Source organism: Aegilops tauschii, chromosome 1, assembly GCF_002575655.3.
Source record: "Aegilops tauschii subsp. strangulata cultivar AL8/78 chromosome 1, Aet v6.0, whole genome shotgun sequence".
Lineage (NCBI taxonomy): Eukaryota > Viridiplantae > Streptophyta > Magnoliopsida > Poales > Poaceae > Aegilops > Aegilops tauschii.
This window is the reverse complement of record NC_053035.3, coordinates 471274368-471417301: the sequence shown is the minus strand read 5'-3', so window position 1 is coordinate 471417301 and position 142934 is coordinate 471274368. Positions and strand designations below refer to the sequence as shown.

General features: G+C 47.7%; 9 protein-coding genes across 10 annotated transcripts in view; 5 read left to right on the top strand and 4 right to left on the bottom strand.

The window, feature by feature from the left end:
* LOC109783198 (ATP synthase subunit beta, mitochondrial) overlaps window positions 1-2808 on the top strand; it is a 3569-nt gene extending 761 nt beyond the window's left edge. Inside the window, exons 2-9 of the mRNA XM_020341797.4 lie at window positions 435-510; window positions 615-703; window positions 833-950; window positions 1039-1142; window positions 1225-1383; window positions 1512-1736; window positions 1821-2132; window positions 2425-2808. Of these exons, the coding sequence (XP_020197386.1) occupies window positions 435-510; window positions 615-703; window positions 833-950; window positions 1039-1142; window positions 1225-1383; window positions 1512-1736; window positions 1821-2132; window positions 2425-2535 (1194 nt within the window). The 3' untranslated portion in view covers window positions 2536-2808. The remainder of the gene's footprint in view (window positions 1-434; window positions 511-614; window positions 704-832; window positions 951-1038; window positions 1143-1224; window positions 1384-1511; window positions 1737-1820; window positions 2133-2424) is intronic.
* A 5065-nt stretch (window positions 2809-7873) lies between these two features.
* On the top strand, window positions 7874-12643 carry LOC109783192 (65-kDa microtubule-associated protein 3). Of its 2 annotated transcripts, none has more exons than XM_073501345.1 (13): window positions 7874-8056; window positions 8139-8230; window positions 8341-8547; window positions 9767-10006; window positions 10099-10308; window positions 10386-10541; window positions 10623-10782; window positions 10930-11081; window positions 11175-11262; window positions 11346-11419; window positions 11511-11585; window positions 11667-11908; window positions 12005-12643. In XM_073501345.1, the coding sequence occupies exons 2-13, from the start codon at window positions 8165-8167 to the stop codon at window positions 12378-12380; spliced, it is 2046 nt and encodes a 681-aa protein (XP_073357446.1). In that variant the 5' UTR covers window positions 7874-8056; window positions 8139-8164; the 3' UTR covers window positions 12381-12643. The 2 variants fall into 2 exon arrangements, with proteins under 2 accessions (XP_073357446.1, XP_040246772.1); XM_040390838.3 differs by having other exon boundaries at window positions 7876-8056; window positions 11667-11904; window positions 12001-12643.
* Window positions 12644-13434: 791 nt separating this feature from the next.
* LOC109783193 (BTB/POZ and MATH domain-containing protein 2) lies at window positions 13435-15396 on the bottom strand. The gene is made up of 2 exons (XM_020341793.4): window positions 14991-15396; window positions 13435-14906 (listed from the first exon to the last, which is right to left on the bottom strand). The coding sequence occupies exon 2, from the start codon at window positions 14897-14899 to the stop codon at window positions 13685-13687; it is 1215 nt and encodes a 404-aa protein (XP_020197382.1). The 5' UTR covers window positions 14900-14906; window positions 14991-15396; the 3' UTR covers window positions 13435-13684.
* A 1881-nt stretch (window positions 15397-17277) lies between these two features.
* LOC109783194 (BTB/POZ and MATH domain-containing protein 2-like) lies at window positions 17278-18462 on the bottom strand. The gene has a single exon (XM_073496191.1). The coding sequence runs from the start codon at window positions 18460-18462 to the stop codon at window positions 17278-17280; it is 1185 nt and encodes a 394-aa protein (XP_073352292.1).
* Window positions 18463-59184: 40722 nt separating this feature from the next.
* LOC109783197 (defensin-like protein 10) lies at window positions 59185-59510 on the bottom strand. Its single transcript, XM_020341796.2, has 2 exons — window positions 59447-59510; window positions 59185-59368 (listed from the first exon to the last, which is right to left on the bottom strand). The coding sequence occupies exons 1-2, from the start codon at window positions 59508-59510 to the stop codon at window positions 59196-59198; spliced, it is 237 nt and encodes a 78-aa protein (XP_020197385.1). The 3' UTR covers window positions 59185-59195.
* Window positions 59511-61087: 1577 nt separating this feature from the next.
* LOC109783196 (probable U3 small nucleolar RNA-associated protein 7) lies at window positions 61088-66645 on the bottom strand. The gene is made up of 7 exons (XM_020341795.2): window positions 66559-66645; window positions 66342-66431; window positions 65558-65690; window positions 65003-65121; window positions 63609-63676; window positions 63027-63075; window positions 61088-62393 (listed from the first exon to the last, which is right to left on the bottom strand). The coding sequence occupies exons 1-7, from the start codon at window positions 66607-66609 to the stop codon at window positions 61371-61373; spliced, it is 1533 nt and encodes a 510-aa protein (XP_020197384.1). The 5' UTR covers window positions 66610-66645; the 3' UTR covers window positions 61088-61370.
* Window positions 66646-82816: 16171 nt separating this feature from the next.
* Window positions 82817-85577, top strand: LOC109761597 (uncharacterized). Its single transcript, XM_020320411.4, has 2 exons — window positions 82817-83637; window positions 84844-85577. The coding sequence occupies exons 1-2, from the start codon at window positions 82844-82846 to the stop codon at window positions 85469-85471; spliced, it is 1422 nt and encodes a 473-aa protein (XP_020176000.1). The 5' UTR covers window positions 82817-82843; the 3' UTR covers window positions 85472-85577.
* Window positions 85578-104929: 19352 nt separating this feature from the next.
* LOC109761591 (uncharacterized) lies at window positions 104930-106042 on the top strand. The gene has a single exon (XM_020320405.4). The coding sequence runs from the start codon at window positions 105343-105345 to the stop codon at window positions 105883-105885; it is 543 nt and encodes a 180-aa protein (XP_020175994.1). The 5' UTR covers window positions 104930-105342; the 3' UTR covers window positions 105886-106042.
* Window positions 106043-108857: 2815 nt separating this feature from the next.
* Window positions 108858-109862, top strand: LOC141039138 (uncharacterized). Its single transcript, XM_073506447.1, has one exon. It carries the CDS (start codon window positions 108858-108860, stop codon window positions 109860-109862), a length of 1005 nt encoding a protein of 334 aa, XP_073362548.1.
* The last annotated feature ends 33072 nt before the right edge of the window (window positions 109863-142934 follow it).

Below are 142934 nucleotides of genomic sequence, written 5' to 3'. Positions count from 1 at the left end.
TTTGTTCCGTTAGGATCTGTATAGATTGTTAAACATTGATATTTGTATACGTATTATTCACAAGTTCTGACTGCTGTGGTTAGGTGTTGGTAGTCTGCTGTTCGATTATCAATCCTTTGAAGTTAATTTTGATCATATATGTGCATCTGTGTGATATATCTAGGTTCAGCTTTGATGCTCCATAGGCCTGTAGCCACCAGCTGTTCAATTAAGTCTGTTTGTTACAGTTATCTATATCAAGTGTTCTTTGTGAATACTAGAAACTTGGTTTTCGTGTCCTTAGTGGGATCAATTTACAGTCTGCTGCAAGAGCCTCTGCTTTTATATGATGTATACATGTACACCGGTGATTTGGTGTTCTTTTTGGAAGTTGAATCATACTTACCTACAGTGTTCTTCATTTGTTTGACTTGGAAGTTGTTTCTCTTTCTCAGGTTCCTGTTGGGAGGGCCACCCTTGGACGTATCATTAACGTTATTGGTGAGCCAATTGACCACAAGGGTGACATAAGTAAGTGACATTCTCTATGCCAGGTTCCTTCATGTACCTATTTATGGAGTTGTGTACTTATGTCTTTTTATCATTGTTATTATTGATACATATCTATCTTGTAGAGACACACGACTTCCTTCCTATTCATCGTGAGGCCCCTGCTTTTGTTGAGCAAGCCACAGAGCAGCAAATTCTTGTTACTGGAATTAAGGTATAGCAATTCACTATCACCTTGACTATCTTAGGATATTTCATGTAACCATTCATTGAATGCAGTGTGAGCATATGTGCCATAATGTGACAAGTGTTAATCGTAGTGTGATGGTTCTGTATCTGACAGGTCGTGGATTTGCTTGCACCTTACCAAAGGGGTGGGAAGATTGGTCTCTTCGGTGGTGCAGGAGTGGGTAAAACTGTTCTTATCATGGAGTTGATCAACAATGTTGCCAAGGCCCACGGTTGGTATTCTACAGAGTTGTATTGTTTATATTGTGTAGCTGCTTCTTATGGTTTACTGATTGTACCCGGCTTATTTGTTTTCCTTAGGTGGTTTCTCTGTTTTTGCTGGTGTCGGAGAACGTACCCGTGAAGGTAATGACTTGTATAGGGAAATGATTGAAAGTGGTGTCATTAAGCTCGATGAGAAGCAGGTAATTGTTATGGAGTTCGAATTTCAGCTCTGAAGCTCATATATGCAAGCTATCTTTCCTTATAAAATGATTTCTGTGGCAGGCTGAAAGCAAGTGTGCTCTTGTCTACGGGCAAATGAACGAGCCCCCGGGTGCCCGTGCTCGTGTTGGTCTTACTGGTTTGACTGTTGCTGAACATTTCCGTGACGCCGAAGGACAAGATGTGCTCCTGTTTATTGACAACATTTTCCGTTTCACCCAGGTAAATTCTGACTTGACACCTCTGTTTCTGTGCTCCATATTGTGTTGAACAATATTTCTCTTTCTAACCTGCTGTTACCATTGCTATCAAGTCTTAATAGTTCTATTTTTTATTACTCTTAATGGCAGGCAAACTCTGAGGTGTCTGCTCTCCTTGGACGTATTCCATCTGCTGTGGGATACCAACCAACTCTTGCTACCGATCTTGGAGGACTGCAAGAGCGGATTACGACGACAAAGAAGGGTTCTATTACATCCGTCCAGGCTATTTATGTGCCTGCTGATGATTTGACGGATCCTGCTCCTGCTACCACCTTTGCCCATCTTGACGCTACTACTGTGTTGTCACGACAGGTTTGTCCGTCGTCCTTCGTACATGATCATTATTCAACGCACACACAATATGCTCATTATGACTGTAATGAGCTACCTGTGCAGATTTCTGAGCTGGGCATTTACCCTGCTGTTGATCCCTTGGACTCGACATCAAGAATGCTTTCTCCCCACGTTCTGGGTGTGGATCACTACAACACTGCCCGTGGTGTCCAGAAGGTTCTTCAGAACTACAAGAATCTTCAGGATATCATTGCCATTTTGGGTATGGATGAGCTCAGTGAAGATGATAAGATGACGGTTGCTCGTGCAAGGAAGATCCAGAAGTTCCTGAGCCAGCCTTTCCATGTTGCCGAAGTTTTCACTGGTGCTCCAGGGAAGTATGTGGACCTAAAGGAGGGTGTCCAAAGTTTCCAGGTGAGAATTGAACCACGGTAGTTCTTTTTAGAACAGTAAGTAATGCCATTGTTTTGGAAGTGCTTGCTCTTGAAAATTAGTCGGTATTTGCACATGCTTGCAAACCTGTGGACAGCCCATGCAGCATGAACATTGCACAAAACTTCTTGCGTCTCTGCTGCTTATGATCATCTTACTCAGCAACTTGAGACACTCTTTTGTGTGCAGTTGCTTGTTTAAGAGTAACTGTTTCTCATATGACTGCTCGTTTATACTGTGTGCGCTTTGCTAACGTGCCTGGTGAATCGTGCAGGGTGTTTTGGACGGCAAGTACGACGACATCTCGGAGCACGCGTTCTACATGGTTGGAGGCATCGACGAAGTCATCGCCAAGGCAGAGAAGATCGCCAGCGAGAATGCCTGATGACGAGGTGTTACCACCGCTCTGTACAAGTTAAATTTTTTGGGTTTCAGCTGTTCGCCCGAGACTTGCTCACGAGCAGGAGTGTGCCAGCTCCTGCTGAGGGATCCTTGTTTTTGTTCGTTTTTACTCCAATTTACCCGTAATAAGCAACTGCAGTGACATTGGTTTAGTCTGCACAACAGCAACACTACTCTTGGCTTGGAAAACACTTGTGCCCTTTGTAATGCAGATCCGACAGATCATGAATTGGTTTAGTTTATTGTTGTTGGCGAAGCTGTTTCTTGTTCAGGTTTAAAAAATGGCCTCGTTTTCTATGTCGTGTCTTGTTTGGTTTCTCTGAGAAACATAGAAAAATAAATTCAAGTCAACGCAAGCAATGTCAAACATCGCATCGTGTGTGCCACTAAGGGGTGTCCTGTGTTTTTTCTTCTGGTGAAAAGGATGGGTTTCTTGTTATGATAACATAGAAATATCATTGCAAGCAAAGTCAAACATCGCATCTGTTTTCGACCCTTGTTTAAGTACTGTGGCTTCTTTGTATGTTTTAGTTATGTAGAGTATTGGGAATGTTGATCTTGAATGAATGCTTTGCTGAACGGAAGTGCTCTGCATATGCATGCTTTACTTTGCTTTGTAGTCTATGGGCGTGCTTAGAGCATCTCCAATAGACGGTTCAAATGTAAAAATACCTAACTTTTGAACCGGTAAAGGGCAAAAAACGCTGCTACAACAGACGGTCTATATGTAAAAAAATTTGGACGGCGGCCTCATGATGTAAAATACAACACCTCGCGGTGCAAATTTACATCACGAGGTGCATCTAGTCCAAAATCAGCCGCCGCCCGCGAACGCCCAACCGCCACTTCATTTCCTTTCCCGCCCGCCCGCGAGCCTCCCGGCCATTGCCGCCCCCCGCCGTCCGGCGCCGCCATGGCCGATGGCGCCAACCCCGCCGCCGCCGCAGCCGCTGCCGCCGCTGCCATCTCGCCCGCAACCGCTGCCATGCCGCCGCCCCCCGCCTGCCGGCCCGGATTGGCGCCGCCCCAGCCGGTGGCGAAGCTGGCGAAGGGACGAGGAGGCAGCGTAAAACGGCCGGCCAACCGCAACCGCAACCCGACCGACAGTTCTACGCTACAGACGAAGGTCTCTAAGGCGGTCGCGGCGGCTCGGGGTGACGACTCGCAGACGGTGCGGCCGGCGGCCTCCTCCAGCAGCCACACATCCATTCCTCAACCTCCCCCGCCGCCACCGCCGGCCGTGGAGGAAGATGTGGCCACGCCGATGGCCACCGCCTCCAACATGTTCGACGAAATGTCGCAAAGGTATAAAAAATTTCGGTTGTGCTTTCGTTTGTTGTTTCAAATTGTATGTGTTCTTGATTGTTTGTGCGTCCAATTGTAGTGTTGATGATGAAGCTTTCATGCACGCAACAAATGTGGCAAATGATGATTACATGTATGCGTCACAAGAATATGAAACCCAATATGACGATGACAATCTTGATGTGGACGATGAGGGCTTTGTTGTCAAGGGAAGAAGTGGAAATTATACCACCGCGAAGGATGTGTTGATATGCACCGCTTGGAAGAAAATCTCTCAAGATGCAAGCGTTGGAAGCGACCAAACGGTGAACACCTATTGGCAACGCATCAAGGAGTATTTCGATGAGCGCAACACAAGTGGTCACTTCCGTTCGAGCGACTCTCTACGCCAACGTTGGTCCACCATCAACGCCGAATGCCAAAAGTGGGCCGGTTGCTTGTCAAACGTTGCTCGCATGAACCCAAGTGGTTGCGGTGATAGTGATCTGGTAAATATTTCCTCTTCGTCCGTGCTTTGTCAAATATTTCCTCTTTGTTCCACATGTTGATGATGATGTGTTGCTTGTTTCATTGTAGAAAATGATTGCACAAGGATTGTTTTGAGAGAGGAACATGAAAGGCGAGAAGAAGAAAAGGAAAGGAAAAGCTTTCACTTTTCATCATTGCTACAAAGAGCTCAAGGATGTGGAGAAGTGAAAAACTAGAGAGACTTTTGAATCATCGAAGAAGAAGAATGCGTTGCTTGAGGATGAAGAAGATGTCGCCATTGAGGAGATGAGCCCCACTCCTCACTCCGCGACAAAATCTTATAGGCCCAATGGAAACAAGAAAGCGAACGGAACCAAGGCCGGAGACAATGATCTCAAGGAAGGATTTGATGCCATTGTCATGGCGAGGAAAGAGTATGCCAAAGAGAAAAGAATCTTGAAGCTCAAGGAAATAGAGGAGAGGAGTGAGGCCGAGCGGCGAAGGGCGGCGACCGAGGAGAAGAGGGCGGCAGCCGAGGAGAGGTTGGCCGCGGCCGAGGAGAGGAAGGTAGACCTAGAGGAGAAGAAGGCCGCGGCCGACGAGAGGAAGATGGTTGAGGAGAGGACACTCAAGTTTATGTTTATGGACACATCAACTCTTGATGTCAAGGCAAAGGCATATGTTGAACTTTGTCGCGATGAAATGCTCATGAAGGAGCAAATGCTCATGAGGCAAATGATGATGGGAGGAGGCATGGGAGGTGCCATGGGTGGTGCCATGGGAGGAGGCATGGGAGATGCCATGGGAGGAGGCATGGGAGGTGCCATGGGTGGTTACATGAACATGATTGGAGGTTCCATGAATGGTGCATTTGGCGGAAACATGGGAGGTGGCTTCGGTGGCTACATGGAAGGTGGCTTTGGCGGCATGGGAGGTGCTTTTGGTGGCAACATGATGGGTGGCTTGGGAGGTGGCTATGGCGGCAACATGAGTGGCGCTGGAGGTGGCTATGGCGGCAACATGGGATGCAATGAAGATGCTTCCGGTGGTGCTCACGGCAACGAGAGTTCACCGCTTGTTGAGAACGTCGACAAAGACGGTGGTGAAGATGATGATCGTACCACGGTTCACAACGCCGGTGGTGTTGGTGACCCGCATGAGTAATATTCATGTGCATTTCAATTTCTAGGGCGAAAAACTTTGATTGAGACGATGCTCTTTTGGTAGAGGGAGTTGATACTATGATGGTGATGCACTTTTGATTGAAACTATGATGATGATGCACTTTATTTTCAAATTTTTGTTGCTATTTCAATGCAATCGCGGCTGAACAGTGGCTGGCAGCAGCCGCGCGACCACTATCAGATTTTTACATCTTTGGTTTGGACCATCTATTGGAGTTGTTCTTTTGGACCATCTGTTGGAGTTGAGCGTTTTTCGGAGCTCCGAAACGCATTTTTTGGCGGTCCAAATTTTACATCTCCGATTTTGGACCGTCAAATTTTGGACCATCTATTGGAGATGCTCTTAGGAGAATGGCGTTTTGGCTCTTGGCCTCCATGGGGCTGATTTTTAGAAAAAACCGCAATTCGAAATTTTTGGTTTCAAAAATATCTGAAAAAATTGGACCATCTATTGGAGATGCTTTTAGGAGAATGGCGTTTTGGCTCTTGGCCTCCATGGGGCTGATTTTTAGAAAAAACCGCAATTCGAAATTTTTGGTTTCAAAAATATCTGAAAAAATTGTACAAATAAATAAAGATGTGAGGTGTATGTGTGTAAAGTTTCAGGATGAAATACGTTGAAATGCGACTTGTTAAAAAGCCTCAGATGTCTTTTTTGCACAACCCTCATTTCAACGTATTTCGTCTTGAAAATTTACACATGCACTATGCCTTTATCTATCTCTATTTCTTTCAGTTTTTTGAAATGTAAAAATATGGATTTTCACAAATTTTTAATTTTATATTTGAAGGTCTCCGTGGAGCTCAACTTCCACTAGCAATTTCCGCGTGCTTAGCATGTTTTCTGTAGAGAAACATGACTACTTTACCAAAAACTAAAAAAAATGGACATGTTGCTTTCTACGGAAAGGCCTTTACAGCTACTCCCTCCGTTCCTAAATATAAGTCTTTGACGAGATTCCACTATGAACCACATACGGAACAAAATGGGTGAATCTACACTTAAAATGCATCTATATACATCCGTATGTAGTCCATGGTGGAATCTTTACAAAGACTTATATTTAGGAACGGAGGGAATAGTTTTATTACATTCAAATAATGCTTACATCATCTGCTACTTTTTTAGGAATAGAAACCGGAGGTGCATCCACCCATACAGAAGGGGTGTTTGTATGCCCCTACTCAACTAGCTCATGAGCAACTACATTTGATTTTTCTATTACAATGCTCAATAATAACCTTCCTGAACTCTCATAAAAATTCTCTATAGTCGTTAAGAACAGGAGCCGCCACCATAAAATGTCCCTCATTTAAGCGTATAGCATCAGCCACCCTAGAGTTATCCATCCTTACCAAGACATTGTTACAAAGAAATTAAAATAAAATGGACGTGCTTAACGAATCTGGCTCTTGCAAAAAAAACACACACAACAAGTTACAAGCTTTATTGGGCCTTTGGTCTGCCCATTAACTTGTACCATGGGCCTGAGTGAGCAGGCAGCAACTTCTTTTAATCTTTTAGTAGCTTTTCTATGGGATGAAACAATGTTGTGGTGGCATGCAAAAAGTTGCTAGGGATGAAACAATATTTAAAGAGTTGTGGCATGCGAGGTGGTAGATTATGAGCAGTTTAGACTATTCTGGAAAATAGAGTTAAATCCCTATTTCTAATTATCTGGAAGGCCTTATTAACTGGCTGCCTAGTAATTAAATAATTGTATTAATGACTCGATAATTGATTCCACACGGAAAATCTCTATTTAATTGGACTAATTAATTGCACATGTAATTAATTGTCTTGCTAATTAATTCATTAATGGCTTGATTTCCAAACTAATCCGACGCTTGATTTTCAAAATGTTTTCGCATTGATAGTTGCGTACGAACGACGACAACATACACATTCCCCTTTAATAATAGAGACGCCACGTGGTTGATGCGAGGTGTATAGAAGACTGTGCTTCGGCATGTGAATATTGGACAGTGCAAGCTCGACAAGCTCATGGAATCGACTGCTTCGTATGGTGTTCTCTCAAGAAATATAAATACTTCAGTTAATTCAATTCATCTTCTGGTTTTTTGGTATATATAAGAAACCGAAATTCAAAACGATGTCGTATACCATGAAGACCATATAAAAAAACCGGTTCGATTTGTTTTTGGCATGGTTTTTGAGTTCAGTTTTAAAATGCGCATTTCCTTTTTTTCTTTTGAGAAAGAATGAGAATGCACAGAATGAGGAGGCGAGCCCAAACCCAAACGTCGCCTTCCCAACGAAAGAAAAACGGGAGGCCCAGGACGGATCCTGACGCGAATTCGAAACGAGTGGGGACCAGCGCAGTTCCTTCTTCCTCCCCGGAAATCCCGAAAACACAAACGCCAACCCCGTGTGCCCCGCAATCGCCTCCCTCCCCATTCCAACCCATTTCAAATCAAACCTCTCCTCCGCCGTACCCCAATCGCGCCGCCCTCTCCGGCGACACCTCCGCCCGCCCCCGTCGACCGCTCCTCCGCCCCGCCCGCACGCCGAGGCGCCGCACACTGGTGAGTGAGCTCGTAATCACGGGGGCGGAAATTAAGCCGCGCCAGGCCCTAACTGATCCCCCTCGATTCGCTCCCCTCGCAGGCCGCGGCGCCCTCGCCGGGACCGGGATGAGCGGCGGCGACCAGCTCCTCCAGATGGAGACGGCGTGCGGCGCCCTCATGCGCGAGCTCCAGGTGCGCGCGCCCGCTGCCCCTTCGATTACGTGCGGCGACGGTGTGATTCGCGGCGGGTCTGATGATCGCTCGTGGTTGTGTTGGCTGGTTGCGTGTGTGTGTGCGCGCAGGTCATCTGGGACGAGATCGGGGAGCAGGGCGCCGCGAGGGACACGATGCTGCTCCAGCTCCAGCAGGAGTGCCTCGACGCCTACCGGAGGAAGGTGGACCAGGCCAGCCGCTGCCGGGCCCAGCTGCGCCAGGCCATCGCCGACGCCCAGGCCGAGCTCGCCGCCGTCTGCTCCGCCATGGCCGAGTCGCCCGCCCTCGTCAGGCAGGTTGGTTGGTCACTGCTCGACCTGTTGTTTTCTCCTTAGATACCGCGAAGGAACTTGTGTTGATGAGACAAAACCTACTGTGCTAATTGCGTGCAGTGTACACTGTATAAATGAATTTCGGGTCCCTACAATTCTGTTATCCAGTCGATCCTAATTTTGTTAGGAACTTAACTCTGTGCCAAGGCAGGTCAGCTACGTTAGAAGTTCCTGCGAGGACAGGACAGCCATCTGTTTTTGTTACTTCTGTCATTTCATTTATCTGATGAGAAAGCAGGATATTGAGATATGAATCCCCTTTCAAATAAATAAATACACGAGTTCTTCCATAGATGGTTGCAAGTATGCCTAATTGTCAGCAATAAGTTGGCTGATGGGTTCATAATGGTAGTGATTCCAACCAATCCATGCAGAGGAAAACTAAGGCTTGTGTAAATTTGGTTGCAGTCATACCATTTTGATTTCATCCTAACGAGGCAGACGTGTGTATTAACTGACCAATTTGACTGTAAAACACAGTTTCAGAATATGATGTTGCACGTTCGCTCCACACATGTATTGTTAATGGCTTAATGCAACTAATTTTAAAGGCTTGGCGCTTCCTCGTCAGGCAGGTTGGTCACTGCTCGACCTGTTGTTTTCTCAAATGCCGCAAAGGAACCTGTGTTTATAAGACAAAAACTACTGTGCTAATTGGCGTGCAGTTACACTGTAAAAATGAATTTCGGGTCCATACAATTCTGTTATCCAGTCGGTCCTAATTGTGTTAGGAACTTAATTCTGTGCCAGGACAGGCAGCAGATATCTATTTTTTGTCACTTCTGTCATTTCGTTCATCTGATGAGAAAGCAGGATATTGAAATATGAATCCTCTTTCAAATAAATAAATACACGAGTTCTTCCATAGATGGTTGCAAGTATGCCTAATTGTCAGCAATATGTTGGCTGATGTGTTCATAATGCGATTCCAACCAATCCATGCAGAGGAAAACTATGGCTCATGTAAATTTGGTTGCAGCCATACCATTTTGATTCCATCCTAACGAGGCAGCTGTGTTTATTAACCGACCAATTTAACTGTACAACACAGCTTCAGAATAATGATGTTGCGCGTTCGCTCCACTTAATGCAACTAATCTCGAAGGCGTGACACTTCCTACCTCTATTCAGATTCTACCAATAATGAGTATTTTCCATCATATCTTTTCTTTATTCTGAACAGAAAGGATGCGGCTTACGGGAGGAACTGAGTGCAATCGTCCCATATTTGGAAGAGATGAAGAAGAGAAAGGTTGAAAGATGGAACCAGATTCTTGATGTTATAGGCAAGATAAAAAAGATATCATCCGAGATCAGACCTGCAGATTTTGTCCCTTTTAAAGCACCTGTGGATCAATCTGACCTATCCTGCAGAAGGCTAGAAGAGTTAAGGATGGAGCTGCAGTCCCTAGAGAAAGAGAAGGTTCATATTCATGCCTTTTGCCCTTTGTGCCCACTGATTACATTTTCTATTTCTCACATATGCTGTTCTGTTATTTTCTAAATATCTTGCAGAGTGAGCGGCTAAAGCAAGTAATGGATTACCTGAATACTTTGCATTCCTTATGTAAAGTACTTGCCGTTGACTTCAAACAAACAATATCTGATGTACACCCCAGTCTCGATGAGGATGGCGTACCAATGAACATAAGCAACACCACAATTGAGAGGTTGGCGTTGGCAATACAGAGACTACGGGAAACAAAAATTGAAAGGATGCAGAAGGTTAGCATCTTACATTTCTAATCTAGAAAATTCATCATATGACTGCTTTCAGCCCTTAACTCTGTTAGCTCTGACAGCTTCAAGATCTCTCATCTACAATGCTCGAACTATGGAATCTTATGGATACACCGATAGAAGAGCAACAGTCATTCCAGAATATAACATGCAATATTGCTGCATCAGAACCTGAAATAACAGAGGCCAATGCCCTTTCCATTGACGTCATGAACTTTGTGAGTCAATGTGTTGTTTGCAGAACTTGCTTTAATTGTTTTTCTTGGTTAGCTTAGTGGAGATGATATTCTTTGATGCAGGTAGAAGCTGAGGTATTGAGGCTTGAGCAACTGAAAGTCAGTAAAATGAAGGACTTAGTTCTTAAGAAGCAAACAGAATTAGAAGAGCATCGTCGACGGGCACATTTAGTTGGGGATGAACATTATGCAACTCAGTTCAATATCGAGGCAATTGAAGCCGGTATGTTTCTAGCTTTCTAACATGCTTTGGTGCATCTGACAGAATAAGGATTTTTTTCCTGTAAATTTCGCTGCTGCAGCATTCAGATACAAACAGATGTGTTTATTGATTCATTTATTAATGTTGTAATTGTTTGTTTCATTGCAGGTGCTATTGATCCCTCACTTCTTCTGGAACAAATCGAGGCATACATCGCTACAGTTAAAGAAGACGCTTTTAGCAGGAAGGATATTCTTGAGCGAGTTGAAAGGTGGCTAAATGCATGTGAGGAGGAAGCTTGGTTAGAGGATTACAGCAAAGTATGGTTGTGTTTGATGACTTGATTGGGGCTCTATATGGCAAAGCTCTCTATAGCAACCACTACTAATTTCACTATCTACATGTTATGTTAGGATGATAACCGATATAATGCTGGGAGGGGTGCACATATTATGCTCAAGAGAGCTGAAAAAGCCCGTGTTTTGGTTAACAAGATACCAGGTGAAACACCCTTACTAATTGCGGTTTTCTGCTTGTTATTTTAAAAATGCTGCTGCTGATCTGTTTATTGTTGCATGAAGCAGGAATTGTAGACGTTCTTACAAATAAAGTTATAGCTTGGGAGAAAGAAAGGGGCACTGAGTTTACTTACGATGGCGTATGTATCCGTAATTTCACTGCTATATTTGTGAGTAAACACAATATCTGTTTCTATGCTGTCAAAAGTTCATGCCATTCAACCTTTTCAGGTTAGTCTTTTGTCGATGCTTGATGACTATAGGATAGTTCGGGAAGAAAAGGAGCAGGAAAAGAAGAGGCAAAGGGTATTCATATTTTGCTTAACTTTTTCTGCACTTGTATCTGTGTTCATCTGCGGATGGTATCTGATGTGTGAGCAATTGCAGGACCAGAAGAAGCTTGAGGATCAATTCAAAGCTGAGCAGGAGCTGCTGTACGGATCAAAGCCGAGCCCTTCATCAAGGTCGAACAGCGGGAAGAAGCTTACCAGAAACCCCTCGGCTGGTACAAACCGGAGGCTGTCTGTCGGCGGAGGACCAGTGCGAACTCCAAAATCATTGACACCTCAGTCAAGATCCGTCCGTTCAGCCAAGAAGACAGAAGATAGTGGCACTCTGTCCCCTGGCAAGTTCACTTAACCATAGCTGATGCAGTTGTTCAGTTTCTTTACTTTCAAATTAACAGACTATCTCTGATGAAAACAAAAAAAAACGCTTTCAGGTAGTAGAGGCAAAGGCACTGCCAGTCCTCCGATCAAGAAGTTATCATTCAAGGCAAGTACTCTTGGTGAGACTGAAACCCCTCGTAAACCCTTCACGCAGATCACACCCGGAAATAGCATCCAATCGACGCCCGTGCGGTCTGCCTCCAATGGTACCGAAGGCGAGAACCGAACTCCCAAGATACTCGCAGCACCAAGTCCTAGGACGCCGATGACGGTGACCTCTCCTATGCAAATGACCACAACGCCTGCTCTGACTGCCGCAAGAGCTGCACCTGTCTGCGTCTCCAATGACAAGCCGGAGCTGTGTTTGCTAGAGAGCACCGAGTACTCCTTTGAAGAGAGGCGCCTTGCCTATCTCGCTGCGCATGCCGCTTGAATCTCGGGGAATGCAGTGTAGGTAGCTGAAAGTATGTCATCTGGCATGGCAGGGCGTGTCCTGTGATGGACGCTTGACTAAGTTGATACGGGCACATATTTTTCTGATCGAAGTCACAGCCATATGTCATGTTTTTGTTAGTTGTGGTTGGTAACAGAATTATATCGACGGAGTTGCGGAACTCTATATATCCGTGTTGCTTGTGATATTAAACCTACACAATTGAACATAACATTGCTGGCAGCACTACATTTTTCATGTAACCGTGGCTGTGCGATAAACAGGTAACATGTTGCCTGATTGGGAGGTGAATGCAGAAACCAGTATGTACTAAAGGTTGACCTATCCTGCACACTAATTTGCAAAATGAATCATAGGCCAACAATTCAACCCCACATGCACATCTGCTCAAAGCCATTGTGCCAATCACGCCAAGTTACAAGCGTCGAAAAGCACCTAAGTTTCCTCAAGTTAGAGCATACGGTTTACGCCACACGTGTTCATATTTACTTTGATGATGAAAATTTACCAACAGGCAGACTGATGATTCATATCCTCTGCTTTCATGCAAACTGACATGAACATATAGACAATAACGTGTTCACCGCCAAATGTTTCGATTCTAATACCCAGCAAGGAATTGTAACAGGATCGAAGCAGCTAAGATATCAATTGATTGCACACCTATCTAGGTTAACACGAGCATAGCTCCCAAGTAGGGCCCCTGTCTGCATTGCATTCAACGGCGCTTCAAAACAGGGGCACACCTACAGCATTGGACTTCTGGAGCTCCGACCTTCCTCTCCCATGGGCGGCACCAGCCAAGGAGAACAGCAGAGCACCCAGGATAAGGTGCGTACTGGATCAAGATTTACATGTTTTTGATAACCACTGGAAAAATGATTTTTAACATGACAGGGAAGGTAGACAGCAAACAATATAAGACACAACTAATGCACAGAGAAATATACGAGGATACAACGACTAGCTGGCGAACTCGCACGTTGCTGCAACACAGATAAACATCGATGCTTCTGATAAGAGAGTCGCCACAGGCCTAAGGAACTTGCACATTGCTGCAATGCAGATGAACATTGCTTCATTGCTCCTGAATTTACAGACCACCATTCCATGAGGAGACAGTATGCCCATATGCCAGGTTTGTCTGATTCAGCATATAGGCAGATTACACGACGAGACAAAAGCAAGACATACAGACTACAATATCTCTAGAGAATTCCATATATGCATAAGACTGACAAGAGTCACTACAGGTCCAAGGAACATGCGTACAGCACAGAGTGTTACTTCTGGTTTGAAGCAAGTTTGGCAATGAGCTCGTTCAAAACAGAGGGATAGGTCGTAATTAACGGCTCCCAGCCATCAGTCGCCATTACTTTTTGCAAACACAAGGGCGATTGGACTTGGATAAACTTCAAGCACGCCTCCTTCAATCCGCGGCAGTGGCGCTGCTCAGCTAGAGCAAGAGTGGACGCCACCGAGGTCACACCTATGCGCTCAGACAATCGCTTTTCACAGATAAACCTGAGGCGCTGGAGATCATATCTGTCTGCTGCTACAAGCAAGTCTTGTAGCCATTGCAGCTCCGTTGCATCCTCTGCTGCATCCTCTCCTTGTCCTTGTTCCGCAACTTCTGCCATTTCATCCTCTGCTGCTTCCTCTTCTTGTCCTTCTTCCATGGCCTCTCCTTCGTCCTCCTCCATGTCGTCCTCCTCCAATAGAGGGAGTGAGTCCGTGTAGATGAAGCTAAGCAAAGCCCTGAACACTTTTGCTTCCATGTCTTTGATCTGGATGGCACCTGATGCAGCAGTGCCCTCCTTCATGGGGCCAAAGAGCTGTGCCATGAAGACTTTAGACCGGGCTGCAAGCACACATCGGTGCGCAGCGAACATCTCGCCGCTGACCTCGAATGTCACATCAGCACCCACCTTAGTCTGAAGGAGATTGTTTAAATGTTGGTCTATTTCAGTCAGGAGCACCTTGCTGCTACCGGCATCCTCGGTGTCGCAGACCATGATGTCACACCGGACGGTGAAACAATCATCCATCAGATTCGCCGATTGTTCAAGGACATCTTTTCTCATGAACTTGCCGTAGCCCCGCAGACACTCGCCGCGGAAGCTGAGTGTCTCGGTTCCAGAAATGTACATCGGCTTGTGCTTCTCCGCCTCGTCGATGAAACTGAACTCGAACTTCGCTTTCACACGCTCTTTGGCATCGTCGTCGTCGTTGAGAAGGTTAACATATAGAGAAATGAAGTCGGCACAGCTCTTCTTCTGACCGTTAGGATAGTACTCGATGCACCACTCATGGCGTCCCACCATGAAAGGGCGAGAGCAGATGCTCGTGCCGGTGGGTGTCGCTCGCTTGGTCCGCGAGTAGTCCTGGACCACAAGCAGGTGGTACCCGCAGTTCGTGCTGGTGACGACGGGCGACTCGGTGGAAGGGCACAGCTCGCCGCCGGCCAGGATGGATACACCGGCGAACGTCGACGACATGGAGAATCTGCGAGTGGATGGATCCAAATGTTGATGTCCCAAAGTTCAGAGTTGACATTGGCGAATCTGCGAGTGGATCGACATGGCAAACCTGCTCACGGAGTCGCCGTCGCTCAGCTCGTTGCGCCGCCCGCGCCGACGCCGTCGCTTCAACCTGGAAACAGAGTATGCGCCGCCGGCTCGTCTGTGCGTGCGGCCTGAGCCTGCCTTTTTCTTTTTCTTTTTTTGAGGCAAGGAGTTAGGGTTTTCTATAACTTACCACGTTGATTGGGCTTCTGTTTGAAGTCCCTCACAGCCCACGAGCTGCAAGCCCATACATCATTCGTTACACTGATTTGGGCAAACCAAGAATCTAATTTTTTTTGGGCAAACCAAAGCCTGAAATGAATCGGGCAGAAATCTGCAGATGCAAAAATATAATCCAGTTCATTTCAGAAAAATAATACAATCCGGTTTTCATTTATAGAATGCTATATAGCATTTCACTTCAAAAATGCAGATGCAGCTCTTTTTTTTTTTCTTTTCAAAATTCACATTTTGAAGTTTCAATAAGTTTTGCAGAAAATCACACATGTTCACATGGATGTATACTACATATGTGTAAAGTTTGACGATGATATACATTAACGTAAGAGCTACACAAAAGGGACAAATTCGTGATTTTTTACTTTTTAATAATGAACACAAATATAAACTTGTGATTTGAAAAGGTGAACGTGCACACATTGTTCAATATTAAGAACCCACGAATTTGTCTCTTTTGTGTAGCTCACATGTCAATGAATCTCATCGTGAAAAATTTATACACTTATAAACACATCCATATGAATATGATGATATTTCCATTTTTTTTAGGACCAGAAATACACTTTTTGAATTTCCCAAAAAAGGAGATCCATGGAGCCTGTGCTCCAAAATGCCTCGCTCGTTTGACTTGCCCCAAAGAAACAAAAAAATTGACTGGCCTTTGTTTTATCTTTGTAAATCAATTAAAAAGTATCCACGTTGTATTTATTGAGATCGACAAATGATCTCTGCCTTCCGTTTTCCAAAGAGATCTAGATACCTTCATTTCTCGGGAACACATATCAAATCAATTAATGGCTAAATTTAGTCTCACTATAATGAAATTGCGATCGTCACATTTATGGGGCCTTGATGAATGAATTTGATTTCATTTTAAAACCACTGATAATTATATCAGAGTTAGATTCAAAATCCCGACGGGAAAAACCGTGACGTAATTTTCTTTCTACTCCCTTCGTCCTTTTTGTAAGGTATATTTTCTCGGCAACACACGCAATCGAGCAGAACTTGAGACAAAAATACCCTTGACTAATCCCTTAGAAGTATATGTACAAACAGAAATGCATGTTGCATGCCCTTCCGTCGGGAAACAAATGATTTTGTGGCCTGCATCCAGCTAATAGCACGCAGTACAGTTAGGCTACTCGTAGTGTATGATACCACCTTCGTAGTGCATAGTATAAGATGTTAACATTTTAGATAATCTTATTCGAGGCCTGTGTGGTCCTGCCTCCAACGGCACTGAAGACGAGAACCGAACTCCCAAGATACTATGGCATGGCAGGCTGTCTCTTAATTTTTTACTTTTTATTTTTGCGTAAAATGGCAGGTTGTCTCTTGTGAGAGACACATGGCTAAGTCGATACAAGAAGTAATTTTCTGATTGCCATATATTTTGTTTCTGATGGTTGAAAACAGAGTTATAGTGGTGCCTTCTGCTGTAGATGTCTAGCAAGTCAGGGTATGCCATACCTGCATATAAGATTTCTTTCTACTGTTCTACAGGTCGACCGATGCGCTAAACTATATATCTTTGTTGCGTGAATTTTCATGTAGTAGTAGCTCTGATAAACAAAAGATAAGCAGGCAACATGTTGCCTGATTGCCAGGTGCATGCAGAAACCAATATGCACTAATGGTTGGCCTACCTTGCACACCAATTTGTAACATGAATTCCAACCCCACATACATTTCTGCTGAAACCCGCCGCGCCAATAGCAACAAGTTACGAGCGGTCAAAAAGCACATAGTTTCCTCAAGTTAAAATAGGCCACAGACACTTTCACATATTTTCTTTGCTGATAATTTACAAATAGGTAGAGTGATGATTCATATCTCTGCTTTCTTGCAAACTGACATCAATATATAGACAACGATCTGCACTGGGAGTTCTCCCCATTTTACAGACCATGAGGAGACAATTTGCCCATATGTTGGATTTGTCCGATTCAGCAGATAGGCAAATTAAATGACGAGGCAAAAGCAAGACAGACATACTACGATCTCTAGAGAATCCCATATATGCACAAGTGTCATTACCGATCCAAGGAACATGCATACCATATGAAGTGTTACTTCTGGTTCAAAGCAACCATGGCAAAGAGCTCGTTCAAAACAAAGGGATAGGTCGTAATTAAGTGCTCCCAGCCATCGGTCGCCATTACTATCTGCAAACACGACGGAGATTGGGCTTGGATAAACTTCAAGCATGCCGCCTTCAATGGGCGGCAGTGGTGCTGCTCAGCTAGAGCAAGAGTAGACGCCACCGAGCTCACACCTATGCGCAAGGACAACTGCCTTTCGCAGATAAACCTGAGCCGTTGGAGATCATATCTGTCTGCGGCTACAAGCAAGCCTTGCAGCCATTGCACAGTCTCTGGTGGTTTCGTTCTTTGTCCTTGTTCCGCAACTTCTGACATTTCATCCTCTGTTCCTTCCTCTTCTTCTCCTTCTTCCACAGCATCTGTTTCGTCCTCCTCCATCTTAGGGAGTGAGTCTGTGTAGATGAAGCTAAGCAGAGCCCTGAACACTTTTGCTTCCATGTCTTTGATCTGTATGACACAGGATGTAGTAGTGCCCTCCTTCATGGGGCCAAAGAGCTGTGCCATGAAGACTTTAGACCGGGCTGCAAGCACACATCGGTGCGCAGCGAACATCTCGCCGCTGACCTCGAATGTCACATCAGCACCCACCTTAGTTTGAAGGAGATTGTTTAAATGTTGGTCTATTTCAGGCAGGGGCACCTTATCGCCACCGGCATCCTTGGAGCTGAATACCATGATGTCACACCGGATGGTAAAACAATCATTCATTAGATGCGATGATTGTTCAAGGACATCTTTTTCCATGAACATGTTGTAGCCCAGCATGGACTCAGAGCGGAAGTCGAATGTTTCAGTTTCCGAAATGTACATTGGCTTGTGCTTCTCCGCCTCGTCGATGAAACTGACATTGAACTTCGCCTTCACAGGCTCTTCGGCATCCTCGTCGAGAAGGTTAACAAATAGAGAAATGAAGTCGGCACAACTCTTCGTGTAGCCGTTAGGATAGTAGTCGATGCTCCATTCATGGCCTCCTACCATGAAAGGACGAGAGCTGATCCACTCGCCGGTGGGAGTGGCTTGCTTGGTACGCGAGTAGTCTTGGACCACAAGCAGGTGGTACCCCCAGTCCGTGCTGGTGACGACGGACGACTCTGTGGAAGGGCACAGCTCGCCGCCGGCCAGGACGGATACACCGGCGAACGTGGACGACATGGCCTAATCTGCGGATGGATCGATCGAAAATGTTGGCATCCCAAAGTTTCAGAGTTGAGATGGACGAGCTGAGGGGCAAACCTGGCCACGGAGTCGCCGTCGCTCCGCTCGCTGCGTCGCCCGCGCCGACGACGTCGCCGCTATTCCCCGGAAACAGAGTATGTGCCTCCGCCGGCTCGTCTGCGCGTGCGGCCTGAACCTGAGTTAGGGTTTTCTTCAACTTACCACGTTTGTTTGGGCTTTTGTTTTAAGGCCCTCATACCTCACGAGCTGCAAGCCCATACATCATCGTTCGCAAAGCAAAGCTGAAATTTGCAGGATGCAAAAATTACAATCCAGTTTGCATTTATGAAATGCTAAATAGCATCTGACTTCGAAAATGGAGACGGATCTTAAAAAGAACAATAATCAAAATTCACATTTTGAAGTTTCAAAAGAAATAACCACACATGTTCATGTGGATGTGCACTACATATGTGTAAAGTTGGACGATGATAGTTACACAAAAAAGTACTCCCTCCGTTCCAAAATACTTGACTTTCATTTGTCCAAAAATGGATGTACCTATATACTAAGACATGTCTAGATACATCTATATTTTGACAAATGAAAGGCATGTATCGTGGAACGGAGGGAGTAGTGAACAAAAAGATAAATTCGTGATTTGAAAAAGGTGAGTGTGCATGCATTGTTCATTATTTAAAAACACACGAAATTATCTCTTTATGTAGCTCACATGATATTGTACATAGTGAAACTTTATATAGTTCTAGAGATAAAATAGTTAATGAGTAGTAGGGAGTTTTATTCTCAGAAAATTCATCGTAGTCATAATAGAGTTGCAGATTGGTTGGCCAATTATGGCCGCTTCGAGAGAACTAATGCCGTGTGGTTAAACTCGGTTCCATCTTGTATTGAGAATTTGTGGCCTCTTGACTATAACACTCTTACAATGCAATAAAACTCCCTTTACCCCGCAAAAAATCATCCTTATGACACAAGTATATTTTTTGAGCCTCTGAAATACACCTTTTGAATGTTAAAGAAAAAAGATCCATGGAGCCTGAGCTCCAAAATGCCTCACTCGTTTGACTTCTCCAGAGAAACAAAAGAGTTTGACTTTCCTTTTTATCTTTTTAAATCAATTAAAAAGTACCCACCTTGTATTTATATAAAATTGACAACTGGTATCTGCCTTCCGTTTTCCTAAGAGGTCAGGACACATTCATCGTGTGCCTTCCAAAATACATCTTTTTCGGGAACAAATATCAAATCAATTAATGGCTAAATTTAACCTCACCGTAATGGAATTGCGCTCACCATATTTATCAAGCCTTGAGCACTAGTAGAAAAAGGGCCATTTGTCCCGGTTCATAAGGCCCATCTGTCCCGGTTCGGGAACCGGGACTAAAGGGTCGTTACTAATGCCCTAGGCCTTTAGTCCCGGTTCTTATACCAACCGGGACAGACGGGCCTCCACGTGGCCGCTCCGGCGAGCCCAGGCAGGAGGGCCTTTGGTCCCGGTCCGGGACCAATAAGCTTCCACGCGTCAGCATTTCAGGGGCTGTTTTTTTGAAAGGAGGTGGTTTAGGGGTTTTGGGGGTTAATTTAGGTTGTTTTAGGTAGCTAATAGAGAGATGTGTCCTCTCTTATCTCCGTGCTACTGCTACTGCTATGCCTAAACATGACTTAGATTGAAGTGAGGCAAAATGTGGTGCATGTCGAAAGTAATACTAATCCTAACTTGATCAAGTTTGGATTGTACTACTTTCGACATGCACCACATGCATGTGGCCTTCACTTCAATCCAATCCACGTTCATTTCACCCACAGATATATAATAACTCTTCATGCTCCCATCATGCATCATCATAATAACAAGTCCTACTAATCATCATCATACAACTTCTACTCGTTATTAATAACAAGTCATACGATCATCATCCTGATAGTCATCGAACCAACCCTACTTAATTGTTCTTAGCACATGATCATCAGTATTATGCAGGACCTAAATACCCTATTTAAGGTAAAATAGCATAAAACAATATAGACCCTGACTCTCCATTATGGAGAATGGAGATCATCCCGTCTCCAATTCTTGCGCGGCGCTTCCTTTTGCTTCCAAGAACCTCCTTACGACTGTCCATACATTTTTTCCATTCTCTGATTAGCATGTCTTCACTTCTTTTAGAAATCCGGTATGGACAGTTGAGATTCTTAAGATGACCTGGATATATGTTCAAAACACGAAGGCTGCCATTCTGATACATCAAATGAGGCACACAATCCTTTGGGATTCTCTGTTGAAAAACATAGTAATAACTTCATAGTTAACAATGATGTACTAGTTTTAGAAGTATGCAAAAGATGCACGGATGTCGTAATAGTAAAAAAATCTTACCAGGGTATCTCCATGGTAGTTACCGTAGTTTAACACGTGCACTAGTGGCACGTATTGACCATAATGTTGAGGAGTTTGATTGTAGATATTATAATTCTCAAGATCAGTACAAAATCCGACCAGATGATTTTTCTCCTGATAAGTTAACTCGGAGCCATCGGTGTAGTGGGTTTTGTCTACCATGTTCCGCATATTGTTTGAACAATCAAAATAAGCTGTCAATGGAAATAAGCTGTCAACTATTTTGAAATAAACAATATAAATTAGTTAATAATTAACTATGTTTGAGAAACTCACATAGCGGTAGAATTGGAGGCGTATCAACAAGGACCCAAATGTCCATATTGTCTTGGTCGATGTCAGGATCACCAAGATCCATGGTGACAAGCATACCCTCATCAAAACCATACATCTTGCAAAATGCTTCCCAAATTTTGCAACCAAAATGGGTTACGCTCTCAGCATTATACAGATTTACTTCAAAATCCACATCATGATGGGTCCTTAGGTGAATTTTCTTCGTTTCAAAATTTTTATGGTCTTCAAAATCCATCCTCTCTAAGACATAGCGTCTTGCATGGCATGGGATAAGCTATACTCGAATTGTAAAAGATGAAAATTACACGTTGAAATAGTTGAAGTCATGCTTAATTACGAAAAATACACTTGTCGCCGTTGCGTACCGTTTCAACATCGAAGGTCTCCTCGGGCTTAATGCTGAAGCGCCGATCATCGTCCAGGTGAGGCCTGTCGCACAAGCCTCGTTCATCGTGGCACCAGCCGCACTCCCCCGGGAGACTTTCGTCATCCGATGACGACATTTCCTACGTTCATAATTCAAAGATGAAACTTGTACAATTAAATATATGTACTACAAAAACTAAATTAGATCATTATTATTCATCACGGGTTGACTATCGGTTTGTCGAATCTTTTCTTGAAAACTCTCAGCTCACGTGGTGTATACATTCGACCGTTGGTGATGTCGCTCCTCCATTTGTCCCCGAGTGCATTACACCAAAATGTCTAGCACACGGGAACGAAGGAGAAGCGATCCCCACGACAACAGTCGGGATTCTTCGTCCTCTCATATATATATGGTGGAACTCTCCCTCACTGATTCCTCTCTGACATTTGTGATCGTCGGTGATGGTAGCTCCTCCTTTCGTTCCCGAGTGCATTACACCAAATTGTGTAGCACACGGGAACGAAGGAGAAGCTACCCCACGACAACAGTCGGGATTCTTCGTCCTCTCATATATGGTGGAGACTCGACAAACTTAAAGTCAACCCGAAATATCGTTTAATTATCTTTCTAAAAAAGGATTTGGCTGGTCTCACCTCGAGGTCGGAGGGGGTCGGTGATGGGGATGACGGCGGGGATGATGGAGGGGGGCTCCTAGATTTCTGCGACAACAAAAACCCTAAAAGCTATCAACTAATCATATGCATACGCCTTGCATAGTGCTCTCCAATTTTAGCATTCAAAGTAGGAGTAGTTTTCCAATTTGAGCATTCAATAAGCAAAACCAAATCGTAAGATAAAGTAGTATTCAAATTAGCATGCATTCAATTATAAGCAAAACTACATCATCTCTTCCGTCCGTACATCGTCGAATATTATCACTAATACACCTCGAATACTATCATACATATATATAGCATCGCTAGTACAGCTAGAACCGTAGCGCCCGACGGGTATCGGCGCGGGCGGTGGACACCCAAAGGGAAGGAACCATCATAGGATCATAGCTCCAGTGAGATCCCTGAAGAACTTGCCAGGTATTGTCGAACCTGCCCTCCAACGCAACCATGTAGCGACGGACGTGCTCGTCCTTCTCGCTGACACGGTGACGTACCACCTGTCGTGGTTCTAAGTCTGACAGTAGAATGGGGGGTAGGGATGTAGAGGCAAGATCCTAGCTATGGAGAAGTTGTACGCACAAGTTTTACGAGTTCAGGCCCTTCTCGGAGGAAGTAACAGCCCTACGTCTTGGAGCCCGGAGGCGGTCGACTGGATTATATGCGTGTGTGTTACAGGGGGTGAGAACCCTTGTGCATGTGGAGGGGGGTGGCTTATATAGAGTGCGCCAGCACCCCGGCCAGCCCACGTTACAAGGGATTTAAGGTACATCAAGAGGGGGGCGTTACTGGTAACGTCCGTAATAAAGTGTTATAAATGGCTATTAAGTCTAGGAGTTAATGCTCGACCGTTGCTGTGTAGAGTGACTTTAGGTCTTCTGTCCGTCGAGTGTTTCTTGTTACGGTCGAGTGATCTTGATTCCTCCGAGTGGAAATGTTTCTGGTCGAGTGGGTGATGGTACCCCTCGAATGCTTCTGGCTTTAGAGTGATGTCCTTGGGGAAGGTATTTAGGTCAGGCCTGTGACCCTACCCTAGGTACATGTCCTCATCATTAGCCCCCGAATGGATCAGGGTTTGAGTGGAGAAGGAGTTGAAAATACTTTCGACTCATTTTTCGCGCTTCGGGTGTGTCTTGTTTTGGATCAACGAACCGAGGTGGTGACACCAACTTCTTTTTCAGTCGCCTTGATCCATTCCTGGTTTTGTCGAGTGAACTTTTGCTGGAAGAGATCCGAGTGCTAATGTGGTGGAGATCTTCCATCTGACAAGTTGTTCTGCTGCCCGCGGATCTCGCGGGATTCGAATTTCGGGAAGCGCGCGGGGCGGGGGAGGCCGCAGTAATCGGGATGGATAAGGCAAGGCCGCCTCGATTCCCGCACCGCCTTTTTTGCCACGTATCACGCGCGCAACTGTTGCGGGATTTGATAAGATTGCCCGGGCCTACAGGTCAGTCACTCGGAAGCAACCCCATATAAGGCGCCGGACCGGGGTTTTTGAACAGTGCGTCCTCATTCTTCTTCTCTCTTCTCAGTTTTCCCCACTGCGCCTGCTCCTCCTCCAGCGCCGCCGCTCCGCTCGAGCTCTGTCCGTGGCGATGGGGAAAGAAAAGACGGTGGCTCTGGAGCGCGCAAAGAAGGCGACGGCGAAGGCGAAGGGGAAAAAGTCCAGCCGGGGCGGATCCTCGTCGCGGTCCGGTTTGCCGCGCGGCTGGATCCAGGGCGACTGGATCCGGTCGACGATCAGTCAGGATGACCTCGACGATCTGGCGGAGGAGGGGCTAATTCCTCACGGATCGGCGCAGCTCCCGGAGGATGAGACTGAACCTCGACCGCGGGAGGGTGAGTGCGTCCTCCTCGCCACTCACGTCGACCGTGGATTTTCTCTGCCTCCGCATCCTTTTTTCCGGGCTTTCTTGAATTTCTTTGGGGCACAACTTCATCACTTTTCCCCCAACACCATCATATATCTTGCTGCTTTCGTGTCTCTGTGCGAAAATTTCTTGGGTTGTTGACCACACTGGGGTTTCTTCAAGCACATTTTCACGTGTCGCTCCCAGTCGGTCAAAAAGGCCAACCCGAGTGACGAGAGGACTTAAGTGATCCAGATGTGTGGGGGTCTTGGGATTCAGATGAGGGGTAAGAGCTCTTTCCCAACCATAATTCTTCCTGAGTCAGTAAGAGGGTGGCAGTCAACCTAGTTTTACTACAAAGACCAGCCGACTCCAGGTCAGTCGACTGGACTTCCTCCTTTTTCTATGGCTCGCATAGAGAAGCCCTCCGCCTTGAAAGTGACTTCAGGGGAGAAAGCGGAGGTGAAAGTGCTGGTTGAGCGAGTGGTCTATCTCATCCGTGAGGGTGTAACTGGAATGGATCTGCTGGAAGTCTTCCTTAGATGACGTATTCAGCCACTTCAAGCCCGCGACCATCCGAAGTGGATGTATTCGGGCATTGAAGATTCCACTCGGGTGCACCCAGAAGAAGTCGACGAGGATACGGTGGAGAAGTGGTTGAGGAGTATCACAGGCAACAAGGATAACCCCAGAGGAGCCAGGAGAATCCCTCCACTTGACCAATCCTACGAACCAGACAAGGTCTGATTCTGAATTACCGAGTGTCATCTTGATTTAACATGCAACTGTTTATGCTTCACCGACTGACTTTGTCTTGCTTGTTTTCTTCTAGGCCCTTACTGAAATGTATTCGATGCCCAACGGAGAGCAGGAGCAGGATTCGGAGGGGGAGGCAAGCGGAGGTGAAAGCGGCGAGTGGCATTCCGACGGAGAGGGGGACGAGGAGAGCGACGACCCGAGTGACGAAGAAGAGGTCGACTCTCCTCCCCGCAGGGAAAGGCGATCCAAACTTACTCACGACCCGGCGAGCGCCCGTGACAAGGCGGCCGTTCAGACCGGGCAGTCGTCAAAGCGTCCTCGGACGTCCTCTCCGGCACCAACTGAAAAAGCTCCAAAGCAGTCCAAGGTTGTAGTGCAGAAGACTCGGAAGGCGCTGCCGAGAATCAAGATTGACGTTGTCGGGTGGTAGGTGCGACATATGCCAACGGGTGGCTTATCATTGTGGGTGCCAATAAGACGTCGCCGGTGCCTGGAAACGGGATGAGGCGAAGACATGCACGCCGGCGGATCTTACCCAGGTTCGGGGCTCTCCGAGGAGATAACACCCCTAGTCCTACTCTGCGGGGTCTCCGCATGATCACTAGATCAGGAAAAGGTAGCTACAATCGCTCCTAGAGCTGTTGGGTTCAAGGGAGAAGAAGAACAAGGCTAGCTCTTGCTTCTCTCTCTCTATGGTGTGTGTGCTATGCTCAGAAGCCAACCCTTTGCATGGGTGCCCCGGGGGGTTTATATAGGCCTACCCCCCGGGGGTACAATTGTAATCCGGTTGGGCTCTGGTCCCAGCCGTTAGTGTCTACGCTCGCCGGCTTCTCCGCCGGCTATTGGGGCCCGCCGACTAGTGGGTCCCGCCGGCTGCCTACCTCTTGGTCGACAGGCCGGCCCCACCGCCTAGGATCTTGTCGGCGGCTGCTTACTGTAGCCTCGCCCCTGATGACGAGGGCTTCGTTGAGGTAATCGTGGCTACAGTGGGCCGCCTCGAGGGCCCTCACTGTAGCCTTACCTCGTCTTGTCTCCTTAATGTGGCACATGCTTCGAGGGAGGGGGTAGCCGACTTCTGGGGGCCGGCTACGCCCTTGGCTGACTGGGGGAGGCCGAGCCGCCTCCGCGCCTCTCTCTGGCCGAAGGGACCCGCCGCCCGTGGGCCGTACTGGCGTCGTCCGTGGGTGACGTCGAGGCTGGCATGGCTACAGTGCCGAGCCGGACGGGAGATGGCCGTCCCGTACGGCGTCCTGTGGCCATGCCTGCCTCGGATTTCGGGGGTAGTGGGCCACGCTGTGGCCACACCCCGTCTTGTCGCCGTTATGTGGCGTAGCTTTGGTGGTTGCGCTCTTGGACGGCCTCTTGGAGTCGGTGCTCTTCGAGGCCGGCTTCCTGGAGTCGGCCACCCCGTGGTTGTCCTGGGGGGGGGGGAGGTTGCTGAGGCCTGGCCGCCTTCCATGAGTCGGCTTCAGAGGTAGCCGGCCAGGGGAGGCGGTCCAGTGCTTGGAGTGCTTGAAGGCCCAAAGGTCTGATAATTTTTTTGGAAGAGCCAGGGGCAGTCGGTTAGGCTACCCGTGGCCATTTACTCCGACAGTAGTCCCCGAAGCTGATTGGGCTTCGAGGTTGGGTAGGAGTTGAGAAGCTCGGTCAGCTTCCTATCTTGACAAGTCGGCAGCTGGGAGCCGGCTTTGGTTAGGCGCGCCGCCTTGGTCGAAAACTCCGGGGTCGGAGGGCGGGAGCTTGCCAGTACGTGCACCGGGCCGCGGGCCGGCCACTTGCCGTCTGTGAACCACGTGGCCTCTCTCGGCCAGAAAGCCTGCCAGCCCACGCGCGCGACGGGACGTCGCCGTAGGGTGGGGGCCCGCCACGTCCACGCCCGGGCCCAGGCGCGGATTCTCTGCAGCCCGAAACCGCCCGCACGTCTCCTTGCGGCAGTTTCGGCACGCCTTTAGGGCGTAATAATTGCGAGGCGTGGGGGGAGTGGGTGCAGTTAATCCCACGTCTCACCCCATGTCCGGCCTCCCCGGCTTCACCTCGCGAAGCTATAAGTAGGGGGAGAGGGAGGGCGGCAGGCTCTCGCACGCTCCTCCTCCTTCCACCATCTTCTTTCTCTTGCCGTTTCTTGCGACTGCGCCTCGCCGCCGCGCTCTTCCACCACTCGTTCCTCCGCCGCCGCGCTCGTGTTCACCATGCCTCCCGCCACGGAGCAATATGGCGGGGATTGGGATGGCTCCAACGTCCACGAAGATCACATCGAATTCCTCCGCAAGATGCGGCGGCTGCCCAGCGCGGACAAGGTGGAGGTCCGTCTCGCGCTGGCGAAGGAGATTACGCCAGAGCCGCGGGAGGGCGAGCGGGTGGTCTTCCGCTCGCATTTCTTGCGCGGCATCGGCCTGCCCGTGAGCGCCTTCTTCCGCTCCTGGCTTGAGTTCTACCAGCTCCAGCCGCACCACCTCACCCCAAACGCGGTGGTGCTGCTGTCTGCCTTCGTCACCCTGTGCGAAGGCTACCTCGGCGTCCTCCCTACCCTCGAGCTCTGGGGGAGCTCTTCCAGTCCAAGCTGGGCACGCGCATGCAGGGCGTGCCGGCTCAGACTGGCGCCTTCATCGCGGCGCGGAGGGCGGTCGCCGACAACCCCTTCCCCGTCATCCCGCTGATCCAGTCGGTGAAGAAGTGGCAAAAGTCGTATTTCTACGTCAGAAGCATCGCCCCGCAGGGCGACTACGTCAACCTGCCGGCTTACGTAGCCGGCCCACCGGCGGGCAGGCGGCCCCAGTGGTCCTACTGGGCCGTGACTCTGACGCCGGCTGGGTCCGCAGCCGTCGCCCGAGTGCGAACGATGACCCAGTCGGAGGGCTTGACGGGGCCCGACCTGCTGGCCGCCTTCGTCACGCACCGGGTACTTCCGCTCCAGAGCCGTCCTCATCTGATCTGTCAGATGAGCGGCCAGCTCGATCCGAGCCGGATGTGTACCAAGGACATGCCGCACGAGGAGGTCGCCTATATGGTGAACTACCTCGCGAACTGCAAACTCTCCGAAGAGTGGCAGTTCGGCAAGGAGCCATATAGCCGAGCCAATCCACCGCCCACGGTATGCTCTCCTTGTCTCTTCTTTTTCTCTTAACTTTGTCGCCGAGTTCCTTTGGCCGACTCTGACTAGTCGGCTTGTCTTCGACAGAGTCCTTTCCTTCGGCTTGCCAGCGGGTCGGATGCGGAGCGCCGATTCGTCCCCGACCGTACGCAGCACGACCTGGAGGACCCCGACTTGGGGGCGGCCGCTATGGACGACAACACCGAGCCGGGTGGTGGCCAAGCCGGCGGCGAAGCAGGCGGCTCCGGGCATGGAGTCACCTTCGACGACTGGCCGGACGACGATGAGGCCGAAGTCGTCCTGCATCGCCGGCCGGCATCTGGACGTGGCGTGGGTTCCTCCGCTGCACCGCCTGCTCGGGGCGGAGGGCAAAAGCGTCGCGCCGCCCAGGGCTTGTTCGGTAGTCGGACGAAGAAACCCAGGGGCGGGGCGGCGGCAACCAGGCGGGAGGAGGCGGCCGCGAAGGCGGCTCGCTTATGCAAGACGGTGAAGCAACCACAGACTGTGTCGGCGTAAGTTCGAATTCTTTTGTGCACTCTTTTTTCTTTCTTTTCTCTGGTGGTTCCTGAACCCTTGTCTTTTTCTCCAAACAACCAGAGCTCCGTTGTCGCTTGAGCGGGCGGCTGCCGCCTCCGTCGTCGAGTCGCCGAGGGGGTCTGGGAGCGCCACTCGTTGCGTGGACCCCCGTGCCGACCTTCAGGAAGCGACAGAACAGAACGCGTGGGAGGCGCGGGAGGAGCGGGAGGCGCGAGAGGCGGAGGCACGGAAGGCGGCGGCCGCCCAGGCGGCGCAGGAGGAGGAGGCGGTGAAGGCGCTCGCCGACGCCGCAGCCAAGGCCCAAGCGGAGGCTGCAGCTGCGGCGGCGGCGGAGGAGGCCTTGATGGTCACCCCGCCGCGCGTCGCAGCGCCTGGGGCCATGGAGCCTCGCCAGAAGGAGCCGGCGGCGACCAGCCAGGGCTGGGGAGGGACGACGACGTCGTCGTCCTGGAGAGGGCACCGGTGCCGACCCCACCAACTGGGGCGGCTCAAGGCGGCTGGCCTGATCTGCCGCCTGCGCAGTCGGCGGGGGGCGAGCCGGCCGCGAGGACTGAGATGGCGGTCCGGATGCCGCCGAGCCGGCGCGCGGGGAAGGCTGTGTCAGAGCCACAGAAGGCCGCGTAGGAGCCGCAGCCGGCCGTGGGCTCCAGCTCGTCGGCCCAGGACGTGGAGGTGGCCAGCGCTACCTCGGGGTGGACGCCAGGCGGAGGGACGGCCGTGATGAACGTGGCCGCGCAGGACGTCCGGACCCGGCTCCAGGCCCAGGCTACGGCGCTGAGGCAGTTCACCGACGAGTTCCTTGCGACGCGGGCGGCCATCCGGGTTAGTCTTCCCATCTTGCTTCTTCTTGATCTTGATTTCTTCCGTGGGGGCGCGTCAGCGCACCCACTAGGTGTAGTCCCCGAGTTCTGAGTCGGCTGCTGAGCAGGCGGCTTGGAACTTCTTAGTGGATTTGGCTTTGCTATTCTTGTTCTTACTTCGATCTTCTGGCTATCTTGCAGGACTACCACAATCTTCGTGCGGCTGCCTTCAACTCCCAGGCTCGGGAGCTGACCCAGAAGACCGCCGACCTTACTGAGAGCCGGGGTACATGCCTTGTTCTTTATCTCACGTGGGGGCGCGTCAGCGCACCCACTGGGTGTAGTCCCCGAGATTCGGGCCGACTGCTGAGCAGTCGGGTCGGATCTTCCTCGACAACTTCCTCTTACTGTTCTTTCTTTCTCTGCCGTCTTTGCAGCGGCCAACGCCAGTTTGAGGGCACAACTAGGAGAGTCTCAGACTGCCCTCCGTGCCAAGGATGCCGAGCTCGCCGCCTTGGTGCAGGAACGCGACCGCCTGGCCAAGAAGTTGGCCGACCAGGAGGAGGGCCACAAGGCGGCTCTGAAGGCGGTGCAGGACCGCGAAGCCACCCTCCAGGCCGAGTACGAGACGGAGGCGGCTGGCTGGGCTGAAGCGAGGCAAACTCTGATCTCTGGCTATGGTCAGATCGAAGATCTGGTTGACGGTAAGCCGCCTACTTCTTCATCCTTTCTTGCCGTCTGCCGCTTTTGGCTCGATTTCTGACTTGGTGCTCTTCTCTTCTTTTCTTCTTCTTTCTTACACAGAGTATTTCCCTGGCTATTCTACCGCCGCCAACCAGATCATCGAGGCCCGCCGCCAAGCGCGAAGGCAGGCTGGCTTCGAGATTTCGCCAACCGCCGGCCGTTCGCTGGAGGAGCAGCTCCTGGCGATCCAGGCCCGCATCCAGCCGGCTCACCGACTGCTCCGCCGGCTTCAGCGTGCCGGGGCGCAAGTATTGGCCACCCTCTGGCCCGGCCAAGCAGTTCCTCGCACCCCTAGTCGAACTGCCGACTGGCTGGAGGTGGCAGTCGGCCGCTTCGAAGCCTGGAAGGCCTCGGCGGCTCGGTCTGGCGCCATGCGGGCGCTGGAGTTCGTCAAGGCCTGGTATCCCGGCCTGAGCCTGGATCAGCTGGCTAGCTGGCGGCAGCAAGCCGACACGGAGCTGGAGCCGGCGCGGCCGGCTATCATCCGGCGGGCTTCGGCGATCGCCGATTACACCGACACCAGCGTCTTCGCCCCCGAGGTAGATGACAACGGTGTCGCCCAGCCGGAGGAGTGGTTCGGGCTGAACCCGGCAGACGATGAAGACTCGGCGGAGGAGATCGACTCCAGCGACGAGGGCGAAGAGGAGGAGGAGGAGGGTGAAGACGCCGAGCCGGCTGATGGAGCAGCCGACTAGCCTCAGCCTAACCGCGCCTCCAGTACTATGTCGCGCGCGAGTGCGTCGCCTGCCACTGGTGGTGACCAAGCCGAGACCCGCTAGGCGGCCACTCCTTCAGCCGGCGACGCCGTCTCCACCGACCAGCTCAGCTTCCGCACCACGCCCTAGTCTAGTCTGCCATCTTTTGTTTTCCTATCCTGTTACTTTCGGAACAATACTCTGTTAAGTCTGCACAATTCCACCCACTGGGGGTGTATTCGAACCATGTTGATTGCTGGCCTGTTGGGGGCTTTATATGTATATATAACTTATGCATGCATTTGGCTTTTCCTCGTACTTTGCTTTTTATCCTTCTGCTGTTTCCTTTGCCGCCCTCCCTTGGTTGCCGCCTCCCCAGTCAGACAGTTGCTCTGCAATCTGTAGCTGGAGGAGTGCTTGGCCAATTCGGGGGGGGGGGAAGTACTCTAGCTTTGCTGGACTAAAGCTAAGTGTTTAGGAAGCCGGCCAGCCGGCTGTTCTGACAGCCGGCAGGCGTGTTTGGAGGCCATCTTTTTGCTATATAAGTTCGTTGTTCCTTAGCCATTTTTCGTGTGGGCATCCTTTCTGCCTTGCCTCTTGCTAGTCGGACAGTCGGTTCTTCGAGCTGCGACTTTCAACAAGAGAGGACTCGGGAGCCGGCACACTACTTTTCTGACTTCAGGTAGAACTTTTAATATAGCTCAAGGCGGCCAGTCCCCGGGCCGACTAGTCGAACCCGGTGCCAGACAAGAAATCAAATGTAATAATACATTCATGGATATGACACTTGTCATTCATAGATAAACAAAGGCAGTCCCCGAGTACTGTTCGGGGGGCCTGTTGGTTTGTACTTAATACAAAAGGGTAGCATGATACATACTGCTTTCAACTGTAAAATCTTCTCAGGAGGTTTGCGTTCCATGGTCGCTCTGACTCCTTGCCGGAGTCGTCTCTCTTGCGTGCTCTTGGTTTTGCGCGTCGATCAGGTAGTAGGAGTCGTTGCCTAGTGCCTTGCTGATGACGAAGGGGCCTTCCCAAGGGGCCGAGAGCTTGTGCTGGCCGTCTGTTCGCTGGATCAGCCGGAGCACAAGGTCGCCCTCTTGGAAGGATCTTGGCTTGACCTTGCGATTGTAGTAGCGGCGCAGCCCTTGCTGGTAGATGGCGGACCGGCTGAGTGCTAACAGCCGACCTTCTTCCAGTAGGTCGACGCCGTCTTCTCTTGCTTCCTTGGCCTCCTCCTCCGTGTACATGGTGATCCGAGGCGAGTCGAACTCGATGTCTGTTGGGATGACAGCCTCGGCACCGTACACGAGGAAAAATGGAGTAAAGCCGGTTGACTTGTTGGGTGTAGTGCGCAGACTCCAGAGGATAGCCGGCAGCTCATCGAGCCAACAGCCGGCCGATCGCTCCAGTGGTACAACCAGTCGGGGCTTGATGCCGGAGAGGATGAGTCCATTTGCTCGCTCGACCTGGCCGTTTGACTGCGGGTGGGCAACGGACGCTAGGTCCAGTCGGATGCCCTGCGTCGCGCAGAAACGTGCCAGTGCTCCTTTGGCGAAGTTCGTGCCGTTGTCGGTGATGATGCTGTGCGACACGCCGTACCGAGTAGTGATGTCAGTGATGAATGTCACGGCAGTCGGCCCGTTCAGCTTCTTAATCGGCTTTGCTTCGATCCACTTTGTGAACTTGTCCACAGCGACAAGTAGATGCGTCAAGCCGCCGCGGGCTGTCTTGAAAGGGCCCACCATGTCCAGTCCCCAGACGGCAAAAGGCCAGGTGAGGGGAATGGTCTTGAGTGCAGAAGCCGACAGGTGTTGTTTGGAACTAAAAACTTGGCATCCTTTGCAGCTCTTGACTATTTCTTTAGCATCCTCCAAGGCAGTCGGCCAGAAGAAACCATGGCGGAAAGCCTTGGCCACGAGTGATCTTGAGGCTGCGTGGTGGCCGCATTCGCCTTGGTGGATATCCTTGAGGATTGCCACTCCTTTTTCTGGCTCGACACAACGCTGGAAGACTCCAGTGACGTTGCGCTTCACAAGCTCTCTGTTGATTATTGCATATGCTGCGGCTCGTCGTTGCACTAATCTTGCTGAGATCTCATCAGCCGGCAGCTCTCTGCTGACCAGGAACTTGAGTATGGGCTGGGCCCATGACGGAGCTGTGACTTCTTCTTCTGTTAGTGTAGCCACCATGACTCGGGTGGGTGGGTTGGGTTGCACGGCATTGGAGTCGGCCATCGCTTCTTGTGTCGTTGCAGTCCCCGGGCCGACTACTGCAGTCCCCGGGCCGGGTGCGACTACGGCAGTCCCCGGGCCAGTTGTTGAAGTCCCCGTGCCGCCTGCGGGGTTTCTCCAGTCGGATCCGGCTGCATCTGGCGCAGGCGGTACGAAGATAGAGTCCGACTCTGGAGACGGCTTGATGGACGGCTTGAGGAGGCGCTGGAGGGAGACGCCAGTCGGTATGGCTTGTCGGGTGGAGCCGATCCGTGCTAGGGCATCTGCTTGGTCGTTGTCGGCCCTTGGCACGTGGAGGAACTCGCAACCTTCGAAGTATCCGCTGATCTGCTGGACGAGGAATCGATAGCTCGCCATGTTCGCGTCCTTGGCGTCCCAGTCGCCAGACGACTGCTGGACCACCAAGTCTGAGTCGCCGTAACACAGGATCCGGCGTATGCCGAGCTCTTTGGCTAGCCGGAGCCCATGTACGAGCGCCTCGTACTCGGCCACGTTGTTGGAGGCGGCGAAGTGGATCTGCAGCGTGTACTTGAGCTTGTCACCTTTGGGAGAGGTGAGGACGATGCCGGCTCCCAAGCCGGTGCGCATCTTGGACCCGTCAAAGTGCATCCGCCAATGGGTAGAGTCGGGAGCCGGCGGTAGGTACTGGGTCTCGGCCCAGTCGACGAGGAAGTCGGCCAATGCTTGGGACTTGATGGCGGTGCGGGGTTGGTAGAAGATCGTGTAGGGCGCCAGTGCAGTGGCCCATTTAGCCACCCGGCCGGATGCATCCCGGCTGCCTATGATCTCGGCGAGCGGGGCGGTGCACACGACCGTGATGGGGTGCTCTTGGAAGTAGGGCTTCAGTTTCTTGGCGGCGAAGTATACCCCATAGCACATCTTCTGGTAGTGCGGGTAGTTCTGCTTTGAGCTGGATAGCACTTCGCTTAGGTAGTACACCGGCCTCTGGACTAGCTGGGCTCGGCCTTCTTCCGGGCGTTGGACCACAACAATAGTACTGACGACCCGGCTAGTCGCGGCGATGTAGAGGAGCATGGGCTCCTTTTCAGTCGGCGCTGTCAGGACAGGCGGAGTGGTCAGCATTTTCTTCAACTCATGGAAGGCTTGGTTGGCTTGGTCGTTCCACTCGAAGTGAGTGGACTTCTTCATGAGTCGGTACAGGGGAAGAGCCTTCTCTCCTAGTCGGCTGATAAAACGATTCAGGGAGGCCAAGCAGCCGGTGAACTTCTGCACATCTCGCAGTTTGGTGGGAATCTCCATCCTCTCGATGGCCTTGATCTTGACGGGGTTGCACTCGATGCTGCGTTCGGAGACCAGGAAGCCTAGCAGCTGGCCGGCTGGTACTCCGAACACGCACTTCTCGGGGTTGAGCTTGATTTGGAATCGGCGCAAGTTGGCGAATGTTTCTTTCAGGTCTTCCAGCAAGGTGCCGCGCTTCTCTGTCTTCACCACAATGTCGTCTACATAGACGTGGGCATTTCTTCCGAGTTGTTTCAAGAGGCATTTCTGCATGCAACGCTGAAAAGTGGCACCGGCATTCCTCAAGCCGAATGTCATAGTCAGGTAGCAGAAAGCTCCAAAGGGTGTGATGAAGGCAGTCTTCAGGCGGTCAGCTAGATCCAACTTGATCTGATGGTACCCTGAGTACGCATCCAAAAAACTCAACAGCTCGCATCCGGCTGTGGAGTCTATCACTTGGTCAATCCGTGGTAGAGCAAACGGATCCTTTGGGCAGGCCTTGTTCAGGCTGGTGTAGTCTATGCACATACGCCACTTGTTATTCTTCTTCAGAACCAGAACTGGGTTGGCAAGCCATTCTGGAAAGAACACTTCCATGATAAAGCCAGCGGCAAGGAGCCGGGCTATCTCTTCTCCCACGATTCTTCGCTTCTCTTCTGACAGTCGGCGGAGGGGTTGCTTGACCGGCTTCGCGTCGGCGCGGACATGTAATTTGTGCTCGGCGAAATCCTTCGGGACACCCGGCATGTCCTTTGGGGACCATGCAAAAATGTCTCGATTCTCACGGAGGAAGTCGACGAGCTCGCCTTCCTATTTACTGTCCAAGTTTGCCCCAATGACAGCGAACCTCTCCGGGTTCTCCGGGTCCAGAGGTATCTTCTTCGTCTCTTTGGCAGGCTGGAAGGAGCCCTGCGCATCACAATCTTTGGGGTTGGGGGACAGGGCCGGCTGCTTGCCGGCCATGGCCACAACCCGCTCCAGCATCTTCTTCTGCTCTGCCACCACGAGGGACTCGGCCAGCCGGCTGCTGGCCATGGCACACTCGATGGACTTCTTGTAATCGCCGGCTACCGTGATGATCCCCTTCGAGCTCGGCATCTTCATCTTCAGGTAGGCGTAGTGGGGCACAGCCATGAACTTGGCCAGGGCAGGTCAGCCAAGCAGAGCATGATAGGGGCTCTCCAAATCCACTACCTCGAACCAGATTGCTTCTTGGCGAAAATGATCTTTGTCTCCGAAGAGAACATCCATTTTGATCTTGCCGATTGGGGAGCAAGACATGCCGGGGATGATACCATGGAAGATGGTGCGGCTCGGCATAAGCTGCTTCGTTTTGATGTTCAGATTCTCCATGGTATCGCGGTACAGTATGTTGATACTGCTTCCGCCATCTATCAGGACGCGGGAGAATCGGGCAGCTCGCCTCTCCGTCGCGAGGGTGACATCCAAGACCATTGCATAGGAGCCAGGAGAGGGCATCACCTCTGGGTGGTTAGCCTGGCTCCAGCTGATTGGCTTCTCTGACCAGTGCATGAACTCGGGGGCGCTAGAGGCGACTGCATTAACTTCTTGATGCTGTTGGCGCCGACTGCGCTTGTCGTCGGCTTGACTGGTGAAGACGACGTAGGCGGCGTGCTCTTCAGGGAATTCGTCTTGGATGGCGCCGATTGCCGGCCGAGCCGCCGACTGCTGGGGGGCTGGAGGCGGCGGACCGGGAGGCGGAGGCGGCAACATCCCCTCGCCCTTGGTGATTCGCGTGAGCCAGTGGCATTTTCGGGTCGTGTGGTTAGACGGCTTCGCGCCGCTGTGGAATTTGCAGGGGGCGTCTAGAGCCTGCTCGTAAGAGAAAGTCGGCTGCCAAGCCGGCCTGCCACCCTTCTTCTTGGGAGCGGGCCGTTCTTCGGGCTGCTCATCTTCAACTGTGGCCACCTGTCGACTGGTGGAAGTCGGCATGGGGGCCTTGCGCTTGTGATCGTTCTGGTAGGGGCGCCGATTATGGTCGCCAGCCGGCGTCTTGGGAGCCGGAGCAATCACCTTTCCCGAGGCGTCTACTCGAAGCTCGGTCTTCATCGAGGAGTCGGCCGTGGCGTACTTGTCCGCGATGACCAGCAACTCGTCGAGGGTAGCCGGCTCGTCGCAGAGGAGTCGGTGCTTGAGGAGGGTGCCCTCTCGGCACCCGGCGGTGAAGTACTCAATGGCCTGAACCTCGTGCACCCCCTCGCAGGAGTTGCGGAGCTCGGCCCACCGCGTGAGGTAGTCGGGGGTCGACTCGTTGGGTCCTTGGACGCGGAGGGAGAGCTGGCGAGGCTTGGGAGGCCGCTTGTAGGTGCTGGTGAAGTTGCGGACGAAGACTTCTGTGAAGTCCAGCCAACTGTTGATGCTGTAGGGCTTGAGGCTGTTGAGCCATGTGCGCGCCGTGCCTTGCAGCATGAGGGGGACGTACTTCACGGCGACGCGCCGATTGCCGTTGGCTATGCTGACGGCCGTGGAGTAGTCGATGAGCCAATCTTTCGGCTTCACTGAGCCGTTGTACTTGGGCGTGTCTCTGGGGAGCGAGAACCCTATGGGGAAGGGCTCGTCGCGGATGCGGGGGCCAAAACATGGCGGGCCGACATCGTCTTCTTCTTCTAACGCCAAGGATCGAGCAAGGCGGTCGATCCGGTGGCGGGCGTCGTTCTCGCCGACTCCTTCTCGGCGGCCGAGTCGGTCGCCAAGTGTCGGGTGCGTGATAGGCGGCGGGGTGAGACGTCTCTCTCTTCGAGGCGGGGGAGGAGGCAGATTTCCTTGGTGCTCCACCGCTCGTGGGCGGCCTTCCGCGTCGCGTTCGATGGTGATGCGAGTCCGGCTGCGGCTAGCAGCCGACTCCTTGTCTTTCTTCTGGTGGGCACCGCTCGCAGTCGGCGAGCGGGACGTCGCGGCGTGCTCCCGGCGCGGGGGATGACTATTAGCACGGGCCCCGGCTTCGTGCCGTTCTGCAGCCGCGTCGATCAGCTGCTGGATCCCTCTTGTCATGTAGGGGAGCTCATCGGCTCCCAGCCCATTGAGCTCTTCTGCGGCCACCTGAGCGGCTCACAGATTCTCGAGCGGGGTGGCGTATACGGGGCGATCTGCCCCCAGCATGCCGGCGACGGCCGCGCCGCGCTTCTGGACGAAGCCGGCTCGGCTCGGGCCGCTAGGCGGCGCGGTCGACTTCGCGCTGGTGGGCCTTGGTGAGGCGTCTCATGGAGGCTATCTTCTGGCCTTCCGCGATGAGGGCGAGGCGGCGTGCCTCCAGGGTCTCGGCGTCGGCGTCGGCCGGGATGGGGACGGAGAGGTCGTGCATCGCCGCTTGCAGGGCGTCGTGGGCATTCTCGCCCGAGTTGGCGACGTGGCTGATGACCAACACTTCGGTGACGGTGCTGCTTCCGCTGTCAGCTCGAGGGAGGGGATCGTCGAAGACCACCACGTCGGAGGGGTAGGCGTCGAGCGATGCCGTGTCGGAGTCGACGAGCATCGGGTTGGTGGAGCCGACCGACTCCACATCTGCAGTAGGCTCGCTGGAGACGTGAAGCTGGTCGAGGAGGCTGACGAGGCGGCTCTCGGGGTAGTCCGTGCCTGCGTCGGACGCAGGCTCGTCGGAGAGGCGAGTCTCGCCGAGCAGATCGGCGAGGCAGCTCGCTGCGCAGGCGTCGTCGACGCCTTGCAGCGCGTCGAGGCAAACGCCATCGGGCGCAGCAGGCTGGCTGCGCTCGCGGGGGAGGAAGAGGGTTCCCGTCCAGAACAGGTCTCCGGATGACGGTGCACCTGGCCCCACGGTGGGCGCCAAATGTCGGGTGGTAGGTGCGACATATGCCAACGGGTGGCTTATCATTGTGGGTGCCAATAAGACGTCGCCGGTGCCTGGAAACGGGATGAGGCGAAGACATGCACGCCGGTGGATCTTACCCAGGTTCGGGGCTCTCCGAGGAGATAACACCCCTAGTCCTGCTCTGCGGGGTCTCCGCATGATCACTAGATCAGGAAAAGGTAGCTACAATCGCTCCTAGAGCTGTTGGGTTCAAGGGAGAAGAAGAACAAGGCTAGCTCTTGCTTCTCTCTCTCTATGGTGTGTGTGCTATGCTCAGAAGCCAACCCTTTGCATGGGTGCCCCGGGGGGTTTATATAGGCCCACCCCCCGGGGGTACAATTGTAATCCGGCTGGGCTCTGGTCCCAGCCGTCAGTGTCTACGCTCGCCGGCTTCTCCGCCGGCTGTTGGGGCCCGCCGACTAGTGGGTCCCGCCGGCTGCCTACCTCTTGGTCGACAGGCCGGCCCCACCGCCTAGGATCTTGTCGGCGGCTGCTTACTGTAGCCTCGCCCCTGATGACGAGGGCTTCGTTGAGGTAATCGTGGCTACAGTGAGCCGCCTCGAGGGCCCTCACTGTAGCCTTACCTCGTCTTGTCTCCTTAATGTGGCGCATGCTTCGAGGGAGGGGGTAGCCGACTTCTGGGGGCCGGCTACGCCCTTGGCCGACTGGGGGAGGCCGAGCCGCCTCCGCGCCTCTCTCTGGCCGAAGGGACCCACCGCCCGTGGGCCGTACTGGCGTCGTCCGTGGGTGACGTCGAGGCTGGCATGGCTACAGTGCCGAGCCGGACGGGAGATGGCCGTCCCGTACGGCGTCCTGTGGCCATGCCTGCCTCGGATTTCGGGGGTAGTGGGCCATGCTGTGGCCACACCCCGTCTTGTCGCCGTTATGTGGCGTAGCTTTGGTGGTTGCGGTCTTGGCCGGCCTCTTGGAGTCGGTGCTCTTCGAGGCCGGCTTCCTGGAGTCGGCCACCCCGTGGTTGTCCTGGGGGGAGGTTGCTCAGGCCGGGCCGCCTTCCATGAGTCGGCTTCAGAGGTAGCCGGCCAGGGGAGGCGGTCCAGTGCTTGAAGGCCCAAAGGCCTGATAATTTTTTGGAAGAGCCAGGGGCAGTCGGTTAGGCTACCCGTGGCCATTTACTCCGACAGACGTTCCCGTTGCTTCTGTGTGAGTGTTCTTCTTTCGCTTTTACTCGACGTTCTGTGCTGTTTATTTTTCCCTTGGTTTAACCGAATGAATCTTGAAACTGGCAGTGCGGCTACCTCTAGGACCTCTGCTTATAAGAACGAGGATGAGGAAATGGAAGATGCGGCGACCTCCAATCCGGGTACAATCCTCGTGATTTTATCTTCGATTTGTCGATTGAACTGCGATATATCCAATCGGGTGATGAAACTTTGGCGACTGATCTTTTTACAGCCCTCAACATCATTGACCTCCCCGACGACGACGAGGACGAGCCACAGAGGCCCTTGGGGAGAAGAAATAGGAAAACGTCCGCTGGCAAGACGCTTCAATCGACACCGATGGCGGAACCGGTAATTCAGGATGCTGGCGATGCCAATCGGACTTCCGTCTCCTTCGCCATACCGTTGTCGAGTGCTCGGCCTTCCTCGTCAGCTGCACAGACTCCCACCGATCCACCTTCACTTTTTGCTACACATCACGTCCCAGAGGACCAAGTGGGTGCTGCAAAAGAGGCTATACGCCAGGCGGGCATTATGATGGAGAAGATGAAGATGGTGCGGGAAGCCAGCCAAGCTGCTTATGATGCCAGCTCCGCTCTCCAGAGCAACGTCCAGGTTAGTAGATCGTCGACTGACTCCTTTGGCTTGTTCTGTTAGGATATGGTACCTGAAAACTTTCTTTCCAAGAATCTTTGCATCTGTCTGCGCCTTGCATCTGTACACCCACTGGGTGTTTTGATTTGTCACTGAACAGATTCGCACTTTGAGCTGATAATGTTGTTGTCGATTGAATCTTTTGACCAGTGGGGGCACGCTGAGTGCACCCACTGGGTGTAGTCCCCGAGACCATAATTGACTGCGGGCAGTCGACTATGGTCTGAGCATCAGAATTTGAATTTCTTCACTCGGTCTGGTCGGGCCATGTCGAGTGGAACTTTGAACCAGTGGGGGCACGCTGAGTGCACCCACTGGGTGTAGTCCTCGAGACCGTGGTCGACTGCTGGCAGTCGACTATGGTGTGAAGACTCTGTTTTTTGCACTCGTGCTGGACAGGCCTTGTCGAGTGTAAACTGAACCAGTGGGGCCACGCTAAGTGCACCCACTGGGTGTAGTACCCGAGACTACTGTTGGATGTTCGATTCGGCAGTAGTCTTAGAATTTGTTGGCTTTATCCTTTTACCTCTCCGAAATAACCAATCTTTTCACCAGTCGACTGACCTGTTCTTTGGTTGCAGAAATCTTGTGATCTTGGAGCTCGTTTTGCTGACCTGGAGAAGCAGCAGATTCAGCTCAACCTCGATCTGGAGCTGGCCAAGACAGAACTGCAGAAAGCCAAGGATGACGCCGCTGGTAAGGAAGACCTTTCGACTGAGTTTCCCCTGAACCGGATTTCATTCTGCTTTTTCTGAATCCAACATTATTTCTTTCAGAGAAACTGAACCAAGCTCTGGCGAAAACGGATCAAGATCTGGCGGCCGCGCAGAAAAAAGCTGATGAGAAAACCGCGCTCGCTGAACAGAAGTTGGCTTCAGTCGGCAAGTTGGAGGAAGAAAACTCCAGGCTGAAAACTGCCCTTGATGAAGCCAATAAGGAAGTGACTCGCCTGAAAAAGGACAAGGAAAATCTGAACGAGAAGATGGAAGGTATTGCCCGCAGGAGGAACGATCTAGAGAATTATCTGGGAAGCCTTGCTAAGAAGTTGTTCGTCATGCTTGAAGGTGTTTCCTTTGATCCGACTGGTTTGTTCTTGTCGACTCGACATATGATCATTGGCTTACCCTTGAATTGTGTATGCAGAGTTTTGCCGGGACTTCGAGGAAGAGACCGGGCGAATTGAACCAAGCTTGGACCCCATCAACTCTCCAGTGAAGGATGAAGCTGCCATGAACGTGCTCCGACTGAAATCCCGCATCACTGGTGTTGTCGATTATCTCGCCCGACTGAAAGTCGCGATGTCGCGGATTGACGCAGCTCTCTGGCCCATGGCAACACTTCAGAATGACCTCGAGTCTATGATGGCTCGGCTCAATGAAGCTCCCAGTCGAATTCAAGAATGGAAGAAGTCTTCTGCCCGGTGCAGCGCTGATGTGGTACTATCTCTGGTTCGCGTCCACTGTCGAGAAGCTCGGGAAGAGAAGCTAGTGGCGATTAAAGTTGCTAACACCAAGAGGCACGACTTCCAGTCCTTCATGGAGACTTTCATTGCTGCCGCCACTCGGATTGCTGACGGGATCGACCTGGACGAATTCGTCGAGCCTGCCAGCCCTCCTCCTGCGGAGTGAACAAACTTTTATGCTCTGCCTTAAATTTGCCTCGGAATGCCGAGTGATTTTGTAACCGTTAAACTCCTTCGGGCTGAACGCCCGAGTACTTTGATCCGTGGTCTTGAACTTTAGAATTTATCTGAACTTGATTTATCTCTGAATATGCTTGTATTTGTCTTCGAGTGGAATTTGTTCTTCACACGGAATAATCTTTGTGCTTCAGATGTAGCTCTGAGGTTGATGCTCCAGTCGACCTGCACCTCGTCGTCCTTGCGGATAAGGGTGGAGCACATGTTGTACTTGTGGCGCAGCTCCGAAGGAGAAAGTTGCAGTCGACCTGCACCTCGTCGTCCTTGCGGATAGGGGTGGAGCGCATGTTGTACTTGTGGCGCAGCTCCGAAGGAGAAAGTTGCAGTCGACCTGCACCTCGTCGTCCTTGCGGATAGGGATGGACTTCGAACTTAGGCAAGTACTAGACTGCAGCTAAGCCCCCGAGTGGGAGGGTTGCTCACCACTCGATAGGATTTTTCAAACTTAGGCGAGCACTGGACCGCAGCTAAGCCCCCGAGTGGGAGGGTTGCTCACCACTCGATAGGATTTTTCAAACTTAGGCGAGTACTGGACTGCAGCTAAGCCCTCGAGTGGGAGGGTTGCTCACCACTCGGTAGGATTTTTCAAACTTAGGCGAGTACTGGACTGCAGCTAAGCCCCCGAGTGGGAGGGTTGCTCACCACTCGGTAGGATTTTTCAAACTTAGGCGAGTACTGGACTGCAGCTAAGCCCCCGAGTGGGAGGGTTTCTCACCACTCGGTAGGATTTTTCAAACTTAGGCGAGTACTGGACTGCAGCTAAGCCCCCGAGTGGGAGGGTTGCTCACCACTCGGTAGGATTTTTCAAACTTAGGCAAGCACTGGACCGCAGCTAAGCCCTCGAGTGGGAGGGTTGCTCACCACTCGGTAGGAATTTTCAAACTTAGGCGAGTACTGGACTGCAGCTAAGCCCCCGAGTGGGAGGGTTGCTCACCACTTGGTAGGATTTTTCAAACTTAGGCGAGTACTGGACTGCAGCTAAGCCCCCGAGTGGGAGGGTTGCTCACCACTTGGTAGGATTTTTCAAACTTAGGCGAGTACTGGACTGCAGCTAAGCCCCCGAGTGGGAGGGTTGCTCACCACTCGGTAGGATTTTTCAAACTTAGGCGAGTACTGGACTGCAGCTAAGCCCCCGAGTGGGAGGGTTGCTCACCACTCGGTAGGATTTTTCAAACTTAGGCGAGTACTGGACTGCAGCTAAGCCCCCGAGTGGGAGGGTTGCTCACCACTCGGTAGGATTTTTCAAACTTAGGCGAGTACTGGACTGCAGCTAAGCCCCCGAGTGGGAGGGTTGCTCACCACTCGGTAGGATTTTTCAAACTTAGGCGAGTACTGGACTGCAGCTAAGCCCCCGAGTGGGAGGGTTGCTCACCACTCGGTAGGATTTTACAAATTTAGGCGAGTACTGGACTGCAGCTAAGCCCCCGAGTGGGAGGGTTGCTCACCACTCGGTAGGATTTTACAAACTTAGGCGAGTACTGGACTGCAGCTAAGCCCCCGAGTGGGAGGGTTGCTCACCACTCGGTAGGATTTTTCAAACTTAGGCGAGTACTGGACTGCAGCTAAGCCCCCGAGTGGGATGGTTGCTCACCACTCGGTAGGATTTTACAAACTTAGGCGAAACGGATTCGCGGCTAAGCCCCCGAGTGAGAGGCTTTCTCATCACTCGGTAGGTTTTTTCAAACTTAGGCGAAACAGATTCACGGCTAAGCCCCCGAGTGAGAGGCTTGCTCATCACTCGGTAGGATTTTTCAAACTTTAGGCGAAACAGATTCGCGGCAAAGTTACCCACTGGGGGATTTCAGACACAAACAAAAGCAACAACAACCATTTAGGAAGACTGTAAAGCTCTTGTCTTTGATAAACAAACTACAAAGGTATTTCTTATTACATCTCATCCGAATGAGTACTTAAGTATAAAAGGGGCGGAGCAGCTCCGCGTTCCAAGCCCGTGGCTCGTCTCTCTGATGCTTCACATTGTAAAGATGGTATGCTCCATTGTGGAGAACTCTGGTGACAATGAAGGGACCTTCCCAAGCAGGGGCGAGCTTGTGTGGTTTCTGCTGATCCACTCGAAGAACCAAGTCTCCCTCTTGAAAGGCTCGGCCCCTCACGTTTCTGGCGTGGAATCGACGCAAGTCTTGCTGATAAATGGTCGACCGGATTAAGGCCATCTCTCTTTCCTCCTCTAGGAGATCGACTGCGTCCTGCCGGGCCTATTCTGCTTCATCTTAAGAGAAGAGCTCGACTCGGGGTGCATTGTGAAGCAAGTCACTCGGTAGAACAACTTCAGCTCCATAAACCAAGAAGAATGGAGTTCGGCCAGTCGACCGATTGGGAGTTGTCCTCAATCCCCAAAGAACTGATGGAAGTTCATCGACCCAGGCGCCTGCTGCGTGCTTGAGATCACGCATCAGTCGGGGTTTCAGTCCTTTGAGAATCAAGCCATTTGCTCTTTCTGCTTGTCCATTCGACTGGGGGTGGGCGACTGAAGCATAGTCGACTCGTGTGCCTTGGGAAGCACAGAAGGCTCTGAACTCATCAGAATCGAAGTTTGACCCGTTGTCAGTGATGATGTTGTGCGGAACTCCATATCTGAATGTCAATTCTCTGATGAAGCTGACGGCAGTACTGGCTTCAAGATTCTTGATAGGCTTGGCTTCAATCCATTTGGTAAACTTGTTGGCTGCTACAAGCACATGAGTGAAGCCGCTCCTAGCAGTCCTCAGGGGTCCAACCATATCCAATCCCCAAATAGCAAAGGGCCAGACGAGTGGAATGGTCTTCAGGGCTGACGCAGGCTTGTGGGACATATTGGAGTAAAACTGGCAGCCTTCACATTTGTCGACTATATCTTTCGCCATTTCATTTGCTCGTGGCAAATAAAATCCAGCTCGGTATGCTTTGGCCACAATGGTCCGAGAGGACGCATGGTGACCACAGGTCCCCGAGTGGATGTCGTCGAGGATCACTCGACCTTCTTCTGGTGTTATGCATTTCTGGCTGACTCCGGTTACGCTTTCCCTGAACAGTTGTCCTCTTATCACAGTAAAAGCTTTGGATCCACGGACGATCTGTCGAGCCTCTTCTTCATCCTCTGGGAGTTCCTTCCTAAGGATATACGCAATGTATGGCACTGTCCAGTCGGGAGTGATGACCAAAACCTCCGTGATTAGGTTGACCACGGCTGGGACTTCGACTTCAGTCGGATCTGTGGCACTCTTAGGCTGCGGGGGCTCTTCAGTGAAAGGATCTTCTTGAACTGAAGGTGTATGAATGTGTTCCAAAAACACGTTGCTGGGAATGGCTTCCCTCTTGGAGCCTATCTTTGCCAAATCATCGGCTGCTTGATTTTTCAGTCGGGGTATATGATGGAGCTCTAACTCCTCAAACTTGTTTTCCAACTTCCTCACCGCATTGCAGTAACCAGTCATAGCTGGGCTTCTGACATCCCACTCCTTCATCACTTGATTGACTACCAAATCTGAGTCACCGTAGACCATGAGGCGACGGACGCCGAGCGAGATGGCCATACGTAACCCATATAAGAGTGCTTCATATTCCGCTTCGTTATTGGAGGAATCAAAGTGAATCTGGAGAACATATCTGAGCTTGTCTCCTCGGGGGAATACTAGTACCACCCCAACACCGGAACCATTCAGCATCTTGGAACCATCAAAGAACATGGTCCAGTGCTCCGAGTGGACTTGAGTCGGCAGTTGCTGTTCGATCCACTTGGCGAGGAAATCTGCTATTGCTTGGGACTTGATAGCTTTCTTTGCCTCAAACTTAATATCCAAGGGAAGGAGTTCAATCGCCCACTTTGCCACTCGACCGGTTGCATCTCTGTTGTTCAGAATCTCTGATAATGGAGCGCTGCTGACGACTGTAATGGAGTGGTCAGAGAAATAATGTGCAACCTTCTTCGTGGTCATATAAATCCCATAAACAAGCTTCTGATAATGTGGATATCTTTGCTTTGACGGAGTCAAAACTTCAGAAACATAGTATACTGGGCGCTGAACTTTACAGGCTTTTCCTTCTTCTTCCCACTCGACCGTAAGTACTGTACTGATGACTTGTTCAGTGGCTGCAATGTAAAGCAGTAAAGGCTCTTTGCTGATTGGGGCAGCAAGCACCGGCTGGGTGGAAGGCAGGGCTTTGAGCTCTGCAAATGCTGCATCAGCTTCAGGAGTCCACTCGAACTTATCAGACTTCTTCATCAGTCGGTAAAGAGGCAATGCCTTTTCACCGAGGCGAGAAATGAATCGACTTAAGGCGGCCAAACAACCTGTAAGCTTCTGGACATCGTGCACACGCACAGGGCGTTTCATTCGGAGAATGGCACCAACTTTCTCTGGGTTAGCGTCGATCCCCCGTTCGGAAACGAGGAATCCGAGTAATTTTCTGCCCGGAACTCCGAATGTGCACTTTGATGGATTAAGCTTGATATCGCACCTTCTGAGGTTGGCAAAAGTTTCAGCAAGGTTAGCCAACAGGTCGGAACCTTTACGTGACTTGACCACAATGTCATCCATGTATGCTTCCACATTCCGACTGATTTGAGTGAGTAAACACTTCTGAATCATCCTCATGAATGTGGCTCCAGCATTCTTCAGGCCGAATGGCATGGTAACATAACAGAAGCACCCAAAAGGAATGATGAAAGCTGTTTTTATCTCATAGGGTCCATACAGTCGGATCTGATGATACCCGGAATAAGCTTCCAAAAAGGACAAGCGCTCACACCCTGCAGTCGAGTCAACTATTTGATCGATGCGGGGAGAGGAAAGTGATCTTTCGGGCAGGCCCGATTGATATGCTTGAAGTCAATGCACATGCGAAGTGAGTCGTCCTTCTTGGGGACCATGACAACATTGGCTAGCCACTCGAAGTGGTAAATCTCTCGGATAAACTCAGCTGCTAGGAGCCGAGCCACTTCTTCACCGATTGCTTTTCTCTTCTGTACGGCGGACCGTCGAAGATGTTCTTTGACTGGTTTCACTTTTGGGTCGACTCGCAAACGGTGCTCAGCCAGCCCCCTGGGAACACCCGGCATGTCAGAAGGTTTCCATGCAAAGATGTCCCAGTTCTCACGGAGGAATTGGATGAGCGCTTCTTCCTATTTGGAGTCGAGTGTTTTCGAAATGTGACTCGGAGCAGCATTGGCATCGGTCGGGTGAATATGAATCGGCTTCGTTTCACCAGACGACTGAAATGCTCAATCCGTGGCAGGCTTCTTAGCTCGCAACAAATCACTTGGATCTGCATTTTTTGGGTACTCCTGCAATTCCACTACTGCCATTTGCGCATCGGCGATCTTTGAGCCCTTCTGGAAGCACTCTTCTGCCTTCTTCCGATTGCCAGTGATAGTGATCACTCCTTTAGGACCAGGCATCTTCAATTTGAGGCAAACGTAACATGGTCGAGCCATGAAACGTGCATAAGCCGGCCTGCCCAGAATAGCATGATAAGCACTCTAGAAATCGACGACTTCAAACGTCAACTTTTCTTTGCGGTAATTCTTGGAATCACCGAAAACCACATCGAGGGCGATCTGGCCGAGTGACTCAGCCTTCTTGCCAGGAATAACCCCATGGGAACTCATATTGCTTTCACTGAGTCTGGAAATCGGAATGCCCATTCCTTTCAAGGTCTCCGCATACAGTATATTCAGGCCACTGCCACCATCCATCAGAACCTTAGTCAACCGAGTGCCTTCGGCGACTGGGTCGACCACCAACGCTTGCCTCCCAGGGGTGGCTATGTGTGTCGGGTGATCAGACTGGTCGAATGTAATGGTAGTCTGAGACCACTTCAAATAACTGGGCGTCGCCAGAGCGACCATGTTCACTTCTCTGTTGATGACTTTCAGTCAACTCTTGCTCTCAACATCAGCAAAAATCATCAGAGTGGAATTGACGTGGGGGTAACCATCATCGTCCTCTTCCTTATCCTCAACTTTGTCCGATTCTTTCTCCTTTTCTTTGGGCTGTTTCTCTCGGAACTGCTGGATTAGGAGCCGACATTGTCGAGTGGTATGTTTCGGATAAATGAGATTACCCTCCTCATCCTTTTTGGTGTGAATGTGGCATGGTAAATCCAACACATCATTTCCATCTTGATCTTTTACTTTCTTGGGGTTCCATGGCCCTTTGGGCTTCCCCTTGAACTTTCCTTGAGTCACGGCTAAGGCTTCTCCGGGAGCAGCTGGCTCGGCTTTACGCTTCTGCTTCCGACTGGAGTTCCCTCCCCCGGTTCGTGGGCGACTGTTTTATGCTTGCCACTCCGGAGCCGATCCTCCTCTTCACCATTAGCATACTTGGTGGCAATTTCCATCATTCGACTCAGAGACATATCTCCGGTCCGATCGAACTTCAGATTCAATTCTCTATACTTGACGCCTTCCTTGAAGGCACAAACTGCTTGGTGATCAGACACATTCTCCACCGTGTGGTGCAACGGGATCCATATCTGGATATAATCTCTCAAAGTTTCATTCGACTTCTGCACACAGGACTGTAGCTCTGTTAGCCCTGCTGGCCGTTTGCATGTACCTTCAAATGTTCTGACAAACACTCGGGCAAGCTCTTCCCAGCTATAAATACTGCTAGGTGCTAACTGATTCAACCACGCTTTGGTCGAGCCCTCTAACATCAGAGGAAGGTGCTTCATGGCCACTTCATCATTACCACCACTAATCTGCACAGCCACTCGGTAGTCCTCAAGCCAAGTGTCAGGCTTGGACTCACCAGTGAACTTGCTGACTCCAGTCGCCAACCTGAAGTTGGGAGGAATCACTGCTGTTCTGATGGCTCTGCTGAAACACTCGGGACCTAAAACATGCACCCTGCTGCCGGTCAGGTAATCTCTATCGTGGCCATCTCTGTGTGCTCTGTTCTATCAACCAGACCTTGAACGAGAATGGATCTCGCGTCAAAGCCCGGCTCCCGGGGGTCGACTGGAATCCTTCGCCCACCACTGTGAGGGCGCCTGTCATCGTGTTGCCGAGGCGCGTATGACCCACTCCTTGGGGGAGGCGTGGGTACTCGACGACGATCATACTGCTCACGGTTTCTGTACTGATCCTGTCGATCTCCACGTCCCTCGCGCCTTGGAGGTGATCTCGGGCTGTGAGCCGACTGAGCTGTGTCTGCCATTACAGATCTACTATGAATCCTATTCCGAGACTATGACACTGCTGTGTTCTGCTCCCCCGCCGCCCGGAGCAAAGCCTGGATCTGCATCAAACCCCTACCAGCCTCCGACTGGGAAGGCTGAATCGACTCTGCTATTCGGGCAGCAGCTGTGAGATTCTGGATCGGAGTTCGATATACTTGGGTTGGAGGCGGAAAAAGTTGTCGTCGACTGGATTCAGGAACTCGCTGCCGAGCACGCTCGTCGAGTGCGTGCTGGAGATTCTCCAGTCGAGTGTGCTCATCCAAGTTGGCCAGGCGCACCTCCTCCAAGGCCCGGGCCTCGGGGGTTTCTCCAACGATAGGAGTGTGAAGTGCATCCATGTTACGGCGGCGAAGCTCTTCCCTCTGCTGCGAAGAGAGGGGCTCGGGGCGGTACTCCTCGTGGACACGCGACGGATCGCCTCCGCCATCACCACCGTCGTCGCGGGGGAAGCCAGGAGGACTGCGCGGTCCGTTGACCATCAGGACTTCCGTCGCGGGGTCACTGTTGTCGCACTCGGATGCGGTCTCAACGGAGCCAGTCGATAGGTCGAACAGGCTGTAGAGAGTTTCGTCGGGCTCGATTGCCACGACTTGGGGGGTGGCCGAGTGGCGAGCCACCGCGTGCCTCACCCACTGCTGGAGCCTCGACCGACCGGAACGCTTGCGCCGGCGGGCAGCAGGGAGTGGAGACGCCACCGGAGCCGACCGATACTGGGTCGACGGCTGCCGCAAGAGGACGCCGCGGACGCACGCGCGAAAGTGCGTTGCCCCGCGGACGGGGAGCGCCTCGACGTCGAGTGGAGCTTCTTGGAGCCAAGCGGAGTCGTCGGCGACGAACACGAGCGCGCCGAGACGGATCTCGCAGTCCTCGGCCAATCCTCTGCCTGAAACCATGCTGATGGGGATCGAAAAAATTGCAACTTCTCCAACAAGTCGCTAAGACACCTGCCCCACGGTGGGCGCCAACTGTCGTGGTTCTAAGTCTGACAGTAGAATGGGGGGGGGGTAGGGATGTAGAGGCAAGATCCTAGCTATGGAGAAGTTGTACGCACGAGTTTTACGAGTTCATGCCCTTCTCGTAGGAAGTAACAGCCCTACGTCTCGGAGCCCGGAGGCGGTCGACTGGATTATATGCGTGTGTGTTACAGGGGGTGCGAACCCTTGTGCATGTGGAGGGGGGTGGCTTATATAGAGTGCGCCAGCACCCCGGCCAGCCCACGTTACAAGGGATTTAAGGTACATCAAGAGGGGGGCGTTACTGGTAACGTCCGTAATAAAGTGTTATAAATGGCTATTAAGTCTAGGAGTTAATGCTCGACCGTTGCTGTGTAGAGTGGCTTTAGGTCTTCTGTCCGTCGAGTGTTTCTTGTTACGGTCGAGTGATCTTGATTCCTCCGAGTGGAAATGTTTCTGGTCGAGTGGGTGATGGTACCCCTCGAATGCTTCTGGCTTTAGAGTGATGTCCTTGGGGAAGGTATTTAGGTCAGGCATGTGACCCTACCCTAGGTACATGTCCTCATCACCACCTCCGCGGTGTCCGGAAGCCTAGGCACCATCACTGGCCCACACGACCGCCACCAAACAAGGACCGGGTCAACGACGGGCTGGCTCCTCACCAACCTACGCCCCTCGGAAGGTAGCACCTCCCAATACCAGCCCGGCGGAGCCCAGTCCCGGAGATGGCCCCTCTGATCAAGCCGGCCTCCTCCGCCGAGTCGACGATGAGGATGCGGGATAGGCATCGTCAACGTCGATGCGGGAATAATTGCTTGAACTAAAAAAAACTAGTTCTATTAATTTTCTCGCTAAAAATAAACTACTTCTATAGTAAAATAAAGTAGTTTTATTAAATCAACTAGTTCAACTACTAATTAAGCACTTACTATAAATAAAATAAAGTAGTACTTACTAAAAATAAACTAGTTCTATATATAGTGAAATAAAGTAGTTTTATTAAATCAACTAGTTCAACTACTAAGCACTTACTATAAAGAAAATAAAGTAGTACTTACTAAAAATAAACTTGTTTAACTAGTTCTATTATTTATCGCCCCCCCCCCCCCCCTCATGTCGAAGTTATCGGGGAGGGGGTATATCGACAACGACATACCCGATAAAAAATAGGAAGAGGAAGAAGAAGAAAAAAAAGAGGAGAAGAAGAAAAAAAGGAGAAGAAGAAGGAATAAAGGAGAAGAAGAATTTAATCTATTTTTTCTCCTCTATTCCTTCTCCTTCTCCTCTTTTTTTCTTCTTCTCCGTCCTCTTCCTATTTTTCTTCTTCTTCCTTCTTCCTCTTTTCTTCTTTCCTTAATTTCTTTCCTCGACGACCCTAACCCTAAACAGTACAACTAACTACAACGACTTCGCTTGGATACATATGAACAAATATGACCGATCATCTATGAACAATATAAAAACATCATATGATATATGAACAAAAAAAATCACATCTATGAACAAAAAAAAATCATCTAATCATATATTTTTTACGGCGGCCACGGCGGCGGCGGCGGGGGGCAGGGCAGGGGTGCGAGGCGGGGCTCACTGGGGGCGGTGTCGACGACGGCGTCGGGGCAGGGGCGGCGCGGACCGGGGCGGTGAGGACGCGGGGCGGCGCGCGGCGACGGCGTTGGGGCAGGGGGCGGCGGCACGGCGACGGCGTCGGGGCAGAGGCGCGCGTAGCGATGGCGTCGGGGCAGAGGAGCACGCGGCGACGGCGTCGGGGCAGTGGGAAGAAGAACTGAACCGAAAATTTCACAAGTGTGGCTTATATAGACAGACCTTTGGTCCCGGTTCGTGGCAGTAACCGGGACCAAAGCACCCCTTTAGTTTCGGTTGGAGCCACCAACCGGGACCAAAGGTCGCTTTTCAGCAGTCCAAAGGGCGGGAAGCAGAGGCCTTTGGTCCCGGTTGGTGGCACAAACCGGGACTAAAGGGTGCGCATTGGTACCGGTTGTTGGCATGAACCGGTACCAATGTATGCCTTTAGTACCGGTTGGTGGCACCAACCGGGACTAAAGGCCTTGTGCTGCCCGCATCGTGGCACGAAAGTTTAGTCCCACCTCGCTAGCTGAGGGAGCTCGAGAGTGGTTTATAAGCCCCACTCCCGCTGCCCTCTCGAGCTCCTCTCAAATGCAGGCTTTCGGGTCTAAACACACTGTATCTGCCTGTGGGCCTATTGGGCCTTCTACGGGCCTGAATCCTGGCCCATGGGTGGGTTTCTAGTCGTATTCAGGCCGTGGTGGCCTAGTAGGTGGCTTTTTTATTTTTTCCCAGTTTATTTTTTTATTTTTTGCTTTATTTATTTTATTTTGTTTCTACTTACAACAAAAAACTTATTTATTTTATTTTATTTTGTTTCTAATTACTTATTTATTTTATTTTATGATAATTCTTTTTGCTATTAAAGTTTCTAACAAAAAAGTTCTTTATGAAAATTCTTTTTGCTTTTAATGATTTTGAACAGAAAAAACTTTGATAATTTTAGTTGCATCAATTTTATATAATTTTAGTTTCAGTAATACTAGAGGTTGCTTATAATGTTTTGAACAGAAAATATGTTGATAATTTTAGTTTCATAAATTTTATTTATGTTATTAAAGTTTATTTTATTTTGTTTCTACTTATATATTTTATTAAAGTTTATTTTATTCCATTTCTAATTACTTTTTTATGATATTTGTTATTTTCCATGCATTTACTGATTATTTTGAGCTATAAGACCCTGAAATTAAAAAACACTACAAATGAACTCTGAAAAGGTTGAAAGTTGGCATGGTATCATCATTTCACCCACATAGCATGTGCAAGAAAGTAGAGAGGGTTACGACAAAAACTGGATGCACTTCGTGTACAAAACGGACAATCTCTTTCGAAGTATCAAGGTTTCATACGGAAACTCGTCTGTTACAAAGGGATTTCATTTTTTAGAACTTATTTGAACTCCATAGTTTTTCTGTGTTCAAAATGCACCATTCAAAGCCACATCATCAATTTTCAACCATTTCTGACTTCATTTGTTATTTTCCATGCATTTACTGATTATTTTGAGCTATAAGACCATGAAATTGAAAAGCACTACAAATGAACTCTGAAAAGGTTGAAAGTTGGCATGGTATCATCATTTCACCCACATAGCATGTGCAAAAAATTAGAGAGGGTTACGGCAAAAACTGGATGCACTTCGTGTACAAAACGGACAATCTGTTTCAAAGTATCAGGATTTCATACGGAAACTCGTCTGTTACAACAGACATTTCAAATGAACTACGAAAAGGTTGAAAGTTGGCATGGTATCATCATAATAGTTGTGGAGAGAAAGTCTTCACTTTTTTTCGCTTGTGTGCTTTGCTTTGACTTTGAAGGGAGGAATTTCATGAAACTTTTCATAATCTTCACATGTCTGTCTTGCCCTCCACTCCCACAATGTCCCTTTTTCCTGAAAGAACTATGTGGCGCTTTGGCTCATTGTATGATGTATTCGCTTGCTTATCTTTTCTTTTTCTCGGTTTGGTAGACATGTCCTTCACATAGATAACCTGTGCCACATCATTGGCTAGGACGAACGGTTCGTCAGTGTACCCAAGATTGTTCAGAACCACTGTTGTCATTCTGTACTGTGGGTCTACCTGTACCCCGCCTCCTGACAGATTGACCCATTTGCACTTAAACAAAGGGACCTTAAAATCATGTCCGTAGTCAAGTTCCCATATGTCCATTATGTAACCATAATATGTGTCCTTTCCCCTCTCGGTTGCTGCATCAGAGCGGACACCGCTGTTTTGTTGGTGCTCTTTTGATCTTGGGCGATCGTGTAAAATGTATTCCCATTTATCTCGTATCCTTTGTAAGTCAATACAGTCGAAGATGGTCCCCTGGACAGCGAGTACAGCTCATCACAAACAGTGGTGTCACCTCTGAGACGTGTTTCCAACCAACTGCTGAAAGTCCTGATATGTTCACATGTAATCCAGTCGTCACACAGCTCCGGGTGTTTGGAGCGCAGACTGTTTTTGTGTTCATCGACATACGGGGTCACCAAGGTAGAGTTCTGTAGAACTGTGTAGTGTGCTTGAGACGAAGAATGCCCGTCCCTGCATATTATTGAGTCCGCTCCTAGCGTGTCTTTTCTAGTCAGTCTCCCATCATACCGCGATTTAGGGAGACCTATCTTCTTAAGGCCAGGAATGAAGTCAACACAAAACCCAATGACATCCTCTGTTTGATGGCCCATGGAGATGCTTCCTTCCGGCCTAGCACGGTTACAGACATATTTCTTTAGGACTCCCATGAACCTCTCAAAGGGGAACATATTGTGTAGAAATACGGGGCCAAGATTGACAATCTCGTCGACTAGATGAACTAGGACGTGCGTCATGATATTGAAGAAGGATGGTGGGAACACCAGCTCGAAACTGACAAGACATTGCGCCACATCACTCCTTAGCCTTGGTATGATTTCTGGATCGATCACCTTTTGAGAGATTGCATTGAGGAATGCACATAGCTTCACAATGGCTAATCGGACGTTTTCCTGTAGAAGCCCCCTCAATGCAACCGGAAGCAGTTGCGTCATAATCACGTGGCAGTCACGAGACTTTAGGTTTTGGAACTTTTTCTCTGGAATATTTATTATTCCCTTTATATTCGACGAGAAGCCAGTCGGGACCTTCATACTGAGCAGGCATTCAAAAAAGATTTCCTTCTCTTCTTTGGTAAGAGCGTAGCTGGCAGGACCTTCGTACTGCTTTGGAGGCATGCCGTCTTTTTCGTGCAAACGTTGCAGGTCCTCCCGTGCCTCAGGTGTATCTTTTGTCTTCCCATACACGCCCAAGAAGCCTAACAGGTTCACGCAAAGGTTTTTCGTCACGTGCATCACATCGATTGAAGAGCATACCTCTAGCTCTTTCCAGTAGGGTAGGTCCCAAAATATAGATTTCTTCTTCCACATGGGTGTGCGTCCCTCAGCGTCATTCGGAACAGCTAGTCCGTCGGGACCCTTTCCAAATATTACGTGTAAATTAGAGACCATAGCAAGTACGTGATCACCGGTACGCATGGCGGGCTTTTTCCGGTGATCTGCCTTGCGTTTGAAATGCTTGCCTTTCTTTTGACATTGATGGTTGGTCGGGAGAAATCGACGATGGCCCAGGTACACATTCTTCTTGCATCTGTCCAGGTATATACTTTCGGTGTCAGCTAAACAGTGCGTGCATGCGTGGTATCCCTTGTTTGTCTGTCCTGAAAGGTTACTGAGAGCGGGCCAATCATTGATGGTCACGAATAGCAACGCCTTAGGTCAAATTCTCCCCCCATGTGCTCATCCCACGCACGTACACCTGTTCCATTCCACTGCTGTAAGAGTTCTTCAACTAATGGCCTTAGGTACACATCAATGTCGTTGCCGGGTTGCTTAGGGCCTTGGATGAGAATTGGCATCATAATGAACTTCCGCTTCATGCACATCCAAGGAGGAAGGTTATACATACATAGAGTCACGTGCCAGGTGCTGTGATTGCTGCTCTGCTCCCGGAAAGGATTAATGCCATCCGCGCTTAAAGCAAACCATACGTTCCTTGGGTCACTTGCAAACTCAGCCCAGAACTTTCTCTCGATTTTTCTCCACTGCGACCCGTCAGCGGGTGCTCTCAACTTCCCGTCTTTCTTATGGTCCTCACTGTGCCATCGCATCAACTTGGCATGCTCTTTCTTTCTGAACAGTTGTTTCAACCGTGTTATTATAGGAGCATACCACATCACCTTCGCAGGAACCCTCTTCCTGCGGGTCTCGCCCTAAACATCACTAGGGTCATCTCGTCTGATCTTATACCGCAATGCACCGCATACCGGGCATGCGTTCAAATCCTTGTACGCACCGCGTTAGAGGATGCAGTCATTAGGGCATGCATGTATCTTCCCCACCTCCAATCCTATAGGGCATACGACCTTCTTTGCTGCGTACGTACTGTCGGGCAATTCGTTATCCTTTGGAAGCTTCTTCTTCAATATTTTCAGCAGCTTCTCAAATCCTTTGTCAGGCACAGCATTCTCTGCCTTCCACTGCAGCAATTCCAGTATGGTACCGAGGTTTGTGTTGCCATCTTCGCAATTGGGGTACAACCCTTTTTTGTGATCCTCTAACATGCGATCGAACTTCAGCTTCTCCTTTTCACTTTCGCACTTTTCCCTTGCATCAACAATGACCCGGCGGAGATCATCATAGGGCACATCGTCTGGTTCCTCTGGATCTTCAGCTTCCTCTCGGTCTTCAGCTTTCCCCGTTGCAGCATCACCGTATTCAGGGGGCACATAGTTGTCATCGTCCTCTTCTTCTTCGCTGTCTTCCATCATAACCCCTATTTCTCCGTGCTTCGTCCAAACATTATAGTGTGGCATGAAACCCGTATAAAGCAAGTGGGTGTGAAGGATTTTCTTGTCAGAGTAAGACCTCGTATTCCCACAAATTAGGGCATGGACAACACATAAAACCATTCTGCTTGTTTGCCTCAGCCACTTTGAGAAAATTATGCACGCCCTTAATGTACTCAGAGGTGTGTCTGTCACCGTACATCCATTGCCGGTTCATCTGCGTGCATTATATATAATTATGTGTGTCAAAAGTAAGAAAATTAGACAAGTATCTATCTAAAGTAAGATTTTTTTCTTTCAGAAAGAAGATAAGAACAAGAGGCTCACCACGGTGGTGCCGGCGACGAGGTCGGCGCGGGCGATCGACGGTGGTGAAGACGAGGACGCGACGTGACGGACCGCTAAACCTAGACAAATCTTGGAAAAAATGGATCTCGGAGGTCGAGCTTCGAGAGGAGAAAGCTTAACTAGTGTGGCTCGGGCATTTCATCGAACACCTCACATGCATAAGAGGTGAGCTAGAGCACCCAAATGCCCTTCCTCGCCGGCCAGCAAAAAACAAAGCACTGTGGAGTGCTCTGCTCGCCGGCAATGGGGTATATATAGGCAACTCATTTGTCCCGGTTCGTGGCTGGAGCCGGGACTAAAGGCCATCCTTTTGTCCCGGTTCCTGCCACGAACCGGGACCAATGGTTGTGGGCCAGGAGCGAGGCTCATTGGTCCCGGTTCGTGCCAAGAGCCGGGACAAATGGGCCCAGACGAACCGGGACCAATGCCCACGAGGCCTCGGCCGGCCCCCTGGGCTCACGAACCGGGACAAATGCCTCCATTGGTCCTGGTTCGTGGCAGAACCGGGACTAATGGGCTGGCCAGGCCCGAACGAAAGCCCCTTTTTTACTAGTGGATAAATGAATTTTGATTTCTTTTTAAACCGTGAAGTAATTTTCTTTCTACCCCCTTCATATGTCAGGTGTATTTTTTCAGCAAGGCACGCAATCTAGCAGAGTTTGAGACAAAAATACCCTTGAATAATCCCTTAGAAGTATTTTTTTGCGGGGTCCCTTAGAAGTATATATCTGTAAAAACAGAAATGCATGTTGCATGCCTTTCCGCCGGGAACAAATTATTTTGTGTAGCACACACGTACGGTTAGCCTACTCGTAGTGTATAAATATTATCTTCCTAGTGCAAATTCTAACGTGTTAGCATCTTAGATAACTTTATTTATTGTTTTGCATGACACATCATAGTACTATTTTTTATTAAGCTACGGTATCATGATATGATACTAGCATCTTTTCGGCTTGATTGTGAGGTTGCTTCGTACATGAGGGTGGATAGATAGAAACGAAAATATGTGAGATTAGAAGAAATACACATTAGTAAAAAATAAACACACCTTATATACGGGAACGGAGTGGCAGCCCCAAGCTGCCAACTCTGAGTGTAACTGGCAGCTCCAAGAATTTTCTAGCACGTATGAATGAGTCTACGCTAGACAAAGAAATATATTTGGTCAGATCCTATGTTTACTGATCATCATGTAAGAGCATCTTCAACTAGACACTCAAATTGTCCTCATATATCTATATATCCGAATAAACAGCCTGGACAATGTGCGGATAAGAATGGCCTCTTCAACCAAGTCCTCCAAATCCTCTCATTTGTCCTGGTTGTTCCCAAATCCCCATTCGCAAATCCCCAAACACAACCATAAGTGTGGAAGAAATAGGGGTGCCCCGATAGTCCATCAGACCTCCCATCTTTGACCACATTCTATCTTTTTTAGTCTTTCCTATCTAATGGAGAGCAAACCACCCTATCAATCTTGTGCATGTGTTTGGACAATTTAGAAATAAATTGAGAGATATCGTTGTGTACATGGACAAATGAGGGTCTAGAGCCTACACATTGTACATGGTTCGGACATGTTTCTGGGGAAAAGGGTCAAATTTGACCATTGTGGTTGGAGACGTCTAATCCATGCATGCATTCAAGCCAGGTAAGCACCCAATATTATTAGGATATATAAACAATCAATTACAACGTACATGTGGCCAGGAGAAGGATGACCGAGAAAACCGCCACTGGGATAGTTCTGAAATGTTAAGATATGTTTGGATTGGATTTTGGCGATGATTATATGAATCTCAACCCCTATTTTCCCTCCTCAAATCAAGACAGGGTTTATAACTACCCATCTTACTTACTGCAGGACGTTTACCAGCCAACACTTAGATCCAGCTCTACCAAACTTTTTTGGTTCATCCCAACATTACCCACTTATTCGACCGCTGCTAAGCAGTTTTGGGCATGTACAATGGTGCTATCTTAGCATTGCCACGTAGGATAAGTGATGAGGTGGAGGAGAGAGAACTCATAAGAAAAGGCTTGTCTTCTCTTATTTAAGAGAAGACAAGAGATGATCTTTTAGCACAATATGTCTCACCATGTTTTTAGGAATGACTAGTTATTGAAGATAAGCCTAAGAGATGACTCATTGTAGACAAAATATTGTCATCTTTAAATTACATGCAAAACTTAAGATAAGACTACCTTATCAACTATTGTACATGCCCTTAGTCTTTCAAACAAAGTCTTGGATGTTAGTTAAAAGAGCATGTCTAATAATAGAGTCAACAATTGGCTACTCCCTCCGTTCGTAAATATAAATCTTTTTAGACATTTCAAACAGACTACAATATACAGATGTATGTAGACATATTTTGGAGTGTAGATTCATTCATTTTGCTCTGTATATAGTCACTTGTTAGAATATCTAGAAAGACTTATATTTGGGAACGGAGGGAGTACGTCTCATTGCATGTCAATTTGATAGCCCACCGTACTCCCGTTCTGAAGGATAAACCTTTGACTAACAGTTACTCTCTTTTTGTATATTCTTTTTTGAGAGAAATCTCTCTTAGTACATAACTTGCGACACAAAATAATCTCAGAACTGGACCCTAGTGGAGTCCACTGAGTTTCGGCCACATTCGTGTGAACCTTCGAACAAAATCCAAGGTCAAAAAGGAAAGAACAAACTAGAGTAGCACAGAACTATAATCCCCTTTTTATTCTACTCGTGTGTTCTTCACGCACTAGCTAGCTAGCAATTCTTGCTGCACGTGCAACGGTAGGCTCCGCCGCCGGTGCAGTCGCCGGAGTCGTAGCCCTCGTTCCGGCACGTGATGGCGCACTCCTCCGGGTCGAAGCACGACCCGGTGCACTTCTTGCACGGGGCGTGCTCGCACGCCATGGCCTCCCGCACAGGCCCCATCTCTGCACGCATCAAGAACGATCAGTCTCAGGTTAGGTTGGAAGTTACTAGCCCGTCAGGACGAACATGCAGTCGATTACCTGTGGCCAGGAGGAGAAGCAGGAGGAGGACGGCGGCCGGGAAAAGCTTGGACGAAACCGCCATTGTTGCGGGAGTTTTTCTTCTGAAGGAGTAAGAGAGAATGTAGGAAGTTGTGTTTGCAGATGACAGGAGGGAGATGGGGCAGGCTTCTTATATAGTCGAAGGTGAAGACGTGCATAGGAAGGGTTTGATTGGATTTTGGGGGATAGGCTTCCTATGTAGTGACATGAATCTCAAGACTTGATTGCTGGGATCAACGCGCGTTCATTGAAAAGATTGGCTGCCTATAGCCGTTGGCTAATAATAGGGCAACCTGCATGATGACTATATCTTGTTGCCTTGGATGATAGTATTTTGTCGTGGTTATACAAGGTAATAACAGTTTAGAGAGAGACATAGAGAGAGAGAGAGAGAGAGAGAGAGAGAGAGAGAGAGAGAGAGAGGAGGATGAGGATGAGGAGGAAGAAGTTGATGCTGACATGTGGGCCCCACTGGTCAACTTAACAGTCAAATTAAATGGAGTTGACTTTGTCGCCATGTCAGCCCTGGCAGGTGGGTCCCGGATGTCATAAACGTGTTTAAATCATCTAAACTGATCATTTTCTGAAAGTGATAGTTTTTGTCACAAAATAAAAAAATATTGGTAGTTTTCGGTCACTTTTTAAAATGTGGTAGTTCACTGGGACGCAAACCCCTAAGGCTTTGTTTGACAGGAAGAGATCGTGGAGGTTTAGGGAGGAGGGGATTTTAGGGGATTTGGTAAATCCCCCTCTTTCACCCAATCCCCTTGAAAGCTTAAATCCTTCTCCAGCCACACATCCCCTCCAGCCACGCATCCCCTCCGCGAGGACGGCTGCTGCCGACGGCGGCGCGAGGAGAAGGCTCGGTCTCGCGCGTGGCTCCAATTCCACGAGGGCCTCCTCGTGCCTTCTGACCCGCGTGGGTCGAGGCGGATCGAGGGGGAATCAGATGGATTGGGCCAGCGAAACCTCGTCTGCCAAATGGTCCAAGGAGGATTGTAGAGGGTTCTGGGCCACGTGTGGAAAATCCACTCGATACCCCCCAAAACCTCTCATGTCAAACGAAGCATAAGGCTATGTTCAGTTAAACCTCTCTTGGAGAGGAATGGAGAGGTTTGGAGGGATTGAGGTGGATTTTGACTTATAGGGGATTTAATCCTCCCCAACCCTCTTCAAAACTCTTGCAACCGAACAAGTCCTAAAGTGGTAGTTTTTTTGTCAATAACTCGCCTTCATCGCCACCACCGCCATGGAAACAAAACCTAATAAAAAACAAAAAACAAAAACAGGTCCCCACTCCTATTGTCACCGACGAGAACATCAGACAGGGGAGAGGCGAGGGTCCGAGACAGCGGTATGGAGACCTTCGGCGGTGGCGACAACTAAGGTTGGGAACAGGAGATCGTTCTGTATAATTTTCAGTGGGTTTTGATAGTTTCTTCATGAATCTGAGTGATCCTAAAACAAACATATACACAAGTAACACATGCTCCTTTCACAGCAGTAACCAGTAGCCACCAGACCTATACTTATAGTTTCTTTCTATGCTGCATTGGTCGAGTATTTCTGACCCAAGGACATTTATCCTATGAAAACAGTGTTCTGAATTCCAATAGGAATTGGAGCTGAGCACATAAAACAGTGTTAGACACCACCAAGGCACAAGTAATTAGATCAAACGGTACTCTCAAGCCTCAACCTCAGCATCATCAAACATAAAAAATATGCCAGCCCAGGAAGAAGAGCTGACCTAAACCAAACTTCAACCTGGAGAACGTAATGCCCAGCAGAGAATAAAGGTGCATATTTTTCTAACAAGTTCACATGAACTACTACTTGCCAGCTACTCCTTCACATAATAGACTACAGCACACACTCGCTAATGATAAGTTGATAACTAAGATCACGATTGCCTGTTCTTGGCAAACCGCTGCAATGCTTTCGGCAGCTCGGTGTCATCGCCAATCCGCAGTTTCTTGTCAGGGTGCCCACTGGCTTCCTTGTGTTGATCCAACAAAGGCCTCTTGGCTCTGAGAACCTCCTCCTCTTTCTTCTTGGCCCGCCTGCTCGGCTTACTCCTACCCTTTGTCTTCTTCTTGACCCTAATGTTCTTGGCGGCCTCGACGGCACCTTCAATCTCGCCCTCGATCTCTTTCTTGGTTTTCTTCTGTTTCTTCTTCAGTTGTCTTACAGTGGCTATCACATCCGGATCAAGCATGATGGTCTCTGGTTGGAGCTTGTCAAGGAGGGCCTGCACCTCCTTCTCCCGCCTTTGCTTCTCGGTCTCCATGGGGTTGTCAACAAAGGTATCGAAGTTTGGCTCGCCTGATCCAGGAACGAGCATGGAGGAAAATCCCATGGAGTGCCCGATCCCACAGATGTCCTCGTAAGGGCGGAACAAAACCTTGCCCACCTGATATCCCTTTACCATTCTGTGCTTCATATAGATTTTATAGTCCTGGCCCCCGCAATCCCTGTATATCTCCACTAGAGATCCGTTGCTGCTCGCCAACAACCCCTTCTGGCTGAAATCCAGGGACTGAGCACGTGCGGTGTATGAATGCACAACCTCAAACTTCCTGAGATCCCAAATCTTAATCTTCTGGTCTCCACCTGCAGTTGCCATAAGGTGACCACCCCTGTCAAATGCGACGGCAGTCAGAGAGCCCTTATGGCACAACATTGTGACAAGGGGTTTCACACTGGTTGGCTTCCACATGGTGAGTTTCCCACGAGCATGTCCAAGGCCAATGACGGCATTGTAGGGGTTTACCCGCATCACGTCCGTACGTCCAAGACCTGTGCTGTAGTTTGCAACCATCTCACCAGTGCTCATGTCTTGGTAGTGGAGCTGCCCATAGCTGTTTATCGATGCCAAGAGTAAGTGTTTATCCAGAAACTGAAGCTTCAGCGATTTGCCATGTTCCTGTGAAACGGAAGAGTGATCACTGTTAGACTCTCAAAAGAAGTATTTTGGAGATAGCACGTCTTTTGTGGAGACGCATTGGGTACAAATTCGATAATTGACTGGTAGCTATGAAGGTGTCGCTACACTAGTGTTATGATGCTTATAAGAAACAGAAGCACTGTCCAAAGTAATTCCTTGAGACCAATTTTTTGCAGTACTCAACTGTTTAGTACGTACCAATAAGTTCCTTTTGGAAAGCCCTATGTGAAAAAAAGCATCACATTCATCAACAAAGGAACATTCAATTCGGATATTTGCATGCCCGGTATTTTGCCACCACTAAGCTTTCAGTTGTTGAAAATGCATCTGAATATCACACTGACATGCAGATGCATATCAATATGTGGTCTGGGCACTAGTTATTAGTTTTCCAACTACAAAAAAGGGAGGTCATGTATTCCCATTAGCTGATCTAAGAACAAATCACTGAATGTACCTAACATAAGAGTTATATTAATCAATCACTAGTTCTGTAGAGATCATACAAAGGCTCCTATTCCCGGATTTACTATACATACAACCACTTCTTCAAAATCATCAAAAACCAGGGCAAAGTTACCAAGAACATAGAGGTATTTAAATCATGATTACCTTCAGACAGTGAATTTCTGTGCCATGACGATTATATATGTACGGATACCTGTTTGAACAATATTCTTGTGAGGAACTATAAAAAATCTATAGAAATCATTAGCATAATCAGCCCTTCACAGCTTGTAAGCACCATTTGCACATAGAGTATTAATACACGATTTAAGAAACTAACAGTTCCAGAGTCCAGATCACCCATTCTCGAATATTGAAGTCAGAAGGCAACCCTAAGCTGTACCTAGCCCACATATTTATGCACTAACAGTTCAAGAAACTGCCAAAAATTAGTCTTGTTCACAGATGCCATTTTATGATGATCCCACTCATGGGAAATTGTACAGGGAAACGGTGTAGTGAATCATGTTGAAATGTTGCGTCATTCTGTAGCCTGATTGATCCACATATCAAACATATTCTGACAACGGTTCTTATTTTGCTGAGCATGGGTTTGTCCATCCTTTCTTTACATCATCAAGCTGTAGGGGTCATCTTATTACATCTTTTTTAGCACATGGAACATGTTGATATACTTCATGAGAAATGGAAATATGTCGCAAAGCTTGAGTACAGTCAATAAATTACTTTCTCTGGGCGACTGCAAAGAGTTGCTCGTTCTGTAAAAATGCCACGTCGCACACAGTTTCCTTCACCTATAAAAAAGATAAGATCAGAGAAATACAATACATATATGAGGTGCAACAAGAAATAATGTTGGAGATGTCTACAGTCACCGTGATTATAAAAACCAGGGGCTGATATGTTGGAGAAAAGTGGGGAACAGTATTAGGATGGAGTGTGGATTTTTTGTACCCACATACCAGTGTACCCTCTATCTAGACCATTCAGTTTGTGTCAAGATCCGTGCTATCCTTATATAGGAATTTCTCTTTTTTGACGAGGGACAAACAATGTGAAGGATTCAGGTCCGCTTTCTTTAATCAAGGTTCTAAAGGTGCTATTCGGCGCTGCTTAGACGCTCCATTTTATGGACTAAAACATGGGGACAGGGGACATCATTTTCCAGACTCCACGAGCCACACTCCCCTACCACCACAAAACATCCTCCTCCAGCTGCCTGCTGCAACGACCTGTACATTCTCCACATACACCCTCCATCCTACTCCCTTACCTATGTATTTTTGCTCTTGGATGCATGGTCCTTGGCCCAGGTATTCGGTTGGCTGCTTGGCTGCTTGTCACCATGTTCTAGGCTACTGTCTAGGAACTAGGCATCCATACACCGCCCGCTTAGTGCCTAGCTATCACTTCTGCAAACCTTGGAAACCAACGGGGAGACAACGGGAAAGTCTCTGAAGACTTTACTCTTTTGTCTTTTCTAGGCAAACAAGAAAAACTACCTACTCTAAACTCAGCATATTTTATCCGAATTTGAGCTGCTATCACTCAAACCGTATGAAATGAAAAAAACTCAATGACTAGGTTATCAGAACAACCAGAGTATAAGGCTGATTATAACTAAGTATAAGGGCGATTAACCCGTGTAATCCCTGCAAGGTGAGCAAACTCTTGGGTACCTACCAGGTACTCTAGTTTCTAGTTTCAATACCTTGGAAAAATATGAACTATAAGTAGTTCCTTGACTTCAACATCCACGCCCTCCACAATTAAAATGTGTATCATCTTTACTCTACAACTTATGAGTACATAAAATAGATATCCTTATTTCACAATGGTATCTTAGGCTCCTTTTAGCCTTCACATTTGTATATTTGTCGAACTAGCAGACTAAACCCCAGAGTTCATTTAGTTCTTGCTTTCAGGTTGGTCTAACAAAAGGCACAAACTTTTAATACTGCTATTTCCACCAATATTGAGGACCATACTAATATCATTCTCGCGAGCCTAATTTATGAGCAAAGCACTGAAATTCAATAGTGAACATTTTACTGAGGAAAAAAGAACAAAAGAGAAGTAAACCTACATACTGACAAACTGCTTAAATACCGAAAGCTGACCTCAAATTCATTGATGAGTTCCATATTCAACATATCCATAAATGCAATATGACCTTTTCGCCCACCTACTATCATGTAGCGCCCATTTGGTGTGTATTCCAGAGTATAAGGACCAAACACTGCATACAAAACAGCTAGTCGATCAGCACCCTCATACAACTCATGGTCATAAACCATAATTAGGGAAACTGACAGTCAGCATTCAGCAAGGTCGCAGCATAGAGTATGCCTAATGAAATAACATAAGAGCCTGCAGAAAAATTCTTTCACTGAACTATTCGATTAGGAAAACTGTTTAGTCATACAAAGCTGATAGTTTCAATGTTATGTTATGGTTACAAATGTTTTACAGGCTAACTTGCATCTTCCTTTCACGTAAACAGTAAGGAGGGTATATGTAACAACCACATGGTAAGTCTATAAAGGCATACACAATAAGAATCAAGAAATACGATATCGTCAATCTGAGCTGGCCATCATGTGGCTATTTTGATACTGGATAATGTAGATAGGGTGGCAGATTCAGATAATAGTGTAACAGATCTACATATTTACCAGGTAAGATCATGTCAAATGATTTTCTTGAACTCCCAATGTCCACCTTTGGCAGAATCGACCACTGCTCAAATCTGTATGTCTTTTCGAGACCTTCAGGCTCTAGATAGCCCCCAACGCTAGGCAATAGCCACTGTAAATTGAGTAAAAGAAAAATCAGCATAGTGCAAATTATCTCATGTTTGCACAAGTCAGTTCGACTGGATAATTGTTTAGCATGAAAATCAAGAGGCATGAGGTAGGCAAAGAATTTAGATGGGTGCACTGTTATATTATGTTCCAACGAGCACCATGGAGTTATGCAAGAGAGTCCATACTCAAAGTGACATGAAAGTGATAGCCATACCTATCTATGCCATAATTGTCAAGTAATGTGAATTAAAACGATCCAAAAAGAGTATGTGTACACTCAGTAAATTTTACTCCTTGTCACGGTAGATGCGTCGAAAATCTACTGGCTGGTCTTTCGCCGGCTGGCCATCATCTCTTTAACGGCAACGCCAGATCAATCTATGTTTACATTTAAAATGTGGATTCTATACATATGAGTAGAGCACTTCATTCAAACAGTTCCGCACGACACTGGTGAACAGCTAAACCAGAGCTGTATTCTAGAACATCACATTGCCACAAGTCACTAGTCTAGAATGCCAGATTCCCTTATCATGCATACACCGTTGGTTAGTGCCCCCGAGATTTCCAGTGAGATAGCTACATATATGTTGTATGAAACAACAAATTCACATACATTCTGCAACAAATCCACAAATCCACAAACACACACCTTTTCAGCCTGAGCGGCAGCTTTGGCGGACACTCCAATCAGCTTCTCTTTTCCAGCGAGCTGCCCTTTCAGTTTCTTGTCGCGCAAATCCTGTTACGGAGAAAACCAAAGATGTCAAATTCACTTCTGAAGTATTATAGCAGGCAGAGCATGTAGCACCTGAATTTCCAACAACCACACTAGTAGGACAGAAGGAGAGCAGCAATCCTATTCCTACCCCCAGGTTTGCCGCCTTCCCCCGCGAGAACCTGGCCACCTTCATCTCCATCTCGTCCAGAGAGCCTCGGCGGTTCTCCCTCTCTCTGGGGTCTCCTTCCATGGCGACCCCCTTCCTTCTCAACCTGTCACAAACTCACAATGGAAAATGGAAATTAACAACGAGACAACCACGCGAGTGAATTTACAGGAAGAAACTTCTGGTGACAAAATTGAGTAGTTATCGTGGCATTGGCATGTTGATTAGAAGAAGCAGCAGCATTCATCTGCCCTGCAATCGTGGGGGTCAGTGGGGTTTGGCTGATCACAAGCCCAGACCTTGGAACCCAAAAGCCAGTGGCCAAAGCTCGTGGGCGTGTGGAGACAGCAGGGATGCGACGCCGCGACGATGCGGAACGGGACGGCGATGGCGGCGACGCTCGTGGGAGGCGGGGTTGATGCGTCGGCGGTGACGCGGGCCGCGGCGGCTCAAGCTATATAGGGCACGCGGCGGCAGGCAAGCGCAATGCCACGTGTTGGGCCTTCATAGCGAGCCACGCGTTAGGCCAGATATTGGCCTGGTTAACTCGGCCCACGCACCATTAGGTTTTGTTTCCCCTTCTTCGAGGGAATGCTTTTTAAATATTTTTTCTTGTAGAAAACTTTAAATAATTGTCCGTGTTTATAACTGGCAATAAATATTATAGCACGTTAGTCCCTGAGTTTAATTTTTCATATTAATGTAATTATGTGAATAATTGTTTACAAAATGCTACTACCTGTGATTTACCTAGCTTAATAAATGTCAGGATTTTATTTGGTGTAAACTATTGGCTTGTTAAAGAAAACATAATTTATTTGGTATATCAAAAAATGGTAGGACGTTAAGAAATATTTCAAGAAAAAACAATGAAAGAAACAAATATACAAGAAGAAAAATCAAAATGAAAAAAAGGGAGAACGTACTTAAGGATAAGGAAAAAGCTTCCAATCAACCGGCCGATCTTTCTCGCTGCAACCGTCGCTCGCGCGGCCGTCAGATCGCGACCCGTTGGTCCACTGGATTGTGAAGGCGCGTGACTCGCATGAAGACTTGGTGCACGTGCCTGGTCCCTACTACCTGGGCCAACCCTATTCATTGCAAATAAATTCCGCAACATCAGTAATGTTGCAAAACTTGCTCCCGGAACATCACCTACGTTGCATGAATGTGAAGGCAAAAAATTTCTGCAACATTACCTTTGTTGCATAAAAGTGGAGACAATTTTTTCTGCAACATCACCACAGTTGCAAAATTTTCTGCAACAATATCATTATAGCAAAAGTTACATCACGTCTCCACACAAAGTCTTTGTTTCAGCAACAACCAACTTGTTGCAATTCGTGAAGTCACACGATAACTCTTCACAGTGGTTTGCAACAAAGTCGTTGTTGCAGAGGGATGAGCGTAACAAACTAGCTTATTGCAATTTGTGACGCTCACGTGGGGAGATCTAACGGCGTGGGAGGTGGTCGAACCTTCCCGAACTTCAACCGACGGACGCGTAGCACGGCCCTTGTTTCTGCAACACCACACTTGTTGCAGAAGGGAGATGGGGAACGTGGGTGGTACATTGGACGGCTAGCAGCGCGTCCATCCAACGGCCAGCTAGGCGGCGGATGTTTTTAACTAAGCCACCGGCCGACGCGTAGCGCAGCCCTAAGGATAAGAACAAGATGACCAATTTTCGTTTTAAGTATGATGAAAGCAAGCAAAAAGGCAAACAAATACTTAAGAAGTGTGCGTGCTTAAGCTCTTCCTTCGTTTTGGAGGTTCGTGGTTTTCGATGGCTCCCAGCCTTGGGGGGAACTATCGATCAACACTCGGAATCCAATTTACTTTTCATCTATGTTTTATTTACGTGTCCTTGACAACAAAGTCTAGACGATGGAGGTGGCGTACTACGGAATAGTTCTCATGGTTTCTACCGTCGTTCTAATGTGGCTATCGTGGCTGATACGACTTACCGAGGATTGATGGTGTTTTAGAGCATCTCTAGCAGACCCCTTAGTCCCGCAGATCAATGGCTCCCGCTCTTGTAGATCGTCGCTCGACGCTTCAGCCTATCATTCGATGGTGGCCACGATAGTATTGTCAAGCACGCTCTCATCACCAGGCATGTATGTTCGTTCTTTTGTCAAGCATACTCTTGTCACTGGGTATGTTGATTTTTTGCGTGTGCTCCTAATAGGCTAAGCAACAATTCCACAACCTATCTTACAAATGATGTACCCTTGATCACAGTATGTTTGACGGTCTTAGCTTCTAAGCCGTTGTCGTAGATGGCTCATACAGCTATTTGAAACCTTGAATTTGGTAATGCACCGTGTGCAAGTTCGCTCTTCTGCAGTTTCTTCGCTGGATGTTTGAAGAAAAGTCGAGATGCAAAAGATGAATTTGGAGTTAATGACCACCAAGGACTTTTGATGTAACTTTATGTTTTATCTTGACCTTTTGATTTTTTTGTCTTTGTTTGATCTGACGTACTTTGTGTAAACTATCAATAAACATGGTTAATACGCGCAAAGCTCGTACCCCTTCGCTCCTAGGCAAGGGAACACTACCACTAGGGAACCCGCCGGCACCGTCGCCGGTCTGCATCGGTCTCATGTAGCCTTAGGGCCATGGATGCATGGTGTGAAGGAAATATGCCCTAGAGGCAATAATAAAGTTGTTATTTATATTTCCTTATATCATGATAAATGTCTATTATTCATGCTAGAATTGTATTAACCGAAAACTTGATACATGTGTGGATACATGGACAAAACACAGTGTCCCTAGTAAGCCTCTACTAGACTAGCTCGTTAATCAAAGATGGTTAAGTTTCCTAACCATAGACATGTGTTGTCATTTGATGAATGGGATTACATCATTAGAAGAATAATGTGATGGACAAGACCCATCCGTTAGCTTAGCATAATGATCGTGAAGTTCTATTGCTATTGCTTTCTTCATGACTTATACATATTCCTTTGACTATGAGATTATGCAACTCCCGGATACCGGGGGAATGCCTTGTGTGCTATCAAACGTCACAACGTAACTGGGTGATTATAAAGATGCTCTACAGGTATCTCCGAAGGTGTTTTGTTGGGTTGGCATAGATCGAGATTAGGATTTGTCACTCCGAGTATCGGAGAGGTATCTCTGGGCCCTCTCGGTAATGCACATCATAATAAGCCTTGCAAGCAATGTGACTAATGAGTTATTTGCGGGATGATGCATTACGGAATGAGTAAAGAGACTTGCCGGTAACGAGATTGAACTAGGTATGAAGATACCTATGATCGAATCTCGGGCAAGTAACATACCGATGACAAAGGGAATAACGTATGTTGTCATTGCGGTTCGACCAATAAAGATCTTCGCAGAATATGTGGGAGCCAATATGAGCATCCAGGTTCCGCTATTGGTTATTGACCGGAGAGCTGTCTCGGTCATGTCTACATAGTTCTCGAACCCGTAGGGTCCGCACGCTTAACGTTCGATGACGATTTGTATTATATGAGTTATGTGATTTGGTGACCGAATGTTGTTCGGAGTCCCGGATGAGATCACGTACATGGCGAGGAGTCTCGAAATGGTCGAGAGGTAAAGATTGATATATTGGATGATAGTATTAAGACACCGGAAGTGTTCCGGAATGTATCAGGTACATATCGGAGTACCGGGAGGGTTACCGGAACCCCCTGGGGAAGATTAAGGATGGCAATTTTACCCATGGGTACGGGTACCCGCGGATACCGTACCCACACGGGCAGGGTATGGGCATAATTTTATACCCACGGGTAGTACCCATACGCTACCCATTAAGTCATGGGTAGGGCACATGTATAGCCTTTTACCCATGGATATTCCCATACCCTACCTATTTATACTGACATGTTAGCCTTACCCATGATTCACAAGTGTAGCTATGTTAAAGTTGTGCCATGAGTTTGTGAACCTATGTTAAAGTTTTCACCAATTGTCAATTTGAATTGACATAATTTTCATGCACTCATCTACCAATTATTTAGTTGCGATCAATGTTTTTACCAAACATGCTATAGATGAATGTAAAATTGCAAATAACTTGTGTACTATTAATATACCCGTTGGGTACCCAATGGGTATGAGTACCCATTCCTACGTGTCACCAAGATCAATCTAGGAGATGCTAGCAACGAGAGAGAGGGAGTGCATCTTCATACCCTTGAAGATCGCTAAGCGGAAGCGTTAGAAGAACACGGTTGATGGAGTCGTACTCGCAGCGATTCAAATCGCGGAAGTTCCGATCTAGCGCCGAACGGACGGCGCCTCCGCGTTCAACACACGTACAGCCCGGGGACGTCTCCTCCTTCTTGATCCAGCAAGGGGAGAGGAGAAGTTGAGGGAGAACTCCAGCAGCACGACGGCGTGGTGGCAATGGAGCTCGTGGTTCTTTGGCAGAGCTTCGCTAAGCACTACGGAGGAGGAGGAGGTGTATGAGGAGGGAGGGCTGCGCCAGGGAAGAGGTGCGGCTGCCCTCCCACCCCTCCACTATATATAGGGGCAAGGGGAGAGGGGGAGGCGCCCTAGGGTTTCCCCTAGGGGGCGGCGGCCAAGCAGATTGGATCTCCCTAGGGAAAATCCTAGGGAGACTTGCCCCCCAAGCCAAGCAGGTGGAGGCGCCCCACCTCCCCAAGTAACGTGGGAAAGGGTGTGGGGGGCGCACCACCCCTTATGGGCTGGTTTGCCCCTTCCCCTTTGGCCCATGAGGCCCTCCAACACTTGCCGGGGCTCCCGAAACACCTTTCGGTCATGCTGGCCATAGCCTGGTACCCCCGGAACACTTCCGGACTCCAATACCCTTCGTCCAATATATCGATCTTCACCGCCGGACCATTCCGGAACTCTTCATGATGTCCGGGATCTCATCCGGGACTCCGAACAACCTTCGGTAACCACATACTATTTCCCATAACAACTCTAGTGTCACCGAACCTTAAGTGTGTAGACCCTACGGGTTCGGGAACCATGCAGACATGACCGAGACACCTCTCCGGCCAATAACCAATAGCGGGATCTGGATACCCATATTGGCTCCCACATGTTCCACGATGATCTCATCGGATGAACCACGTGTCGGGGATTCAATCAATCCTGTATACAATTCCCTTTGTCTATCGGTATGTTACTTGCCCGAGATTCGATCGTCGGTATCCCAATACCTCTTTCAATCTCATTACCGGCAAGTCTCTTTACTCGTTCCGTAACGCATGATCCCGTGGCTAACTCCTTAGTCACATTGAGCTCATTATGATGATGCATTACCGAGTGGGCCCAGAGATACCTCTCCGTCATACGGAGTGACAAATCCCAGTCTCGATTCATGCCAACCCAACAGACACTTTCGGAGATACCTGTAGTGCACCTTTATAGCCACTCAGTTACGTTGTGACGTTTGGTACACCCAAAGCATTCCTACGGTATCCGGGAGTTGCACAATCTCATGGTCTAAGGAAACGATACTTGACATTAGAAAAGCTCTTAGCAAACGAACTACACGATCTTGTGCTATGCTTAGGATTGGGTCTTGTCCATCACATCATTCTCCTAATGATGTGATCCCGTTATCAATGACATCCAATGTCCTTGGTCAGGAAACCATAACCATCTATTGATCAACTAGCTAGTCAACTAGAGGCTTACTAGGGACATGTTGTGGTCTATGTATTCACACATGTATTACGGTTTCCAGTTAATACAATTATATCATGAACAATAGACAATTATCATGAACAAGGAAATACTATAATAACCATTTTATTATTGCCTCTAGGGCATATTTCCAATAGTCTCCCACTTGCACTAGAGTCAATAATCTAGTTCACATCACTATGTGATTGTAATGAATCCAACACCCATGGGGTTTATTCATATCTCGCTTGTGAGAGAGGTTACTAGTCAACGGGTCTGAACCTTCCAGATCCGTGTGTGCTTTACAAATCTCCATGTCATCTTACAGCTACCATGCGCTACTTGGAGCTATTCCAAATAACTGCTCAACTATACGAATCCGGTTTACTACTCAGAGTCATGCGGATTAGTGTCAAAGTTTGCATCGACGTAACCCTTTACGACGAACTCTTTTACCACCTCCATAATCGAGAAAATTCCTTAGTCCACTAGATACTAAGGATAAGTTCGACCGCTGTCATGTGATCCATTCCCGGATCACTATTGTACCCCTTGACTAACTCATGGCAAGGCACACTTCAGGTGCGGTACACAGCATAGCATACTGTAGAGCCTACGTCTAAAGCATAGGGGACGACCTTCGTCCTTTCTCTCTCTTCTGCCGTGGTCAGGTCTTGAGTCTTACTCAATACTCACACCTTGTAACACAGCCAAGAACTCCTTCTTTGCCGATCTATTTTGAACTCCTTCAAAATCTTGTCACGATATGTATTCATTTGGAAGTACTATTAAGCGTTTTTGATCTATCCTTATAGATCTTGATGCTCAATGTTCAAGTAGCTTAATCCAGGTTTTCCATTGAAAAATACTTTTCAAATAACCCTGGATGCTTTCCAGAAATTCTACACCATTTCTGATCAACAATATGTTAACAACATATACTCATCAAAAATTCTATAGTGCTCCCACTCACTTCTTTGGAAATACAAGTTTCTCATAAACTTTGTATAAACCAAAAAATTTTGATCATCTCATCAAAGCGTACACTCCATCTCCGAGATGCTTACTCCAGTCCTTAGAAGGATTGCTGGAGCTTTGCACACTTGTTAGCATATTTCAGGATTGACAAAACCTTCTGGTTGTATCTTCCTCAAGAAAATTGTCGAGGAAACAATGTTTTGACATCCTATCTGCAAGATTTCATAAATAATGCAGTAACTGCTAATATAATTCCAATGGACTCTTAGCATCGCTACGAGTGAGAAAGTCTCATCGCAGTCAACACCTTGAACTTGTCGGAAAACATCTTAACGACAAGTCGAGTTTTCTTAATGGTGACACTTACCATCATTGTTCGTCTTCCTTTTAAAATCCATCTGCACCCAACAGCCTTACGACCATCAAGTAGTTCTTCCAAAGTCTATACTTTGTTTTTATATATGGATCCTCTCTCGGATTTTATGGCCTCGAGCCATTCGTCGGAATCCGGGCCCACCATCACTTCACCATAGCTCGTAGGTTCATTGTTGTCTAGCAACATGACTTCCAAGACAGGATTATGTACCACTCTGAAGTAGTACGCATCCTTGTCGACCTACGAGGTTTTGTAGTGAATTGATCCGAAGTTTCATGATCACTATCATAAGCTTCCACTTCAATTGGTGTAGGTGCCACAGGAACAACTTCCTGTGCCCTGCTACACACTAGTTGAAGTCATGGTTCAATAACCTCATCAAGTCTCCACCATCCTCCCACTCAATTCTTTCGAGAGAAACTTTTCCTCGAGAAAGGACCTGTTTCTAGAAACAATCACTTTGCTTCCGGATCTAAAATAGGAGGTATACCCAACTGTTTTTGGGTATTCTATGAAGATGCATTTATCCGCTTTGGGTTCGAGCTTATCAGCCTGAAACTTTTCCACATAAGCGTCGTAGCCCCAAACTTTTAAGAAACGACAACTTAGGTTTCTCTAAACCATAGTTCATACGGTGTCGTCTCAACGGAATTGCGTGGTGCCCTATTTAAAGTGAATGCGGTCGTCTCTAATGCCTAACCCATAAACGATAGTGGTAATTCGATAAGAGACATCATGGTATGCACCATATCCAATAGGGTGCAGTTATGATGTTCGGACACACCATCACACTATGGTGTTCCAGGCGGTATTAATTGTGAAACACTTTCCACAATGTCTTAATTGTGTGCCAAACTCGTAACTCAGATATTCATCTCCATGATCATATCATAGACATTTTATCCTCTTGTCACGACGATCTTCAACTTCACTCTGAAATCACTTGAACCTTTCAATAATTCAGACTTGTGTTTCATCAAGTAAATACACTCAGCATCTACTCAAATCATCTGTGAAGTAAGAACATAACGATATCCACTGCATGCCTCAACACTCAATGGACTGCACACATCAAAATGTATTACTTCCAACAAGTTGCTTTCTTGTTCCATCTTACTGAAAACGAGGCCTTTCAGTCATCTTGCCCATGTGGTATGATTTGCATGTCTCAAGTGATTCAAAATCAAGTGAGTCCAAACGATCCATCTGCATGGAGTTTCTTCATGCATATATACCAATAGACATGGTTCGCATGTCTCAATCTTTTCAAAAACGAGTGAGTCCAAAGATCCATCTACATGGAGCTTCTTCATGCGTTCTATACCAATATGACTCAAATGGCAGTGCCACAAGTATGTGGTACTATCATTACTATTTTATATCTTTTGGCACGAACATGTGTATCACTACGATCGAGATTCAATAAACCATTTATTTTAGGTGCAAGACCATTGAAGGTATTATTCAAATAAAAAGAGTAACCATTATTCTTCTTAAATGAACATCATAATCCAATCATGTCTATGCTCAACGTAAACACCAAATAACAATTATTTAGGTTTAACACCAATCTCGATGGTAGAGGGAGCATGCGATGCTTGATCACATCAACCTTGGAAACACTTCCAACACATATCGTCATCTCACTTTTAGCTAGTCTCGTTTATTCCGCAGCTTTTATTTCGAGTTACTAACACTTAGCAACCGAACCGGTATCTAATACCCTGGTGCTACTAGGAGTACTAGTAAAGTACACATTAATATAATGTATATCCAATATACTTCTGTCGACCTTACCAGCCTTCTCATCCACGAAGTATCTAGGGCAGTTCTGCTTCAGTGACCGTTCCCCTCATCTCAGAAGCACTTAGTCTCGGGTTTGGGTTCAACCTTGGCTTTCTTCACTAGAGCTGCAACTGATTTGCCGTTTCATGAAGTATCCCTTGTTGCCCGTGCCCTTCTTGAAACTAGTGGTTTTACTAACCATCAACAATTGATGCTCCTACTTGATTTCTACTTTCGCAGTGTCAAACATCGCGAGTTGCTCAAGGATCATCATGTCTATCCCTGATATGTTATAGTTTATCACGAAGCTCTAATAGCTTGGTGTCAGTGACTATGGAGAACCATCACTATCTCATCTGGAAGATTAACTCCCACTCGATTCAAGCGATTGTAGTACTCAGACAATCTGAGCACATGCTCAACGATTGAGCTTTTCTCCCTTAGTTTGCAGGCTTAAGAAACTTGTCAGAGGTCTCATACCTCTTGACGTGGGCACTAGTCTGAAATCCCAATTTCAATCTTTGGAACATCTCATATGTTCTGCGACGTTTCAAAACCGTCTTTGGTGCCACAATTTTAAACCGTTAGCATCACACACGGAACTATCACGTAGTCATCAAAACGTGTATGTCAGATGTTTCGCAACATCTACAGACGACGCTCGAGGTTCAGCACACCGAGCGGTGCATTAAGGACATAAGCCTTCTGTGCAGCAATGAGGACAATCCTCAGTTTACGGACCCAGTCCGCATAATTGCTACTATCAACTTTCAACTAAATTTTCTCTAGGAACATATCTTAGTAGAACTAAAGCGTAAGCTACGACATAATTTGCAAAGACCTTTTGACTATGTTCATGATAATTAAGTTCATCTAATCAAATTATTTAATGAACTCCCACTCAGATAGACATCCCTCTAGTCATCTAAGTGATACATGATCCGTGTCAACTAGGCCGTGTCCGATCATCACGTGAGACGGACTAGTCATCATCGGTGAACATCTCCATGTTGATCGTATCTACTATACGACTCATGTTCGACCTTTCGGTCTCTTGTGTTCCGAGGCCATGTCTGTACATGCTAGGCTCGTCAAGTCAACCTAAGTGTTTCGCATGTGTAAATCTGGCTTACACCCGTTGTATGCGAACGTTAGAATATATCACACCCGATCATCACGTGGTGCTTCGAAACAACGAACCTTCGCAACGGTGCACAGTTAGGGGGAACACATCTCTTGAAATTTTAGTGAGGGATCATCTTATTTATGCTACCGTCGTTCTAAGCAAATAAGATGTAAACATGACAAACATCACATGCAAATCATAAAGTGACATGATATGGCCAATATCATCTTGCGCCTTTTGATCTCCATCTTCGAGGCGCGGCATGATCACCTTCGTCACCGGCATGACACCATGATCTCCATCATCGTGTCTTCATGAAGTTGTCTCGCCAACTATTACTTCTACTACTATGGCTAACGGTTAGCAATAAAGTAAAGTAATTACATGGCGTTTTTCATTGACACGCAGGTCACACAATAAATTAAGACAACTCCTATGGCTCCTGCCGGTTGTCATACTCATCGACATGCAAGTTATGATTCCTATTACAAGAACATGATCAATCTCATACATCACATATATATAATTCATCACATCCTTTTGGCCATATCACATCACATAGCATACCCTGCAAAAACAAGTTAGACGTCCTCTAATTGTTGTTGCATGTTTTACGTGGCTGCTATGGGTTTCTAGCAAGAACGTTTCTTACCTACACAAAAGCCACAACGGTGATATGCCAATTGCTATTTACCCTTCATAAGGACCCTCTTCATCGAATCCGATCCGACTAAAGTGGGAGAGACAGACACCCGCTAGCCACCTTATGCATCAAGTGCATGTCAGTCGGTGGAACCTGTCTCACGTAAGTGTACGTGTAAGGTCGGTCCGGGCCGCTTCATCCCACAATGCCGCCGAATCAAGATAAGACTAGTAACGGTAAGCAAATTGAACAAATCATCGCCCACAACTACTTTGTGTTCTACTCGTGCATAGAATCTACGCATAGACCTAGCTCATGATGCCACTGTTGGGGAACGTAGCAATAATTCAAAATTTTCCTACGTGTCACCAAGAACAATCTAGGAGATGCTAGCAACGAGAGAGAGGGAGTGCATCTTCATACCCTTGAAGATCGCTAAGCGGAAGCGTTACAAGAACGCGGTTGATGGAGTCGTACTCGCAGCGATTCAAATCGCGGAAGTTCCGATCTAGCGCCGAACGGACGGCGCCTCCGCGTTCAACACACGTACAGCCCGGGGACGTCTCCTCCTTCTTGATCCAGCAAGGGGAGAGGAGAAGTTGAGGGAGAACTCCAGCAGCATGACGGCGTGGTGGCAATGGAGCTCGTGGTTCTCCGGCAGAGCTTCGCTAAGCACTACGGAGGAGGAGGAGGTGTATGAGGAGGGAGGGCTGCGCCAGGGAAGAGGTGCGGCTGCCCTCCCACCCCTCCACTATATATAGGGGCAAGGGGAGAGGGGGAGGCGCCCTAGGGTTTCCCCTAGGGGGCGGCGGCCAAGCAGATTGGATCTCCCTAGGGAAAATCCTAGGGAGACTTGCCCCCCAAGCCAAGCAGGTGGAGGCTTGCCTCCCAAGCCAGGTGGAGGCGCCCCACCTCCCCAAGTAACGTCGGAAAGGGTGTGGGGGGCGCACCACCCCTTAGTGGGCTGGTTTTCCCCTTCCCCTTTGGCCCATGAGGCCCTCCAACACTTGCCGGGGCTCCCGAAACACCTTTCGGTCATGCTGGCCATAGCCTGGTACCCCCGGAACACTTCCGGACTCCAATACCCTTCGTCCAATATATCGATCTTCACCGCCGGACCATTCCGGAACTCTTCGTGATGTCCGGGATCTCATCTGGGACTCCGAACAACCTTCGGTAAACACATACTATTTCCCATAACAACTCTAGCGTCACCGAACCTTAAGTGTGTAGACCCTACGGGTTCGGGAACCATGCAGACATGACCGAGACACCTCTCCGGCCAATAACCAATAGCGGGATCTGGATACCCATATCGGCTCCCACATGTTCCACGATGATCTCATCGGATGAACCACGTGTCGGGGATTCAATCAATCCCGTATACAATTCCCTTTGTCTATCGGTATGTTACTTGCCCGAGATTCGATCCTCAGTATCCCAATACCTCGTTCAATCTCGTTACCGGCAAGTCTCTTTACTCGTTCCGTAACGCATGATCCCGTGGCTAACTCCTTAGTCACATTGAGCTCATTATGATGATGCATTATCGAGTGGGCCCAGAGATACCTCTCCGTCATACGGAGTGACAAATCCCAGTCTCGATTCGTGCCAACCCAACAGACACTTTCGGAGATACCTGTAGTGCACCTTTATAGCCACCCAGTTACGTTGTGACGTTTGGTACACCCAAAGCATTCCTACGGTATCCGGGAGTTGCACAATCTCATGGTCTAAGGAAACGATACTTGACATTAGAAAAGCTCTTAGCAAACGAACTACACGATCTTGTGCTATGCTTAGGATTGGGTCTTGTCCATCACATCATTCTCCTAATGATGTGATCCCGTTATCAATGACATCCAATGTCCATGGTCAGGAAACCATAACCATCTATTGATCAACGAGCTAGTCAACTAGAGGCTTACTAGGGACATGTTGTGCTCTATGTATTCACACATGTATTACGGTTTCCAGTTAATACAATTATAGCATGAACAATAGACAATTATCATGAACAAGGAAATACAATAATAACCATTTTATTATTGCCTCTAGGGCATATTTCCAACACCCATCGGGTATGGGCACGGGTTAAGTTTTGTACCCATGGGTACGGGTATGGGTAAAATTGTTTACCCATTAACTACACGGGTATGGGCATGATATTGCCCTACCCGCCCCATACCCTACCCATTGCCATCCTTAGGGAAGATATGGGCCATATGGGCCATAGGCGGGAGGCACACCAGGCCACAAAGGGGTGGCGCGCCCCCCACAGGGAAGGAGGCCGAATAGGACTAGGAGAGGAGGCCGAATAAAGTTTCTATGATCTGATCGCGGAGGCGAATATTTGTGTTACGAGTTTGGCCTTCATTTAAAACAATGTGGAATAGTTTCACAACTCACGCCACCTAAAACACCACAACGTAATGGTGTGTCCGAACGTCGTAACCATACTTTATTGGATATGATGCTATCTATGATGTCTCTTACCGATCTACCACTATCATTTTGGGGTTATGCATTAGAGACAGCTACATTCACGTTAAATCGGGCACCATCTAAATCCGTTGAGACAACACTGTATGAACTGTGGTTTGGCAAGAAACCTAAGCTGCCATTTTTTAAAGTTTGGGGTTGCGATGCTTATGTAAAAAAGCTTCAACCTGATAAGCTCGAACCCAAATCGGAGAAGTGCGTCTTCATAGGATACCCAAAAGAAACTGTTGTGTACACCTTCTATCACAGATCCGAAGGCAAGATCTTTGTTGCTAAGAATGGATCCTTTCTAGAGAAGGAGTTTCTCTCGAAAGAAGTGAGTGGGAGGAAAGTATAACTTGATGAGGTAGTTGTACCTTCTCTCGAATTGGAAAGTAGCTCATCATAGAAGACCGTTCCCGTGATGCCTACACCAACTAGTGAGGAAGCTAATGATAATGATCATGAAACTTCGGATCAAGTTACTACCAAACCTCGTAGGTCAACCAGAGCACGTTCCGCACCAGAGTGGTACGGTAATCCTGTTCTGGAAGTCATGTTACTAGACCATGACGAACCTACGAACTATGAGGAAGCGATGATGAACCTAGATTCCGTGAAATGGCTTGAGGCCATGAAATCTGAGATGGGATCCATCTATGAGAACAAAGTATGGACTTTGGTTGACTTGCCCGATGATCGGCAAGCCATAGAGAATAAACGGATCTTCAAGAAGAAGACTGACGCTGATGGTAATGTTACTGTGTACACAGCTCGACTTGTTGCGAAAGGTTTTCGACAAGTTCAAGGAGTTGACTACAATGAGACCTCACCCGTAGCGATGCTTAAGTCTGTCCGAATAATGTTAGCAATTGCCGCATTTTATGATTATGAAATCTGGCAAATGGACGTCAAAACTGCATACCTTAATGGATTTCTTAAAGAAGAGTTGTATATGATGCAACCAGAAGGTTTTGCCGATCCTAAAGGTGCTAACAAAGTGTGCAAGCTCCAGTGATCCATTTATGGACTGGTGCAAGCATCTCGGAGTTGGAATATACGCTTTGATGAGGTGATCAAAGCATATGGTTTTATACAGACTTTTGGAGAAGTCTGTATTTACAAGAAAGTGAGTGGGAGCTCTATAACATTTTTAATATTATATGTGGATGACATATTGTTGATTGGAAATGATATAGAATTTATAGATAGCATAAAAGGATACTTTAATAAGAGTTTTTCAATGAAAGACCTCGGTGAAGCTGCTTATATATTGAGCATCAAGATCATATAGAGATAGATCAAGACACTTAATTGGACTTTCACAAAGCACATTGTTGGGGAACGTAGCATGCAATTTCAAAAAAATTCCTACGATCACGCAAGATCTATCTAGAAGATGCATAGCAACGAGAGGGGGAGAGTGTGTCCATGTACCCTCGTAGACCAAAAGCGGAAGCGTTAGTTTAACGTGGTTGATGTAGTCGATCATCTTCACGATCCAACCGATCAAGTACCGAACGTACGGCACCTCCGAGTTCAGCACACGTTCAGCTCGATGACGTCCCTCGAACTCTTGATCCAGCAGAAGGTCGAGGGAGAGTTTCATTAGCACAACGGCGTGGTGACGGTGATGGTGATGTGATCCGCGCAGGGCTTCGCCTAAGCAGTACGACGCTATGACCGGAGAAGTAAACTATGGAGGGGGGCACCACACACGGCTAAGAGAACAGTTGGTGTGTCTCCAAGAGGTGCCCTGCCCGTATATAAAGGAGGGAGAGGAGGAGGCCGGCCACCAGGGGCGCGCCAAGGAGAGGGGAGTCCTACTAAGACTCCAGTCCTAGTAGGATTCGGCCCCCCTTTTTTTCGTTCTCATGGAGGGGGAAAGAGGGAAGGGAGAGGGAAGAGGAGAAGGAAAAGGGGGCGCGCCCCCTCCCCTAGTCCAATTCGAACTCCCTATGGGAGGGGGGCGCGGCCACCCCTTGTGGGCTGCCTCCCCTCTCCCCTATGGCCCATGTAGGCCCATTACTTCCCCGGGGGGTTCCGGTAACCCCTCGGTACTCCGAAAAATACTCGAACCACTCCGAAACCATTCCGGTGTCCGAATACCATCGTCCAATATATCAGTCTTTACCTCTCGGACATTTCGAGACTCCTCGTCATTCCGTGATCTCATCCGGGACTCCGAACACAGTTCGGTCACCAAAACACATAACTCATAATGCAAATCGTCATCGAACGGAACCTGGATGCTCATATTGGCTCCCACATATTCTACGAAGATCTTTATCAATCGAACCGTTATGACAACATACGTTATTCCCTTTGTCATTGGTATGTTACTTGCCCGAGATTCGATCGTCGGTATCTTCATACCTAGTTCAATCTCGTTACCGGCAAGTCTCTTTACTCGTTCCGTAATGCATCATCCCGCAACTAACTCATTAGTCACATTGCTTGCAAGGCTTATTATGATGTGCATTACCGAGAGGGCCCAGAGATACCTCTCCGATACTCGGAGTGACAAATCCTAATCTCAATCTATGCCAACCCAACAAAACACCTTCGGAGATACCTATAGAGCATCTTTATAATCATCCTTTTACGTTGTGACGTTTGATAGCACACAAGGTACTCCTCCGGTATTCGGGAGTTGCATAATCTCATAGTCAAAGGAATATGTATAAGTCATGAAGAAAGCAGTAGCAATAAAACTTAACGATCATTATGCTAAGCTAACGGATGGGTCTTGTCCATCACATCATTCTCCTAATGATGTGATCCCGTTCATCAAATGACAACACATGTCTATGGTCAGGAAACTTAATCATCTTTGATTAACGAGCTAGTCTAGTAGAGGCATACTAGGGACACTTTGTTTTGTCTATGTATTCACACATGTATCAAGTTTCCGGTTAATACAATTTTAGCATGAATAATAAACATTTATCATGATATAAGAAAATATAAAATAACAACTTTATTATTGCCTCTAGGGCATATTTCCTTCAGTCTCCCACTTGCACTAGAGTCAATAATCTAGATTTTACAATGTAATGATTCTAACACGAGTTAATTTGGATTTTGAAAAAAAAACACACGGCTGAATGCTACTTAAAAGTCAATTTGGATTTTGTCGCCATTTTCAACTCAATGCAAAATTGTCTCTTTACCAGTCCACCGGGAGGAGCCTTTGGGAGGCGAGTGGTCAGTAATGCTAAGATCAGCCTTCCCTCTCGTCTTCCAGTTGCCGCACAGGAAACCGCCCCCAATCCGCCCACCCCGCCCACCACCTGTTCGTCGCTATGCCTCCCCGGCCGCCGCCGTCCCGCCGCCGCCTCCTCCGCCACGGCCGCTTCCCCCGGCCTCTGCCTACGTGCACCTCCCCTTCTGCCGCAAGCGCTGCCACTACTGCGACTTCCCCATCGTGGCGCTCGGCTCCTCCGCCTCCTCCCCCGGCGGCCCGGGCGAGGGCGAGGATCCTCGGATCGCCGACTACGTGCGCCTCCTGCTCCGGGAGGTGGCCGCCACGCGTCCCGTCTCCGACGACGGCGTGCCGCTCGAGACCATCTTCTTCGGCGGCGGCACCCCGTCGCTGGTCCCGCCGAGGCTGGTGGCCGCGGTGCTCGACGCGCTGCGCGGCAGGTTCGGGCTGTCCGCGTGCCCGGAGGTGTCCATCGAGATGGACCCCGGCACGTTCGACGCGGCCAAGCTGCGGGAGCTGGTGGGCGTGGGCGTGAACCGGGTGTCGCTCGGCGTGCAGGCGTTCCAGGAGGAGCTGCTCCGGGCGTGCGGCCGCGCGCACGGCCTGCGGGAGGTGCACGAGGCCGTCGGGATCGTGACCGCCTGCGAGGGGCTCCAGAACTGGAGCATGGACCTCATCTCCTCCCTGCCCAACCAGACCCAGCAGATGTGGGAGGAGAGCTTGCGGTGCACCGTCGATGCCCGCCCCACGCATGTGTCTGTCTATGATCTGCAGATTGAGCAGGGCACCAAGTTTGGGCAAATGTGAGTTTTATTCTGTCCATACCTATGAGCTATGATCCCTATCTTGAAAACATTATCGCTCCTGACAAATATGTGTGTTGTTTGTGGTGGTTCTGTTCTATAGATAATAACGAATTGGAGAAAAACTAACACACTGCAACCATCATCGTCACACAGTTAGCTACAAGTGTTGTTTTGATTTGCACTTGTTTGTGTTTTAGAAGTTCAGTCTTCTCTTATTGGAAAGGGGCTACTTGTATTAACTAGGTTACAGAGCTGAGGTTACGATCCTGCAGTATCATAATCAACAGGCAAGCCGGGACTGCATCTTGTAGAACACCACCACACAACATCCTTTCTACAGTATCGAGCTAAACCATGCGCTACCCTGTTATCCTGCTTTTAGATTTTGAGAATTCTGTGACTCAGGAATTCAGGCAACACGAGACAAATCTCCTGAATGCCACCACTAATTGTGGACCAGCACAACATATGAGGGTCGATGGCATTAGCCACCGTCAGGCTGTTGCTGTCAATCAACATCGGCCTGATTAGTGTAGATCAGCGCCTTTTGGACACCTTATAGACATGCGATGCAATGGTTTCTGCTTCTCAGCATTAAGGCATCGTGGCACCATGCCCTAGGCGGACAGAATTACTTTTTCCTCTTTGATTCTGATCACCGCCGTCCAAGTTGCAGTATTAGTTTGGCGGTAAAACTGGTGTCCACATAATGACATAAACCATCTGACATCAGGTGGCATACAACTTATCTAGTAAGGAGTTGTCTCCTTGCGAGCTTGTCCGTGGATTACACTCTTGCCCTTTTCATCGTATTCATTTACATCATCTTTGATATCTTGCAAAGTGTTCCTATAGTTCAGTAAGAACTGAACCGACGCTCTGACTGTTGCCTCACTGTTCGCGAAGATTATGTCATTCCAGAGAAAGAAGTTCAGTCTTCTTATTGAACTCATGCTGCTGATAGTTGCAAGTTAAAAGGCTTAACTGGATTTGTGTTCGGGTGTATTACTCAACCAATTGCATTATACTACTACCTTATAAAGCCATGTTGTTCTCTAGCCTGCCATCCTATATCCAAGTTTCTAACAATTTGGTCACATATTAATTTTCAGTCACATTTTTGTATGAAAGATGAAATGAGCTCATCCTTAAATATGTGTCAGATTGATGCCTATCTCACTCTTTCCATATCAAATGTTGCAGCTATACGCCTGGTGTATTTCCTCTCCCAAATGAGACAGACTCTGCGAACTTCTACAAGATAGCTTCGAAGCGGCTTTCTGAAGCAGGATATCAACACTACGAGATCAGTAGCTACTGCAAGCCTGGTTACGAGTGCAAGCACAACGTAACATACTGGCAAAACAGGCCGTTCTATGCGTTTGGTCTTGGATCAGCAAGCTACATCAACGGTGTCAGGTTCTCTAGGCCCAGAGGAATGAGGAACTACGCGGATTGGGTTCAGAAGCTTGAAGACGGAACCTGGTGCCACGAGTCTAGCATCTCCGAGACAAAGGATATGGCGATGGACTCGGTGATGCTATCGCTGAGAACAGCCCGCGGGCTAGATCTGCACAGTTTCAGTAAATCTTTTGGAGAGGCTCTGACACGGTCATTGTGCGAGACGTTTAGGCCTTTTGTTGAGAGTGGACTGGTGATCGCCATGGACAAGGAGCGAGAGGCCCTGCAGTTCAATGAGTTCGAGTCAGATTTGGAAAGCGAGGGTGAGATGAGTGGGAGCAGGATGGCCTTCCTCCGTCTGAGTGACCCAGATGGATTTCTGCTGTCCAACGAGTTGATCTCGCTTGCCTTTGGGACTATTTCGCCATGACAACAGTAGCTGGCTTTTCGCATTGATAATTCCACATTCTTGTTTGTCAGATTTTATCTGACAAAATTGACACTTACTGATATACTCCCTCCGTTCCTAAATATAAGTCTTTTTAGACATTTCAAATGGACTACAACATACGGATGTATGTAGACATATTTTGGAGTGTAGATTCACTCATTTTGCTCCGTATGTAGTCACTTGTTGGAATATCTAGAAAGACTTATATTTGGGAACGGAGGGAGTACTAGACATTAGCTGATCACTGGGATCCATAGCATTTTTTTTAAAGGTTCAATTATTCAGCCAGCACCTATCAGTGCGTTTACGAGACACCTAGCTGGTGTTTCTGAATTTAAATTTAACTGGGCGCGTCTCCGTCAGTTGAGTTCACACATCCTGAGATGATGATGTGTACTACCTCCGGTTCTAAATATAAGTCTTTCTAGAGATCTCAATATGGACTACATACGGAGCAAATTGCGTGACTCTACACTCTAAACTACGTCTATATACATTTGTATGTAGTCTATATTGAAAAAACTTATATTTAGGAACGGAGGGAGTAGTTGTGCACTATACTACCTGCCGAGGGTTTTATTTTGGAGTAAAATGCACTGGCAGTCACTGAACTTGCGAAGAGGGCTCATTTTGGTCACTGTACTTAGAAATACGGCCAATATGGTCACCCAATACAACAAGACGTGTTTGTACGGTCACTGTTGCTTGTTATGTCATGCAGAGGCCTGTGCCAAGAGTGATTGCACAAGGACCTGTTCCAGAGTCAACATTCCTTTCTGCTGCTCAGTTATTGGTCAATCAAAACCAAGGGAGCACAAGCACCATTCAGCAAGGAGAGATGGCCAAGAACTTACTTGCATTAAAAAGCAGAGAGACAAAGAGTTAGAAGACAAGAAAAATGCTATACTTGCAGCAAGGAGAGAAGAACAGGAAAAGAAGGCTGAAGAAGCTGCCAGGAAGAGACATCTTCAAGAGGAGAAGAAAACAGCAGAGGCAGAGAGGAAGAGACAGGCAGCTGCTCTGAACAGAGAGAAGAGGAAAGAAGAAGCAGCAATAAAAAAGCAGGCTCAAGCAGAGACAAGGCAGATTCTTTTGGAGGTTAAGAAAACTATAGCTGCTGAGAACAAAGCAAAGAAGGAGGCTGAGAAGAAGGCTCAAAAAGAACAAGAAGCTGCCAAGAAGCTAGCAGAGAAAGAGGCTGCTGCAACAAAAAGAAGAGCAGATAAGAAAGCAGAGAAGGAGGCTACCGCAACACAAAGAAAGGAAGAAATGAGGCTGATATCTATTGCAATGGGTAAAAGCCAGGATGATTCACAGAACCAAGAAGATGGTCAGCCAAGGAAGGCCAGCAGAACATCCATGTTTGATATCTTTAGGTGATGAGACAGTGGACAGCCAGAACATCCATGTAGTATGCAAGCATCTTATTTTGCCCAATCCATGTAGTATGTAGGAAAATATTGCAATTGATCCATAATGATGTAGACACATGAGTATGGATCAATTGTTGCTCATTTTGTAACCAGTTCTACAAGATACTTCTTTGCCTACTTATGACTATGCTTAATGCCCTGGTTATAACATTGCCCAACATATGACAATGGTCACATTTGTCCTCTTCAACTTGCAGCAGTTGTATAGTTTTTTTTGCATGCAAAATGAACAGGAAAATGGTCTACAAGCATCATCAACTAGCTTTGCAATGCACACACACAAGACAAAAATGACAATGGTCAAATGTGCCCAAATTGACAGCATCATCAACTAGCTTTGCAATGCACACACACAAGGCAAATATAACATAAAAATGATATCTTCATAAGACAGCAGGATGATCCATTAACTTCATTTGCAGTACAACATTGTCACTTGCATTACATATTGCAAAAGCATGAGATGCAATGCAAAAGATTGACACTTGACACTAACAACACCACCACATAGTACCAGTTCATCTCCTAACAAACTAGGCATCATTCCTAACATAGTAACAGTGAAATAGCTACTGCAAACACTGCATCAACTACATATTGCATCACTCTTGCATCCACTCCATCACTTCTTCAGCACAGAAATAGCTACTAGCACTGCAACTACAATGAGTGCTGCCAACAGTGCCTTCATCATCACCAATATTTCATTGCCTAACCCTACGAGTGCTTCTGCTTGCTGATTGCTCATTTGACATGCAACTCTTCCATGATGTCCATCTTCAAAGCCTGGAAGATCAACTGCACCTACACCTGCACCTCCACCTGCATATCTTCGATTCCTTGCTCGAATCAGCTCTTCCCTCTTATCCTCTGCAGCTCCTAATGCATCTACGGCTTCATTGCCAACGAGAAACTGATTATCCACCAAATATGCAACGTATTCCAACTCCCAATGCCAGAAATGGTCCTGAAGATCAAAAGAAAAGAACAAACGCCAGAAATCACCATTACAAGTTCCCAAAATTCGACCAAAATGAAGAACTAGGGATGCACTCCACTTACACCAACAGGGCACCTGTAGAAGACCCAGCCCTCGTGCTTCTCCGTGTTCGACAGATAGAACTTCACACGAGTGCGGCAAGAAGGGCACCTGATGAGCGGCACCACCACCGAACGACCGCCAACCGATGACCTGACCGAGCTTGTCGACATGGCGGAGTGAAGCAACGGGCGGTGGCACGCGGCAGGGAGAGGCCGCCGGCAAGCAGCACGGAAGAGGGCGGCGGCAACAACAGGGAGAGGGCGGCGGCGTCGGCGGCAGAGTGGGGAATTTGGGAGAGGGCAGCGGCGTCGCCAGCAGAGTGGGGATTTAGGGATTCCACTACAGAGTGGGGTATTTCAGGGGGGTGGATGGATAATTACATGCGCCGGCGTAATTTACAGAAATAACCCTGAGCGTGCCGACGTGGACGGCACTGACTGGTCAAACAGAGCGGCGACGGGTGGCATACGAGCAACAGTGACCGTACAAACACGTCTTGTCGTATTGGGTGACCATATTGGCCGTATTTCTAAGTACAGTGACCAAAGTGAGCGCTCTTCGCAAGTTCAGTGACTGCCAGTGCATTTTACTCTTTATTTTGGCAAGGCTTTGTTATTGACGTAGACATTGTTTAATGGGCGCGGAATTTGAACACTGAACTTGGACTACCGCAGCCACACCGATCGAGTTTCAGTTCACAAAGATGGCAAAACTTAGACCGATCTCAGTAGCAACTTGGTTAGCCTGACCAAAATGGGGCCTCCTCGGACAAGTTACAGGTTCCTCCCTCGACAATGATCACTGCAGCCGTACTATTCCCACCTTCCATTGGTCCCGCCGAAGCTTCAAATGAATCCGTTTCAGCAATGACCCTGTGACAGCCTTCCGTGGTACTAGCAGTTGCATAACTGCAAAATCGCTGAACTTGGGTGGCCTGAAAACGAATTGAAATGATGTGCTCTGTCTGGAGCCGTACCCTGTGCTCGCAGTGGAAGAACAAAGATGCTGGTCGTCGTGTCCCACGACCGGGACCTGCTCAACACCGCCTGCAACGGTGTCATACATTTGCACGACGAGAACCTCCACCTCTGCTGTGGCAACCTCCATGATTTTGAGAGCGGGTACAAGCAGAGCAGGAAGGACGCGAACAGAAAGGCCGAGGTGTACGAGTAGCAAATTCAAGCAGCGAGGAGAAACTGGAGGATGGCTGCTCAGGACAAGGTGAAAAGCCAAGCGCTGTGTAAGAGCATCTACAGCCACCTACTGCTAAACCGGTACCTCATACGTCCACGGACGTGACGGTTACGTCAACGGATAATGGTCGACCACACATCAAATCTCTGTTCCGTGGACTCTCAATTAGCAAACCCCGAATCCATATTACACACACATCATAAACTTTCGATACATCCGGACATCCGGCTACTACATCAATACAATGCCATCCGACTACCAAAATTTGGCATGGTATACATACATACTGTTATGGGCAAAGATCATCCACGCTTGCTCTTGCCGGCGCCCTTGACGTCTTTGTCGCGGAAGTAGCGACCAAAGATGCTATATGGATCAAACCGGATCTCCTCCTCGCCAGAGCTGTACGCCCCATCATTGTCCTCCTTCTCCTCGGGGGGGGGGGGGATCCGGTCATGGCACGGACCACTCTGGCTTTGCTCTCGGGCGACGGCGCGCGTGTTCCTCCTCTGCCGCTTGTGGAGGATGCTGGCACAGATGGTTTCCTCTTCCGCGGTAGCGCGCGCCTCCTCCCATATGGGACGACGCCCCAGCCGATGGATCAGGAGTGGTCCGAGTCAGATCTACTACGCGCCATGCCGGAAAAGGCCGAAGATCACCAGACGGGAGCTTGGGGGCGAAGCGAAGCAGAGTGTAGTGGCTAGGGTCTGGTCCGGGAAGAGGATGGGAAGGAATATTTGTGGGGTCGGGGTGGGCCAGTGTGGGCCTGATCTGACGTGGCCGACACGCCCGGGCCTCCCTATAATGGCCGCAGATTTGGGCTAGATATGAGGGTTGCCGGTCAGCCCTGGCGTCTGAGGCCGGTATGAGGCATCCGTCCGGGTCAAGTATTTTTTGACCAGTCAGTTACTAGGCTCTCCACCCGGGCATTTAGGGGGGAGAGTTTGGGGCGCCCGGCTGTAGATGCTCTAAGGATAGCAAAGAAGCTGCCAAGAGCAAGTGGAAGGCAAAGAACACGACGGAGGATGCACCAGTGTGGACGAGGCTTAGTGAGAGAAATGGACACGGACGAGGGAATCCTCTACTGAGAATCGATTTGGGTTGCTCAAATTTGAGGAGGGAGGGTCACTTCTCTCAAAAAATTTAGGAGTTAGACCAGTTCAGGGTTCGGTTAGAAAGGCTTTAAATCCTCAAAGAGAATCTTTTGAGGAGTTAAAGCCTTTTAGTGTTTTTGTTAGAGATGCTCTTAGAAGGTCCATGTCATGACCGCTTTGATATGGATGTCACGTCCTCATGTACTCCTGCTGGATGAGCTGGCGAATCACTTGGGCATGCAGAGTATCAGTGCCTTGGAAGGATCTCTGGATGAGTTTCAAATAGGTGTGGTCTTGGTTAGCCACGTTGTGTTACTCTGCATGAAGGATGGCATTTGTGTCAAAATATGATTGCACATTTCAGCATTACAAGGATGAAGGATGTCGATGAGTAACATTGTGTCGTTGCTAGTTAGCTGCGCATTGCCTACTCTTCATATAGTACATCACAATATTCATATGGTAGAGATAAGTTGTGCTTGTTACTCTACAAGAAATCCAATCATAGGTTTCTTTTGCTTAATTTTTTCCTTAATTGCCCCTCTTCGAGACATATTCATAGTTGCTTTTGCTGTTAAGTCACTAGTGAAACACTACTAAGAAACACCACTAAGAGTTTTGTTAACTTAGAAATGCCACTAAGGCCCTGTTTGTTTGGGGTGCAACGTTGAAAAATCCAGCCCTGGACTTGCTATGTTGGCAAAGTTGTTGTGCTGAGGAAGCTACTGTAGTGAAAGTTAGTTGTTTGGCAATGCAGATGTGGAAATGACTATGAGCTGGTGAAAATGCTCTGCTTCAGGAGGAGGGGCGAAAGGGAAGTGACGGTGTCCTAGATTAGGGGGTCTAACCTAGCCGGCCCACGCTCCTCGGATTGGGCCGGCGGGCCCTCATTCTCCTCAAGATGGACACCGAAGGCCGCACGCTGGGGAGAAGATTGAGACCACATCTACCAAAGACTTGTCGTATACTCCAAGACTTCTCTCACCACCTCTACGCTAGACACCCTACCTGGCGTGTATATAAGACAAGGGGTTTAGCCCATAGAGGGGCCATCAAGGCAATCTCATTCACATAGCCCTAGAGTTAGAACACATCTCACAATCTCGAGGTAGATCAAGTATGTACTTGATACATCTAGATCAATATAAACAAAGAGCAGGACATCGGGTTTTACCTCCATCAAAAGGGACCGAACCTAGGTAAACATCATCTCCTTGTTCCCGTTACCATCTGTTCGAGGTCCACAGCTTGGGAGCCCCTACCCAGAGGTTCACCGGTTTTTACACCGACAGGAAGATATGTCGTCGATGTGGTCGCATTTATGACATAATTATGACCAAACGCCAAGGACAGGGGTGTTGGGGAACGAAGTAATTTCAAAAACTTTCCTACGATCACGCAAGATCTATCTAGGAGAAGCATAGCAACGAGCAGGGAGAGTGTGTCCACGTACCCTCATAGACCGAAAGCGGAAGCGTTTAGTAACGCGGTTGATGTAGTCGAACGTCTTCTCGATCCAACCGATCCAAGTACCGAACGTACGACACCTCCGCGTTCAGCACACGTTCAGCTTGATGACGTCCCTCGAACTCTTGATCCAGTTGAGGACGAGGGAGAGTTCCGTCAGCACGACGACGTGGTGATGGTGATGATGAAGTTACCGGCGCAGGGCTTCGCCTAAGCACTACGACGATATGACCGAGGTGTGTAACTGTGGAGGGGCCCACCGCACACAGCTAAGAGAAACTTTGATGTGTCTTTGGGGTGCCCCCACCCCCGTATATAAAGGAGGGAGGAGGAGGAGGCCGGCCTAGGAGGGGCGCGCCTATAGGGGGAGTCCAACTAGGATTCCCAATCCTAGTTGGAGTCCCCTTCCTTTTTCCAAGAGGTGGAGAGAGGGAAGGAGGAGGAGAGAGAGAAGGAAAGAGGGGGGCGCCGCCCCCTCCTAGTCCAATTCGGACCAGCCCATGGGGGGGGGGCGCTGCCTCCTCTTGTGGCACTTCTCTCCTTTTCACTAAAGCCCAATAAGGCCCAATACTTGTTGGGGATCGTTGCAGAAATTAAAAAAATCCTACGCATCACCAAGATCAATCTATGGAGAGACTAGCAACGAGAGAGAGGGGAGTGCATCTTCATACCCTTGAAGATCGCGATGCGGAAGCGTTACAAGAACGCGGATGAAGGAGTCGTACTCGTAGCGATTCAGATCACGGTTGATTCCGATCTAAGCGCCGAACAACGGCGCCTCCGCGTTCAACACACGTGCAGCCCGGTGACGTCTCCCACGCCTTGATCCAGCAAGGAGAGAGGGACAGGATGGGGAAGACAACTCTAGCAGCAGCACAACGGTGTGGTGGTGTTGGAGCAGCGTGGTACTCCGGCAGGGCTTCGCCAAGCACTGCGGAAGGAGGAGGAGGTGTTGGAGAGGGGGAGGGCTGCGCCTTGGATGTGGTGCGGCTGCCCTCCCTCCACCCCTCTATTTATAGGGCGAAGGGGAAAGGGGGCCGGCCCCTCTAGATGAGATCTAGAGGGGGGGCGGCGGCCAAGGGGAGGGGGCTTGCCCCCAAGCCAAGGGGGCGCCCCCTTTAGGGTTCCCACCAACCCTAGGCGCATGGGCCCTAGGGGGGATGGCGCCCAGCCCACTTAGGGGCTGGTTCCCTTCCACATACAGCCCATAGGGCCCTCCGGGGCAGGTGGACCCCCGGAACCCCTTCGGTGGTCCCGGTACAACACCGGCAAACCCCCGAATACTTCCGGTGATCGTATGATGACTTCCCATATATAAATCTTCACCTCCGGACTATTCCGGAACTCCTCGTGACATCCGGGATCTTATCCGGGACTCCGAACAACATTCGGTAACCACGTACAAACTTTCCCTATAACCCTAGCGTCATCGAACCTTAAGTGTGTAGACCCTACGGGTTCGGGAGGCATGTAGACATGACCGAGACATCTCTCCGGCCAATAACCAACAGCGGGATCTGGATACCCATGTTGGCTCCCACATGTTCCACGATGATCTCATCGGATGAACCACGATGTCGTGGATTCAATCAATCCCGTATACAATTCCCTTTGTCTACCGGTATGATACTTGCCCGAGATTTGATCGTCGGTATTCCTATACCTTGTTCAATCTCGTTACCGGCAAGTCTCTTTACTCGTCCGTAACACATCATCCCGTGATCAAATCCTTGATCACATTGAGCTCATTATGATGATGTCCTACCAAGTGGGCCCAGAGATACCTCTCCGTCACATGGAGTAACAAATCCCAGTCTCGATTCGTGCCAACCCAACAGACACTTTCGGAGATACCCGTAGTGCACCTTTATAGCCACCCAGTTACGTTGTGACGTTTGGCACACCCAAAGCATTCCTACGGTATCCGGGAGTTGCACAATCTCATGGTATAAGGAAATGATACTTGACATTAGAAAAGCTTTAAGCAGACGAACTACACGATCTTGTGCTATGCTTAGGATTGGGTCTTGTCCATCACATCATTCTCCTAATGATGTGATCCCGTTATCAATGACATCCAATGTCCATGGTCAGGAAATCGTCACCATCTATTGATCAACGAGCTAGTCAACTAGAGGCTCACTAGGGACATGTTATGGTCTATGTATTCACACATGTATTACGATTTCCGGATAACACAATTATAGCATGAACAATAGACAATTATCATGAACAAGGAAATATAACAATAACCATTTTATTATTGCCTCTAGGGCATATTTCCAACAATACTTCCCCCGGTGAATTCCCGTAACTCCCGAGTTCTCCGAAAAATACCCGAATCACTCGGAACTATTCCGATGTCCGAATATAGCCTTCCAATATATGAATCTTTACCTGTCGACCATTTCGAGACTCCTCGTCATGTCCGTGGTCTCATCCAGGACTCCGAACAAACTTCGGTCATCAAATCACATAACTCATAATACAAATCGTCATCGAACGTTAAGCGTGCGGACCGTACGGGTTCGAGAACTATGTAGACATGACCGAGACACATCTCCGGTCAATAACCAATATCGGAACCTGGATGCTCATATTGGCTCCTACATATTCTACGAAGATCTTTATCGGTCAAACCGCATAACAACATACGTTGTTCCCTTTGTCATCGGTATGTTACTTGCCCGAGATTCGATCGTCGGTATCCTCATACCTAGTTCAATCTCGTTACCGGCAAGTCTCTTTACTCGTTCCGTAATGCATCATCCCGCAACTAACTCATTAGTCACATTGCTTGCAAGGCTTATAGTGATGTGCATTATCGAGAGGGCCCAGAGATACCTCTCTGACACACGGAGTGACAAATCGTAATCTCGATCTATGCTAACTCAACAAACACCTTCGGAGACACCTATAGAGCATCTTTATAATCACCCAGTTACGTTGTGACGTTTGATAGCACACAAGGTGTTCCTCCGGTATTCGGGAGTTGTATAATATCATAGTCAGAGGAACATGTATAAGTCATGAAGAAAGCAATAGCAATAAAAATAAACAATCATAAAGCTAAGCTAACGGATGGGTCTTGTCCATCACATCATTCTCTAATGATATCCCGTTCATCAAATGACAACACATGTCTATGGTCAGGAAACATAACCATCTTTGATAAACAAGCTAGTCAAGTAGAGGCATACTAGGGACACTCTGTTTGTCTATGTATTCACACATGTACTAAGTTTCTGGTTAATACAATTCTAGAATGAATAATAAACATTTATCATGATATAAGGAAATAAAATAATAACTTTATTATTGCTTCTAGGGCATATTTCCTTCAGTCTCCCACTTGCACTAGAGTCAATAATCTAGTTCACATCGCCATGTGATTTAACACCAATAGTTCACATCACCATGTGATTAACACCCATAGTTCACATCGCCATGTGACCAACACTCAAAGGGTTTACTAGAGTCAATAATCTAGTTCACATTGCTATGTGATTAACACCCAGGAGCATTAAGGTGTGATCATGTTTTGCTTGTGAGATAAATTTTAGTCTACGGGTCTGCAACATTCAGATCCGTATGTATTTTGCAAATTTCTATGTCTACAATGCTCTGCACGGAGCTACTCTAGCTAATTGCTACCACTTTCAATATGTATCTAGATCGAGACTCAGAGTCATCCAGATCGGTGTCAAAGCTTGCATCGACGTAACTCTTTACGACGAACTCTTTATCACCTCCATAACTGAGAAATATATCCTTGTTCCACTAAGGATAATTTTGACCGCTGTCCAGTGATCTACTCCTGGATCACTATTGTACCCTCTTACCAAACTCATGGTGAGTTGCACAATAGGTCTGGTACACAACATAGCATACTTTATAGAACCTATGACTGAGGCATAGGAAATGACTTTTCATTCTCTTTCTATTTTCTGCCGTGGTCGGGTTTTGAGTCTTTACTCAACTTCACACCTTTCAACACAGGCAAGAACTCCTTCTTTGACTGTTCCATTTTGAACTACTTCAAAATCTTGTCAAGGTATGTACTCATTGAAAAAACTTATCAAGCGTCTTGATCTATCTCTATAGATCTTGATGCTCAATATGTAAGCAGCTTTCACCGAGGTCTTTCTTTGAAAAACTCCTTTCAAACACTCCTTTATGCTTTCCTGATAATTCTACATCATTTCCGATCAATAATATGTCATTCACATATACTTATCAGAAAGGTTGTAGTGCTCCCACTCACTTTCTTGTAAATACAGGCTTCACCATAAGTCTTTATAAACCATATGCTTTGATCATCTTAGCAAAGCATATATTCTAACTCCGAGATGCTTGCACCAGTCCATAGATGGATCGCTGGAGCTTGCACACTTTGTTAGCACCTTTAGGATTGAGAAAACCTTCTGGTTGCATCATATACAACTCTTCTTAAATAAATCCATTAAGGAATGCAGTTTTGACATCCATTTTCCAGATTTCATAAATGCGGCAATTGCTAACATGATTCGGACAGACTTTAAGCATCGATACGAGTGAGAAAATCTCATCGTAGTCAACACCTTGAACTTGTCGAAAACCTTTTGCGACAATTCGAGCTTTGTAGATAGTAACACTGCTATCAGCGTCCGCCTTGCTCTTGAAAATCCATTTATTCTCAATGGCTCGCCGATCCTCGGGCAAGTCAATCAAAGTCCATACTTTGTTTTCATACATGGATCCCATCTCAGATTTCATGGCCTCAAGCCATTTCGCGGAATCTGGGCTCATCATCGCTTCCTCATAGTTCGTAGGTTCGTCATGGTCTAGTAACATGACTTCCAGAATTGGATTACCGTACCACTCTGATGCGGAATGTACTCTGGTTGACCTACGAGGTTCGGGAGTAACTTGATCCGAAGTTTCATGATCATCATCATTAACTTCCTCACTAATTGGTGTAGGTATCACTGGAACTGATTTTTGTGATGAACTACTCTCCAATTCGGCAGAAGGTACAATTACCTCATCAAGTTCTACTTTCCTCCTACTCACTGCTTTCGAGAGAAATTCCTTCTGTAGAAAGAATCCATTCTTAGCAACGAAAATCTTTCCTTTGGATCTGTGATAGAAGGTGTACCCAACAGTCTCCTTTGGGTATCCTATGAAGATGCATTTCTCCGATTTGGGTTCGAGCTTATCAGGTTGAAGTTTTTTCACATAAGCATCGCAGCCCCAAACTTTAAGAAACGACAACTTGGGTTTCTTGCCAAACCATAGTTCATATGGTGTTGTCTCAACGGATTTAGATGGTGCCCTATTTAAAGTGAATGCAGCTGTCTCTAATGCATAACCCCAAAACGATAGTGGTGAATCGGTAAGAGACATCATAAGTCGCACCATATATAATAAAGTACGGTTACGACGTTCGGACACACCATTACGCTGTGGTGTTCCAGGTAGCGTGAGTTTGTGAAACTATTCCACATTAAATGAAGGCCAAACTCGTATCTCAAATATTCGCCTCCGCGATCAGATCGTAAAAACTTTATTTTCTTGTTACGATGATTCTCCACTTCACTCTGAAATTCTTTGAACTTTTCAAATGTTTCAGACTTGTGTTTCATTAAGTAGATATGGTCAAATCATCTGTGAAGGTCAGAAAATAAGGATACCCGCCACGAGCCTCTACACTCATTGGACCGCATACATCGAAAATGTATTATTTCCAATAAGTCAGTGGCTCGCTCCATTGTTTCGGAGAACGGAGTTTTAGTCATCTTGCCCATGAGGCATGGTTCGCAAGCATCAAATGATTCATAATCAAGTGATTCCAAAAGTCCATCTGCATGGAGTTTCTTCATGCGCTTTACACCAATATGACCTAAACAGTAGTGCCACAAATAAGTTGCACTATCATTATTAACCTTGCATCATTTGGCTTCAATATTATGAATATGTGTATCACTACGATCGAGATTCAATAAACCATTTATATTAAGTGTATGACCATAGAATGTTTTATTCATGTAAACATAACAACAATTATTCTTTGACTTAAATGAATAACTGTATTGCAATAAACATGATCCAATCATATTCATGGTCAACGCAAACACCAAATAACATTTATTTTAGGTTCAACACTAATCCCGAAAGTAAAAGGAGTATGCGATGGTGATCTTATAAAGCTTGGAATCATTTCCAATACACATCGTCACCTCGTCCTTAACTAGTCTCTGTTTATCTTACAACTCCTGTTTTCGTGTTACTACTCTTAGCAACTGAACCAGTATCAAATACCGAGGGGTTGCTATGAACACTAGTAAAGTACACATCAATAACATGTATATCAAATATAGCTTTGTTCACTTTGCCATCCATCTTATCCACCAAGTATCTAGGGTAGTTCCACTTCCAGTGGCCATTTCCTTTGCAGTAGAAGCACTTAGTTTCAGGCTTGGGTTTAGCTTTGGGTTTCTTCATGGGAGTGGAAACTTGCTTGCCATTCTTCTTGAAGTTCCCTTTCTTTTCCTTTGCCCTTTTACTTGAAACTAGTGGTTTTGTCAACCATCAACACTTGATGCTTTTTCTTGATTTCTACCTTCGCCGATTTCAGCATCGCGACGAGCTCGGGAATCGTTTTCGTCATCCCTTGCATATTATAGTTCACCATGAAGTTCTAGTAGCTTGGTGATAGTGACTAGAGAACACTATCAATTACTACATTATCTGGAATATTAACTCCCACTTGATTCAAGCGATTGTAGTACCGAGACAATTTGAGCACATGCTCACTGGTTGAGCTATTCTCCTCCATCTTGTAGGCAAAGTATTTGTCAGAGGTCTCATACCTCTCGACTCGGGCATGAGTCTGAAATACCAATTTCAGCTCTTGGAACATCTTATATGCCGCGTGGCATTCAAAACGGTTTTTGAAGTCCTGATACTAAGCCGTAAAGCATGGTGCACAAAACTATCAAGTAGTCATCATACCGAGCTTTGCCAAATGTCCATAACGTCTGCATCTACTCCTGCAATAGGTCCGTTACCTAGCGGTGCATCAAGGACATAATTCTTCTGTGTAGCAATAAGTCCTCACATCACGGACCAAGTCCGCATCATTGCAACTATCATCTTTCAACTTATTTTTCTCTAGGAACATATAAAAAATAAACGGGGAGCTACATCGCAAGCTATTGATCTACAACATAGATATGCAAATACTATCAGGACTAAGTTCATGATAAATTTAAGTTCAATTAATCATATTACTTAAGAACTCCCACTTAGATAGACATCCCTCTAGTCATCTAAATGATCACGTGATCCATATCAACTAAACCATGTCCGGTCATCACGTGAGATGGAATAGTTTTCAATGGTGAACATCACTATGTTGATCATATCTAATATATGATTCACGTTCGACCTTCCGATCTCAGTGTTCCGATGCCATATCTGCATATGCTAGGCTCCTCAAGTTTAACCCGAGTATTATGCGTGTGCAAAACTGGCTTGCACCCGTTGTATGTGAACGTAGAGCTTATCACACCCGATCATCACGTGGTGTCTCGGCACGACGAACTGTCGCAACGGTGCATACTCAGGGAGAACACTTATACCTTGAAATTTAGTGAGGGATCATCTTATAATGCTACGCCGTACTAAGCAAAATAAGATGCATAAAGGATAAACATCACATGCAATCAATATAAGTGATATGATATGGCCATCATCATCTTGTGCCTTTGATCTCCATCTCCAAAGCACCGTCATGATCACCATCGTCACCGGCTTGACACCTTGATCTCCACCGTAGCATCGTTGTCGTCTCGCCAATTATTGCTTCTACGACTATCGCTACCGCTTAGTGATAAAGTAAAGCTTACATGGCGATTGCATTTCATACAATAAAGCGACAACCATAAGGCTCCTACCAGTTGCCGATAACTTTTACAAAACATGATCATCTCATACAACAATTTATATATCATCATGTCTTGACCATATCACATCACAACAAGCCCTGCAAAAACAAGTTAGACGTCCTCTACTTTGTTGTTGCAAGTTTTACGTGACTGCTACGGGCTTAGCAAGAACCGTTCTTACCTACGCATCAAAACCATAACGATTTTTCGTCAAGTGTGCTGTTTTAACCTTCAACAAGGACCGGGCGTAGTCAAACTCGATTCAACTAAAGTTGGAGAAATAGACACCCGCTAGCCACCTGTGTGTGAAGCACGTCGGTAGAACCAGTCTCATGAATGCGATCATGTAATGTCGGTCCGGGCCGCTTCATCCAACAATGCCGCCGAATCAAAGTAAGACGTTGCTGGTAAGCACAATGACTATTATCGCCCACAACTCTTTGTGTTCTACTTGTGCATATAACATCTACGCATAGACCTGGCTCAGATGCCACTGTTGGGGAACGAAGTAATTTCAAAAAAATTCCTACGATCACGCAAGATCCATCTAGGAGAAGCATAACAACGAGCGGGGAGAGTGTGTCCACGTACCCTCATAGACTGAAAGCGGAAGCGTTAAGTAACGCGGTTGATGTAGTCGAACGTCTTCTAGATCCAACCGATCCAAGTACCGAACGTACGACACCTTCGCGTTCAGCACACGTTCAGCTCGATGACGTCCCTCGAACTCTTGATCCAGTTGAGGACGAGGGAGAGTTCCGTCAGCACGACGGCGTGGTGACGGTGATGATGAAGTTACCGGCGTAGGGCTTCGCCTAAGCACTACGACGATATGACCGAGGTGTGTAGCTGTGGAGAGGGGCACCGCACACGGCTAAGAGAAACTTTGGTGTGTCTTTGGGGTGCCCCCCTCCCCCGTATATAAAGAAGGGAGGAGGAGGAGGCCGGCCTAGGAGGGGCCCGCCTATATGGGGAGTCCAACTAGGATCCCCAATCCTAATTGGAGTCCCCTTCCTTTTTCCAAGAGGTGGAGAGAGGGAAGGAGGAGGAGAGAGAGAAGGAAAGAGGGGGGCGCCGCCCCCTCCTAGTCCAATTCGGACCAGCCCATGGGGGCGCGCTGCCTCCCCTTGTGGCCCTTGTCTCCTTTCCACTAAAGCCCAATAAGGCCCAATACTTCCTCGGTGAATTCCCGTAACTCCCCGGTTCTCTGAAAAATACCCGAATCACTCGGAACTATTCGGATGTCCGAATATAGCCTTCCAATATATTACCTCTCGACCATTTCGAGACTCCTCGTCATGTCTGTGATCTCATCCGGGACTCCGAACAAACTTCGGTCATCAAATCACATAACTCATAATACAAATCGTCATCGAACGTTAAGCGTGCGGACCCTACGGGTTCGAGAACTATGTAGACATGACCGAGACACATCTCCGGTCAATAACCAATAGCAGAACCTGGATGCTCATATCGGCTCCTACATATTCTACGAAGATCTTTATCGGTCAAACCGCATAACAACATACGTTGTTCCTTTGTCATCGGTATGTTACTTGCCCAAGATTCGATCGTCGGTATCCTCATACCTAGTTCAATCTCGTTACCAGCAAGTCTCTTTACTCGTTCCGTAATGCATCATCCCGCAACTAACTCATTAGTCACATTGCTTGCAAGGCTTTATAGTGATGTGCATTACCGAGAGGGCCCAGAGATACCTCTCCGATACACGGAGTGACAAATCCTAATCTTGATCTATGCCAAATCAATAAACACCTTCGGAGACACCTGTAGAGCATCTTTATAATCACCCAGTTATGTTGCGACGTTTGATAGCACACATGGTGTTCCTCCGGTATTCGGGAGTTGCATAATCTCATAGTCAGAGGAACATGTATAACTCATGAAGGAAGCAATAGCAGAATACTAAACGATCGTGTGCTAAGCTACCGGAATGGCTCAAGTCAATCACATCATCGACAAACACACTGCAAAAAGAATTACATCGAATAGATCTCCAAGAGAATCGAGGAAAACTTTGTATTGAGATCCAAAGAGAGAGAAGAAGCCATCTAGCTAATAACTATGGTCCCGAAGGTCTGTGGTAAACTACTCACACATCATCGGAGAGGCTATGGTGTTGATGTAGAAGCCCTCTGTGATCGATTCCCCCTCCGGCGGAGCGCCGGAAAAGGCCCCAAGATGAGATCTCATGAGTACAGAAGGTTGCGGCGGTGGAAATAAGGTTTCGTGGTGCTCTCGGATGTTTTCAGGGTATATGAGTATATATAGACGAAAGAAGTAGGTCGGTGAAGCCACGAGGGGCCCACGAGGGTGGGGGGCGCGCCTCCTTACCTCGTGGCCGCCTCGTTGCTTCCTTGACGTCCACTCCAAGTCTCCTGGATTGCATTTGTTCCAAAAATAACTCTTCCGAAGGTTTCATTCCGTTTGGATTTCGTTTGATATTCGTTTTCTGTGAAACACTGAAATAGGCAAAAAACAGCAATTTGCACTGGACCTTTGGTTAGTCCCAAAAATAATATAAAAATGCATAGTAAAGCCCATTAAACATCCAAAACAGATAATATAATAGTATGGAACAATCAAAAATAATATATACATTGGAGACGTATCACAGTATCTTACGCTCACGTGTCCAGACATCTTGTTGATGGTAAACAAAATGTATTTTTTAGATAATTTAAAGAAAATATTGAGTCATCATTTAGTGGCTCCTTTTTCTCGAACAAAATGGCTTACACTTATCTAACATCTTGGATCTAGATTTGTATTTAAAAAAAAACTTGGATCTAGATTCAGGCTAAAAAGAAGAAGGGAAAACTTGTCTCCAGATTAAGTGGCGGTCCACCTGGCCCTCTGTTCATCCTCCCACGTTTCACGTGGTGTCACTGTGTCGGCAAGGAGGAGAACATACGCAAACAGGACTTCACGTGAAGTAAGGAAATACCAAAAGACAACGACACACAACGTGTTGCCCCACTGTGCCAAACCACTGAGTTTGACCTATCCTTATATATAAAAGTAATTCATCACACACAGGTCAACCATTTCCAGTTAAGCCAAAGTGGTGTCAAGCAAGCTAAGCTACAAGCGTCGAAAAGTTCAGAGCGTTGCACCAGCAGTTGGTCAAGTCAGGTGCACGCACCGACACACGGACGCCACATGTACGTAGTACGAGCCGGTAAATATATAGGGGGTGGCCGACGTGGTCGATTGGTGATCTAGCTCCAAAGTCCACACGGCCGTGGAGCATATCGATCGTGTCCGGTCTCATCAGCAGACTGTTGCATGTTCAGGTTAGTTTCCTGGCAGTTTCTCTCGTCCACGTTACTATGATAAATGGCTAGCTGGATCGAGATCAAGAGCCTCATGTGGAGATTTAAAGTGGATCGCAGTTCTTCCTTGCTGACCATTCTGAAGCCACAAAATTTTTATCGATTGTCGTCAGACCCAGAAATAGACCGGCGCCATGGACGCATTATCTTCACGCTCACAACATACGCACATGGTGTTGAACGATATACGTTCTGTAACCAAAAAAAAAAAAACCCAGTGCCGAGAGATAACGACACACGACGTGTTGCCCGACGATTGCACCAAAAGTTTGACCTGCCCTTTACATACAAATAATATAATAATCAGTTCATCATAGGTCAACCATTTCCAGTGAGCCAAACGCGCATTCCTGCTGCTGAAACCACGGTTGGCACAGGCGTCAAGCTACCACCGTCGAAAAGTACACCGGTCAGTCGAGGGATCCACCAGCAACCAGGTGCACGCACGGACGCCACATGTGAAGTCCAGGTGATCAATCGGTGAGCTCGATCCAGCAAAGTCCACACGGCCGTGAAGCATATCGATCTCGTCCGATCTCATCAGCAGACTGGTGTTTATCCCATGTTCACGTTAATTTCCTGGCAGTTTCTCTCGTCGACGCTGGCGACTTTGCTAACCAATGATAAATGGCTAGCTGGATCGAGATCAAGAGCCTCATCATGTGGAAATTTTCGCCCCGTTTCCCGGGTCAATCGTTCAACCGGCACCTGTGTTACTGATCTCTCTTTTTTTTTCCTTTCCTTTTGCAAACAAGACTGTCCCTGTCGGTTTGGTTCAGACCAGATCAGAGTCTTCCTTTGTCCTGAATTGATAATGTATAGATAGAGTGAGTGGTACGTTGTACATGGCGGAGGATTTTGCTTAGAACAATCTTCGCAAGGATTAGCTTTATACTACCTGTATACATTGTTTAATGAGCCTGGAGCCTGGACAATCAATGAACCTGGATTGCTAGCTGCAGTCAACGCTGAGAGTCTCCTTACGAAAAGATTGAGAAATTCACACGGGTAGAGTTTCAGTTCATGTCGGTAGGTGAATTGCCCACTGTGATTATTTTATGCTGCTACGCGAGTTGAGTTTGCGCAGGAAAGATGGGATAGTTTGCGAGTAGCACATGTACTGCTAGCTAGGCTAACCACGATTCTCTTACTACTTAGTAGTACAATCAGATCAATAACAGCAACGGAAAACATCTTAGCTTGCCCGCTGCTGCCCCTAGACCAAATCTATTACCTGCTCCGCAGGCTAAATGGTTAAATGGCAAGCACGGCACGGGAGCACGTTTAAGGCGTGCGGAAATGACTGTCACATGTTTGAATATTGACAAGCCAAACCCAACCCAACCCAAGAAAACGACATCCAACAAAAAGACATACGATATCTTGAGCTCCTCTACTCGCTCATTCTTCAGTCCATGACTAAAGAAGAAGAAAACAAGGCAAGACCCAACAGCGATTCGTCGCTTTCTCACTGGAAGACATACAAACAATCTGAATGATTTTACCTAAACAAATGCTTTTGAAACCAACCCTCCCTAATAATCTCAAGGATTTACCTAAACAAATACGTACTTCCAAAACCAACCAAGCCACCCTATGTTTCTCGTGGGCGATAATCATAATCGCTAATCGCTATATTTGGCGCCGCTGACACCCTTAGATGCACAAAGGCAACAAAAAGAATGTGAAAAGACTGACTAGAGTCATACAAAACCCATGCAAGCACCGGATTTAGGAAATACAGTTTGCAGGTCTTGGCGGTTGGGTCTGAATCTGAAGCCAGAAAAGGCGTTGTTTGACAGCCGGAAATAGACGGGTGCCCACGGATAAAAGCCGCGGCCACCCACGACGCGGCCGGGGCGACACCATTTTTCTATCTATCCAACATTCCGACCCACCCAGCCAGCCGGGGAGCTCCGTCCGTCCCCACCACGCCGCACGCGCGGGCCGACCGACGACCCGACCCCATCATCCACACCCTCGCACGCGCCCCGCGGCGGGAGGAGACACCCACCTCCCGCTGACTTGCCTTCGCCGTCACCTTCCTCCGCACGCGTTTCCAATCCAGGCTAGCCAGCCACCGCCGAGGCGACCCGCGGTAGCTATATAAAGCCGCGGCGTCACCGGCAAGCCGCAAACCCGAACCAACCACCGCAAACATCCATCCATCCCCGCCGTTCCCAGCACTTCAACAACCTGCTCGCTCCCTCGCCTGCTTTGCTTCCGCGGCGCGATCTTGTCTTAGCTCGGCCTCCTTCCGCTTGGCTCCTTGCGCAACAGCTTCTGCTCTGCGACGGTTCTTGGAGGAGCTCCCGTACGTCGGCGCGCGAGCGGGCATGGGGAACTACCTGTCGTGCACGCTGGCCAAGACGCCGGGCGGGAAGGGCGCGCGGGTGATCCTGCCCGACGGCGCGGTGCGGCGGGTCACGCTGCCGGCCACGGCGGCGGAGCTGATGATGGACGCGCCGGGCCACTTCGTGGCCGAGACGCGCCACGCGCGCGTCGGCACCCGCCTCGAGGCGCTCCACGCCGACGAGGACCTCGAGATGGGCGTCGTCTACGCCACCTTCCCCATGAAGCACATCGGCACGAAGCTGGCCGCCGCCGACATGGCCCGCCTCGCCGCCGCGGCCACCCGGGAGGCCCGCCGCTCCGCCAAGGTCTCCTCCGTGGGGGCCGCGGCTCAGCCCGAGCCGGCCATCACCTTCGTGCCGGCCGCGGAGGAGGCGCCGTCTCCGAGGGCGCGGCTGGACGAGATGGTGGACGACGCGGTGGCCGCGGAGATCGACGTGCTCAAGCACCGCCTCAGCAGCGCGCGCTCCAGGCGGCCCAACCTCGAGACCATCCACGAGGAGAATCACCTCCTGTGCAGACGCTGAAATATACTACTAGCAGCTCATTCTTCTTCTTCTTTGTTCTCGAATTTTTTGATATCAAGTTCAACAGAAGTTGGAAAAGATATATGTGGTGAAAACCAAGGAATTGATTGTACAGTCTAACTTTGTGAAAGAATTCAAAACGTATACATTTGGATCAGCTCAGCTTTGCCATTTGTTTGTTCATCCCTGGTCCCTACAAAAACATGTTAAAATTCGAAATGGCGAACATCTCCTGGGAAAGGGGAAAATAATTCAAAATTTGAATCTTGGGCCAATATCATTGTCCTATTGTTTCTTTCCAAAAGAAATACAAGGGCATTATCTTACATATTTTTCCTTAAGAATATAATTATATTAGTAGTATTACTTTTACCAGATCAATTGAAACATATACTTCTACGTATTAAAAGTCAAAGATAGGAAATTTTGGCCGTACACGTTCTAGAATGTTTTGTACACAAGATACTAGGTCATATCACTAGACAAGGTTAACAATCTTTTTTCAGAATCTCCATGTTTCAACCTTTTGTTTTCAAGAAGATGCACCAGATTTGCGAGTCATTTGTATAAAGAAGAAGAAGATTCGAGACCGTACAAGGAACTGCCATGGCGATCCAAAGAAATGTTTGAGATCTTGATTTGAAGATGGCGATATTAAGTATTTGTATTAATTTTGTTTGTGGTCATCTAGAAGCACACCGAGATGATTTTTATTTCTGCCTCATAGGATAATTCTCGATGTGCACAGAGAATCAAACAAACTCTTCATTAAGAGTCACACTCTCATTAAGGAGTCAACCTTGTTGCCTTTGTACATTGACCTATTTAATGTTAGCTCTTCGTTTAGAATCGGTTTAAGACCACCCGCATTCGGAAGTATCGTATATTACCTAGTATCATGCGTATGATATTGATGTATGATACTATATACATGGTGTATAGTAGGTTGATTGTAGTGGGTAGTATGAAAGTTCCGCTCGCCATGGCAAAACCACATTACCCCCATCGTCAAGTTATCTGGTGATTAGAGCATCACTAAATGCTAGGTTGGTATCATTGATGACCTTATTTATTGTCATGCATGACACATGGCACCACATCATTTTTGTTTTGCAGAAAAACTTCCAATCTATTCATCTTCAATCATGGTAGTATAACGAACACCAGAAATAAAAATTACATCCAGATCCATAGACCACCTAGCGACGACTACAAGCACCGAAGCAAGCCGAAGGCGCGCCGCCGTCATCGCCCCTTCATCGCCGGAGCCAGGCACAACTTGTTGTAGTAGACAGTCGGGAAGTCGTCGTGCTAAGGCCCCATTGGACCAGCACTCCAGAACAGCAACCGCCGCCGATGAAAAATAACGTAGATCGGAAGGATCCAAACCGAAGACACACGAACGTAGACAAACAACGACGAGATCCGAGCAAATCCACCAAAGATAGATCTACCGGAGACACACCTCCACACGCCCGCCAACGATGCTAGACGCACCGCCGGAACGAGGGCTAGGCGGGAGACCTTTATTCCATCTTCAGGGAGCCGCCGCCGTCTCGCCTTCCTGAGTAGGACACAAACCCTAACAAGATTGAAAAAATGACTAAAAACGGAGCCCTCCCGCCGGCCCTTGCCAGGATCCACCGCGCCTCCATGGCCCTAGGGCCACCGGAGACGAGGCGGACCTACGCCGGTGTCGGCGAAAGGCACGAACCCTAATTTTTTTTTCTTAAAGGAGGAGGAGGAGGCGGAGCCCCGGCTCTAGGCACCACATCATTTAATCTGATACGGTGTTATATCTGATACTCAATTCGCTCTTTTTTTAATTGCATTTCACATCATCTAAACTGTTTTAATAGTTCTTCGTGTAGAATCAGTTTAAGACCCACCCTATTGCATAAACTATTTTACTGTCGACTCTAAATTACGTGGAGTGAACATAAAAGAACTGTTTTTGACTACCCATCGGTCGAGATGAACAATTTTCATGCAGTAAAAAAAGGACTATGACTCTACACATTTTGTTCAGAATATATATATTTAACCAAACATTTTAGTACAAACAAACAGAACCTAGATACATATTCCATTTTAGTACAACTTGCCGATGACAATACCGATCCTCGGTCACAAGCTAAATACAAAAAGGACATTCTTGAAAAACAATGTGAAAAGGACAATAAACAGCCAGCAGGAACTAGAACTCCTATGTTTAGTTGGCATCACCCTTGCTACGGGGTATTATAGAAAGAAAAGCACATAGCAGATTGTGAATCGAATCTACCGCCGGCTGATGTTTCCGTTTTCTTCAGATACAAAAAGAGAGCTGACCAGGGGGAGTAAAAGAGAAAGCAATCACTGTCGAATTCCCTCGGTGACAGGCAATTGGTTAAGTTAATCTGATAGGAGTATTGCTTTGCAGACAAGACACATAATTATGTTGCCCCTCAAATCAGGGTAAAGATGGTGAGTAAGTTGATTGACGAACGCAAAGGAAAAGTGTCGTTTAACACGTTAACTTGTTGAAGCAAAAGCCAAATACTTGCAACACATGAAAACAAAACTTTCCTCATAAAACGAATGTTTCACTTGGAACGTACTACTTTCAGAGCCAAAGAAAAGCATTCTTCCCCGCCAGAAACTCTTTTTTTTTTTTTTTTGAATCACCCGCCAGGAACTTTTTTTTTAGAATCCCCCGCCAGGAACTAGTCGTGCACACGCACGCACACACACTGATCGTCCTACTTTTATTTTGTCACTTTCCCCTTTTTTTGAGGGAGGCGGGCTCGTGCGCGGCCCATAATGAATGGCAAAGTGTCACGGCCTCATGGCCCATGAACAACTGGTCCCGAGGACTGTGTAGACCAGTACCCAAACTTTGACAACGGATTCCATTTGTTACGCTGAGGAATAAATCTCTCGACCCCGATCTGCGGCGCAGAGGGAGACTGCTGATCAGGACGGCCATCTCCATGGCCGCCGGCGCGAAGCCACCGCCGGCAACGACGCTTCAGGACGTCCCCGACAGGCTCATGGAGCCGATCCTGGCGCGTCTCATGTCGTCGCCTCTCTGCCTCGTCCGCGCGGCGGCCACCTGCAAGCGGTGGCGCCGGATCATGGGCCGCTCATGGCTCTTCGCCAGCGAGCTCCAGAGAGCCCACCCACCGGCCCCAAACCGGCGCCCCGTCGCAGGAAACTACTACAACCGTGTGTGCCCCCTGGGCGGCCGGGAGATCGTCTTCGTCCCCACGGCGCCGGCGGCGCAGCACCGCGTCGAGAGCCGCCACTTCTCACTCGACTTCCTGCCCGGCGGCAGCAGAAAATGGGAGGTCGTGGACAGCAGCCGCAGCCTCGTCCTCCTCGCCAAGAAGAAGAAGAGCGGGTGGATGCGCCGCTCCTTCCCCGACCTCGTGGTTTGCGAGCCGGCCACGCGCCGCTACCAGCTGATCCCGCGCATGGAGGAGATGAAGCGTCACCGCTGCCTCGGCTCGCACCTCGTGGGCACCGAGAGGAACTTTGAGTTCAAGCCCGGGGGCGGCATGCGTGTCGCCGACAGCATGGAAACATTCAAGGTCGTCTGCGTGGTCTATCAAGGATACGACGGGGTGCGCGACGACATTGGCGCCGCGAGGGCGTGCTTCTTCGCCCGGAACGACAGCAAGACCCAGCCGCGGAGAGGGAGACCCGAGACGCACAGCTGGTACGCCGAGCAGAGCCACGACCTTGGCAACAACGTGTGCCTCCATGCCGCGGACTCGTTGCATTTCCTCGGTCACGCCGGAGGCTCTTTGTACTGGAGCATCAAAGGCCATGACGAACGCATGCTGGCTCTGGGCGGCCGCTGGTTGCCACACAATTTCCAAGGGACGGTCCTGCAGGTCACAGACGATAGCACCCGCTGGAAAAGAGAAAACGCACCATTCGTCACTGAACTCTTGCGAGATGAGCACATTGGTCACACAAGTCTCAAAACATGAAAAACAGGTCAGTTTGGTTTGCTATATGAGCAAACGGGTCACTCTCTTTTTTTGAGTCGTTGGCGCAGCCCACGTGGCATTGTGAGTCAGCGGTGTACATTTGCAAGAAAACCCCTAGAAAGAAAAACATATTCAGTACTGACCCCCGCCAGCGCACTCCACCCCCAAACCCCGACTGGGCGACCTTGTAGGCGGCTGGGTGCCCGTCGGCGGCAATGTCAACCCCGTTGGCTGTCTCCGTAGGTTGCGGCGGCGGAGAGGATGGCGAGGTAGCCGCCCCCCCTACACTAGCCGCGCCGGCTGATGACGGCGACGAATCTGCGGGTACTGGCGGCGACGGTGTTTGTGGTGAAGCTGTTCTCGGTGTGGCTGATGCCGGTGGTCGCGCTGGTGCTGAGCTTCTTCCTCGACGGCGATTTCCCTGGGATGATGCACCCGAGTATGGTAAGTTCTTCTCACTAATTCTCTTCCCCTTCGTTTGTGCCTCTCGGATGTGTTAGCTAGGGTTTCAAAATTGGGGATATTTTGTTAGATAAATGGATGATTTTAGGTTCAAAATTGGGGATTTTTTGTCAATAAAGAGATGAATTTGTACTTTTTTTGCAATGCAGGGGATTGCAATGACTTATTTAGCTTAGTAATACATCACAATGGATGGTTCTGTGGTGTTGGATCGAACCGTGTTTACATGCAGGAATCAGTAGATGTTTATGATGGCTGTGACAAGGGTACATTCTGCTGTGCTATGGTGGATTGGATGATCAAGGAACTAGGATATGCTTTGCCATCCATGGGATTTCCAGTGTACTGGTTGGATCCAGGCAAAACAGTAGTAGATGGTTTGGGAGATGAACTTAGAAATGCATGCATTATCTATGGCAGATTCAGCTTGTGCAAGAGGTGGCCACAATTTGCATGTTTATGTTGATCATGATAATGTTCTGGACAAACAACTTTGGGATGATGTTCTTCTGCAACCGGTTGAGCTACCTAGAGTGATAAGTCCTTGCAAGAAAGAAATTCAGTCAGAGGACATACCAGCTAGCAATTTGATGCCTACATTCAGTGAGCAAATGTTCAATATGATGTCAGGTGGATATCAAGATTTGTGCAACAACAACAGATCCATACCTACTAAGAGGAACTTGAGTACTAATTTTGTGAAAGAAGAATTTTACATGGAAAAGAAAGGGAAGGAGAATATGTTTCCTCAGGTTGTACAGCAAGAAGAAGAATTTGCTGCTGTTAGAGAAGAAGAATTAGCTGGTGTGAAAAAAGAAGATTTTGCTGCTATGGAAGAAGAAGATTTTGCTGCTATGCAAGAAGAAGATTATGCTGATGAGAGTGAAAAAGAAGAGTGTGGCTATGCATCAGACTCAAGTATTGATCCAGATTTTGCTGATTCTGACTATGATTTTGAAGCTGGAGATGACACCTTGTTTGATGAAAATGTTGACACTTTTGTCCCAGATGACATAATAGCTGCAACTAGGAAAGTTGTGAAAGAAGATGCAAATGGTGATGATCCAGATGTTGTTGATACAGAAAAATTAGAGCTCCCAGAGAGTGAAGACAGGACAAAATTTGATTTCCCAGCTTTCAACAAATTGACAGACATGGAAGACCCAACATTTAAACTTGGCATGGTCTTTTCAAACCCTGCAGAATTAATAAATGTTGTGTCCATGTACATAGTGAAGAACAGAGTAAAAATAAAGAAGACAAGGAACAATGCTACCAGAATTGAAGCAAAATGTGTTGAAGGCTGCCCTTGGAGAATGATTGCTGTTAAAGATACCAGAGTTGAGTGCATGCTGATAAAGACATATGTTGGAGAGCATACTTGTGAGAGGGTGTGGGAAGTGAAAGAGTTGACAGCTCCATTGCTAGCTGGAAAATTTGTTGAAGATTTCAGAGATGACCCAAAGATGAGTTTGACAGCTTTTCAGAACAAAGTTCAGAAACAGTACAACATGAAGCCAAACAGATTTAAGTTAGCAAGAGCTAGGTTGTCATGTCTGAAAAAGATCAGAGGAGATGAAGAGGCCCAATATGGACAGCTTTGGGACTATGGACATGAGCTAAGGAGAGCAAACCCAGGCACTACTTTCTTCTTGAAAAGGATGGGTGAACATTGAGCACTTTGTACTTATGTTTGGATGCTTGTAAAAGAGGATGGCTACTTGGTTGTAGGCCCATTATTTGTCTTGATGGAACACACATAAGGACCAAATATGGTGGACAGATATTGACAGCAATTGGAGTAGATCCCAATGACTGCATCTACCCAATTGCAATGGTTGTCGTAGAGGTGGAGTGCCATGCCAGCTGGAAGTGGTTTCTTACTAATTTGAAAAATTACCTAAACATCATTAACACATCAACTATCTCTATAATGAGTGATAAGCAGAAGGTGTGGTGAAAATTAAAAAATTCCTTATATGTATGTGATTACAACACTGTATCTTCTGTCTTAGCATAACATAGCTGTTGTTTGTTGTGATGTAGGGTTTGGTTAGAGCAGTCAGAGAATTGTTCCCTGACTCTGAACATAGATTTTGTGTCAGACATCTCTACCAAAACCTGAACCAGCTTCACAAGGGAGAAACAGTAAAGAATCACTTGTGGGCATGTGCAAGGTCAAGCAACACTACAAGATGGCAGCAAAACATGGACAGGTTCAAGGAAGATTGTCCTGAAGCACATGCTTGGTTAGATGAAAAGAAGCCATCTGAGTATTGCAGAGCTTTCTTCAGTGATTTTGTCAAATGTGACATACTTACAAACAATTCTTGTGAAGTTTTCAATAAGTAATTATCTTACCTTCTTCTCTTTACTATTGCTTATTAAATGTCTAGTCCTTACTTCTGTTTATGGACCTGCCTACTAATTAGGTGGATATTAGAAGCTAGAGAGCTACCTGTCCTGTCTATGTTGGAGAACATTGCTTGCAAGATAGGGACAAGATATAACAAAATGCAAAAGGATGCTCTACAGAAGTGGACTGGTCAGATTTGCCCAAAGATTAGACAAAAAGTTCAGAAAAATGCAGATTATGCAGCAAACTGCTTTGCTACTGAATATGGAAAGTCAACTTTCAAGTTCTGAGCAATGGTGTTACTTACATTGTAGAGCTAAACATGAGAGCTTGCACTTGTAGAAGATGGCAGCTAACTAGCATTCCATGCAACCATGCAATAGCTTGTTGTAGGCATGAGAGGATTAAACCTGAACAGATGGTATGTAGTAGCTATTCTTTGAATGCTTTCATGCAAGCTTATGGTCCTGTGGTGAAGCCAGTTAGAGGAGGAGGTGCACCTACAAGAGGCAGAAGAGCAGGAAGAAGGGGAGGAAGGGGAGGAAGGGGAGGAAGAAGAGGTAGAACAGGACCAACATATGTAAACACGACTGGCATAAGCATGGATGAAGAGGAGATCAACAATACACAATCAGCACCACAAGACTGAGCTCATGCTGTAATTCAGTAATGTAGTAGTTTCAAAATGAACTTGATGCAGTTCCAAAATGAACTTGTTCTTTTAGTACTGTCATGTGTAGTTACTTTTGGCACAACTAATCCTTTTGGATGAATTTGTTCCTTTAGTATTGAGAAATTTTAGTACTGCTCTGTGTAGTTCCAAAATGAACTTGTTCTTTTAGTACTGTTCTGTGTAGTTACTCTCTGCAAGATAATTTCTCTTTGGTTGCTGCACTTTTGTTAAATGAGATATCTCTTGTCAAATCAATTGCATATACTGGTAGTGCAACAACAATTGAATTTCATGCAACATCCTCACATCAGTCACACATCATAAATAGATCTCTTACATAAATTAGGTTCACAACCCAACATACTGCATGCAGCAGGTCTGGATACAATAGTCTTACAGACATATGCTCACATTGGCACACAACAAACATACATGATACATTGATGAATAAAAGAGATGCAACATCTCTGTCTCATCTACATCCTGAACAGAGCACCTGCACGGCCATCGGACCCTGGCCCTGCAAAACCATGTCCACCACCAATGTATGCCCTCTCTGCACCATCTATTGTACCAGGATAACAGGTGAAAGTGTGACACCGAGCGCTGTTCGATTCTTCGTCATAGTCATAAGCAGGCGGCAACTCTGTTAAGATAGGGCTGTGATCTATAACCTTCAGAACATGGATCTTCAGAAAATGAACAACTGTTGGCTTCTCATCTTTCAGACGACTACTAGGCGGTGAAATTGGCACGTCAGAGTCAGAGGTTGGGTAATCTTGTCGTAATTCAGGCTCTCGCAGCTCCACTTCATATAATTTAGGCAATTTGTTTGGGTTCTTCATCCATGCTTCAACAACGACGAAGCACCGATCAGTGGGCTTCAACATCTTAACGAGATCGCCGCCGAGACTGCTAACAAGGTTGGTAACGAACTCGGCCTCCCAAGCCTCTTGCGGGAGCCCATCAAAGCTCAACCTTGTCAAAAACTTCATAGACGACTCCTCGCCACCCATCCCACGATGCCACCGGCAAAACTGGATTGTCTCGCCGCCGACGGTAAGCTTGCGGGAGTGGTAGATGAGCACGCGAGTGCAGTCGTCGCCAGACCGAAACCGTACAAGAAAATCCGCCGGAGGCGAACATACCTCAACCATGACGTCGTCGCGGCGGACGCCGCATTGCGCCTCCAAAGCAGCAACCACCTGTGCCGGCGACACAGGAGGCCGGTTCCCTTCCACTGTACCCACCAGGGCACGACCGCGTAGCTTCTCCTCCAGCCGGTACATCCCAGCCGTGCGCCTCAGCACACAGTGACCGACCTCAGGCCGCAACTCCGGCTCCCCGCGCCTCCAGCCCTCCGCCGGGAAGAAGATACTACCCTCCCTGTTCTGCGGCCGCCAGCTCTCTCCCTCATACTGGTCCATCTCGAGCGAGGTGACGACAACGGCGACGGCTGTGGCAGATCTAGAGAGAGGAGAAGGTGAGATTGAGAGAGAGCTAGGGTTTTCCCCGAATTGGGGATTTTGACCAGGGAGGGGATGCACAATTTGCAAAAAAAAAAACCTTCACAATTATCCTGACAGTGGGCCATACGCTGAGTCAGCAAGCCACGTCGGCCCCGTAACGGCTCGCAACAGGGAAGTGACACATTCGCTCATAAAGCAAACCAAACTGACCAATTCTCCACATTTTGAGACTTGTGTGACCAATGTGCTCATCTTGCGAGAGTTCAGTGACGAACGGTGTGTTTATCTCGCTGGAAAATTCGATTTTTTTGCTTGCAGGGGAGCATCCTCCACATCTTTGTGATATCCAATGCCATGTATGTACACAGTGGGTGGGAGCTCCACAAGAGCCTCGAGTTGATGGAGGCAACGCGTGGGCTGGAAGGGTATAAAGAGGAGTATTTTGAGGACTCTTTGAAGGTTGTTGTAACCAGCCCGAAGTCCGTCGTTCTCGCTCCGGCAGATGGAACATGGCTGTTCTCTGTCGACCTTGATACCATGGAGGTGGCGAAACGCAACCACAAGACAACCGATCATTTGGGCCTGCGGGATTATCCGTGCGAGCTGCCCTGGCCACCTACTATACGTGCTTGCGTTACTTGCATAGAGGGTTGTGTAAGGCAAGAACAAGGGCCATGTTCGCATATTTGTATTTGTTGATGGTGTACGCCTTCTTATTGTTTTATTTTCAGATATCATGGAGTTGTTGAGACGATATTTCCTATTCAAAACTACCTCTAGACTTTAACACCTTTCATCATAAAAAACAAAGTGCTCTTCCTTTTGAAGTTGCTTTTGAAAAGATATATGTAAAATTAAATTATTGTTTGTATATTGTATAAAAAATGTTTCAATTGAAAGGTTTTTTACAGTGCTCTGACTATCATTGTAGATAAAGCTATGCAAACTGGGGTTCAATAAGTAGTGGAAGGACGTTCCAATCTGTTGGAATATGGTGATGATAAATATGTTTTGTTCTGATGTTTATTGTCTAGGGCTCTAAAATTTATTTTATGCTTTTTCGAGTCTGACAATGTTTTTCATAAATGTGTGTTGTTCTTGTTTGGTGATGCCTACTATAGACCGTGACTTATAGGATGTTTTGCTATCCCCGTAAGTGATTAGAATTAGAAATAAAGCTTCATAAAGATGTTAAGAACAAGGTTGAGAATAAATGTGTTTGTTGGCAACTCTAAATGCTCAAATTTTGGGGTGGGGGGGGGGGGGGGGGGGGGGGGTAGTGACGAGTAACCACTGATGGGAATTGAACCTTTGATCTAGTGCCACCGCGCGCCCAAAGCCAAATGCTAACTGGGCTACCTACAAACAACGATTTAATAATAAACACAACTGATACTAAGTTTATATATTTGATTAGAGGTTATTTTCTTTAAATAACTTAAATATTCTTTTTTGTCACAAATTAAGCAGCTCAACAGATGGTCCAACATGTAAAACCCTAAACCGGTGGTGTCAATTATGTTTTTTCAACTATGATTAGTGTTAACTCTTCATGTAGAATCAGGTTAAGAGGCACCCTATTGCATAAATTATTTTTCCGTTGACTCTAAATTATGTGAAGTGAACATGAAAGGACTGCTAGTGACTCCATATTAGTGGATGCCCTGACCAGCTGAAGATGGACAATTCTCTTGCCGTTCTTCTGTCACAAACGTGCTCCCCTTGCAATCATGCTGAACATGGTCATCGGAGAGATGGAGCTTTTGGGTCACGCTGGTGCAAAGAAATTAGTAGCTTCAATGTTGGAGAGTAATCTCATGGTTGTATCCAAGTCACTTGTCATACAAACTCTTTTCTCTTCTCAATTAATAGATGAGGCAAATCTTTAGCCTCCTTTAGAAAAAGGCTACAATTCCACACATTTATTCAGAAAAATATAATTAAGCAAACATTCCAATAAAATTAGAGAAAATCTGGATACGGGTGGACATTCTATTGGTGCAGCGTGGCAATCGCAATACGGTTGGTTGATTAGAAGCTCAATCCGGAAAAGACAGTCTTAAAAAACGATGTGAAAGCTCCAATAAACAACTAGCATGAACTAGTGTTCCTGTGCTATGGAGTTAAAGCTTTTTTAAATGGTAACAAATTCCCAACGGATTTTAATAACACGGTACTTGTACTGATTCCTAAGGTTAAGTCACCCGACTTGCTATCACAGTCTAGGCCTGTTAGTTCATGCAATGTGTTGTACAAAATTGTCGTGAAGGTTTTAGCTAACAGGCTAAAGGTTATTCTCCCGATGTTGATCTCGGAAGAGCAAGGCGCTTTCGTCCCAGGTCGCCTCATCACTGAAGACGAAGAAGGCTCTCTGTGGGGTAAAGTTAGATATGACGAAGGCATACTGCCAAATAGAGTGGATTTATTTGGAGAAGATGAGGACACGGATGGGTTTTTCGGAGGAGTGGGTCAAGGGTTATTATGTGGTGAGTTTGCTCGGTTAAGTTTTTTGTACGCCTCAATGGTGACACTTCTTCATTATTCACTCCTTCCCCAGGGTTGAGGGCTTGAGGCAGGGAGACCCAGTCTGTCCCTACCTCTTCTTGTTTTTTGTGGAGGATTTCTCTACACACCTGAGAAAGGCTCGAGAGGAGCAGCGGATCAAGGGAGTCGAGCTTGGGAGGGACGACCCTCACATCACTCACCTCCTATTTTCCGACGATAGCATTGTTTCTCTAGAGGCTAGTGAGGATAGCCTTCTTGAGCTCCACAATATTCTTAACATGTATGAATGTGCTTCTGGTCAAAAGGTGAACTACCAGAAATCCTATGTTTCTTTGGGAAGGGTTGCGATGAGGCAAGGAAATCCTCTCTAAAACAGTTAGCAGGTATAGAGTAGGAAGCTCTTAATGAGCGATATCTCGGGCTCCCAACACTGGTTGGATGCTCAAAAGATGGGTGCTTTAAATATGTGACTGAACGGTCGGTTGCAAAAACACGCGGTTGGAAAGGACAAGGACTATCTAGAGTGGGCAGAGAGGTACTGGTGAAATATGTACTTCAAGCAACTCCCACGTTCTCTATGAGTTGCTTCCAGTTTGCCAAAAAACATGCTGGAATCTGACAACTATCTCTTGAAAATTTTGATGGGGGGGGGCGGATCATGGTAAACGCAAGGTCCATTGGATCGGTTGGGATAAAATGTGCCAAAGCAAGTGCCGGGGGCATGGGGTTCCGTGACTTCGAGGTCTTCAACCAGGCACTGTAGCAAAACAGGCATGTCGTATACTCACCAACCCTAACTCGCTAGGTGGTCTACGGATCTGGATGTAATTTTCATTATTTCTGGTGTTCATTGTAATGCATAATTGAAGATAAATAGATTGTAAGCACATAGCAGACGAGTTCTTCAGATCCAAAAAAGGGAGCTGACCAGAGGGAGTAAAAGAGAAACCAACCACTGAGAGTTCCCTCGTCAACATGTAATTAGGACTCCCTCCAATTTAAAATAAGTGTAGGTTTTGATTCAAATTTAAACTAAAAGCATGACACTTATTTTAAAACAGAGGGACTAGTAGGTAATATGATACTTATGAGTATTGCTTTGCAGACAAGACGCATAACATAATAATGTTGACCCTGAAAACAAGGTAAAGTGGGTGAGTAATTTGACCGAAAAACGCAAAGGAAGAGTGCTGCTTAACGCGTATACCTGCTGAAGCAAAAGCCAAATGCTTGCAACACATGAAAACAGAACTTCCCTCATAAAATGAATGTCTCATGGAACGTACTACTACTTCACAAGCCGAAGAAAAGCATTCTTCCCCGCAATAAATTAGTCTTTTTCATGGCAAATTATTCTTTTTTAAGCATTATAGCAAATTATTCTTGAGCAGGGCGTTTCAGTGTCTTGAGCAGGGCGTTTCAGTGCCCAGGCTCATCTGCACCCGGTTAGAAAAGAATTCGTAAAAAATTCAAAACAAACTCAAAAAAATCCACACAAAAATTATGCGATAGACAATTTGATGCGTGAGGCCCGCTCCAAATTTTAAGTCATTTGGACATCTGAGCAGCTCTAAAAAAAAGACAAATCAGACTAAAACAGTACATGAACAGTAAACATTTTTATGGACCCCTAATTTGTCTTTTTTGCTGACAGCTCCTCAGAAGTCTAAATGATTTAAAAATTGGAGCGGGCCTCACACATCAAATTTTCTACTGCACAGATTTTTTTTTAGAATTTTTGTTTTGATTTTTTCGTCACACGCAAGAAATTAGTCGTGCATACACACTGATTGTTCTTTTTTTTCACCTTCTTGTTTAGGCGGGCTCGCGCGCGGCCCACGACGACGAATGGCAGGTGATCACCTCGGCCCGATGGCCTGTGTACACCACAGCACGGTTTGATTCACCAAAAAAAAAGCACCGTGCGATCAGCCTCTAACAGCGGATTCGATTTGTTACGGTGAGAAATAAATCTCTCTACCCCGATCTGCGGCGCAGAGGGAGACAGCTGATCCGGCCGGCCATCTCCATGGACCATGGCCGCCGACGCGAAGCCACGAGTACCGACGACGCTGCAGGACGTCCCTGACAGGCTCCTGGAGCCGATCCTCGCGCGTCTCATGGCGTCGCCTCTCTGCCTCGCCCGCGCGGCGGCCACCTGCAAGCGGTGGCGCCGGATCATGGGCCGCCAACGCTTCTTCCTCAGCGAGGTCGACAGGGTCGGCTACAGACAGGCCCCACACCCGCGCCCGGTCGCAGGAAACTACCGCAGTCGTTCGTCCTCCCTCGGCGGCCGTGAGTTCGTGTTCTTCCCCACCCCGCCGGCGGCGCGGTGCGGTATCAAGAACAGCCACTTCTCCCTCGACTTCCTCCCCGGCGGATGCAGGAAATGGGAGGTCGTGGACAGCAGCCGCAGCCTCGTCCTCCTCGCCAAGAAGAGGAAGGGCGGGTGGGCGCGCCGCTGCTTCCCAAGCCTCCTCGTCTGCGAGCCGGCGACGCGGCGCTACCAGCTGATCCCGCGCATGGAGGAGATGAAACACCACCGCTGCCTCGGCTCGTACCTCGTCGGCACCGAGAGGTGCACCGAGTTCAAGCCCTCGGGTGGCAGGCGCCTTCTCGACACCATGCAAACATTCAAAGTGGTCTGCGTGCTCTACCAAGGGCACGACGGGGTGTGCGACGACGTTGGCAGCGCCAGGGCATGCATCTTCGCCAGGAAGACGGAGGTCAGGAAAGGGAGACCCGAGGCGCACAGCTGGTACGCCGAGCGGAGCCGCTGCCTTGGCTACAACGTCCACCTCCATGGTGCGGACTCGCTGCATTTCCTCGGTCACGCTGAAGGCTCCTTGTTCTGGAGCATCAAAGGCGACAACGAACGACGCCTGGTGTCTTACGGCGGCCCATGGTTGCCAGAGAACTTCAACGGGACGGTCCTGCGAGTCACCGACGACAGTGCCTACGAGAACGTTCGATTTATTTGCTTGCAGGGGAGCACTCTTCAGATCTTTGTAATACCCACGGTCGCATACTTGGGTATTGGATGGGAGCTCCACAAGAGCCTTGAGTTGATGGAGGCGACGCGTGGCCTGGCAGGGTTTAAAGAGGAGTACTTTGACGGCTCTTTGAGGGTTGTTACGACAAGCCCGAAGTTCATCGTTCTCGCTCTGGAAAATGGAACATGGCTATTCTCAGTCGACCTCGACACGATGGAGGTGGCGAAATGCAACCATAAGACAGTCGATCATTTGGGCATGCTGGACTTTCCGTGCGAGCTGCCATGGCCACCTACTTTGCGCGCTTGCGTGGGGAGTTGTGTAAGGCAAGGGCAAGGCCCATGCTCGCATGCTTGTATTTGTTGAACTTGCACATTTTGAAATGCAACCACTGTTGGATTATGGATGGGCTTAGCTTCATATAAGACAATAATCCCTGGTTAATTTTAAGGCCCATGTATGAGATGGCAGGTGATGGGAAGTTTAGTCCCACCTTGCTAGTTGAGGAGAGTTGAGACCCCTTTATAAGGGCTGCTCTACCACTTGACATTGAGAGCTTGGGAAGAGGAGTGGTACACGCGCGCTCCTCCTCCTCCGCCGCCCGCCTCGACGCGCGAAGATTCACAAATATCTGATTCTTAATTAGTGAAATACAACAAATATTTTGCCATTTTAATTTTATGTGTTTCTAAGTCTGAAAATAAACTTTCATAAAGGTTGCTCTTGTTTGATGATGTTAGATCCACAATACAATTACATGTCAAATGGGTGCTATCATGTTTGCCAATGCATGTTAGTCTCTACTCCTAATGTCTCCGCGGTTAATTTTCGTCCCACCTCCCCTGGGTTTTTTTCCTCCCTCCCACCTCCCAATTCCCCCGCAGTAACGTTTCCACCTCCCAGTTTCGTCGGTTTTCTTCGTCGGTTCAATTAATGTATCACAATCAGATTCTTCTTTAGTACCCAGCTTAACTCACGGATGATAATCAATCTCCAAACAAAGGAAACAATTAACCAAATTCATACTAGGCATATCACCTACGTGACATGGTGTTGGTCCAGACCCCTATGACGTGATGCTGGGATCATGTCACAACACCACGTCGTCCTGAGCGCCGATTTTGTTTCGCTCACGATTGACTGATCCGGTTCCCGGTCCACGATCCAACCGGAGAAACCCTATTCCCTCCCCCATCTCGTGTATTCTCCTGTGGCGGCATGACAAGTCGAGCGGCACCGGGGCAGCAACACGACGTGCTTATGGTGCATCAGAGGCCAAACGTGAGGTACCCATTCATCCTCTCCTCCTAAGCCTGCGTCATCTCTCTCATCTTGGCCATCTCTGCTGGAATGGCGCGCGGCGGCGACGACGCATGAACGCAGAGTGGCTCGTTGAGTTGCATGGGGCTCACACGGCGCGTGCGCGGTGGGCCGAATTGGCGCGGCGGCGGCAGTGGTTGAAGGACGTGCTTGCTTGAGATCGTTCGGCCATTATGCTGCAGGGGACATCGCACGTATCGGTGTGCCAAGGAGGCGGGGAGGCGGTGGCCAAATGACGCATGTGTCTGAGCCCTAAGGACGCGGTGCTGCGATGCCTATGTTCGTTGGGATCTCACGCGGCAATAATCGGGGGAGGTCATCCAGCTTCAGCGTGCATCAGAAAACGACCATTGCTAGCTAGCTTGTGTGGCTTGCATCAGTAGAGCACAGAGCGAGGGAGAGGGACGTATAAGTCCACTCCCATGGGAAGATGTGTGCAAAGAGGAGGCTCGGTCTATAGTTTTTCCCACTGTCAAAGTGGCTAGGCTGTCATATATTCCAGGGCTTCACCTCGCCTACACAGGCACCACATTCTAATTGGATGTTAAGAACTCAAAGGTAATTCAACCATTGCTTTGATATTCCTAGGTTTCTGCTATGAACTAATATTAAGAAAATTTGTCTATACATACGTTGATGCTCCTTGCAAGCCACAACAGCTCATGTTTTATTTCTTTCTGGAACGAGCTGCAACACACGGGTAAGATGAAGATTAGAGAAGGCAATTAAGGAGGGAGAGTCATGTTGAAGTTGAGTTTGTATGGTTATATATTTTAATCCTTGTGCGGGTGGTGTTCTTGAAGTTTCATTTGGTGCTGCTGCCAGCAGGCTTATACTTTCATCATCTTCTACATCAAGTATAGTGGTTAATTGTTTTGGTCAACTCTGCATTTTATTTCCTAAGAATTACCTCACTGCATTTTGTGGACAACAAAAGTAACACTATGGTAATTGGTAAAAAAAAATTGGTCCTATAATATCAGAGTGTGTGTGTGTCTGAGAGAGAGAGAGAGAGAGAGAGAGAGAGAGAGAGAGAGAGAGAGAGAGAGAGAGAGAGAGAGAGAGAGAGAGAGAGAGAGAGAGAGAATTTAGATATCATTTGGAGGTAGCAAGTTCAAGTAATAGTTTGAACACATTCAAGAAATAGTATAAAGATATTATATAATGCATATTACATAAAAATGACGATGAGAATTTAGATGTATTGTTTGTCATGGAGGTGGCTGGCCGATTTACATGAAATTAATTCCCTCAGTTGTGGTGGCAAATATAATACACATAATCCATATTGTTATGCACTAGCGTGTGTGTGTGTGAAATAGATGGATTATGGTCCCGTACCCAATAAGATGGATATGTGTGTGTTTTAGAGAGAGAGAGAGAGAGAGAGAGAGAGAGAGAGAGAGAGGGAGAGGGGGAGAGAGAGTGAGGGAGAGGGATGGAGAGAGAGTGTGTGTGAGGATTTGATGGTAAAAAAGTCGCCAATGTCACTTAATATGTATGAGAATATTAAATGTAATATTAACATGATTAATATTGAACTCTTAATAAAGTTAATGTGGCCCCGTTGCAACGCACGGGCGTTCTTCTAGTAATTCTAACAATGGGTACCAAAATACATCTAGCTGATAACCCACAAGTATAGGGGATCGCAACAGTTTTGGAGGGTAGAGTATTCAACCCAAATTTATTAATTCGACACAAGGGGAGCCAAAGAATATTCTCAAGTATTAGCAGTTGAGTTGTCAATTCAACCACACCTGGAAGACTTAATATCTGCAGCAAAGTAGTATGGAAATAACGATAACGGAGGCAAAAGTAACAGTAATAGTTTTGTAGTAATCGTAACAGTGGTAACGGAAAAGTAACTAAGCAAAGATCAATATGTGAAAAGCTCGTAGGCAATGGATCAGTGATGGATAATTATATCGGATGCGATTCCTCATGCAATAGTTATAACATAGGGTGACACAGAACTAGCTCCAATTCATCAATGTAATGTAGGCATGTATTCCCAATATAGTCATACGTGCTTATGGAAAAGAACTTGCATGACATCTTTTGTCCTACCCTCCCGTGGCAGCGGGGTCCTATTGGAAACTAAGGGATATTAAGGCCTCCTTTTAATAGAGTACCGGACCAAAGCATTAACACTTAGTGAATACATGAACTCCTCAAACTACGGTCATCACCGGGAGTGGTCTCGATTATTGTCACTTCGGGGTTACCGGATCATAACACATAGTAGGTGAGTATTGACTTGCAAAATAGGATCAAGAACTCACATATATTGATGAAAACATAATAGGTTCAGATCTGAAATCATGCCACTCGGGCCCTAGTGACACGCATTAAGCATAGCAAAGTCATAGCAACATCAATCTCAGAACATAGTGGATATTAGGGATCAAACCCTAACAAAACTAACTCAATTACATGGTAAATCTCATCCAACCCATCACCGTCCAACAAGCCTACGATGGAATTACTCACGCACGGCGGTGAGCATCATGAAATTGGTGATGGAGGAAGGTTGATGATGACGATGGCGACGGATTCCCCTCTCCGGAGCCCCGAACGGACTCCAGATCAGCCCTCCCGAGAGAGATTAGGGCTTGGCGGCGGCTCCGTATCGTAAAACGCAATGAATCCTTCTCTCTGATTTTTTTTCTCCCCAAACGTGAATATATAGAGTTGGAGTTGAGGTCGGTGGAGCCTCAGGGGGCCCACGAGGCAGGGGGCGCGCCCCCACCCTCATGGACAGGGTGTGGGCCCCCTGGTGTTGATTCTTTCGCCAGTATTTTTTTTATATTCCAAAAATATTCTCCGTGAAGTTTCAGGTCATTCCGAGAACTTTTATTTCTGCACAAAAATAACATCATGGCAATTTTGCTGAAAACAGCGTCAGTCCGGGTTAGTTCCATTCAAAACATGCAAGTTGGAGTCCAAAACAAGGGTAAAAGTGTTTGAAAAAGTAGATACGATGGAGACGTATCACTAGCACATCAAACAAATATGTGATAGACTTATACAAATGCCAATCCCTCATTTCAATTTATCATTCATTTATTTAACTTGGCCCATCATAAAGGGGGAAGATTCCCTCAGGAAGCTTCCCCATGGAACGATCGTTCTCTCAGATAGTGTCGAACGACGACGTACCTGAAGGCGTTAACACGGAAACGGAAATGAACTGACGTCAGTTCGTTAACTCTTAGATGTAAATTTAGGTTAAATAAATTATAATCAAAGTTTTTCCATCCAAGATAAACATGATAGCTTAAAAAATTCCATACACATCAGCAAAATATTTACACAAAATATGCACCACATCATCTTAAAAAATACAGTTTTGCTAAAGCACATCTCGATGTGCTCTAAGTATTGCACATCTAAGTCATATGCCATTGATTTTAGGTGAAGATTTGTGTGAGTATTTTCTTTTCGCTTTTTCTTTTCCTTTTTATGTTTGCTTGAGTCACTCAACGCGTGTCAAGAGAACACGATCGAACGCACCCGCCACCTTCTCTCTAAGAAAGAAAAAAAAGCATAGGGTACCTGTGCCTACCGTCGGTGCCGACACCAGTCTGCCTCGTCTCGATGGCCCTAGGTCCATGGAGACGCGGTGGACCATAGCCCTAGCTAGCATGTGGGATATTGCTCCTTTTTAGGTGTTCTTCATTTAGGGTTTGTGTCTTGCTCAGGAAGACGAGACGATGGGGGCTCCCTGAAGATGGAATACGGTGTTCCATATCTAGCCCTCGTTCCTGTGATACGTCTATCGTCCCATGAGGGCGTGTGGAGGTGTGTCTACGGATCTCGTGGGATTAGGTCGGTGCTGGTCTTCGGTGGATCTGCTTGGATCCAGTCTTTGTTCGTGATTGTTCTATGTCTACAAGTTGGATCCTTTCGATCTATACTTCTCTTATTGGCGACCGTTGTTGTTCTGGTACGCTGGTCCTGTGGGGCGTTGGCACGACGATTTGCCGACTGTCTACTACAACAAGCTTGATCCAACTTTGGTGAGGGAGGGACGAAGACGGTGGCACGCCTTCGGCTAGCTTTAGTGCTTATAGTCATCGCTATTTTTTGTTGAAAGAAAAATGATAGGAAAAAACATGATCATGCGGTGACTTACCTTTGACCGGCCACATGAACTAATCTTTCTTTTAACAAGATTGTTAAATCTCAGTCGATGCTATATCCACGGGATGTTACGTGATGATCCATGCAAAAATTTCTTTGTAGTTTTCCTTTTTGTTTCTTACATGTTATGTCACTCGACTTAGACTTGGTTAAGTCTCAGTCGGCTGAGACCTAGCCACACCCTTTTTTACGAAAATACTAACGCCCGCACGTGTGGGCGTTTGCATCTCGCCCACACGCATGGATCAACGTCTGTTTCTGTTTGCATGAATCTTAGCATGTTTTGCCTGCCACATAGGATTGGGTTGGTGTGTGGGCATTCATTCGGTCGCCCACACGTCTGTTTCCACACGCGGAGGTGATGGTGTGTGGGCGTTTAGCAGTTCACCCACATGCCAGTTTTCAACGCACCCAGAGGGGCTGGTGTGTGGGCGTTTATCAGTTCGCCCACACGCCCGTCTCCTCTCCCACACTCAAAGCTATCAGTTGCCATGTGTTTTGCAGGGTACATGGCAACTGCCCTAGTATGCTTTTAAGCAGATGGCAACTCTCTCTTTACCCGAACATGTTATTTTGCCATGTCTTTTTGCTACATGGCAACTGCCTAGTGTTTAGTAGATGGCAACTCCTAAAGATACCAACGCGCCCACACACCCGTCTCCTCTCCCACACCCAAAGCTGTCAGTTGCCATGTGTTTTGCAGGGTACATGGCAACTGCCCAAGCGTGCTTGTAAGCAGATGGCAACTCTCTCTTTACCCGAACATGTTATTTTACCATGTCTTTTTGTAGTGCTACGTGGCAACTACCTAGTGTTAGTAGGTGGCAACTCCTAAAGTTTTCAAATCATGGCAACTGTAGTAGACCAGACCACACATGGCAACAGCTCCAGTTGTTCAAAAATGGCATCTGGCACTTTGACCTGAGATGGCAACTGCAGTTGAGCAACCATGGCAACTGTAGTTGTCCAACATGGCAACTGTAGTTGTCCAACATGGCAACTGCAGTTAAACGAACATGGAAGAGGGTCCGGGACCATGGCAACTGCGGCGACACGTGATGACTGTCACGCGGGGCGTGCGGGGCCATGAGGTAGGAGGCCTGACGTACGGGCGTGTGGGCGTTATCTATTTCGCCCACACGTAGACGTGTGGGAGGGATCGCGAGGCAAAAAAAGAGGCGTGTGGGCATTACTTGTTTTGCCCCCACATAGGCGTGTGGGCTGGTTCTCTTAGACACCACACAAAACGCGTGGCCAGATCACTTAAGTGGTTGTTTGGATAACAAATATTAGCATTGAGTTTATAGAAAACGAGTTTTTACCTGATTTTTAGGAAAACCGGTTTTACTAACTTTTTTGTTAAGGGTGTGTCTAGGTCTCAGTTGACTGAGACTTAACCAAGTCTCACTCAAGTGATATAGTATATGAGAAGAAAAAGAAAAAACTAAAAGGAAATTTTTGTACGAATCTTAATGCAAGATCAATGGAATATAACATCGACTGAGACATAACGAAGTCTAAGTCGACTGAGACGTAGCAAAACTGTTTTGTTAATAGTCAGTTTATAGAAGACCACGTTTGGGTCGAAAAGTGTGTTTGTCCAGTTCCCTATTCTCCGGCGATCTTCTTATTCTCAACTTTCCGTCAATGAAACGCAGGTAATGGAGCTGGGTAGTTGATCTCGCCGGACGGCCGCGTACACGCATACGTAGAAAGTTGCTACCATGGGCAAGCATCTGCAACCGGCTGCGAAATGTACGAAACGTACACGTACGCGAGAGACACAAGAGGATTCATGGAAAAAGCCTCCTCCGATCCACCTTCCTTTTGGTCGTTCACGCTGCATGCACGCCGGCGATCATGGCCATGGCGCCCCTGCCTGTGGCTATGCACCCTCGCCGTTGGGGTTAAGGACGAGAAAAGCTTGTGCCCACTGGTGCAAACCCTTTGGTCGACGCCAAGCTGCAGCCATATATGTCTCCTCCTGCTTTGTTGTCGCGTGCCGGCGGCGGCGATGCTCAACGAGCTGACCTCGGCGGCTGCGACGACGACCAGGACGGACGACACGGAGGACGCGGCGGCCAGACGAGGACGTACGAGCAGGCCGGCGATATGTAGTGAGGACGTGGCAATGGCCACCAGCCTCGGTAGCTTCTCTTCGCTCATGAACGGGCCCGCCGGGATCGGCAACAAGGAACAAGGATACGCAAATCGAGTATTTACAAAAACGACTAATAGTCGTTTTTCCACAAACGCGAAATTCTGGGTTATAGAAAATTCGGTTTTCCATATCCACAGATTAGTTAGGCTAGCCAAAGGTGGTTTTAGGTTGTTAGGCCGTTTTCCTAGTTTATATAAAACGGATTTTCTACAAACCATCTATCCAAACAACGTGATGTGAGCGTTATCTGCGTCCTTTTTTTAAGGGGTCCGCATAGGGCATATCTAGATATGTCCTAGTTATTGCACATCTAAGTGACTTATTCAAAATTGGGAAGGAAAAAAAGACAAAAGAAAATATCTGGACGAATCTCCACATAAAATCAATGACACGGGACTTAGATTTGCAATCCTTAAGGCACATCTAGATATGCTTTAACAAAACTGTTTTTTTAAGAACGAAGTAACTCTTTTTTTTAGACAGAAAGCAGAGTAACTCTTGTTTAGGCCGGCTTGCGTACGGGTTCACGTACGTCCCCGTGAAACAACCCAGGCCGAGCTCCATATGAACACGTACGCGAGACGGATTCGATAAAAAACAAGCAAATATGTGCCCCGTTAGGGTTCTTTGCGCAGAGAGAAAACCACCGATCGACCCGGCCATCGGCTCGATCAACTCCATGGCCGCCCGCGCGAAACCACCGGCGGCGACGACGCTGCACGACGTCCCGGACAAGCTCCTGGAGCTGATCCTCGAGTGTCTCATGGAGTCCCCTCTCTGCCTCGTCCGCGCGGCCACCACCTGCAAGCGGTGGCGCCGGATCATGGCCGCCCCACGCTTCTTCGAATGGGCCGTCGACACCGGCCGCTACCCGCAGGGCCCGCACCCACACCCCCTCGCAGGGAACTACTACAACCGCGCGTCCCCGCGCGGCCGGGAGGTCGTCTTTGTCCCCGCCACCGCGCAGCAGCAGCAGCAGCCCGCCGTCGACGGCCGCCACTTCTCGCTCGACTTCCTCCCAGGCGGCAGACGGGCGTGGGAGGTCGTCGACAGCAGCCGCAGCCTCCTGCTCCTCGCCAAGACGAGGAAGAGCGGCCGGTGGATGCGCCGGTGCTTCCCGGACCTCCTGCTCTGCGAGCCGGCCACCCGGCGCTACCGGCTCATCCCGCGCATGGAGGAGATGAAGCACCACCCCTGCCTCGGCGCGTACCTGACCGGCACCACGAGGACCACCGTGGCCAATCCCGTGTCCGGTGAACTCCACGTCGTCGGCAGCATGGAGACCTTCAAGGTGGCTTGCGTGGTCTACCAAGGATACGACGGGGTGTGCGACGACATTGGCTGCGCCACGGTGTGCCTCTTCGCCCGGAACAGCAAGACCGACGCCCGGAGAGGCATACCCGGGCCGCACAGCTGGTACGCCGAGCAGAGTAGTCGCCTCTGCGGCAACATCCCTCTCGACGGCGCTGGCTCGCTGCATTTCCTCGGTCACACTTGTTCCTCCGACTGCCTCTTCTGGAGCTTCAAAGGCGATGATGACCAACGCCTGGTAACTTATGGTGGTCGTTACCGCTGGTTGCCAGATAGCTTCCAAGAGAAGGTGCTGCAAGTCACTGAGGATCGTACCCATGAGAACATTCGATTTGTTTGCCTGCAAGGCAGCAACCTCCGGATCTTGGTGCTATTGGCGCGCACGTCCTTCGAAGAGTGGAAGATCCACAAGAGCGTCGAGTTGAAGGAGGCAACGCGTGGCCTGGCAGGGTACAAGGAGGAGTACTTCGACGCGCCATTGGAGGTTGTAGTGACCAGCCCTAAGTCTATCGTGTTCGCTCCGGCAGACGGAACATGGCTATTCTCTGTCGATCTCGACACCATGGGGGTCACGAAGCGCAACCACAAGACGGCCGATCATCTGGGCATGCGGGACTTTCCGTGTGAGCTGCCATGGCCACCTACTCTGCGCGCGTGCACAGTGCGTTGTTCAAGACAAGGGCAAGGCCCGTGTTCTCATAGTTGTACTTGCATGAAATAGAACTAGCACAAATGCCCGTGCGTTGCAACGGGAGACAAAAAACCTCACTTCACTAACCCAATGGCCCAAGACCTCCCCCCCCCCCCCCCCCCCCCACCCACCATTACCCATCACCAGACACTACACTGCCACACGAGAAACAACATAAATATTAGGAGCGTTGTCCAAAGATATCGCATCTCTGACTAGTATAACAGATAAAAGTGCAGAGTTGGTGTCGTACACATTAGGGACTCTGATTCGAACTCCTTGTACTTTGGTGATGGGTGCTAGTGGGTCGAGCTGAAAAATAAGAGCGATGGTTTGTTTTGTTCTTAGAAAAATATAGCATATGACCAACAAATAATGAAAGTTTTTATTGTGAATTGTGATTAGACATAGTTTTTTTTGCATGTGTTATCGCAATATTTTGCACTTGAGTTAAACAATTCTGATACGTCAAATATTAGTATCACAATATCGTATCTTAGATAATCCTTCTATTTTTTATGGATTTTATTCTTTCCTTATATATCCTTCCTCATTCATTCCTTCTTTATTTTTCTGTCACACCCGAAATCCCTCTCTTTCCTTCCTTATTGTTTCAATCCGTCTTTCCTTCCTTATTGTGGCACTGCTCGTTGATACATAAAAAAAATCCAACGTATATAAATTAGAAAATTTAGATGTAAAGAAGCGAGGTGAGACTATTTCATTACAGAGTGAACTCTATTTTCTAATACAGGCATAGGCTTGGCCCGTTGGCTACAGCTGTACTGATGCAAGTCAAGGATGTGAGTTCGAATTCCACGCACGCCATATATCTTTTGGCAGATCCTATAGGAAGGCAAGGAGAAACCCATCAGCACATGAGGCCCATCACGGATGACGCACGACTCGCTCCGAAACGTTTTTTTACTTATTAACTGGACTGCGGGTTCAATTACTGGAAAACATAAGGATCTTTTTGTAAAAACACCACGATGGTGAACCCATCAAAGTCAATCCGTGCTTTATTATTACTAGCACATATGCCCGTGCGATGCAACGGGAGAGAAAACTCATGTATACTTAAATTTAATGAGAATTGTATGTGCTAGCATAACACCATGTGCTTCAAAGAAAATGTCAGTTTTCCCATTCACAAAAATGACCACCAGGGACAGTACCATCTGGACGGCTTATTCAAGAATCTAAAACAACTATTTTTAAGAGTAAATTTAGGCATGTTTTTCATCGATCAGGGACAGTAGTATTTTATTTATCATGGTGCAATTAATTCCCACCCAATAGAGCCCCCCCACCCCCAAACGCACGTCATTGTCCTCTTGTAATTATGCAATGCTCAGGAATTCCTTTAATTATCCCATCAAATATACATTAGACCCTTTAGCCGGCCATATATAGGGTCTCTTGCGCATCATGCAACGTCATTTGATTTCCTTCTTTAAGGATCTCACCAATGGCCATCATTTCCTCCTTTAAATTATGCATGCATGTCTCATGAAACTCGTTTAATTATCTCATGCATGTCTCTTCCGTACCAAGAGTAGTCTTTCTTATATCTCATCCCTCGTTATTTCTTTTTGTGACGTCGTTGGGAATTCTTTACTGAGTCTTGAGCCGTATTACTGATGCCCCAGAAAACTTGAATACGTATATAAATTAGAGTGATTTGCTATTAAATAGCGATGTGGGACTATTTAAAAGACGAACTAACCCATACTTCTCAGTGCAATGCAACTTAGTTCAGTTGGACGTGATCTAGAATTGCTACATTGGAGGTCTGGAGTTCAATTCCAGATGAAAGCTTTTTTAGCGTTGTTTTTATATATGGGCTTGCCGGCTTCAACGGGACAGAGCCTGGACCGTGATTTTTTAGCGTGGTTTTTATAAACGGGCTAGTATCAGGTGGGCTGGCTCAACGTGGGCTGTGTGTGACGAACGGGCGTAAATGGACTGGATTTGACGTGCAAAAACAACTCCTACTACGTACATAGAGCGTCCCCGAATTAGTACCACCTTGCTTATATTATATCTCAAATAAAAAATCACCTAAGCGGGACGAAATCAAGAATATCATCTTGCTTTATTATGACGCATTGTATAGATATAGACCCAGTACAGCGTACGTGTTGGGAATGGAATACTTGAAATAGTTCTACACCCCAAAAAAGAAATGCCAAATGCGTAGACGCGTCGGGCCTCGCTGCAAATTCGTACGCAAACGTTGGCTCAAACTGGAAGGTCGAGGCGCGCAGGTGAACCGAATGGATGGAAACCGCGTCGCAACAGATGAAGGATGACGTGTGGATCGGAAGCGGAGCCGTGTGGTGGTGTATACGCGATACGCATGGCCGTCTTTTGGCCCGGAAAAACGGCGTCGCTCGCCGGCCGGGAGTGATCACTTTCTCTAGACGAGCGTAGGAGACCATCCGCATGTGCAGTGGCGGAGCGTGACCAAAATATAGGAGGAGAACATATGTAAGGGTAACTAACAAAAGGGTCCGTGCGTTGCAACTGGAGAAAAAAAATCACACGTTGCTAGTCTCATAAACATGGCTAAAGACCCCACAGATCCACGTCATCTGTGCATTCAAACGTGGTCAATCCTTAAACGAGTTATCATTGAACCGCACCTGCGCAAGGCAATGATTAAAACTTCGAAAAATAATCTTGTTGAGTTGAACGTGACGGCTGCCTGGTCCATGCACCATCCTTCGTAAGGATTGTCTACAATCAGGAGCGAGAAAACACCACCAAATACTTCCATGAAATTTCTAAAGGTAACACTGCACTTGTATATATGAAGTGAACCCATGCCACAATAGTAATATCCTCTGCCGACCACTCTACACCTGCCAAATTAAGTTCATCTATGCATCACAGAGAAAAGGAATTTGAATGATGTGGGGATGCCACCTTGGATACAACATGGTCGCCTCTGCTATGTCTGTGTCTCTAAATTGAATATTATTTCTGCAATAAAAATAACTTAAAATACCAGTGTAGCAACTGCAAGAATAAAAAATTCACATTGATACTTGCCATAACCAAACAGATACAACATTTTTTTGAAACTATAGTAATTTAATACATCAGTATTCCAATGCCTGCGCTGTGAATACTTTAGTTACTAATACCAAAGCTTTCTAGTTTTGGTTTAGAAAAAAGAGATGTTGAGATCTTTTTCAAATACTCCAAAAATACCATGATACTGGAACTTCGGTTTATGAAACTACTGCATTACATGATGGCAAACGCGTCAAAGAATTTAAAACCGTGGTTTAAAAAACTGAGCAGCCAAACATGGCCTAAAGCATTGTCAAAACACACTCTAGCAGACCATCAAAAGACCAGGAAAAGAATCTACACTTCATCCAATGGAAAGAAGAAAAATAAACTAATGAAAGACAAATAATAGCTCAGCTGATTCCCTATGTATTGAACTTCAGCACAAGCATAGTGACGGTATGACAAAATTTTACATTCTAATCTAATTAACCATTTCCGGATCCGCCTATTTCTGGCGTACACATCAGCCATAAATAAACTACAATGTTGTTGTCATAATAAAAATGAAGAAAATGGACAGGAGCAAGATTGAACAAAAGCTGCTTCAACTATAGCATCTGGGATTTTGCTACATACACACAACAACAAGCTGAATAACGAACGAAGAATATGATAGGTATCAGATAAGCCTCTAATTGAATTGGAACACGATGATTTTTATCATTTTTCTAGAGCCCAAATTGTTAATTAGACCCGCTACACAAACGCAACATAACACAACATTGTTTACCAATAGACTTTTGGACTGCTTGATTAAAATCAAAACCACCAGCAAGAAGAACAGGGAGGTGAAAAGAAAGATGAAATCGTTGCAAATAAATATCAGTATATCTTTACCTAATGATTAATCTATTTAGTTACCTAATTATGAAAAGCCATGGCATGACTGGTTGCACAAAGGGACTGAACAAACTTCAGTTCTTACAGTTATGATTTTATCTTTCATAACATCGTTCAAGATACTATGCAAATAGCATGCTTCGAAGAGGTCATGTCATTATGAATTATGATTAGTTGAGAAATGGGTCGTCGAGTTTGCTATAGGTGTATGCGTGGGCGTGCACCCAGCCTGCTACCCATGTTCAAGCCCTATGCTCTGCAGTGTGTGTTGACTCAGGTAATAGATAATATGTCATATACCGACCCAGTACAACAGGTGCTTAATTGTAGCTCCACCTTCTCGACCTATTCACGTGTATATCATAGATCAAACATGAACCAATAATCATATATCCAAATTCATGTGCATCAATAGGAACAAAGAGGATTAACTAACTCCTAAATCTGGCAAGTACAACTCAAAGAGGTGCTTGCTTGAGTCTATGCCAACAGACAAAGTTTGCAAAATTGTTCATCTATAGTTATGTCTTGACTCTTGAGAACAACAGGATTTATTAACCATAAGTAGGTCTAGCACTCAAGTTTAGACATCCAGTATCTACATTTCGACATCCATAGTTGAGTCTCCTGAACAACAAGATCTATTAACCACAAGTAGGTCTAGCATTCAAGTTTAGACATTCACTATCGATAGTTCGACACAAATTTGGTGTAAAATTGGTACCCAAGCTTACATTTCCGCAACTGAAGAAAATACTTTCAGTAGTAGAACAAACTACTGGGCACCCTACAGATACAAGTAAGTAAAGGGAGGAGCATGCTGTAGTAGTGCTGACTGAAGAACATTGTCATATTACATCGCTAAGCCTCCCAGCAAAAAAGTAAAAAACACCCGTACTAAAGGAGTATGACCTGACCTGGTGCAAACAAAACATGGGCGTGTAGACGACTATCCGGAAATTCCAAGGTTAGCTTCATACATACCTCAAGTGGAGAACCGACAGACGGAGTTCCGGCGAAGTATGGAGTATGGGCGGACGACATATGGTGTTCACGGGGAGAAACTCTAAGAATAAAAATCTAGATTCAGACAACGAATCTCAGCCCAATTACAAAATACTACAGGACTCTAAGAGTACAAAAATAAACTAAGTAGTTATCACCCATAATTACTTGCCCTCCTAATTAAATTCTATTGAATTAGCCGGAGAATAATTTATTTAGTACTCAATGGAATGTATATAACAGGAGGAAGCACTCTTACCATACAAATTCAGCAAGGGCTTTCAAAAGATGTGGATGCAAAATTTCAGCGGTGGAAGTTAGACCAGATGAGTGGGTCGAGTTCTTGCTAAAGATTGTTAGAGATTAGCCCCTCTTTGGCTTGACCCGAACTGCAGTCACCAGAGAAAACAACAATATTTTGATCTCACGTCATGGAAGGGCAAAAGGAGCAGGTTACCACAGGTTCGGACATCTCATCTATTGAAGTGGAGAGGAAGGAGTTATGCAGAGCTGGAGTGGCAGCATGCGACAGCGGAGGAAGAGCACCGCTGTGCAGTAAGCGCAGACGGCGACAGGGCTGCAAGTAGCCACATGCACTAACGCTGGCCGTGAATGTACTTCCAGCCGCAAAGCAACGAACCGATGTGGCTAGCAGACGCGTGTCGCTCGTGCCAATGATGCCACACGTGCTGCTTGCTACCTGCTTAGCACCCATGGAAGACATCGGCGAGCTTGACCTTGTCTTTTCTAATCAAGGCGTTAATTACTTGCTTGCATCAATTCAGATTGCTACTTGCTGCAGCTAGTTTCAGAAACGAAAGACGACGGCAAAATAATACAAAGTTTCCATCCTATAACCATTATATGTGCTATACTTATACTACAGGACCTGATCCACGTTTTCAACATCAGAGTATTATGCACCACATTCACAACCAGTAGTAAAATAAGACCATAGACATATTTGAAGCAATGAACATGTTGCAGAAAACCAAAGACCATGATTTTGATCCTCCTTGGCTATATACCTCAAGTGGAGAACTGGCCGACGAAGTTTCAGCAAACTGTGGAACATTGTTGGACAGCGGATTGTCTTCCGGCGAAGTCGACAGAGGCGACATTGGGTGGTCTTCCGGCAAAGTGGGCGGAGGCGACATTGGACAGTTCCAAACTTGCAGACTTGCAATGCAATTTAGTTGGATTTCTAATCGAGGCTTTCGTCTTATACCAGCGAATTCTATGTGGAGTCCAGGTCGGACACCCATGGCTACGTGTTGGAGTAGGTCTCCAGCGCGGATCCGATCCAAAACGGACACGGCCGCCGGAGGGAGGTTGGACGTGTTGGAAATATGCCCTAGAGGCAATAATAAATGGTTATTATTATATTTCTTTGTTCATGATAATCATCTATTATTCATGCTATAATTGTATTGTCCGGAAATCGTAATACATGTGTGAATACATAGACCACAACCTGTCCCTAGTAAGCCTCTAGTTGACTAGCTCGTTGATCAACAGATAGTCATGGTTTCCTGACTATGGACATTGGATGTCATTGATAACGGGATCACATCATTAGGAGAATGATGTGATGGACAAGACCCAATCCTAAGCATAGCATAAAAGGTCGTGTAGTTTCGTTTGCTAGAGCTTTTCCAATGTCAAGTATCTTTTCCTTAGACCATGAGATCGTGCAACTCCCGGATACCGTAGGAGTGCTTTGGGTGTGCCAAACGTCACAACGTAACTGGGTGACTATAAAGGTGCACTACGGGTATCTCCGAAAGTGTCTGTTGGGTTGGCACGGATCGAGACTGGGATTTGTCACTCCGTGTGACGGAGAGGTATCTCTGGGCCCACTCGGTAATGCATCATCATAATGAGCTCAATGTGACTAAGGCGTTAGTCACGGGATCATGCATTGCGGTACGAGTAAAGAGACTTGCCGGTAACGAGATTGAACAAGGTATTGGGATACCGACGATCGAATCTCGGGCAAGTAACATACCGATTGACAAAGGGAATTGCATACGGATTGATTGAATCCTCGACACCGTGGTTCATCCGATGAGATCATCGTGGAACATGTGGGAGCCAACATGGGTATCCAGATCCCGCTGTTGGTTATTGACCGGAGAGGCGTCTCGGTCATGTCTGCATGTCTCCCGAACCCGTAGGGTCTACACACTTAAGGTCCGGTGACGCTAGGGTTGTAGAGATATATGTATGAGAAAACCCGAAAGTTGTTCAGAGTCCCGGATGACATCCCGGACGTCACGACAGGTTCCGGAATGGTCCGGAGGTGAAGAATTATATATAGGAAGTCCAGTTTCGGCCACCGGGAAAGTTTCGGGGGTTACCGGTATTGTACCGGGACCACCGGAAGGGTCCCGGGGGTCCACCGGGTGGGGCCAGCTATCCCGGAGGGCCCCATGGGCTGAAAGTGGAAGGGAACCAGCCCCTAGTGGGCTGGGCGCCCCCCATGGGCCTCCCCCCATGCGCCTAGGGTTGGGAACCCTAGGGTGGGGGGACTTCCCCCTTGCCTTGGGGGCAAGGCAACCCCTTCCCCCCCTTTGGCCGCCGCCCCCCAACCCTAGATGGGTTTTGGCCGGCCCCCCCTCCCAAGGGGGCCTATATAAAGGGGGGGAGGGAGGGCAGCAACCTACAGCCTTGGGCGCCTCCCTCCTCCCCTGCAACACCTCTCTCTCTCTCGCAGAAGCTCGGCGAAGCCCTGCCGGAGCCCCGCTACATCCATCACCACGCCGTCGTGCTGTTGGATCTCCATCAACCTCTCCTCCCCCCTTGCTGGATCAAGAAGGAGGAGACGTCGCTGCACCGTACGTGTGTTGAACGCGGAGGTGCCGTACGTTCGGCACTCGGTCATCGGTGATTTGGATCACAGCGAGTACGACTCCGTCATCCACGTTCATTGGAACGCTTCCGCTCGCGATCTACAAGGGTATGTAGATGCACTCCCCTCCCCTCGTTGCTAGTATACTCCATAGATGCATCTTGGTGAGCGTAGGAAAATTTTAAATTATGCTACGATTCCCAACAGTGGCATCATGAGCTAGGCCTATGCGTAGTTACTATGCACGAGTAGAACACAAAGCAGTTGTGGGCGTTGAGTTTGCCACTTCTTCTTGCCGCTACTAGTCTTTTCTTGTTTCGGCGGTATTGTAGGATGAAGCGGCCCGGACCGACCTTACACGTACACTTACGTGAGACAGGTTCCACCGATTGACATGCACTAGATGCATAAGGTGGCTAGCGGGTGTCTGTCTCTCCTATTTTAGTCGGAACGGATTCGATGAAAAGGGTCCTTATGAAGGGTAAATAGAAATTGGCAAATCACGTTGTGGTCATACGTAGGTAAGAAACGTTCTTGCTAGAAACCTACAAACCACGTAAAAAACTTGCAACAACAATTAGAGGACGTCTAACTTGTTTTTGCAGCAAGTGCTATGTGATGTGATATGGCCAGAAGATGTGATGAATGATATATGTGATGTATGAGATTGATCATATTCTTGTAATAGGAATCACGACTTGCAAGTCGATGAGTATGACAACCGGCAGGAGCCATAGGAGTTGTCTTTATTATTTTGCATGACCTGCGTGTCATTGAATAACGCCATGTAAATTACTTTACTTTGTTGCTAAACGCGTTAGCCATAGAAGTAGAAGTAATCGTTGGCGTGACGACTTCATGAAGACACAATGATGGAGATCATGATGATGGAGATCATGGTGTCATGCCGGTGACGAAGATGATCATGGTGCCCCGAAGATGGAGATCAAAGGAGCATGATGATATTGGCCATATCATGTCACTATTTGATTGCATGTGATGTTTATCATGTTTTTGCATCTTATTTGCTTAGAACGACGGTAGCAAGTAGGATGATCCCTTATAATAATTTCAAGAAAGTGTTCACCCTAACTGTGCACCGTTGCGAAGGTTCGTCGTTTCGAAGCACCACGTGATGATCGGGTGTGATAGATTCTTACGTTCGAATACAACGGGTGTTGACGAGCCTAGCATGTACAGACATGGCCTCGGAACACATGCAATACACTTAGGTTGACTTGACGAGCCTAGCATGTACAGACATGGCCTCGGAACACGGAGGACCGAAAGGTCGAGCATGAGTCGTATAGAAGATACGATCAACATGGAGATGTTCACCGATCTTGACTAGTCCGTCTCACGTGATGATCGGACACGGCCTAGTTGAACTCGGATCATGTTTCACTTAGATGACTAGAGGGATGTCTATCTGAGTGGGAGTTCATTAAATAATTTGATTAGATGAACTCAATTATCATGAACTTAGTCTAAAATCTTTACACTATGTCTTGTAGATCAAATGGCCAACGTTGTCCTCAATTTCAACGCGTTCCTAGAGAAAACCAAGCTAAAAGATGATGGCAGCAACTATACGGACTGGGTCCGGAACCTGAGGCTCATCCTCATAGTAGCCAAGAAATATTATGTCTTAGAAGCACCGCTAGGTGATGCACCAATCCCACAGAACCAAGACGTTATGAACGCTTGGCAATCACGTGTTGATGATTACTCCCTCGTTCAGTGCGGCATGCTTTACAGCTTAGAACCGGGTCTCCAAAAGCGTTTTGAGAAACATGGAGCATATGAGATGTTCGAGGAGCTGAAACTAGTTTTCCAAGCTCATGCCCGGGTCGAGAGATATGATGTCTCCGACAAGTTCTTCAGCTGTAAAATGGAGGAGAACAGTTCTGTTAGTGAGCACATACTCAGAATGTCTGGGTTGCACAACCGCTTGTCTCAGCTGGGAGTTAATCTCCCGGATGACGCGGTCATTGACAGAATCCTCCAGTCGCTTCCACCAAGCTACAAGAGCTTTGTGATGAACTACAATATGCAGGGGATGGAAAAGACCATTCCCGAGGTATATTCAATGCTGAAATCAGCGGAAGGGGAGATCAGAAAAGAACATCAAGTGTTGATGGTGAATAAAACCACCAAGTTCAAGAAGGGCAAGGGTAAGAAGAACTTCAAGAAGGACGGCAAGGGAGTTGCCGCGCCCAGTAAACCAGTTACTGGGAAGAAGTCAAATTATGGACCCAAGCCCGAGACTGAGTGCTTTTATTGAAAGGGAAGTGGTCACTGGAAGCGGAACTGCCCCAAATATTTAGCGGACAAGAAGAAGGCTGGCAACACCCAAGGTATATGTGATATACAAGTAATTGATGTGTACCTTACCAGTACTCATAGTAGCTCCTGGGTATTTGATACCGGTGCGGTTGCTCATATTTGTAACTCAAAACAGGAACTACGGAATAAACGGAGACTGGCAAAGGACGAGGTGACGCTGCGCGTCGGGAATGGTTCCAAGGTCGATGTGATCGCCGTCGGCATGCTACCTCTTCATCTACCCACGGGATTAGTTTTAAACCTCAATAATTGTTATTTAGTGCCAGCTTTGAGCATGAACATTGTGTCTGGATCTCGTTTAATTCGAGATGGCTACTCATTTAAATCCGAGAATAATGGTTGTTCTATTTATTTGAGAGATATGTTTTATGGTCATGCCCCGCTGGTCAATGGTTTATTTTTGATGAATCTCGAACGTGATGTTACACATGTTCATAGTGTGAGCACCAAAAGATGTAAAGTTGATAACGATAGTCCCACATACTTGTGGCACTGCCGCCTTGGTCACATTGGTGTCAAGCGCATGAAGAAGCTCCATGCAGATGGACTTTTGGAGTCTCTTGATTACGAATCATTTGACACGTGCGAACCATGCCTCATGGGTAAGATGACCAAGACTCCGTTCTCCGGAACATTGGAGCGAGCAACCAACTTATTGGAAATCATACATACCGATGTGTGCGGTCCAATGAGTGTTGAGGCTCGCGAAGGATATCGTTATGTTCTCACTCTCACTGATGACTTTAAGTAGATATGGGTATGTCTACCTAATGAAACACAAGTCTAAAACCTTTGAAAAGTTCAAGGAATTTCAGAGTGAAGTTGAGAATCAATGTGACAGGAAAATAAAATTCTTACGATCAGATCGTGGTGGAGAATATCTAAGTCACGAATTTGGTACACACTTAAGGAAATGTGGAATAGTTTCACAACTCACGCCGCCTGGAACACCTCAGAGAAATGGTGTGTCCGAACGTCGTAATCGCACTCTATTGGATATGGTGCGATCTATGATGTCTCTTACCGATTTACCGCTCTCATTTTGGGGCTATGCTTTAGACTGCCGCATTCACTTTAAATAGGACTCCATCAAAATCCGTTGAGACGACACCATATGAATTATGGTTTGGGAAGAAACCTAAGCTGTCGTTTCTAAAAGTTTGGGGATGCGATGCTTATGTCAAGAAACTTCAACCTGAAAAGCTCGAACCCAAGTCGGAAAAATGCGTCTTCATAGGATACCCTAAGGAAACTATTGGGTATACCTTCTACCTCAGATCCGAAGGCAAGATCTTCGTTGCCAAGAACGGGTCCTTTCTGGAGAAGGAGTTTCTCTCGAAAGAATTGAGTGGGAGGAAAGTGGAACTTGATGAGGTGATAGTCACCCCTTCCGAACCGGAAAGTAGCGCAGCGCGGGAAAATGTTCCTGTGGTGCCTACACCGACTGGGGAGGAAGTTAATGATGATGATCATGAAGCTTCGGAACAAGTTACTGAACTTCGTAGGTCCACAAGGACACGTTCCGCACCAGAGTGGTACGGCAACCCTGTCCTGGAAATCATGTTGTTAGACAACGGTGAACCTTCGAACTATGAAGAAGCGATGGCGGGCCCGGATTCCGACAAATGGCTAGAAGCCATGAAATCCGAGATAGCATCCATGTATGAAAACAAAGTATGGACTTTGACTGACTTGCCCGATGAGCGGCGAGCCATAGAAAACAAATGGATCTTTAAGAAGAAGACGGACGGGGTAATGTGACCATCTACAAAGCTCGACTTGTCGCTAAAGGTTATCGACAAGTTCAAGGGGTTGACTACGATGAGACTTTCTCACCCGTAGCGAAGCTGAAGTCCGTCCGAATCATGTTGGCAATTGCCGCATACTATGATTATGAGATATGGCAGATGGACGTCAAAACGGCATTCCTTAATGGCTTCCTTAAGGAAGAGTTGTATATGATGCAGCCGGAAGGTTTTGTCGATCCTAAGAATGCTAACAAAGTATGCAAGCTCCAGCGCTCAATCTATGGGCTGGTGCAAGCATCTCGGAGTTGGAACATTCGCTTTGATGAGATGATCAAAGCGTTTGGGTTTACACAGACTTATGGAGAAGCCTGTGTTTACAAGAAAGTGAGTGGGAGCTCTGTAGCATTTCTCATATTATATGTGGATGACATACTATTGATGGGAAATGATATAGAATTCTTGGAAAGTATAAAGGCCTATTTGAATAAGTGTTTTTCAATGAAGGACCTTGGAGAAGCTGCTTATATATTAGGCATCAAGATCTATAGAGATAGATCAAGACGCCTCATTGGTCTTTCACAGAGTACATACCTTGACAAGATATTGAAGAAGTTCAGTATGGATCAGTCCAAGAAGGGGTTCTTGCCTGTATTGCAAGGTGTGCAATTGAGCACGGCTCAATGCCCGACCACGGCAGAAGATATAGAAGAGATGAGTGTCATCCCCTATGCCTCGACCATAGGGTCTATTATGTATGCCATGCTGTGTACCAGACCTGATGTAAACCTTGCCGTAAGTTTGGTAGGAAGGTACCAAAGTAATCCCGGCAAGGAACACTGGACAGCGGTCAAGAATATCCTGAAGTACCTGAAAAGGACTAAGGATATGTTTCTCGTTTATGGAGGTGACGAAGAGCTCGTCGTAAAGGGTTACGTCGACGCTAGCTTCGACACAGATCTGAATGACTCGAAGTCACAGACTGGATACGTGTATATTTTGAATGGAGGAGCAGTAAGCTGGTGCAGTTGCAAGCAAAGCGTCGTGGCGGGATCTACATGTGAAGCGGAATACATGGCAGCCTCGGAGGCAGCACAGGAAGCAGTCTGGATGA

What these genes read in the sequence shown, in the direction of transcription:
- LOC109783192 (XM_073501345.1), top strand. Translation starts at nt 8,165, where the DNA reads ATGAGCGGCGGCGACCAGCTCCTCCAGATGGAGACGGCGTGCGGCGCC. An exon ending in CGCCCGCCCTCGTCAGGCAG is followed by an intron (nt 8,548 to 9,766) that starts GTTGGTTGGTCA and finishes TATTCTGAACAG; the next exon opens with AAAGGATGCGGCTTACGGGA. An exon ending in TATCGAGGCAATTGAAGCCG is followed by an intron (nt 10,783 to 10,929) that starts GTATGTTTCTAG and finishes GTTTCATTGCAG; the next exon opens with GTGCTATTGATCCCTCACTT.
- LOC109783193 (XM_020341793.4), bottom strand. Translation starts at nt 14,899, where the DNA reads ATGTCGTCGACGTTCGCCGGTGTATCCATCCTGGCCGGCGGCGAGCTG.
- LOC109783194 (XM_073496191.1), bottom strand. Translation starts at nt 18,462, where the DNA reads ATGTCGTCCACGTTCGCCGGTGTATCCGTCCTGGCCGGCGGCGAGCTG.
- LOC109783197 (XM_020341796.2), bottom strand. Translation starts at nt 59,510, where the DNA reads ATGGCGGTTTCGTCCAAGCTTTTCCCGGCCGCCGTCCTCCTCCTGCTT. An exon ending in GCTTCTCCTCCTGGCCACAG is followed by an intron (nt 59,369 to 59,446) that starts GTAATCGACTGC and finishes TGATGCGTGCAG; the next exon opens with AGATGGGGCCTGTGCGGGAG.
- LOC109783196 (XM_020341795.2), bottom strand. Translation starts at nt 66,609, where the DNA reads ATGGAGATGAAGGTGGCCAGGTTCTCGCGGGGGAAGGCGGCAAACCTG. An exon ending in ATTTGACATGATCTTACCTG is followed by an intron (nt 65,122 to 65,557) that starts GTAAATATGTAG and finishes TTTTGTATGCAG; the next exon opens with TGTTTGGTCCTTATACTCTG. An exon ending in TTTGCAGTCGCCCAGAGAAA is followed by an intron (nt 63,076 to 63,608) that starts GTAATTTATTGA and finishes TTGTTCAAACAG; the next exon opens with GTATCCGTACATATATAATC.
- LOC109761597 (XM_020320411.4), top strand. Translation starts at nt 82,844, where the DNA reads ATGCTAAGATCAGCCTTCCCTCTCGTCTTCCAGTTGCCGCACAGGAAA. An exon ending in GGCACCAAGTTTGGGCAAAT is followed by an intron (nt 83,638 to 84,843) that starts GTGAGTTTTATT and finishes CAAATGTTGCAG; the next exon opens with CTATACGCCTGGTGTATTTC.
- LOC109761591 (XM_020320405.4), top strand. Translation starts at nt 105,343, where the DNA reads ATGGGGAACTACCTGTCGTGCACGCTGGCCAAGACGCCGGGCGGGAAG.
- LOC141039138 (XM_073506447.1), top strand. Translation starts at nt 108,858, where the DNA reads ATGGCCGCCGGCGCGAAGCCACCGCCGGCAACGACGCTTCAGGACGTC.